The following is a 121,896-nucleotide window of genomic DNA, read 5'->3' as shown; positions in this document are numbered from 1 at the left end:
AGTTAAGATATTATTGAAGTATATGTAGTATATGTGTCAGTATGTGTGCGTCGGCTGGCCGGGCGCGCGGCACTCGAATTCACGGCGCGCTTTGCGAGATCAGTGAAAAGACATTTCGCTTTTCTCCGCGGACTATCAATGATGAACAGCTACACTTCACCGCAGAACGAACATGAGATACTAGAAGAAAATAAAAGTTCTCCGAGTTAGCTGGCACGGATGCAGTCATTTTCCGCAGTCCATCGCGTCTGATTTGTGAGTTATGAATCATTGATGGATATGATTTATTTCTACTTTTCTGTTTATTGCAATCCGCTCTACCAATAACAGGATTTTGTTGCGGACGTGTGATATTCGTATTATGCGATAAGCTTTACACAGACGATGAGGACTTTCTCAAGGGCATTTTGTGAAGGGGGACATTCGTGCACGCATGTTTAGAGCCCAAACAAAACAAGCACAACCGGAGTGTCCCGATTCTTCAGCTGTCTCCTCGAAGGGCGATTATACAAGTGTAAATTGACGTCCCCAGCCGGGATACTTGCCAAAACGTTGCGACAAACAATCTGCATGTATTATTGAGACCCCGTGCTTCTTAGCCCATCCTCCGTTCATTGAAAGTTGGACAAGAGTTTCACATCTCGCCTTTCATTTTATTGCTGTCAGTCTACTCCTTGTCTTGATTGCCCAGTGTCATTCTGCGCCACGCTGGGAGTTCATCCATTATTAACTCATCGCTACATAGTCACGTCTGTTTCAATCACTGGATATGAGATGGCTTAAGGACTAGAGCCCTCGGACTTTGCGCTTTTCGTTACCAATCACGCGACGCGGCAGTGCGGTAATCACTGCTAATTCCGAAATTAGCAGAGGTTTGACATTGGTCGACGCTTATTTGTTGTTGTCCATGCATTCACTACACTTTTCTAAGTAGAGAGAGATACAAAAATGTGAAACGACGAGTAGAGAGACCTCGACCCGACGATATCAACGCTTTGCCAGTGACGCCAGGTCTTTTGCATTAATTGCATTCTGATCTACATAATCAAAACCAACCGAAGGAAAATCTCTGAAATCAAAATAAAAGAATAAAACGTATGTGCAGCCTGGTTGATGGATACACAATGTAAACAGCACTAAACGAATACGGGATCGAGCATCGCTGTCCTGGCATCGACTGTGTAATGTGAATTGACAATTGTGTCATATGGAATGTAATTACTTTAGTACGTCTTTGAGCAAAGACTACATTCTACCAAAACAGGTGTCCTGACATGTCCATATCGCGATAAACCCACGCTGTGAAGTTCAACACGTTTTTTTTTTTTTTTTTTAATCTGGATCACCGATTTACTGCTGTATGACAATTAAGCCGTGCATTTCCACTCCTTGAGATCTAAACGGGGTTTCTTCTCACCAGAGCGATAAAGGGGTTTAGTTGTTTGGAACGACAATGACCCGGTCCCAAAGCGCTGCATCGAGCCGTGTCACCAACACAGCAGGAACATTGCTCAGAGGGAGAATGGTTGCCATGGAAACGCTCTTCATTTTGCAGGGTAAGTACACCAACCGGGGCATCCACGTGAAGAGTTATATAGGAACGGTTGAATGGTACTTTGACCACGGTAATGGGCACAATATACTATAAACTACGGAGCTCCTTGTAGCTCAGCGGCATAAACTTACAATCGTTGTCGTTGTACTTGCGTTGCATGTTTGAAAGATCAGAGAGGCGAGTCCCTGGAAAGATGCAAGAATTCGGTATAACATATTCCAGTGTCTAGTAGAATGAAGACTTGTATACAGACAAGTTTTTTTTTTTCCTTATCTATTACAAATGCGATTATTCGCAATTTATCATAATACTCATCGTGACTGATTGTCGTTTTATATACGATTATAATTCCTCTTGTCTTCTTACTTCACATCATTATTGTCGTTATTGTCATAATCACCATTGTTAGTATTAGTGACTTTCTACTATTATCATCAATATAATAGCTATTGATCTTCACGAATGTTAACAATCATCCAAAATTTGTGGGGAACTGTTCCACATTACAAGGTGGAAATTAAGAGTAAGAATAGAATCTCTTGCCCTCTGGAGGGAAGTGGAAAGAAATTGATCCACCCCTCTGCCCCTCACCCCCCCCCCCCCCATGTTTCGCACCTGTCCAGATAGTTTTCATCCTCTAGGGCCCAATCTTATCTGTGCTTCTTGCCACGCGCTCCGCTACTCTTCCCAGTAGTCATTACAAAAAACTAGTTTTCTTTATATTTTTCGCCGTCTTTCCGATTTCATTTTCATTTGATTTGATTTTGATTCTATTTATTCACAAAGTGCATATATATAACACATGTTACACACACATATCATGTATGATGCATACATGGAAGAGTCACTTATTTTCAATTATGTCAATTACATTTATGTGTGAAATGTCATAAGCTATTCAAAACTAGACTGGGACGTGCATGCAGTATAGATATAACTGCAAAACTTATACATCAATGAGGTACAAAACCATTTTACAAGAAATTGCATTATGCGTGTTCAGTACGTTACGTTTAAAGAAGCAATAGGAGGGAAAAGCAAGATATTGAAAGGAAAATTAGTTATTGTTTATGACTTTGTTTGTGTGCATTTGTTTTGCTTTGTTGGATTTGACTTGTAAGTCTGAAAGTAGCATCGGTCATAAACTTTCTCGGAGTTTCCTCTGCAAAGCAACGATAATGATGCATCCATGCTGAATTCCCACAATATAATGTATATTGGAAACATTGAGTATAGATTACATGACTACATTTGAAGTCATTAGTAGATCAGCACATACAGTTATTGTCATCTTGTTGAGGCTGTTGGGATTTTTTTTTTAAATGTATTATTCGTCACTATGGAGCAACTGTCAGCGACACACGCAGGAAAGATCTGTCGCAGGTTAATAAATTGCTCGCCATGAGCATGTGATTAATGCGACTCGATGAAGTTAGTAGTCACAAAGAGTTACATGTTTAGCATGGATTGGCTCGTGAATGATACAATGCCTTCTCTTGGAAAACCCCGAAAGATTTTTGGCAGAGACGCTCAATGAGTCTTCTTGCGAAATAATATGAAAAAAAAATACTTGTGCAATAAAGCTTGCGCTCTGCATTGCCTGTTATACATAATTTTGCAAAACATTATGGCGCTGCTGGGGCAATTAATCTCGTATCTCATTTATGCCAAATGTTCAGGAGAGCAAAAAACATGGCAGCTGTAACAAATGGGATAGTCTATTCGTTGACATGCCATGGTGGCTTCTTTTGGGGGGTAAGACAGCTAGGATTTGGACAGGATTTCACTTGACTGCTTATCTGACGATTAATCACACACACACACACACACACACACACACAAATCACACAAAGGGAAGCGTCGTAAAATTGATTACAGTGTGAAACTGGATTAATGTGCAATCGTCGGAGTCTCTTCCGTGACTGTCCTTCAGTAAAATATGGTGTCTACAAACGTAAAAGAAAGAAGATACCAAGAAAAAAAGATAGCGCGCCAAATAAAAACCGAACAATGCAACATGGAAGATGATGTCTCGATTCATTAACAATTGCCTGAAATCGTGTATACTTTCATAGATGACGAAAACAATAGTGTGGGCCACATTGTTCAGCTCACAAGTTCATCTTTCGACGCTTTTGGTGTTTCGATACAGACAACAATTACACACGACATTATATATGTATACGCATGAACAGAGAAGAAATTACACAACAATTTCACGCGGCATTGTACATGTATATGCATGAACAGAGGAGTATTACAATTACGATAACAACAATGTGGGCCGCATTGTTTGGCTCACAGATCAGTCTTTCTACGCTTATGGTGTTTTGATACAAACAATCAATCACACACGGCATTATATACACATGAACAGAGGAGTAATTACACAACAATTACCAATACAAATAAGGCATGAATAGCTCAAGGTTGGATAAGTACCTGAAACCCAGCGTGATTCAACTTCTGCACTAATCGTGTCGCTGTGCCTCACTATAGCTGTGAACACACTTGTGACCATATTAATTATGACATCACAGGTGTTGTCGACTACTTAACAAGCTGCAGACTATATGCGAGGCACGTTATAGTGCAGTTCATACACTCGCACGGAGGTTTACCGAGATGAGTGTCAAACTGGGAGCACTGTTGTATCCTAATGCGTCAACTTGATAACAATGAAATGTGTCTGGAGGGACTCGAGTTGATTTTTTGTTGCTGATTTTTCCTCTTTCAGGCAGTGAATCTAAATTTCCCCATGTCTTCCAAACTGTCTAAAAAGCATTCGTCGATGCATCCAAAAAATAAAAGATATAATTATGTATTATGATTATAATAATAAGAAAACAAAAGAAAAACACGAATTTAAAAAAACTAAGTAATTGAATCAAACAATAAACACTAAAACAGGCCCGTATAACGCATTCATTGCCCAGAGTCAGCATCTTCATACACACGCGCTGGCCGCCCATGATTATGTGTTCGTCTTACCTGTGTGTTTGTGTTCACGATGTGTTCACATTGTGGGAAACTGTGTTCTCTTCAGCATTGTGATGGAAGCAACAAAGAAATAATAATGATAGTAATAATAATAATAATGATAATGATAATAATAATAATAATAATAATAATAATAATAATAATAATAATAATTATTATTATTATTATAAACAAAACAAACATAACAAACATAACAAATTGCAAACTTGAAAGAGAAACAGGCACTTATCTTTTTCTTAAATGTACCTACAAAATATAGCTTAATTCTTTGACAAGAAAAAAAAATATAAATTTGGCGATGTATAGAGGCTTTGGTTATGCTGCAAGCAAAACAACAACAACAACGAAGAATAACTTTAGTAATCAAAGATGCTGTTAATATTTTTTGGTTGTTTTCTGTTAGTGATATTAAAATGATACAGAGTGAAAACACAGAAATATGTTTCCTGGAAATCTCCATGAGTTAACTGTCGAGAAGTCACGAGGGATTTGCAGATGGAGAGTAGGGATGATGTGATCGAGTAGGGATGATGTGATCGAGATTGATGTAGCACCAGTTAGTGTCCTCTAGTTAACCAATGTTGCCGCCATGTTATACGAGATAAGCGCCCTTGGATGAGTTTAATAGTCGCCTTGATAGAGACCTGGACTGGGAGGATGATGGGCGGTGTGGGGATGACGAGAAGGTATGATGCTGAGCGAGATGCCGCGTGCCTCAGATGCCACGCGTACTGACCCGGAGTTTGTTGGCTACGTCATTAGAGACATCCCATCCCCCCCCCCCCCCCCCCGCCCTTCCCTCTCCCGGCATCTAATTCTAGATCTGTGACATCTTATTGCGTGATGACTTCTGCTGATGTCTGTAGTCTTCAGGTCACAGCAGCTTCAGGAATTGTTTGATCAAAATATGTTACAAATGTTTTAATAATCTTTATTTCTTTCCGGAACTCCCGAATCCCCCCCCCCCCCCCGCCAGAAAAAAGACACTTTAGCTGCTCATGTGTCATCGACAGGAAGGTCAGCTGATATAATGGTAATGACATTCACCATTTCCAGAATACTTTGCATTTCGGTTGTTGCTGTTCTTGTTCTTGTTCATGTTCTTGTTCTTGTTCTTGTTGTTCTTGTTGTTCTTGTTCTTGTTCTTGTTCTTGTTTTATAGTGGTTGCACACACAAAAACCAGCAACATGCAAACCTAAAACAAATGATATTGAAAATCGGTAATATGTTAAAGTAAACATTTCACATTATAGCAGGCTTAGTCAACGTAGAAGAGTTTGGGTGTCGGGGAACCTTTGAAGAGATGGTATGATATTGTTTGAAGTGAGACTCTAGCCTTTAACTTTTTTGTGATATATCTAGAAACCGCTTGCAGAAATGTTAAGAAGCCTACAATTCTAAGAAGAATTCAAAGTTTATTTTAGGAAAATCGTTGTTGAAATGGCTGAGACATCCCAAACAAGTAAAACAAAGCGAACCTAATAAAAGGTGGGTCCCACCATTTACTAGCATTGCTTTATTTTCGGCCATTTCAAAACCAATTTTCATCAAATAAACTTTGAATTCATCTTAGAATTATATACTCTTTCATATTTACTCATAGGTTTTTCAGTATCTCAAAAAATCATTATCAAAAAATGTTGGAGACCTCAAACCCCATCTCAGCCAAAACTGTATCATCCCTTTAAACCATCGAACGGCTGTCTGCAAAGGTGACGTCCACTTTGTGTGATGGAGACATCAACGATGTCATCAGTCCGTAGCTATCCGTCACATGGACCAACAAATTATTTATTTTCCTCCCTGCAGGATCACCCAGATGACCACGTTATGCCTCTGTGATGTCATAGGTTGCTAGGAAAAAAGAGAAATGCCCATACGCCATTCGGCATGTTCGGTTCAGCTCCGCATCAGGAGAGTGTATATAATACCATATGTATAATACACAAGGTGAAGAACGATGCGGAAGCAGGGCGGTGTATATTGGTATTAAAGGCTTATAGACTATTCTCTTCCACGGGAGCTGAGATCAAGGGCTTAAAGGTACAGTTTACCATTGGTAGCAATGGTTTTAAAAGATGTTCAAGTTATCTCATTTGTTGCATATGTGTAGGTCAGTTGTATCGCAAAACATCCTACCACATAAAGATTTCGAAATAAAACCGATAATAAGGAGATATCACTATTTTTCTCAATAAACCATAACTGTAGACGGTTTATTCTAGAAACAATTTTAGTGTTTATAACTTTTTCACATTTTGTATATTTAACAATACGAACAGTGAAAGTAGGGCCTATACTGATTAACATTTTTACATTGGTTATTTCTATCCGTATAACTCACAGTTTAGAACTATTTTGAAGCACTAAAGCTGGGTACTTATTTCATCTGCAAATGGTAAATAACGCCTTTAACGGGAGATGAGAGCAGGAGTTTAACTATTGCCTGGTGCACATGGAACTTGCTTGGACAAAAATCTTTTTGCCCACAATGCCCCTTGGCCCAGGGGTGAGATGATTGGTTCCTGCAGTGTCATAATGGCAAGGAAAATATGGAGAGCGGTTGTATTATATAAAATGCTGCCGTGGATCATATTAATAAAAATATGACTATATCATCCAAATTAATACAGCCTCATGAAGCGCATGACTTGATATATCGCTATGAACAGCAGTTTCTGAGATGCGCCGAGTATTAAAAGAGTAGGCCTTCATGTGTGCTTTGGAACTTGTTACGTTTTCATTTTTCTTCGTCTGCGTGATAAGGTAACTACGTCATCCTGTGACACGGTAATTCTCAAAGCGGTCCCGCCGCCCGGCTCGTGCGAAACACGGTGAACATCTTAAATAACATCGATTTGCTGTATATACGTATTCAAGTGCGATTACCCTCATGCGAGTTCCGTATGAACCATTTCGCGACAAACACGGAGGGAAACAATAAGAAATAATGAGGAAGACTTGCTGAAGTGTTTGACGCATTTTGCTACTATTCTTTTAGGCCAAAGTAATTCATCCCATATTCCCCATGAAAATATTTTGCTTCTATAACATGCCTTAATAAAGGGCACTTGCTTAGTGAGTATATGACATCAAGTGGAGCGTGAAGTTTCACTGCTGTTGTACTCCATTGGGTGTCACTATCTTTCAGATAGAAACAGGTTTTTCCGGGGTTTTTCCCCCTATGATTTCAAGTACATTACAATCATCCCAGCTGAGAATGACAAATCCTTCGTCAAATTATCGAATAAGGTGTAGGGAATTATTAGTTGTGTTTAGGAGTAAAGAAAAGACACTTTAGAAGGGGATGGGGGGGGGGGTGCCGTACCGAATCCAATGTTATTCAGGATTTCCTCATTGGACACCAATACAAAATGTGACATTTTCGATATTGATGAATATGGCTCAGTTTGTTTGTTTGTTTGTTTGTTTGTTGTTTTTTGCGCTCTGGTTGTGGTGTCACTGCGAAATGAATACATTTATTCTGTTTGTGTGGAGGTTAATTCCTCACTTTTTCTTACTGCTACGTCTGTTGATGCTCAATCAAAAATGTGAATTAGTAAAAACTTGTGAATGAATATCAAGAAGCCTGCTTATTACAAAAATTGAAGAAATAATGTGATTGTTAACGACACATTCGTTAGCTGTCAAACTATTTACTTAGGTTATTTGCTTAATGTAAATGTAAAATTATAATTATGTAAAGATAGAGAGAAACATGATTATTATGCATATCATGATAACACCATGTAGACTTTACGTATTTATGTTCCACTTTTACACGATCTTCGGTGGACCACAGGTTAAGCTGTATTCTGTTAAAATCATCAACTTGGAAACAAATTGCTCGCAATTTGTCGTTATGAGTCTGATACAAAATTCAGCTGAAAAGATTGATGTCGTTTCGTGAACCATATATATACAATATGTCAAATGCACGGTAATATGCAGCTTGTGCAATGTACGGGCTTCTTCCGCACTGAAATATATCATTGATTCAGCAAGTATACGAAGACCCCCCCCCCCCCCTCCCTCCCATATATACACACACACCTTCACCCTATCTGCACAAACCTTGGACGTACTTTGCCATAATAATTTTCGCATCTCATCTGGGTCTACACCGCTAATTGTTCCCTCAGACGTAATCAACGATAGATACGACCCTACGGTAGAGTACCTCCTGGAAACATTAATGCGCTATTAATATCTTCTTTGGCTCTTATTTTTCCGGAAGGATCTCGGTGAGCCCACGTGGAAGGGGGTATTATGAATTCTCGTTGTTTCTTTGACAATGAGTAGTTTATTAGATTTTCTCGCTGACAAGCAGTGGGACACGTTTTCCTGTACCCATTACCCTCGCTCTCATTTGCCAATTTGCGAAAAACCCGGCGGTGCAGACGCTGTAAGTTTATATTTGGCCGTGTCTCTCCAGGACTTTTTACGACTTTACGATAGGCCCATGACATATACTACAAAACATTCTCCATCTGGCTCAGCCGGTATGTTTGTGCAGATGCATCAAAACGTATCACATGCTAATGATTTGTTTCTTTATTTCACCAAAGCATGGAACATATTAAAAAACAATACATACATCAATATTCGGATATGATTACAAACATATCAATAATACAGTGAAAAGGAAAAAAAATTCAACAGAAATAGATTGACAATAACACATACATACATAGGTTTAACAGATATGCTATGGAAGGTAGCAGCCAGAAAGGAAATGTCCCTTATTTTTAGCTGACCTAAAATCATTCATTCAATTTCAATTATCTATAGTGTGTTCAATTGAAGTAAAATGTAAGAACAGGACAAGACACGACAAGACAAAACAAAACACACAATGACAATAACAAAATACGGGATGTCTTGAATCATAAAGAATAAAAGATTATACTCTTGACCTCAATGAGTTTGGCTATAATTAGGGGAGAGCGGGGCAATAACGGACAAATTTTTAAAATTCCCATTCTGAGCCAACAAAAGGGCCCTCACTCTTTATTCTTTTGTGGGATATACATATTAGGTATACGCATGGTGTGACATGTACAACCGATGAAACTGCTCATTTAATTTTGAGTTACCTTTGTTGAAAGAAATTGCCATTGTCCGCTATTACCCCATCCTCTTTGGGGAATAACGGACAGCTATGAGGGGAATAGCGGACACAAAGGGGAATAACGGACGCTTACCCTTGTATTGTTTTTAGCTGTTGATAACTGCATTTAATCCACATCTGAACTCAAAAATGGTAAAATACAAGTACTATTCTAATGTGTGTAACTTATATCTAAGAAACCCAACCACAGTGGCGTAGCTAGGAATTCCATAGGGGAGGGGGTGGCATATTATTTATGAACTGGCAAAATTACCGACTAAGTAGAACGTAACACGGCTGCAGGTCTTAAATTATTTTTTCCGACGTAATGATCAATAATGGGGTGGGAGAAAAAGGGACACGCCTCCCCCCCCCCCTCTTTCTACGCCACTGCCCCCCCCCCCCCCACTCCTCCATCTCCAAGTCTCTGACTCATTCTTTTAGTTTGTGTAATGGTCAAGACGGGCATTTTTTTTTCATCTCAAAATCATTTTAAATTCAAACTACATTATTTTGTACACTTAATTATGAGACGACTCCTAAAATTTTTTAATTTCAGTACACCTACAGGCTACAGTCATTTCAAGATGATAGAAATTCTGAAAATGGGTCGGGAACACTATATGCAAATATTTCGCTTGTTTTAAACATTATGAACTATTCGGCCGTAGTTGTAAAATTCCACACTTTTCTACACTATTTTACTCTTATTCATATTTCAAGTGTAAGCAACTGATATAAAATTGCTGAACTACATTACGAATAGTATCGGAAAGGTAAAATACAACTTTAAACAACCCAACACAATAACAAATTCAACTTCATACCCCTAATTTGGGGATGTAACCACCCACCCCCTCCTACCTCGAATTTGTGGATAGGATAAATGATAAGTTTGAAAATGACAACAATTATTTTAAAAGCATAAATTTTAAGGCTTGTTAAAGGTAGTGGATCTCATTTGCAAGCCAGCTCTAAACATCTTGAAATTTGGCATGAATGAAGAAAGTACTATTCTGATAAAATGTATGAATTTTCAAAGTTGTAGGTTGTAAAACATTTAAATGCGATATAAAAATCTGAAGTAGTTTTTTACTGATTTTAACACACGCGCAATGGGAGACAATTAAAGTATAACTCATACTGATTAAAAAATCACATTTATTGATAATAATTCAACTTAGAGTTAGTTTCCAGTTCTGATTTTCTCAGGTGAGTTTCTAAATGGTGTTTGCTTCTTCCTACCAGGATATTTATTCAGTATCATTTTTTGGGGGGCTGCAAATGAGATCCACTACCTTTAATGACGAATAGGCCTAACAGTCAAACTGATTATTAAAAAAATATGTCTAATTATGCATGCAGTTCATAAATAATGAATGAGAGGTGAGCACATAATTAGTTATTTGCCTCGAAATACAACTGAAATTATGAAATCATATCGTTCTGTACTGGACATACTCAATCAATGTTCACATTGCATCTCAGCAGAGCCGGAAAGTAATTAGATTTACTTATTTTGATCTAAATTTCTTCCGAAACAGTACCGAGTGGATTGATCAGCGACATAAGTCACAAACATATCCACCAGAACCTGCACCTGACCCGTAGTCTGTACAATGCTCATGGGCCCAATTGTTGCAGCGGACACATCGAATCCAATCCTCCGTAGGGGGGTCAAGATACTCCTCTTTGCAGAAGATGCAGAACCATCTTTTTGCTGGTTTCATGTTCTTCTTTCCAGCTTTTTTGACGCTCGCCTTTTGTTTCTTCACAGTTTGTTTGTTTGTCTGGTGGCGTATCTTTCCTTTTTGTTTGTTTGACTTAGCCTGATTTTGTTTCTTTTGTTGTACTTTGTCCTTTCTTGATTGTTTTGCCATGAGAACTATTTTAACTGGCGTGGATGTGATGATTTCGGATTGTCCCGCCTTACGCTTTCTTGGCCTACTCGATGGTTTCCCTTGCCCTTTAGGCAAAGGAAAGAGCTCGTAAAAGGATTGACTATCATCACTGGTATCCATGCTGACTTCAGCTGTACCTTCGCCTACAGAACAATCTGATTCTGTATCCTCTTCATTCTGGTGGAGATCAGGTGGGGTAGCATTGAGGTTTGCAGCTTCATTTGCATGCAGATTCATCCTTGAGGGAGCTTCGTCTGTCCCTGAAGGAGTCATGATTGGAGCAGTATCGTCTGTCCCTGAAGGAGTCGTGACTGGAGCAGTTTCGCCTGTCCCTGAAGGAGTCGTGACTGGAGCAGTTTCGTCTGTCCCTGAAGGAGTCGTGACTGGAGCAGTTGTGTCTGTCCCTGAAGGAGTCGTGACTGCAGCAGCTTCGTCTGTTCCCGAAGGAGTTGTAACCGGAGCAGCTTTGTCTGTCCCTGAAGGAGTCGTGACTGGAGTAACGTCATTTGTCCCGGAAGGAGCTGTGACCGGAGTAACGTCATTCGTCCCGGAAGGAGCTGTGACCTGAGGAGCCGTATTCACGGGCAGAGGTTCTGGAGGCATAAGTGTATCTGCCGGTGCATACTCTTCATCATCAAAGACATCAGGGTTTATTGGCCATATGCCAGTGCATCGGAATCCAGAGACTGCTTTGTCTACAGTCGCAATCTTGGAGTATGCCTTGTTGAATATGTTTGCAACATCGTAAGGAGTGATCCTGCGTTTGAATGTTTTTACGAAGTTGGAGCTCTGTCTGGCAAACGCATTTTTTAGGGGGCCATATACTGTTCGATCAAGGGGCTGCAGTTTGTGTGATGTGTGTGGAGGTATCGAGACCATCACGACACCATTGTCGCGGCAGGTTTTCCATGCACCCAGTGTAGCATGAGAAGTATGGTTGTCGAGGATGAGGAGGACTTTATTCTCTGGAGTAGCACCAACAAACGAAATGAAATGTTTCAACCAATCGACAAATAGCTCACTGTTGATCCAACCCGATTCAGAGGCCTTCCCTGTAGATCCCGGAGGACATCCATTCATGAGTGCTTCAGTGTAATTCTTCCTCGGAAATATCAACATGGGTGGAACATATGTGCCACATGCACTGATGCAGCCAACCGCCGTTATAGTTTGCCCCTTTTCTGCACTGGTCAGCTTTCCGACTTGTTTTTGTCCCTTTCCAGCCACAACTTTGTCAGATTTTGCTATGTTGGGCGATGTTGACAGTCCAGTCTCATCGACATTATAGATCCGCGAAGGGCTGATGTTGTTCTCACTCAGAACAGAGTTGACATTGTCAAAAAACCTCCCAACTGCTGTTTTATTGAACCCAATTGCCCTGGCAAAACTAGTGGCTTCTGGGGTTCTCAAAGCAAGCTGTGCGTTTCGACGAAGGAACCCCGCAAACCAATCCTTCCCAGCCAACTTCGTCACAGGATTGAAAGGGTGTTTGATTTTGTTTCTTTCGGCGTATTCATACGCCATGTGTCGTATTTGCTCGGGACAGAGTCCAAAGAATGAACGGCAAACCTCCATTGCATAATTTGCAAGCTCTGCTTCTTGTTCGGCCGTAAAAACGCTGTACTTTCCGAGGTGACATTCATCTTGCTGTCGTCTTGCATGCTTGTTTTTCCCACTTTTTGCATCATGGAGTGTGGACTTTGGGATGCCCGATCGCTCAGCCACTCGGCGCACGGATTCTCCTAGTTCGATTTGCCGTAATGCGGCTCGAAGATCCTGGGACGTCCACGACTTTCTCTTCCCTGTGGCTTTATACTTTCTCACCATCTGAAAAACAGTAATAGGTATTTTAATCATCACATGAAATGATTTGATTGAGAAAACTTCAAGAGAAAAAAATTAGGGGGTAATAGCGGACATATTGGGGTAATAACGGACATATGTCCGTCATTGCCCCAAGTGACGTTCGACTAATAATCCCTGGCTACACTAAAACAATCACGGAAATATTTGCTCACATCTCATTGACAACAATCCCAATCCACACCAAATCTTTCGAACATAGGGTCATCACTCATTATCGATAACAATATATACTTATGATCGATTATATAATGCTTAATATCTTATTTTGATGGGTTTACTTACCGTTAATTGTGATAATTTCGCCAATAAAGGACGAGTGGAGCTGACACTTTGCACATGTCTACGTTATTCGTCTAGCGAAATATGGGCGGAGTCTGGATCACGCCACCTACCGGCAAGATGGTGAAGTACTAGTGTCCGTTATTACCCCACGTCCGTTATTGCCCCGCTCTCCCCTATATATTTGATTCCAACATGGAGTTTGCGATCCTGTAATGGGATGGGCATTTATGAGCTTAAAAGGGAATTCCAGGGCTATTGAAAGTTAGTCTGAAAAGACAGGTAAAATCTTCTAAGCTCAGTGTGTGTGTGTGTGTGTGTGTGTGTGTGTGTGCGTGTGTGTGTGTGTGTGTGTGTGCCTGTCTGTCTGTCTGTCTGTGTCCATGTCTAGTGTCTGTGTCTATGTCTGTTTTGCACACGATCAATGGAAAATTGTGAGGCTATGCCATCTTCAGCTCATTCATTTGCATATTCATGTCAACTGTACGAGAACTGTTCATGCAGAAATTAGTGAAACTTCACAATGTGTAACTTCATTCGATTTTGATCAACTTTCCACTGTCGCACTTGTTAGATTATAATTATTATTCTTTCTTATCAGGCTGACGTATAACTGGACTGCAAGTCCTTCGCCATGTCTAGTGTTAGATACATTAATATCACAGAAACAAGCAAGTTATGCTGAGTTGAGGGGGAGGTGCATTCCAATATCTTTTGTTAAACATATCAGTACATGATACTTTAGCAATGATTGACAGATGAGGTCACAACAGGAATATTGGTTTGGAGGGATTTTTATTTTTGTGGGCGTATCCAAGTAATCTGAAGAAAAATAGAAAAAACTAGTTGAAAATAATTATATGGAATGTTTCTAGATATCCATTTCACCTCAAAAGTGATGTTGAGGATATCATAAATCAATACAAATCATCATAAATTTGTGTTTCAGGGAACCTTTAAGCGTGATAAACCTCGTCCGTAACAAAGTGTAGGAAGAGTGCCAAAGATCTCAACGTTGGCAACAGTTCAACCAAGTTCCGGTTTACTTGCCTGAAGACTGGATTTATCAGAATCGCGAGGGACGAGAGTTATCGGGAAATGTTTACTCACAGAAAAGCTCTTGAGTTTAGAAAAAATGATGGCAATTGTCCTATCTCATTTGTCATTACGACAAGCACTGTGTTTCATGATTCTCTGTATGCCATCGACCCCTCGGGTAGGACACGTGCGAGAACTTTTATCAACTGCCTAACCTTTCTGATGTCTGTATTATTGGCGTGATAGAGCTGCATCTGCTGGTTTCTGACACCAAACGAGCTCACTAGAGCAATTCGATCCATTTTTAATCAAAGAATCTATTGACGGCACTCAGTTTCAGATAGAGAAAATAAAGCGCGATTATTCTTTTGAATGCGTCATAAGCCAAGCTAGTACGTGTTGTACATTCCAGGAACCCCCCCCCCCCCCCCGAAAAAAACACACCAAACAACAACAATAACAACAAAACGAATTAAGCTTTTTTTTTCTTTATTTCGGCTGACTCGATATTGTTTTTTTTTTCAAGTAGGCCTATCATGTTTTATAAGATACAGTGCACTATTTGTTCTATACAATTTCCACCACAGCGTTGCACAAACGCTATATTAGTTCCTTAAAATGATCATGTCAATGCATTAGACAATGGATCTTAAACCATATTTTTCCAAAGAACATGGAAACAAATAATTATGAGAGGCTGCAAATGAAATCTACTTATAATCATGACAATACTCCATGAAAAGAAGAATCGCTTCCGATTTTGCATTCGGAGATTTGTGTCTAGATTTAACGAGGGAAAGCTTTGCTTTTCACCCTAAGATTCAAGAGGAGCCTTGTTGCGTGCATTGGTGGCCTCCCGTTCGTTCTGACATTGTACGAAATCACGACATCTGCGTGTTGTCGAGTTCCTGTGACTCATGAATAAGAGTCTGGGATGTGGTCAGCGGATACGTTATCTATGAATAACGCATGATTATTTCATGGACGGGGAAATTGACCAACGAAAGTTTGTGTGTCATGCCTTATACTGTCTTCACAGAAAACCGATTCCTTGTTTCTTGTAATACGAGAAAAGACCTACTCGCGTAGGGGATATTAATGTCTTGATTATAGGAGATGTGTTTATTTTTGGAAGAATTCGGACATTGCAGAAAGAGATGATATCTCAAGGGAGCATATTATACAAAGCAGGGAGTTTATTAAGCTTCCTAGAACAGGAAATACGAGAAGAGGTTTTCAAATATTTTGCTGTCACATATTGGTTATTTCTAACATTTTTGGAGAGATTCTTGTATCAAAAATACATGAAATGATGGAGAATTGGTCCTTACTTGTATTTAAAATAAGTTTAAAATATGTGTAACTGTTGTTTTGTTTCGCTTTATTTGTGTGTTTGTTTGTTTATCTATCTATTTGTTTGCTTGTTTGTTTATCTATCTATCTATTTATTTGTTTTGCCGGACACATTTGTGCTCGTGTGGAAAATCGCACTCAATTATTGGAAGGAGTATTACGAACACATTTTTAGCAGCGGTTCGTGCTCTTTCGGTTTCGAACTCAGTTCTGCATGCACGAAACGCACCGGTGATGCCCCCATTTTGCGATGGTGGGTTTTAAGAATTAGTTCATGCCTGGCATCTATTTTTATCAGATGCAGGCCTACTCCCAGCAAGAGCCCTCGAGTCTCCAACCAGAGGACTCCAGAGATCCCATGCTTTTACTTTTGCGAAACTCAAAACAAAGTGGGCTGTTCTGTGGAGCTTTGCATGACCATAGGTGACTAGATGGGGCCCTGGGAAACCCCCAAATGCAGCAATCCCCCCCCCCCCCCCCTTCCTTCCCTACCCTAATAATCCCGAATTTTACGCGTCCAATGAACTTTCAAGTTTGGAATGTAAGAGATATACATTTGTTTCTATGCGTGCGGGATGCAAAAGTGATAATAATGTGCCTGCGATGAGTATGCAATTTTTCTTTCTTTCTTTCTTTCTTTCTTTCTTTCTTTCTTTCTTTCTTTCTTTCTTTCTTTCTTTCTTTCTTTCTTTCTTGTTTTGGGTGCTTACCGTCATTCGTTAAAAATGACTCAAATGTTACGTGTTAAAAAAAGGAAAAAACAACAGCAAACCTTTTCCGAATCCAATTGAGATAATCAAGGTATGAAATATTCGCCTCATGTTGTATGTACTTTATTAGGTTTTAATGAAGAACAATTATTTAATATCATATCATTACATGCTCGTGTCTTAGCGAAGTTTCCGAATGTGTTACTTTTGATTTATGGCTAGTATGTGTACAGCAATGACCGTTTTTGTAAGCGGTATTCAAAATACCCGTTGTCGTGTGACACCCTGAAAGGTATGTACATATTCGGATGTGATATGCGATATAAGGCTTCATGGAATAAGGTCTTAATGCGAGAATAACAAGAATAAGACGATTGAGCGAGCACCTACTCACCCTTGCACAAGCCGAAATTGGCTAAGTCGAAGAAAAATTCCACTGGATGGATACAAACATGTACGGATTCTATTTTGTAATTCATGTAATCTGAAAGATTTCTTCCGGTCCTTTTGTTTAAGTAGATGATGTTCACTGTTCAAGAATTACAAATGGCGATAGAAGGATTCTAAATCACCCCCCCCCCCTTCCCTTCCAAACCTGCAATTTCGGAGATGTGAGTATGGACCTACATTTCCCCGTGCCACTTACCACTGCCCTCCCCCCTTATTATTACTTCTTATACGACGCATAATGTCACAATAATACGATCGTGGTATCGCGCATTGACCATGTCATTGTCGCAACCAGCACATGATTTCATGCCAGATTTATCACGCAAACGTCACAACAATTCATAGCATGATATAGCAACAGCATTATACGACAAAGGTGCTTACTGGCTCATATTTATTCATTTATCTGTTTTCATATTCTCATAGCTTGATCAGGGGGGGCATTTCATGAAGAGCTTTTGTCGGATATTTTTCCGACAAACAGTTACAAGCTACTGAAATCCTTGCATCTGATTGGCTGAGGGCATTTTGTCCGACAACTTTGTCGGAAAAAATGCTTCATGAAATGTCCCCCCCCCCCCCCAGATGTCTTCATTTAAGATGTTTCTGTCTGTTGTTGTTGTTGTTGTTGTTGTTGCTGTTTGCGTTTATCTTGTTCATCAGTATGATATTTGGCACAATATACGTCTAGATGTTGATATATGGAAAATTTTGTAGTTGGAAAAATCATTATCGTTGTTGTATGGTGCAAAATGCTCAGAGATGTAGGTTAAGATGTACTGGAGATGTAAGTTTTCTTGGGCAATAAAACATTTTATTGAGAACATAGCATGTGCTAACATGAAACTATTGAAATGAATAAATAAGTAAGTAAATTAAAAAAAATGTAAATTCCCAAACATCGAAACACCATGTAACACTGGATATTCCCTTGAATTCAACTTGGTCATAATAACATGATATGCCAAGATTTCGTTTCCTCTTCATAGTTGCCAGTGTTGCAACAAATGGCAAGATATCTTTAAGAGGGCGTTGATATTTCCTGTGTAAACTAACGCGAGTCGTGAAGCAATTACCTTATTATGTCTTCCGACATGCTTAAATCATTACCCATCTTACTGTTTCGTGTATTTATGCGTAAGGTGTAGATTTCTTTGCCTACCTCTTCGTGACCTGGTTTCTATGAAACTGCGACTGTTTTTTTTTCTTCTAATTTGCATGTTTGAATTTCCTACATTCGTGAGAGTGAAATTTAGTGTGGAGTGGCGTTTTCACTTTAAAGAGATGATAGTTTTTGGTTGAGATGTTGCTCCAAGTTTCCAGCTTTTGTTGTGAGATAATGAAAAAAAAAACGTATAAGAATTTGAAATTTTATTGAGGCACTTATAGTTTATCATAATGAAAACTGGTTTTATAATGACTGACATATCCAAAAACAAAACAAAGGGATCCTAATAAAAACTGGGACACACCTTTTCTTAGAATCGCTCTATTTTGATTTGTTTTCTGATATCTCAGCCATTTCAACACCGATTTCATCGAATAAACTTTGAATTCCCCTGAAATTATATGCTCTGTTACATTTCATAAGTTGTTTCGTAATTTATGTGGCAAAGAAATTAAAAGCTCAATAATGATCTCAACCAATACTATACCATCCCTTTAATATTGTCAGCGAAGTGAGTAATCGTTAACCCAGTTGTAGACCCCGCGCTTGTCGTGTAAACCCCGTGCAGCCAGTCACGCCGATGGTGCGAAGATTTGTCCGGTGGATGACTCCCAATCCAAGTCCCCAGGGTAGAAAAAAAAAAGAATGATGGCATCAACATGATAATGATTCGTCCCTGTCATGTTCGGTTTCACAGATCGGCCACCCCGATTGGGCAAGTTCTTAAAACGGGCGGGGCATACGTGCGACTCGCGCCACGCACACACGCACATTACAAAAACAAGCGAGTCACTGAACTAGTCAATCTGCAGTGACCCTACGATTAACCGCGTCAATTACTTGTTATTTGCACCAGGCGACGAGAGAGGCGATAGTGAGCTAATCACGCATCATGATACGCGTGTCGAAAGCGAGAGGGAGAAAACGGGGAAACGTGAGGAAATTTGGTACAAAGATGGACCCTGACATGACGTCATTTGCTCGTATGTGTGCCGTGCAAGTTAGGTCAGGTTTGTAGTCTAGAGAAACATACTTAGGGAAGATTGTTCGAAGGATATAATTATAAGTAGTATAGAGGGAGAGAGAGGAGAGATAGAACAGAGGGGAGGGGCACAGAATTAGAGGAGAGGGGGATGGGAAGAATAAGGGGAAAACAATCTCAATAATATTGTTTAGCCCCACATGTTTCATTGATATTGAAAGCTTGGAGACAAGGTTACATAAGTTTGTTTTACGCTTTAAACTAAGAGAAAAATATCCAATTTATATTTCATAATATCTGCTGTTGCGATACTTGGCTCTGCGATTATCCTATACCCTAATTATTGCACCCCTAACTTGTCTCCGAATTTGCACTGGTCCATGATAATGCAGACAGCGACAATAATCAGGCAGCAGTGAAGGCAAACTAGATTACCAAAGGAATTAGACTCTGCAACCCGTCTGTGAAAATTGAAGGAGACCTTCGAGCAAAATAAAATGACGAAGAGAAAATAATTAAGACATTTCACCAGCAATGTGCCGAGACAAATATGTGTGTGTGTTTGTAACGGAGCGTGCTCTAGGCTGTGTGTGTTGCGTGTGTGTGTGTGTGTGTTTGTGTGTGTGTGTGTGCGTGCGTGTGTGTGTGTGTGCTATATGTGTGTGAATGTATGAATGCATGCACCATGTATCATGTGTTTGCGCTACAATTGAAGATGTAGGTACATGTTCAGTTGGGGCACAAAAATCAAGATTTTCTTACAAATCATTTGTGTTGCTGATACTTTATTAATAATATTCATATCAGTTATCTATTCAATTCCATTCAAAAGGAATCATGAGCATGTCGATGTTTGTTTGTTGTTGTTTTTTTGTCACCAAGAATGACGTAGTTTTCATTTTATCTGGTGACTATATCAATCAGTCGAACACATGACTATGAAGAAAAAAAAATGATTACCAGTTATTACTGTGACGCATTCTGGGGGATGTGAATGAAGTCTCAATAAAGATTACAAGGAGGAATAGTTTGTTATTTCTATGTTTTTGGAGTTCAACTAAAGGGATAAGGGCATCCCATGCAGATAGATGACAATCATCGGTAATCATAGGCAATCACCGACAGTCGTTGGCATGACGCTATGAATCTGTCATTATATTCTTATTAGAAAGCAAAGACGGATCACATTTTATGATTTTGAAAGATCAAACAAACATTCCCTTCAGAAATGTACTCTTACAGCTGCAATGACCCCAAATGACCCTAGATATCCTGTCCAGATCTACACACGGCAAACCACGGCAACTCTAACGATCTAAATTTGCATGGCTTGTGCCTGAATTACAGGAGTCGTGTACTTGTACTAGGCACGTACACCATTCAATATTCATTGCACAATGTGACCCATTGCAATTGATTTTCTTATACGTGTTTATGTTTTACAATCAACCAAAGAACGCCACTAGCGTACACAGAAAGAGACGAAATCGAATGATTCATTGGATTTTGTTACACCAAAACTCATTACTTAAACCTGCATGCCCGTTCAGGTTACCAATGTCCGATGATAGTTAAAGATAAACATCGTTGGGGCTTTCGGAGAAAAAGAAAACAAAATCTTTCGTACTACGTTAACTGTGTCACTCCTAGCAGCATCAGTTGATGTTGTAGTCTGTGTTGTACCTGTGTATATAAGTGTTAAATTAATACCTATAATTACATTTGAAGATGTGGAAGTCGGTATGACACATCATTCAGAGTGCCTTCGTGATTCAGCCATGAAGACAGTCTTACTCTCTCTACTATCTATAAAGTCTTATTCCTGTCTCTCGCATCAACTCAACGAGGCCTGTCCTTTTTCTGTTCATAATGGGTCAAGGAGTGAGGGACACTTGTGTGAGGTCCCCCTGTCTCCTAAAAACCGACCGCATGAAGAGAGGCTTAAAGGAAACCAAAACCCAAAGAAAAATGTGGATTGAGTGAAAGCAGCAACATTAGTAGAAAATCGGACAATCGATGCAAAAGTTATGAATTTTTAAAGTTTTGGTGTTGGAGCCGCTGGATGAGGAGACTACTAGAGGTTATGATGTCATGTGTGGACAACAATATGAAGAAAATATAAAGGGAATTCCACAAAAATTCACTTTTCTAGCAAAATGAAAGAGCACTTGACCATGTTGACTAACCGCTTTCAGAAAGCAGGTTGAATAATTGCTACCCTTAATATAATGTCAGTATCGAGATGACGAAATGTGTAAAGTTTAATGAAAAATGATTTGTGTGTGTGTGTGTGTGAGTGTGTGCGTGTGTGTGTGTGTGTGTGTGTGTGTGTGTGTGGAATTCCCTTTATTTTTTCTTTATATTGTTGTCCACACATATGTCATAACCTCTAGTAGTCTCCTCATCCAGCGGTTCCAACACCAAAACTTTGAAGATTCATAACTTTTGCATCGATGGTCCGATTTTCCTCAAACTTTCACTGATGTGTTCAAGTTTCAAGTTTCAGGTTTATTCAAAGTTTCCACAATACAAAAATTACATAAGAACAATAATATGTTAACAAGGAATACATTATTGAATATATGCGATTAAAGCAATTTGCAGAATATTTGAATATAAATTGACAATGCATGTAGATGCATTAAAGATGTAAAGTGGAGGGGTCTTAGAAAAGCAAGCTTGTATAATAAGACCCCTGAAAAGGCAAGTTAAGACATGTAATATAACAACTCACTAATATATATACAAACATATTAAAGCCATAGAATAATTCTAGTGGAATCCCTCAAGAAGCGCAGCAACCACACCCCAGAGACCAAAAAATTGACACCAAATTTATTGCACCCCCCCCCCCCCCCGAGTCAATTTAAAATTTATTTTATCGGCTAGTAATATATGACCACAAGAGGGAGCAGAGATTTTTTTTTTTTTTTTAAACTTTGTGGTATGGTCTCAGAACCCTCACTTCTCCACAGGTAGGGACCCTTTCAAAAGGAGAGTTTCTAATTTTCTACCATAAACCAGAATTATACAGTGGCTTTAACATACATGGATGGATGTTCTACAAATGTTGCTGCTTTCACTCAATCCACATTTCTCTTTGGATTTTGGTTTCCTTTACTCCGTCTCTCGACATCAACTCAACGAGGCCTGTCCTTGTTCTGTTCGTAGTGGGTCAAGGAGTGAGGGACACTTGTGTGAGGTCCCCCTGTCAACTAAAAAACCGACTGTGCGAAGAGAGGCTCAAGACGCTGTTCATAAGACAGGAGAAACGCGCGTGTTTGTACACAGTGACACGCAAGTTTCCGTCGAGGAGATAAGAGATCCGCGCAAAACTCATCCGTCAAGTCGTGTATCACCGTTGACTCATTATCACTTGCCCCATTAGGTCATGGAGATATAACAAAATATAATGATTAGGTTAAAAAGGATACTAACAACAGCACTTGCACCTACAATAGATGCTGGCGAGTGAGGCCCTACAGTTTGGACAAATTTAGGAAAAGAAAAAAAAGGACAAGCAGCACTCCATGTAACCATTTTACAATTTTCTATTTAATTCAATTCAGTTCCATCCATTTTTATTTTGTCTTCCTCAGAATATAGAATAATGAAATTACGAATGTTCGTGGGATAACTTTTTTTTTTTTGCTAACTGCAAGATGAAGAACAAGTTATCATTACAGAGCCAAGAGCATTAGACGGGTTTCAGGACAGAGTATTGAAGTATTGATGTTTTGATAAAGAAAAATAATGAGGGATGTCATGCCCCAACAAAACCATGTCATGCACCGACAAACAATCTGGAACCTTTTGAGAGCCAAAATGACCACAACTGTTCACGCCATTTTTGCAACCAACTCTCTCTGGTGTCCCGGATGGACACTTTTTATTCCCCTCCCGGGGTTCTCATTGCTGTTCTCCATCACAGTATTCACAGGGATTAAAAAAATACTATGTTGTGGACGACTAGAGGCAGTATGATTTTTTTTTTCAATGAATTAGTATATTGAATTCAAAATGACATGAGGGCATTTATAAACTTCCTGTTTCATGACGTATAAGTTAAAATATAATGCAAGCACTATTGGTATTGGCATTATGAACTTTGCGAAGTTATTACAAGCGCGCATAATGGGAAAATGGGGAGTATGACAAGCTACCCTGTACATGCGTGACACAACGGTCGATTCATCATGACAATGTAACACAATAATATTAGATAAAGTGATATGTTGATTTAAAATGGCATTTTTGAACCGGCTCCATGATGGCGGTTTAATGCAATTTCAGACCCCCCCCCCCCTCCCCCCCTCCGACAAGCAAGAAATATCTTGACAATAACCTGAACGGGCAAGCTTCTTTTTTATCATGCTCTAAACTCTGCAAACATTACACTGCCAAGTTTTCCATAACGGTTATACTGACTACCATGTATAGGTCCAACCGTGTTATTTCCCTGGTGTAGAATCTCTCATGAAAATACAGTGCAGCCTGCACATACACAACTGTCCGGAGTACGCGGGGAAATTATGAGGATTTTCAGGATGGTTTTCTCCTGGGAGGTGCGATTCCTTTCGTTACAGGCCTTTGGACGCTGCTGAGAGGATCTCGTGAGTCTCAATTCCCTGATAAACCAGAAAGAATCTTCACACATCAGCGAGAAACAAGCAACATTAATCATGTCACCTGACAGCTTGACTTTGAAGCCCGCTATCAGGTTCGCGGCCATTTCAGGACCGCAGGGGAGGAGTTTCCATGCGATAATGCCCTTGGGTTCACCGTGTAAAATTATGACATGAATTTCCAGCGCGGGCTCATACATATCATATACCGTGTATTCTTTATTCATGAACTGAGGATAAATTTGTTGCGACGTGTGACGAGCAAGATTTAATGGTGAAGGTTTAGAGAAATGCAAAAACGACTGAAATCTTTATTTAAAGAGTTTCATCGGAAAATAGGCTCAGCGATATTTTTAAACATATTTAAAGTAAGTTTACTGAGAAAGTCCATCGTCAGACTGAGCAAAAGAGAGATAGACATATGGATAGATAGATAGAGAGAAAGAGAGAGGGACGTTCACAACGATATACCTCTCTCATAAGATAATAAGGAGTTTCTCGAAAAGATATTTGAAAATGCCCATAATTTCCTAGTATCTTTTTTTTCAGCAGCTTTAATCGCATGTATCTCAACTTGAGAGAACAGTCAATGGAGTGAATTCGCTTTACAATTAAACCCTCCGTGTCATTTCCTGGCGATAAAATTTATTATATAACGCCTGAAGAGATCCTTGTCATTTGATTGGTTGTTTTGACATTGATCATTCGGCCCATTTCACTATGATGTCATCATCCGTGCAATTGTGGCGCCATTTACCGTGCAATTTTGGATCCATTCGATTTGTCCATTGCTTCCATCGCTTAGGGTGGGATTTCACGGAGCACGCGAACGATTTGCGAAGGACGCGAATGACAAAATCCAACATTCGGAAAAGTTTTTCTCCGAAAGTGTTCCGACAATGAAGCCGAATACTATTGTTGCGCATTTTGTGCGAAGTTTCCACGACGTTTGTGCGAATGTTGTGTGTATCATTGCTAAAGTACAGCATGTTACGTACACGAAGAACACGCGACGGAAATGCGAACAACGAAACATTTCCAATAATCATGGGAGAAAATGTACCCAAGGAGAGGTGGAAGCTGTCTTGAGCTGATTTTTTTCTTTCCTCTATTTCTCCTTTTTCTTTTTCTCTCATTTCTCTATCATGTGCTTGCCTACATTCTTTTTCCTAATACCTACCTCCACTAGTAACGAGCATCTGATTTTTTTTTCAGTTCCTCCGACACATAATCTCTATAGTTCAAATGAAATGTTACATACTTAAGATTAATTCTAAGTGTATTCTGCGATTTGTTTTTTGTATATCAAACATTTCTTTCCCTTTGCTAGTCTTTAATTTCTTTTGTTACTATAGTTGTTAATAATTCTTTGATGTTTAGATGTATGCTACGATTTTTATCTGTAGAAAACGTATAAGTCATACATCCCCCAAACGTGCGCTAAACGTTCGCGAGAATGTCTCAAAAGGTACGCGAACAGTTTGCGATTACGTCGTAAAATGATCGGAAAAACTTCGCAGATTTCGCATAACATACGCGAGACATTCTCCAAAGTTTCGGAGTCTGTTTGGGGTTTCACGAACATTTTGCGAATATCGCGCGTGTCTTGCGAAGGTCTTGCGCATATGACGAGGCTTTAAAGACACTTTCGAGAACAATTCACGAGCAAATCACGACCAAGTGTGCGGAAAAGGTTCGCAAAAAATTTCAAACTTTTTTGAAATTCTCGCCGAAGTAAAAACGACATTCGCGAACAATTGACGACGCTTCCGAACCCTCACGTTCGTTTGGCGAACTTTTGCAGACTAAAATACGAATGCTGGATTTTGCCATTCGCGTCCTTCGCAAATCGTCCGCGTGCTCCGTGAAATCCCACCGTTAGAGCCCGACACACTGCGCGTGTAACAGCGTTTGTAGTGTGTGTATGCGACAGCGCACTAGCGTAAAGCGCTCAGTGAGCACTCTTGTGATCTCAGATTCTCTCTTGTTTCTAAATTACAAAAACATCAAATGAGAAGGGTCTATTTTAGGCGTTATATAAAACAAATAATAAATGTTTCTCATTCGTGCAATGGACAGAATATTTCATTCGGTGACAGATGAAATGTTTGATCCATTCAACTCGGCTGTGCCTCGCAATGGATCATTTCATCTTTCACCTCATGGGATAATACTAGTATTGCACTCATAAACATTCATTATTTGTATTATTATAACGCCTGAAGAGATCCTTGTCATTTGATTGGTTGTTTGACATCAATCATTCGGCCCATTTCACTATGACGACATCACCCGCCGTGCAATTGTGGCTCCATTTACCGTGCAATTTTGGATCCATACGATTTGCTCCATTGCACGCTCGCTGAGAGCCCGGCACACTACGCGTGTTAAACGCTTGCGTTTGCAGCAAAGACGCTGAACTAATAAGACACGAAACTGCGCGCTAATCCTGTACAAAACAAATGGACAGAGCGCGGTCCTCAAGCGTATTACGCACATCACCTGAGACAACAATACCTAACTTCAAAGATAGCGCGTCTCAGGTGATGTGCGTCTTTGCCTGAGACGCGTCTTTGAAGTTGTTGTTGTTGTTTATCAAGCGTCTTTAGGGGAAGTGTAGCCTGAACTCAAAGGCCCGTATTCTGCTAAAAACTTAGACCCGAGTTTAAACCCACGCCTGGGTCTAAAGTGGGTTTTGGGGGTTTAAACCTGGGTTTTTAACCATCAGTTTAGGTTCACCCAGGTTTAAATCCAGGTTTAATTTGTATTCTACTAAGTCCAGCTGTGGTCTAAATTGGGTTTAAATTAAACCTACCCAGGAGGAGGTTTATTTCGAGTTTAAATCGAGTCTAAACGATGACTGGTAAGGGTACCAGCACACAGATCAATGCCAATGCAATGGCACAAACGAGTGGCTGCCTGGATACGTACAGCAGCTAGCCTGCCGGCCACACGCGTGTACACACGAGATACGCCTACTACCTAATAGATCTAACTGCTAGTACATGTACTTGTACATTTAGAAGAGACTCGAGATCTAAATGATAGAAATACTACTACCTAGTACTACCTGTAGTTAGTCCAGACTTTACGATGAAAATAACCTGAAGACTAGACCAAGAACTCAATGTAGGACTAGAGGGTAGGTTGAGCCTGAGGTCGATTTGGCATAGATAGACTAACTGTTACTAGATCGAGAACCTAGATCGTAGGACTAACGTTAGGACTAGGAGTAGGGTCCTACTAACGTTAGTAGAACCTATTCGAATAGCTAGAGTACATTATTGTAACGTTAGGACTAACGTTAGATCTATTAAAAGTTAGGTTAGTGTGGTACGGTAGGTAAAATCTACTTCTAATAGTAATATCGAGACAGGGGTGATAGGCCTAGATCTATTTCTAAATCTTAGAATGGTTTCCATTTTTATTAACCGACAATCTTAAGAGAAAAGCTTTTATTCAATTTCCTACCTCAAAGTCCTGGTTTGATCAATCGCCAATCCATTCCGAATTCACGATTCAATCGACATAAAAAGCCATGTCCCAGCCAGCGCACACAGCAACCGTGTCGCCGGTCGGCGCGGCGCGATGGCTCTGCTGGTATACTGAGCATTCAAAGCTAGCTAGCCAGGAACCGTTGTACCATGTATCCTGTAATGTGCGTCGCACACGTACACACACTGTACAGTAATGTACAGTGCTTCACGAGTCGTCGCAAGCAAAAATACAGCATGCCCTTATTCGACATAAATACCCGTAAAAACGATTCAAAATCCAAGAAAGTCACGCTCATGTGACTGATACACTGCCAATAATAAATTTAAGTGGATTTGTGGAGAGAAAAGTACTCAGAGAGGGAGAATTTCTTCTTCCATAGAGGGCTTGACCCAAGACTATTTCGGGTTTAATTTAAACCCGAAATAGACTTGGGTTTAACTAAACCTCGCCAGCAGAATACAAAATTAAACCTCGGGGCTAGCTAAACCATAGGTGAGTCTAAAATGGGTTTAAACCTTGGTCTACAGTAGAATACGGGCCAAAGAGATTTTCCCCAGTGACTGCCTGAACTCTATTTTGAGATCATGTTGTTGCCAAATTTTTACCTCCACGAAAATAATCCTTATTACTTTAAAATCTCGTTCTTCAAAATAATCCCTTTAATTGATAAAAATCTACGACTATAATTTTTTAATCTTTTTAAGATAATAAAAATACCACTACCTTTGGAAATGAATGATGTTTCTAGGTGGACTGAGTTTATACTTAGCTCTCTTTTGTATCGTCATGTAGGGTAGCCATTTTGTGTCCATTTTCATCGCGCGCCTTCGTATCTTGTTATCTCTACTATCTCTGGTTTGCAGTGTGTGTATGCGACAGCGCGGTAGGCAGCAAGCGCTCAGTGAGCTCTCTCGCGATCTCAGATTCTCTCTTGCTTCTAAATTAATAAAACATCAAATGAGAAGGATCTATTTTAGGCGTTACATAAAACAAAATTTAATAATAAATGTTTTTCATTCGTGCTATGGACAGAATATTTCATTCGGTAAAGATGAAATGTAGATCCATTCAACGAGGCGTAGCCGAGTTGAATGGATCATTCATCTTTCACCTCATGAAATATTCTGTCCATTGCACTCATAAACATTCATTATTTGTATAATGATTTATATTTAGAGTGCGAAATTTTTCTGCACATTAGTAAAACCATAAGCGTTCATCAGCAGTGTTAAAGATAAGCTTAAGTACAGTGGAAGAATATCCATGTTTGGGACCATGATCCCAGACATTTCGTCATAGGAAAGACATAATACCATGTAAACAGCTGGTAAAGGGGACTATAGCAGACCCGATGGAAATGTCTATTTGCTGTCTGTTTTGATTTGTTTTGTTTGCTTGAACTGTACGTTTGTCCTTTTAGTGGGTCCCTCTATTTTTCGCACTTTGCCTATTGTGTATTTCATTTTCATTGCTTCAGTTTTAATGGCAATGTATAATTATTAAAAGGTTCCAAAATTATTGCATACTCTTCTGATTTTGCAAATAAGGTAATATATATATTGCTTATGAAACCATCTACCAAAGAAAGTGAAATGTTTATGTTCTATTCGAAAAATGAAATAAGATTTGAATTGAATTGACTTGAATTGAATAGGTTAGGTGAACACTCGCACACACATACCAACCCACACACACACACGCACACACACACGCACACGCACACAGGCACACATGCACACATATATCAATTATACTTTTATAACAGAAGCGACATACATAATTTGGAAAATCAAAAAATAGGCCCTCGTGCACGTCCAGTTAATCTCCCTTTCCTATTTTCACACCTCAAGTTCAGATATTTAGATCGGCGTGATGACAGGAAATAAGATGGTGATTAAAGGTAATTATGTTGAAAGGGGGTCACTATCAGAATGGGGGCACGTAGGTTCCCCATGATTTAACAAGGTTTGTAACCTATACTGCCCGTTACAAAAGGCGTTGATCCTGACTAACATGGGGAGAGGGCGGGGGCTTGAGTTTCAGTTTGAGTTTATTTTATTCATTTAAAAGCCTGTTTTAAAAGAATGTTTCCAGCTGACACAGATATGTTTCAGCAGGGCCGTGTTTTATAGTGAGTAACAGAGAATTTGCAGAGTAAAACTGAAAACATCATGCATTCATACTTGTACAATAAACAGAATCCTGTAGACATGATACAAAACGAATAACGAAACAAGTAACTGAAAATCTGCTCAGCAAAATTGAAAACATCATATAATCATACTTATGCAATAAACAGTATCCACTAACATGATACAAAACTGCATACATAATTGCAAATACAAAAAAAAAAAAAAAACCCGCACAGGATTGAGAAAACAGGAAAAGAAAAACGTTTGTTTTTTCCACACAGTAATGTAATCCTTGGATGTGGAAGGAATAACGCTGTATCTTTGGTGATTTTATTTTCGACATTGGCCAATGTGCCTTTTTGTCACTGCATCATCAACTCAGTCTGTCAGTTCTCTACTCAAGTGTGTGTACGTGAGTACCCTGCACAATGATGAAGTGTAACTCGATCCCATGTTCAAGTATATTCAATAAAGAATAAATCTATCTCAAATGAGCAGAAAGTTAGAGGTTTTGATTTGATCTATACGACGCAAGTTTTTGAGAATGTTACGAAACCGAAGAGGTCCATATTATATTGACCCTCTTAGTCGCAAAACACATTATGAATGAGTTGATGATGTCGCTGAGTCAGAATTCTTAAAATAGGAAGTATATATAATATATATGTATATATATTGGCCAAACTTAATACTTATTTTACTCCTTCCCCTAAAAATTCATCGTTGATTAATTACCCTACATAAAAAATCACCACCGCCAGTAAATAATTCATTTCCGGAAAGGAAATCAATAACGAGTGGATGGGAGTCTTGCTAGGCGAAGGCATTATGACATCATCTAATTTGCATAGATGTGGTTCGCTAAATCATCACTCAAATATACATGAACAGCGAGTGGCATCTGTCATTCAGTCATGTACATTCAGTTAATGTTTCAGCATGTGAGCGCCCGCGGAGTGGTTAACCGACCGATTTCTTTCCAAGATAGCGGAGTGGATCCAATTTGGACGATGGCTTCCTCGCAAAGATCGGGTGCTGATGCGATGAAGGGGCATGGAGCGTCGACGCGGCGTGCATTTCATGGGGGTAAGGCGCCCACTTGAAAAGTGATTAATAACAAGACTTGTGGATTAAAGCGTGTCCCCCTGTTAACACCATGACTGCACGAACAATTAGACGCACTGCTGCAGCGGTCCAGCCCGGTTTCATGGTTGCGAAAGTGAAATTAGGTATCAGGGAAGTCTCAATCTAGATACGGTCCACCTGTTGTAGACACTTCACACGTGAGATGCTTACAGATGTCTTGGCATAAATTAATTTATCAGTATACATATCACATAATTCGGGCAGTTCTCTTTCGCGGGGGAGTTAATAGGTGGGGAAAATATATAATACATATATTTACATTTATGAAAGTGAATTTTTTTACGAATCATTCTACTATCAAAACTGTCATACGTTTATCCCGCCATTTTGGGTGGTTGAAAGGGAGATTTATCATAATGGTTAACTATCGTTATTAACAAAATACACGACTGATTATAGCAGGTAGAAATAATGAGACTAGCTGGGAAAATTATCCCTTAAATGTAACTCTTACCAATACTTGGTATATAAACAGTCAAAGCAGGTTTAAGCTAGATTTCCAATCCTTTTCCAGCTCTGAAGATGGATGTACAGTAATCAGAGAACAGTGAATCAATGATCTTTTGTGAAGTGAACTCTACTATATAAATGATGCAACTACTGACATTAATGTCTAAACAGGCACTATAATCATTGACCTAGTGAATCAGTAGTAATCTTTCATAGAAATGTTTTATTTGCAACATACTGTACCGTATATATTACTCTGAAAATAAGAAAGTATTTGTTGTTATAGGGGTTTAGAATTTCAATTATTTCTAATTCTTTAACGTCCAACTTAAATGAAAGAATTTGCCATTCTTTTTTTTCCCCCATTTTACTTCGATATTTCTGAAAGCCACCTTGAACATGATATGATTTTTTTTTTTCATGTGACACCGTTTAAGGCAAAGCTCTGTGAAACAATTACCTTCCAAAATTCTAGTGGCATACTTGATCAATATTGTCAAATAGTGTAAACACAATTACGATTACATTAATGAATGAAATGAAGGTGATATGATATATTTTGAACGGGTACGAAGATAACAAATTCACTGACATCGGATGGAAGACATTACGCTAAGTGTAGATCGCGGAATGGGCTTCCAGGGCGTATAGGTTATATATACGGTAGGTGTGTGTGTGTATGTGTGTACGCATTCCCAGGTATCTGGCGCATATAGCGTGTTTGATGCATGCAACAAGGCCCACGTTCCGAAGAAAATAATTCAATCAACGTAAAGGAGATTTCAATGTGTTCCTTAAAGTCGTTCAGTGGATGATCTTGTTAGGCACAGAGGGAGAGAGAGAGAGAGAGAGAGAGAGAGAGTAAAAAACAGAAAATAAAATGATATCTTAAAGGTCTCTCACGCTTCAAATCGACAAAATGAAAAAAAAAACAATGTCAAATTTACATGCTTACAGGCAAGATAGTGCTTGAAACAGCGGAAGCATTAGAAACGATTCCGCCTCTTTGGCGTGTCCCAACTGTAATGGGGAATTCCAGACCACTTAAAGGTTAAGACTGAAAAGAATGAGTAAAATATAACAAGCACAACATTGAAAATTTAATCAAAATCTGGTCGAAAGAGAGGAAGTTTTGAAATGTCAAAGATTCGCTATAATATTTGTGCAACAGTTCTTGAACAGTTGATATGATATGCAAATGAGTGAGCTGATAAGGTCATCACCTGATTGTTTTCCATTGATTGTGTACCCAAAAAAAGGGAACATTTAATTTTCTGGTCTAAATGTGTGAAACATATCAACTGTGTTTGATCAAGAATCTGGAAAGTTCATGATTTTATGGGTTACTGTGAAGCAAATTGCCGGAGAATGACGTCATGGATTCTCTACGTCATATCATACTGACTGTTCAAAAACAACTGAAGACCTGTTTCATGAAAACTAGGGGAAAATCACAATTTCATAACTTTCTTAATTTTCATCCAATTTTCATCAAACTTTCACTGTCGTGTTACCACTTTATGCTGTTTTCTTTTAACAATGTTTAAGACTAACTTTTGTTTGCCCCTGATTTCCCCTTTAAACATAGAAGCAGATCAGTGATGCAGGCATATACCATAATTAGCGAATTACATCAGGCTGGGGGAAAGAAAATCTATACAGTCATCAGTGTTGAACCAATTTGCCGCAGCAAGGAGGAGACAAAACGGTGTTATCTCTTCTATACATATTTATACACAGTTTCAGCTTACATTTTAACATCTTTTTCGAACCGATGCCATTCTTATTTGATTGGCACGCAATGGATTACACCTGCAGTGCAGCTTTCGGAAGACATCTCGTTGGCAGACATTTAGGCTCATTCATTCGTGGATACTATTTGCGCTTACTCGCGGAGCTCATTTGTAGAAATTAGCCATTCGTACCCGTCGATTTCCGGGTACTTAACGCCGGAATTACCGCTGAGAAGAATATAGTAGAGGCACAATGAAAAACAGAAGATATCACGCTTAAACGTCTGTTGAATTACCTCGACATTTTGATAATGGCGCGAAATCTCAATTCTAAGGGGGCAGCGAGACACCGAAAGGTGAGAGGAGTGTAAGAGAGATAGAGAAAAGGAAAAAGAAAGAGAAGGAGGTTGAGGTAGGGAGACATTTTATATCATAGTCTAAATAGTCATTTTATTCCAATGGTATTTTGTTTGAACTCGCTCCACTTTCAAACAGCATATTTTTGGGGGAGGGTCATAAAATTAAAGAGAAAATACTGGCAGCCTTTGAGTATTGTTCAAAGTCTCGTGCGTTCTTCACCGCTATGTCGTAAAGAATGTGAAACCAGAAACAGCCGTAAAAGCTGTAATAATTATGATAATTTTAGCAACAGTAATGAGTAATGCCTAATTACACGAGCAGTGAACTTACCAGCACGAAAGTGGATATGTAGGACAAGGATGGTTATGCTAGGTTTAGAAGAAGAAAAAACAAAACAAAACACACAGCCCATAGTGGAATTGTGACTTGTTTGCTTTCAGAAGCAATTTCCTTATCTAATAAGAGCTCTGGTTTTTGAAGTAGTGACTAAATGATAAGTTGAACATGTTCATATAAATCTACCATCTAAATTATTAATGTTTGTGTTTTCTGCAATTTCAGTTTATCTCTTCGTGTATGTCTATGAAAGCGCGTGAGAGTGGGTGTATATCTATGTGTGAGTGTGTGTTTTGTGTGTATTCGTGTGTGTTTGTGAGTCGGAACTTTCAATCATCTTTTTGTTCGCTTTTCTTTGTTTGTACATGGTGGATAATTATAAAGGTAATAGTCCGCCGACGCTGGGTAGCCACACAGACGAGGAATTCAATAGGTCGGACTGTTATAAATGGTAACATGAATAGTTTAGCAGCGGCAGTGGAAATTGATGCAAATCATGCAGGAATTGAGGCGAGTAGGTATCAAGATGTTTCCCACCTGTCATTTCGAGGGGAACTTTTTGGAACGCGTTTCCCCGCCACCCTAGCATGTTATTATGAGACGAATTGATGACAGCGTGCTGTCAGAGACACGACATCGTCTGTGCAATCGTCACAGCAACCGATTGCACTTTTCTTTCCCTTTCTGTGTGTTTTTGCGATTATCATTTTCTTCGTCGATGAACTTTGCGGTGTTTCAGATGGGGGACATGTTATGATTTACGAGATGCCAGAAGGATTAGAAGAGGCTATAACATTTGCAGTTTCACAATCACAGAGAACACAAAATGTACAAAAATTCCATAAGTAGCTATCATTCCATAGGAAAAGGGAAAAACAAAGCAGGGTAAAACACTTTAAGAAATGATGATGGTTAGTATTATCATTATTATTGTTATTATTATATCATCATTATTATTATCATAATAACTATTAATATTATTATCATTACAATAGATATCATTTTTACTGATATTACTATAAAAAATAATAATCATCATCATCACCATAATTACTATCATTATTATTGTTATTGGTATTATTATCACTAGTGTTATCATCATTGTTATTATTATTGTTGTTATTATCATAGATATCATTTTATTAATATTACTATAAACAAAACAAAAAAATAATCACCATGACCATAAGCAAGTGTCAAGGAAAGCATAGGGAAGGATATCTACCCAGGTCAAGGATCCCCCTGCCAGAACAAGCGCCATACCCACTTTTTCCACAAGTTACACGCCTTATTCTACGCAATCAAAATTTACTCCTATACATGCCAATTACAAACACATACACACACACTCTTTCTTGAGTTAGTAGAGTTAATTTCCGCTATGAATCATAAATATTATTATACACACGCACAATACACAAGCATAATATATGCTGTATCATAAGATGATATTCCATATTGCTCGTTCGACACTTAAAGGTGCCAGAAGTCAGTTGGAAAAATTTGCAGAGCCATCAAGAGAAACACAAGTCTACGATAGCCTGCCCTATAATTTGCAGGTAATTTGTACTGTGATGCCGTATTCGATCTCCCGTGCGTCCAGAAGAAGTAATGCATGCATCAAACGACATCAAATGGACACTTATCGCCTTCTCGCTACAAAACGTGTGGGTAAAACGAGGAACTTCAATACATAGAATGGCACATAACACTATTGCAACAATATGGCACCCTCCGGAGAAAATGTTTGTGTGGGAGGTAGGGGTGATTTGTATCCTGCAATCTCAAAATGTTGAGGTTACTTTTCGTTGTTGGTTGTATTTAATGTATTTTCCAAGGCTTTTTATATACGTTCTCGTATGTTCCTCTGTCATGTTGTGGAAGTATTTTTACGATGCACGGACTTGTGGGAGAAAAGCATTCCCTGCTGGAAAGAACACAGTGTTCCACAGTGTGAGAAACACAGTGTGTACACATTGTGAACACAGTGTGAAATCTCTTCACACTGTTGAATTCGAGCGTTTTAACAGTGTGAAGACAATGTGAGTCGTCAATTTACAGTGTGAAACACAGCACTACTATGTGAGCAATCTGTGAAAACCGCACCACGATGTGAAATCATCTTCACACTGAAGCGATTTTGCATAGTCGACTATGTGAACACACTGCGAACACACTGTGAACACACTGTGGGGACATTGTGTTCTTTCCAGTAGGGTTTAACTGAAGCTCGTGCCCAGGTGTAAGTAAAATAAACGACCGAATGAGTGACTGAATTACTAAATGAATGAATGAATTTCGGGGATATGTTAAAATTTATTCACAAAACACTTTTTGTGTCATTACTCTAGTCCTATAATACCCATCTCAATTGCTGATGCCGTCAAACATATAAGGACAAGATGTCTGTGGGCAAGATACCATTCTATTAATCCATACTGTCTATTATGGGAGCACATACAGAATAATGGCAAATCAGGGCAATCACAGACTCGTGTCCATATCCAACTATAAGTAATATTTGAGTTATTTCTTGTGAAGATGATTTCACATTGTGGGGTGATTTTTCACACAAAGTTCACATAGTGATGTCCTGTTTCACACTGTGAACTGATGATTCACAATGTACTCACAATGTGAAAACGTTCAACAGTCAAGGAGTGAAGAGATTTCACACTGTGTTTCACATAGTATTTCACACTGTGTGGGGTACTGTGTTCTTTCCAGTAGGGTTATACCTATGGTTACGCAATGCATGATGTATCACAAACAGCCCTGTAGTGATATGTAAGCCCATGTAGGTCACATACATTTGTATTCCAAACAGAGAACACTGCCAACAAAGCCATGAGTGACTGCAATCATGTATTAAATCTATTAAAGTGAAAATAAAAAGTGTAAATGTGTGAGTGTGTGTGTGTGTGTGTGTGTGTGTGTGTGCGCGCGTTGCGTGTCTGTATGCCTTTGTGAAAGATATTGTGTGTATGTGTATAAGAGGTGGGTGGGAGAACAATCTCATCTCCTTAACGCTATTGTGCGCATTGCACCTTTGTACAATAAGTTAGCGCACTGCGACAAACACGTCACTAATGAGTCACGAAATTAGCGCATCTCTTCTCTGCAGCGTCGGAGCAGACCGTGTCTAGACAATGAGAGGCTTTAGCGATTTTGTACAGACAAAAAAACAACAACAACAACAACAATTAACAGACACTAGCGAACACAGATATAGGCCTATAAACAAACAAAGAGGATTTTTAATACAGCAGTATGGATAGTATGTGATCACAGAGGTGATCCAATATGGCGCCTGTGAGGTGTTTGGAAATTTAGTCGTTTGATTTTGAATCCGCGAGCGCCAGCCACGTGACGAAACAGGTGGCGATCGTAGAATATAATGACATCCAGTTTGTCACTGCTATTACTTCCGGGCCTCCTGTACGACAATAATTAACACCTAATTTTAGAAATTCGATGAGTAGTCGGAGGTCTAGATTTGATGACTAGTTCTTGAGGCCTGCAAAGAATGTTTCAGCTTAAATCTCTACAAGCGCGACGAGAACGAGTAAGATATCACAATGTTTATGTATCTATTGTTAGGTATAAATAGGAAGTCTGAATAATGAACAAGGAGAGGATACATGTAATTTGTACTTATTAAAGTTCGTTTTTGAAGCGACTGAAGGCCAGCCTCATAAATTTTAAGATGGACAATTGGATGATTCCTCGTCCATATTTTCATTGATGTGTTACAATATGCGTATGGATGTGTCTGTATGTGTGTGCGTGACAATGTTATGCGTACTATGCAGGGATCTGAAACAGATATATAAAAACAAATTTTCATCGGAATATTATGCTACAACAAAACGAAGAAATAACAAATTGATTGGTCGTCACGTTGTCGTAAGCTTTACGCAGTGAGATTATAACATAAAGTTGTTTAAGACCCATAATCATTATCTTTTCGAGAAAAATAGGAAAAAATACGTATCCTTAAATCCAAAATCATTAAATTTCTCATACTGTTGCCGAAACAATCGATGGACAACTGCCAAGCGTACGTGATGAGGTCATTGCTACTTGGCAATGTAAGCTGTGCACATAACCATGAGAGGATCATTTGATTCGTCAAGGTTAATGGATTTGAATGATCTAACGCAGCTATGACATACAAACATGACCCCTTATTAGTATGGTTTATTTGATCACAAGTCTACTGGATTTTGTTCTTCGCTTGACAAAACCTAAGGTATTTGCTCCCACTCGCTTTTTTCGTCTTCATTTACTTTTTAATATTTCTTGTTGGTATGATAAATGGCACGTAGGTGATTTTCTGCGCTTCTTTATCTGTCTCTCATTATTATTATGATAATTCATATAAAGAAACAGATAGAGAAATAGAGGGAGAGAGATGTATAATATTCTCTTTTGATTTATACATTCCTCTGCAATATCTAACTTCTAGACAGGTGATAATTGATGACAAGAATCAGTTTCATTTCAGTTCCTTTTATTTATTTCATTTCCAACAAAAATGCAAGGAAAAAAAAACCAAACATTTGAATGCAAACAATTTCACGGAGTCAACATAACATTGTAACCAAGGAAATATCATTTTGTAATGCCTAAGCTTTTTGAATGGAAAAAAAAATGACAACCAAATGATATATTTGAAAGGGGCATAACTGCGTTTGAATTAAAAAGAAATGGACAATTTACAATAAACATTGTGTGTACAAATTATATGGCAAGTTGTGAGGGGATGATCATCACTTCACTATTTGCATATTCATAGTGAGATTCATAATTCAAAATTAGCGACACTTCACAATTTCAGAACTTCCATATCTTCCGTCCGATTTTGATCAAATTTTCGATGTAATCTGTGCAAAGACAATTTTACTCCTTCTTTCACACTAACTCCCAATAGAATTCACCTTTAAGGTAAGAAAACTGTTCTCTCGTTAGCGATGTAGCAAAGTCACATCGTTGAAAATCATATGGCTTTTGAACGAAGAAGAAACAGGCGACCGTGTTTAGAGCAGCCGAAGAGAGAAGACGCCGACGAAGAAGAAGAAGAAGAAGAAGATGATGATGATGATGATGAAGAAGAAGAAGAAGAACAAGAACAAGAACAAGAAGAACAAGAACAAGAACAAGAACAAGAAGAACAAGAAGAACAAGAAGAACAAGAAAGTGAAGGACAAAGGGGGACAAAAGGGAGGGGTTGGACGGGATGTGAATTTTGTCTGAATCAAAATCAATTGCGCAGAGGTGCACGGCCGATCCAAATTCTATCACAAAAGGTCAAAGCAAATTAATTTGTGCAACATATCAGCAGAGATATATATCCAAATGTCAAATCTCTTTTTGTTTCATTTACTTACCGGTCAAAGGTATTTCTCTTACTCGAGTAAGGTTTAGTTTTGTGTTGTTAAAATAAGTGGAAATGAATCGTAAATCCTGTAAGCTTCGCATGCTAGCATTTGACAGTAATCTGCTCAATGTACGCCTCATAGCCTTGCGTAAAATGAAATAACAGATTTCCCTTTATCGCATTTCACGGGATAGACGTCTTAAAGGGATATCCGAGTCACTCATTTCTTCTCTTTTCTGACCTTAAAGTATTTTGACGAAACGTTTTGCTCAGAGTCTTCCCATGGAGACATGAGCGTAATTATGTTCCCAGCAGTTTCCCCTAACATTACCTGTCCTTGCGTAAACATTAACATCTGTCAATTGACGTCATCAATATGCAATCATTAAACTGCGAAGAAAACGTCAAGAATATGATGATAGTCAACTGTATCAGAGCTTAGCCATTACAGTCATCGTATACGGGTTATTTCTCATTCGTCCATATACTGTAAGTCTATATGAAATTTCAGTTTACATTGAGATAAAAGGAGAAAAGTGAAACGTTGTCTCATAGTTCCAAAGTTGACTCTTGATTGTAGCAGTATTTTTTTTTTCTTGACACGAGACTATACCCGTAATGGGATCATGCGAGCCCGGGGTATGCCCGCTTGAAGTGGAGAAAATCCATTCTAAACCGAATTTACCAATCTCTTGGCGCTGCCGACCGCCTGTAGTGTCGTCCTCGGTGTTAGATAAGATTCCTGTCACAAGCCGGATCAGCATTGACTGTCCGATTTAACGTAATGGATTCGAGACGCGGGGTGAGAACCACTCCCCCGATTGGGCCGCAGTTACGCGATTATGAAGCCAAATCAATGGCGCCTTCAACCCATCTTCGCTATTGCGCCGAGCAACAAATATGATCGCTGCTGCCCCTATCACTAGCGACCTGAAGAAATAGCCAATGCTCGACACATCCAGACGATTTTCTTATTGGATTTTGCAGCAATGTGTCCAATTTGATTTAGGTTTATCCAACTCGGTGGATAATGAATACCGCGTCCACGCTTTCGATGCCCCTAGAAACGCCTAGGAGAAATTGACCTTTTAAAAAACAGACAGTTCGTAGACCTTGTGAAGGACGGCGTATCAACCCAACGAGAGGTGTTGAGTTATAACGACGACATGAGCGAAGAATCGGACTGATTTCAGTAAACTGGAACATCTCGCTATGATCGCCTCACCGTCAATCTCCAGTGACAGCTGTGACCACTGCATTCATTGAGAATGGGTCCGTCATTCTGACGTAGACACTGCGTTGGCTCCATGTTGTGTGTGTACGACACTGACTTCGAGACAAGAATTACCCCACACGACTGCATTTCTTGGGTGTCAGACATTAAAGAGATGATGTAGTTCTAGTTGAAGTGGGGCTTCAGGTTTCAATCTTTTTTGTGAGATAATGAGAAATCTCTAGTGAAATATGAAGGCACTTACATTCGCTTTTGATATGACTGAGATATCCAAAACAAAGCAATCCTAATAAAAGGTAGGTAACACCTTTTATTGGGATACCTTTGTTTTATGGGTTTTTTTTATATCTCAGGCATTTCAGAAATGATTTTTATCATATAAACTTTGAATTTCTCGTGGAATCGTATGCTCTTTAATATTTCATGTAATGATTTCTAATTATCTCGCGAAAAATTAAAAGCTAGATCCCCTTCTCAAAAAAAAAACTATTATCAATTAAGTAACTGGTTTATTGAAGAAAATCAGATTGTTTCTGATATAGCACTTGTACAAAGTAAGGTCTATTCATGAAATAAACTTGGTATAGGAAATAGACCATAGGGACGACGAAGATTAAATGTTAGTTGAATCTTGTGCAGGACTGTGGTGATTAATCATGATCAGTAATGATGCTTAATAGGGAATAGGTGTAGTAAAAGTGCCGACAGAATAGTCACGCCTTTATTCTGTCATTATTTCCTGTTGGGAAATATTGTGTTTTTCTTGTATGACTTTGTTCGAATTTAGGTGAACAACACCGTCTCCAACTTTCAATGACAAGATCTTTTCCTAACATTAGCGAAGAGCATCGATCGTCACCATTACCTTTAAGCTCAAATTTAGAGGTTCTCATGTACCTCATGGAAATGTCATCCGAGATGTCTTGTATTTCTTGACAGGTTATATGATATAACATAGAGTGCTGCAGTCAATATTCATTTTATTGTGTGCATAATATCATACCCCTATATTATACAGTATATCGATCACCAACTGGCTTACAAAACGCATACTGTCTATTTGTATAGATAGAGTACTGTACATCTCGATCATGTGCACCACCAGTGTAAGTGAGAAGAAGAAGGACGCAATGGACGAAATGTAGGTTTTAAGGCCAGTTTACACTTGTATAAGCTTTCGGTCTGTTCTAGACCTTCATCAGGGCTGCATGCTCAAAAATTTATGATACGTATCAACTCACTGGCCATGCTGGTATACTTGAGAATGAAGGAGGAGTATGATATTTGATACATTTATTACGGGAAGTATAGAATGCACAATGTCATATGCAGCACATACATCTGATGATCTTATATTTCAATACAAGACTATCGCGTATCAAATGCAATTTTCACGCTAACCTTTGGTCAGATTTTGTGAGATTTGCCGAATAGATTAAATTATTCCAAACGGCCTGTACTAAAATCTAGCTGTGACTGTACTGTATTATGTTTATCCTTCAACCTCCCGTCGTGATCTGTATTCATGGTGTTGAAACGAAGTCACCCGAGACTATACTTACAAGTATGAATGTTTTGCGAACCATCCCTGCGTTTGGATTATTATGATGTATTTCATCACAGGCGAATTAGGAAGTACACGAGATAATTGGTCTGGTTAACGGTTAAGCCACGATCATAATCTAATATGATGGCGATGTGATCCGCTTGGATAAATAACGATCGCAACACATAGCATGAGCATAGTCAAGCATCCACGTAGTGTCTCTACGTAACAGCAAAACGAACTTAAAAGAAGAAATCCACTCCAAAATTTCATCAATTTCATAAGAAAGTGAGATTCAAAAAATCCCTCCAGTGCAGTGGAAACATGATGAAAACCGGATAAGAAATAAGGAAGTTATGACAGTCTGAAATGTCACAATATTTCGTTTAACTCTTTTTGACCAGTCGTTATAAATATTAAATATTCAAATCAGCAAGTTGATGATGTCCTGCTCACGCAATTTCTTATTCAATTCATATACAGATAAAAAATGCCTCAAAATCATCCAAAATAAAAAAGAACAAATGTTAAGTCTGATTATATGTTGTGGTATAATATATGGGAATATGCTTCTAAATGTATTAGCTGAAAATGATTTTATTTTTTCTGAATTTCTGTTATAACAAGCATGAAAAAATTGTGTGGGCACTACATCATCCACCTACTCCATTGAATATTCATATTAGGACTAGTCAAGAAAGTTTTCTGAAAAGGTGAAATTTCAGAATGTATCTTTCCTTTTTTCTTATCTGATTTATGTCAGTTTTGGAACGTTCTGTAGGGTATTTTTTCCCTCTCTCTTGTTTGGGATTTTATTTTAAGATGGATTTCCTCTTTAATAGTTCACTAACATTCTCTCTGCTTTGACATCTGTTTTCGACACAATGCACGTATACGCACACACTTCATCCTTCCCTCTCCATCTCTCTCATTTTTCTTTCTTTCTTTCTCTCTCTCTCTCTCTCTTTCTCTCTATCTCTCCCTCTCCCATACACTCTCTCAAGCGCACACACATTCGCACACACACGCAAACAGGCACTAGCCCATACATGCCATCAGGTTCACGGACACTGATTACATCGCACACTTGCTACAGTAGGAAGCTACAAACCGCGTTCATATACCGCTTCACCAAGCGAATGCGTTGTATTCATTGTATTTGATTGATGGGTCGCAAAAGACAACAAAATCCAGCATAACCAATAAACACACACGCTCGGAAAATTCTGTTTTGTATACCCCATCTACATGTCTCAGCTCGTTACTTGTCATAGAGCAGAAGGAATGTTATGGATGAATATGATACACCATTAAGGTAACTTGGGGGAAAGGCTTGTATCTTGTACCGTCTTATTCTTTATTCAATCCCAAAGTGATCTTCATATCCCCAGGCGATCAAAACCAACTGCATCAAACCTGTGAATCAGATTATCCTTGGTGAAATTATCCAGGAAACATCAGCTTCACAGTAATTCATGAAGTTTTCTTCTAATATACCCAACTGGAAAGAACACAGTGTCCCACAGTGTATTCACAGTGTGTTCACAGTGTGTTCATATAGTCGACTATGTGAAAACGCTCAAATTTGACAGTGTGAAGATGATTACACATTGTGGTGTGGTTTTCACAGAGTGTTCACATAGTAATTAATGTTTTGTTTCACACTGTGAATTGACGACTCACATTGTGTTCACACTGTTAAAACGCTCGAAATTAACAGTGTGAAAAGATACCACACTGTGTTCACCATGTGTTCACACTGTGTTCTCACACTGTGAGACACTGTGTTCTAATCAGCAGGGTAAGGCTATATCAAATGACTGCAGTCGACCAAGTAGCATAAAAAAGAAGAATGGCAACAAAAAATTCTTTGCAGGATATGACAATTATTATTCTTTTATATTTTTTTTACAAGCAAGATTTCTTCACATTAAAAAGTCCAAAATTATAAAGTACTAATACTAGACATGCTGTAGTTCGCGGGTTATCGAATGATATACCACACATTTTACTCTGCTGTTTAGACGTGTCGTGTCCCGCCTGCGTAGCGTGAATACAATATTTACTTATTCCTTACATGATGACATATTTCTTCTGCCCCCTCGCACAGCAAGGCCCGCTATCTGCCATGTCTTTCTCATTATGTTCCGCACAATCGTCTGCCTTAATGTTCATTACTCTATTAAAGTCTGGGCAAATTACAGCTATAAACCGGTAAGGTGCATGAACCCGAAAGCACGGAGATACGGTACAGCTCTTAGAGTGGCAGATCATTGTGACTGAAATGAAATATGGATTTGGATAGGAAGTTGTGTCCGATTCGAAGACCACCAGAATTTAATGGAAATATCAGCTTCACATAGATGATATATTATGTGATATTATATATGATATATGTGACATTATATATGCAATATATCATGGAGGTATACACACGAATGTACACATAAAAAACAAACGTATATAACTACAGCGGGAGTGACAGAGTTGCATAGTAAAGTTGTAAAATATATTTCTTTTCTTTTCTCTTTATCCTGTGTTACTAATTTTCCATTCGCTTCGAGCATTCAGGTATTATAAATTCGTGTACCACCTATTGTTACCACCTATTATTGTAGTATAATATTATGTCATATTATGTATATGGTATAAATTACATTTATATATATGCATACATTTATAGGGCCTATTATGTGTGTGTGTGCATGTATATATAAAAGAGAGACAGACAGACAGACACACAGAAAGAAAGACAGACTTGATGCGGTGAGGTATGTTCATTGGGGAAAGATATAGAAAAGTTAAGGAAACAGTATGAATAAAAAAATAGGGGAATAAGTTTATTTCAATAGAAGTACTGTGGACGAAAACCAGAGAAAAGGACACCGATGCCAGTATGGGCATCCAGGCACAAACCTGCATGGGGAAAACCATTGTGCTGTGTGATCCCTCGCTGGCAGATTATACGCATATCAAAGTTGCGCTTTAAACGTCCTAGAAATGCGTTTTACACATACAGTGGCATGAACGTAAACTGCGGGGACTTCAATCTGACGCATCAAAATTGATCATTGTCAAAGTCCCGTGCAAAGTTCTTGGGGGTCATCGCTTTTTGTCCCCGAATCGACCCGCACCTTATCCGAGTCAAGCCATTGTGTCTCCCCCGGTATACCGTCCCCTCAGCTTTTTTTTTTCTTCAGTGCACGTATCTGCAGATAGCATCTTCTTCGTAGAGCTGCATAGATGGCGCGCTTTATAACCTATGCCCAGCGGGAACTCGTTTCCATGGAGACGTCAAAGATAATTGTACATGAATGCTCACTACCCTATGCCTTCACTGCGACTCAGAGTGAAAGATACTTCCGCGAATGAAATCTCTTAGCGGAATTTATCCAATCAAGGAAAATAGTATATTTTCTGATTTGAAATATCATTACCCTGCAAGTGTTTATTTTCGTACAACGTCAGTCAAGGAAGAAAAGGAAAAAAATTGAAGGGGGAGATGACAAAATTGGAGCATGAATAAACCAAGAAGAGGAGACTGGAACGTATGACTGAGAGTCAATGGGATAGGGCCTCACAAGTGATTCCAAAATGTGTTGGTTATGGAATCATTAGAAACCAATTCCATGCTCACTGAATCCTGATTGTTTGCAAACCCATGGCCATAAGCCAATGCTATCACACGGTGGTCTGCCACACACGCAATGGCATGAATAATGAATATTTCAATTTGAGGGAAAGAATATAATGATAGTAAACATATACACTGGCACGAGCTCAGACAGAAACGTTTAAGTTTTGAATGTTTGTTTGCTTGTTTTTAGCGAAATGAAGTCACGTTTGATGGAATACGCAGATGTGGAGGAGGCGCATATCATAATCCCCATGATCGTTACGTATTCTCTAACATGAATTGCGGAAACAGAAATGTACCTCGTTTTTAAAGAAAAAAAATGTAATGCATTAAGTATTTTAGAATTTAATCAATTTTGGTGATAGCTGTGATACCTCAGTCCTTACTAGTCACTACTGCTTTGATACTGTTGCTGGTACTATGATACTAGTGTTACGACTACTACTACTCTACTACAAATTAATAATGATGACAATAATAATAGCAACAGTAATAATAATGATGGTAATGATAATGACAGGAATAATGATAATAATAATGATAATAATAATTGTACTTCTGATAGCGAAAATACTAATCATACTAATTTATACCTCTACTGCTGATGCTACTGCAGCTACTACTACGACTACTATTTCTATTACTAACACTCCTACTAGGCCTTTCAGTCACGTGACACTTTTTTTCAACCGCTCCGCTGCCCCACACTGAGTCTATGGGGCGTGAAGGTCACTCCATAGGGTTTGCGTGTGCAGCGCTGCCGAGAAGAGTTTTGGGTCGACGGCACCGTCTTTTCAGAAACTCTCCGAAATTGCTCGGAATACCTCGCTAACTTCCGAGGGTCGTAGCATCAATGTGATTGGTCGATGAATTTCCGAAAGTATCCGAACAGACAGAGTAAACATTGACAATTCTGATGATATGTGAAATGGATCACCTATCGTGAAGCTTCATGACGTCTGAGCTAAAAGAAAAGTTTGCTCGAAGATTTCATTATCCAGATGCGCCAAGATCCGTCCATTTCACACGTAAGTAGATAATATCATGTTTCAAAAAACTTTATGTGAAGTTTCATGGTGAAAAATGATTTCATTTTGATGCTAGAGTGATTTTTAGGCAGCACTGTCCGTTCAATTTCCAAGCGAGTTTTTACTGCAACCACGCAGCTATTGACAGCTGAGAGCATGTCGAGCAGTGATTTGTTTACGTGAACGATCCATTACGGACAGTCAGGTATCGTAGTGTTGCGATGTTTGTGTGTGTGGTCTTTTTATAGCTTTGTAAAAGACGATGCTGGCCTGCTGATCATTTTTATTAATAGTGAAGAGTAATCTTAATGCCAATCGATTAAATATCCGGTCATCATTGTGGCAAAGTTTGCATTTTCAGTTACCTCATTCTGTTGATTTACCTGCATGGTGAATGGATCGTTCCGTTTGGTATGTGTTGTAAACAAGTACGGTAAACAACAAATGCGATGTGTGATAACCCTTGCTGTTGGTACGAAGGAATCGACGATGTTTTAATCAAAATCCCTTGTGGCACGACCCCCCAAGAGTGACTTAATTTGTTTCCATATTTAGTTTATACTATCCTTCACGAAAATTTCGGGTTTGAATGTCAGATTTATGATCAGGTTTTTGTTACCGACCGTATGTTTTGATCAATGTAGTGGTCACGATCGTGCACACTGACTTGCCAATACTACAGTACACGTTATGTATGTGAGCTACTGTACTGTGTACACCTGACCTGCAGAGCAGAGCAGGCTTTGTTCCACTTCGTACTTCGATCGAAATTCGATCGGATTATTTTGACAGCAACTTTCAAAATCCCTAGTTGTTATGAAGTGTCTCTCTCAAATATCCCCTCTGGACGACCTAAAAACTATGAACATTTGACAGATTGAGTATACAAGTCAGATTGGAGGCCGGAGTAACACCGATGATTTTTTTTTTTAGCGTCTGGTCGGGCTAGAGTTACTTACAGACAGTAGCAACTTGAAAAGACTTCTTTGCAACTTGCAAGAATTTTTGGAAAATTTCTTCAGTTTCTACAATCCAAACTTCAGTACAATAGTTTACTTGTAACCTGGTATTCCAAGTATAGTTATATTTTGTGAAATTACAGGAGTAAAATTACTGTGAAGTATTTTACGTAATTACAGAATTCATTCTCTGATTCTTCGTACTGAACACCACTGAGCTGGGAGGAAGGGAAAATTACCGTAATTTTTTAAGTGTATGACAAATATCAGCACTTAGTGCTGCTCGTGCTAATAAAGAGGGCACTAGGCCTAGCTATGTCACTAACGTCAACCTACGTAAATATAAAAAGCAGAAATTACACCATTTACATTTAATTTTCTGTGACTGATAAATTGATATTTAGTGTTTTGTTTCAACTCAAGTTTTGAGCAGCTAAACATTCATGAGTCTTGGCTCGATATTTAGACAGTGTGCTTGAAGAAGAACCAAGATTGATCAGACTAGTGATGATGATTATATGAGACACTAAGCGCTTGACTGTCAATTCATTAGTATTTCCTACAGAGTAGCCTGAAGCCTTCAATCTTCGTATTCTTAGAGTAATTCATGTCAGTTTGATTACGACTTTATTTTCAGGTGACTGGGCGGGTATGTGTGCCTTCTTATTGCCATGGATGTTGAAGGTGACTGCAGTGGTGTAGCCAGCAAACAAAATCCAAGTTCAGGTTAGAAAAATTTAAGTTCATTCCTTATGTTATATTTATCCATCTTTAACCCCCAAAATTGTGACTCATTTATTTTATTTTATTTTTATTATTATTTTTAGATTTCTGGTTTTTCATGTGAACATGTACGTACATGCATGCACACACAATCTGAGGCCAGTGAGGGCGAGACAAATAAGCAAGGTCTTATCCTAAAATTGTGACACTTCAAACTTGAACTTTACAGACTGCAATTCTATATATGTTGTTGTTGTTTTTTTGTTTAAGAAATTTGTTAAAATTTTGCCTCAAGATTTTCACAGGCTTTATAAATTCATAATCTGGATAACGTTTTGCAAAACAGATTGTTAATCTGTGATTACTGTACATGTAGCCAGGACTCTGAACTATTTTTTTTAATCTAATAAAATCAATGTAAAGTAATCAAATATTAATCATACTTCTTTATAACAGAACATGACTCTGTGTTTCCCTCTGGCCAAGCTGGAAGTGGATCCTCTCAACGACATGTAACAGGCCCAACAAACCTTTCTGCCGTCCAGCCAAGTCAGCTGCTAGAAGAATCCTCTGCAGGCTCCTCGCTGCCCCACTCACATTCAGCTCCCTGATAGAGGCCGATCATTGGTGTTTGATGTCATATATAACATATAAGTCACACATGTTCTTCACACTTAATGTGTGCTTCCACATGTGTTATGTAAGTGGAACTGTTATAATGTTTGGATAGTGCTGAATATCCATGTGTTCCCAGTACTGCATCAGTATGCATTTTTCAAACCCAAAATTTAAAACCTGACTGAGACTTGATATAGGTTTTTGCTCTGTATTTCTTTGAAGGCAACTCCAGTAGAGTGAACATAAAGTGAATTTGAAATCACATGGCAGAATACATCTATACATTTCTCAACGATTTATTGAACTTGCGTTTTGTAGTGCTTTGTTTCTATACCTGCGAACTGCAAAAGATGTATGTGTGCCATGAATTGTGTGATTGTGTGTGTGTGTGTGTGTGTGTGTATAGTATTGATATTCATATTTGTCAAAAAATGAAAAATATGAATTTGATACTATTGCAGAGTTGTGGCAGAAAGTGATATGAAGATGAAAGGCAACTTCCACCCAGATATTGCGAACATTTATGGCCAGAAATATATGGACCAATATGAATATTAATATTCATATCTTCATCTGAATATCAGTATTCATATTTGTATGAATGATATTAATGTGGCCTTCTGACAGGATTCTGGCAAAACATGTCATTTAGCAAATCTGCATTTTTTTCCTGGTATTGTTAACCATTACCAATTAACATACATTATATTTTACTTTTTAATATTGATATTAATATTTTTAATGTAATGTTCATGAAAAAATTATTGTAGACTTGTGGGAAAATATTCTACAAAGCTATCCTGCAAATTTTGTTGAGTTATTGTGATTCATCACTCTGTTACAAGTATTTATATGCATTTTTATGAATATTAATATTCATAATTTTCAAAATATGAATCATATTTCTTTAAAAACAGTGCAAAATTGTGACACAATCTATCATCATCATATCCTGCAAGTTTCATTGTCATACTTCAAGCAGTAAAGGAATTATAGGCAATTTAGTTGTCTGTGTACATGCTCAGGCGGTGCCATTGTTAAAACAAAGTAAAACAAAAGATTGACCTTTGACCCCGGGTTGAAAAATGGGCATGTCTTGTGACATTAAAACGCCTATATCTTTGCAACCGCTTGACCGATTTGAAAAATTCAAAAAGATTTGTGAATGGGAAGAGTAGGGCTTTCATTCTACACTAATTTTTCCTGGCCTTATATCATTTTGAAAAATCACCTAAAATGCCTACTCCTACTCTTGATACTCCTGGCGATTTCTATCCCTGATTCTGATTGTACTGTTTTGTTACGAGAAAAGGAAATACGATTCTGTTGGCAAAGAAAATGGTGACGATGGGGCAACACAGTCGACACAGCAGTAGATTGCAATGGTTTGTTGAAGTGGCCATTACAGCTTCATATCATGTTACTGCAAACAGATTATAATCCCTTTTGGGTGGTGTCGAGTTTTGTAGTGTATAACATATTATTCATTCACATAAGAACACTGATGATATATCAGTCTTACGCATAATCTGTTCCTGGTCAGCGTACTTTGCTAAGTGGTTGTTGTGAAAATTATGTTTTTTGAGGTTTTTGATTCACGGAAGAGTACACAAGAAAAGAAAATAATATGTATGTATATTTACTGTTTTGTATTCTATGATTGGGTAAGATATCATTCGCTGCCCCGAGCGAGTTTGCGCTTTCTTGGAAAAGTTTAGAATGATGTGTGATTTTGTGAAGGCCCTTTTCGCAGAAATCGCACTTTGTCATTTACCAGAAGGTGCTATCTCGATGTAGTGTACTTCGAAATTTATACGGATTTTCGCTTCTTTCATCTGTATACACTACATCAAAGGATAAAGAGTATGTATGCCATTCTGGCATGACGCTCAGCCGATGTCATTCATTTAATCATATCCGATAATTTTCCGAGGCTTTTTGACCAATTTTCAAAGTGCACTCTCATGTATGAGAGGGGCGGATAGCGGTTAACCCAATTATATTCTTTACTAAACTCACACACGAGGAGATCTGGGCACGGCGAGTCAGAACGAACATGCTGCAAATCGATATTGGGCAAATAGCTGAAAATCTTTTTGCCTTTCGAGTTGAACGATATTTTGACACCAAATCCTGTGAAGAAATCCGGGCAGGTTTGCAAAGTCGAACAACAGCAATGGAAATGTAGTTACCAGTTATAAAGATAAATAAAAAGATGGACACTTAACTTTTTCCAAATACTATTGATATTGTCAATGTACAACGTGCCTATCTCGCCGAGTTATCACCGTAACAGGGGGATTTCTGACAATTCTACCTTCGTCGTAATACCTATATATAGGAATTAGAGAGATGAATAGATAGATAGATAGATAGATAGATAGATACTCTCTAAGAAAAATCGAGTGAAAATTTTCACTCCAAAAAGAGTGAATACAAAAAAGAGTGAATTTCGAGTGAAATTGGAGTGAATTTTGAGTGAAAATGCTCATTTTCACTCATTTTGGAGTGACGTCAGGGATCACTCGAAGATTTTGGAGTGATCCCTGACGTCACTCCAAAATGAGTGAAAATGAGCATTTTCACTCAAAATTCACTCCAATTTCACTCGAAATTCACTCTTTTTTGTATTCACTCTTTTTAGAGTGAAAATTTTCACTCGATTTTTTTTTTTAGAGAGTAGATAGATAGATGGATAGATAATAGGTAAATAGATAGACAGATGGATAGATAATAGGTAGATAGATATATGGTTAGGTAGGATACATAGACAGGTGGATAGATAGATAGGTAGGTATGTAGATAGATAGATAGATAGATAGATAGATAGATAGATAGATAGATAGATAGATAGATAGATAGGTAGGTAGATAGATCGGTGGATAGATATATATGTAGGTAAGTTGGTAGAAAGATAGATAAGTATTAAAATGGATGGTGAGATATATAGATAATGAAATCGGAACATTTAAATCAAAATTCCACTTCCTGCAGAATGTCGAGGCATTCACGGTACTTCACTCTCCAGGGAGATGCTCTTAGGTCCCTGTTTCTATCCATTCTCCATCGTACGATTAATAATCTTTGTAATAACGGTGTAGTATGATACGGAGAGGCCCACTATGAATACAGATGTACGTGGGCTTCTGATACAATCTTCCCAGGTGCTTTGAGGGTATTAATGACGTCATCAATGCAAGGTCATTATCCCTGGAAATCAGGAGAGGGTTACCCTAGAAGCATGTCCGGGTAATGAATCCTTATCTAAATGGAAATTGAAAGCATGCCTCCGGAAAACGGCACATTTTTCATGGAGGTAATGTACAGTACATCCGGTTTCTGTAAGGAAATAGTTAACAGATTGTGAGACTGAAGACATATCGTAGATTATATTTCCTTTCGGTTGGCTACACTCGCAAGACATTAATGTATCATTATTATCCCTAGCAGTTAGGTTTAGCTCGTGGCTCGACTGACATCAGACTGGCTGATTAGTTCAAAGAAAAAGCATATTATAACGGGCTGTCCAAAATAAAATGATACACATTGGAATGGTACCCAAATTTGAGTTTACATGTATATCGATCTTTTTTTCTTTTTTTTTTGAGGGGGGGGGGGAATGTTTATAGGTATGAATAGCTCATGATTTTTTTTCGATTATGACAACAAAAGAGTATTTAAAAAAATGTTTCATGCCGGAGTAAGCAACACCCACTTTATATTAAAAAGAATGTGAAAATTAGGTTGCGCAGGAATTGACTATCCACTTAATGGGTAAAGTGAAAGTGTGTGAGGGTGGGACTGTGCGTCCTAATTCTGGGAGTCGTATTACATGGTTATAAGTCCATTCTTATGTTTTTTGCTCCGTTCCAAATCATTCATCTCACATTTCCTAGCCCAGAATTCTACTTTTTTTTTTCTCGTGGGGGCATTGCAGACACAGGTTTATGCAACGCCACACCAACCAACTGTATTGGATAGTGAATTCCTGCGCAGCCTGTTATATATTAGTACTTTTCATGTCGTTTACAAAGGCGGGTAGTGCTCACCCAAACATGAAATATTTTGGTGTCAAATGATAGAAGAGACCTTCAGCTATTGTAAACCATGTGTGTAAACATTTCTGAAGAATTTAGATAAAGTTTTGGGGAGGGCTGTTTTAAAAGTGTATCATTATTTGGGACACCCTACAGACAACGCTTTTCATCAAACCAGGGTCCCGTTTCATATAGCTTGTTATCAACAACAGCTGCCGTATTCCTATGAAAAAAATTGCTCTCAGCCAATCAGATGCAAGGATTTCAATAGGTTGTAACAACTATTGTAGCTTGTTATTGATAACAAGTTGTATGAAACGGGGCCCAAAATACCGAGTGAAATAGTCACATGGCAGCCAAAGAAGTAGAATATTTTCTAATCCAATAAAGGTAACGGCAGGAAAGGCAAGGACTTCTGAGACGTGGTCAAATCTGTATTAAAAAAAAAATAGAAACATTCTTAGTCCTTCCAGGAGATACAAAATTGACTGATAATCAATGTGTTGCAAACTAACCCACTTTGAGGCCGTGCGTTCGACAGTCACATACAATCCATATATATACCCAACCATAAGACGGAGCATGGAGTTACGTTGTAGCGTCATGGATGGAGACATGGTAACCCATTATCACCTGCTCTGGCGGGGTGGAAAATCCAGACTTACCCCCCTTGTCATGTGTCCAGGTGCTGATTGCATCAAAGACTCTCTCTAAATCGATCTCAGTCGACTAGACGATTTATATCACCAAGCATGGCATCGATCAAAATTCTGAGAACTGTCGGATTATATTTACCCATGACGATTTGATATTCTCTCGTTTTCTTTCTTTCTGTTCCCCCCCCCCTTCTCCCCCTCCCTCTCTCTCGCACACACACACACACACATACACACACACACACACACTCTCTCTCTCTCTCTCTCTCTCTCTCTCTCCGTCAACCGATCAAATATCTATTCCGCATGTGTGAACATCTTATCGGAGAAGATATCATAATTCATTTCATGCTCCGCTCCCTGATTTTCTTCTCCCAAACGAATAGACAGATGGCTGACCTTATTTCTTTCTATTTTTTATAAGGTCTCCCACACGATGCACGAAAAGATGATTTTAAAAAATGGTGTCTTTCGAGTTACACCTTAGTGAGGCCCGACAGCACCTGTTTGAGTTATAATCTCTGTTTTTCTCCTATCATGCGGCACATCTGTCACAAATTTAAAAGTTATCTTTTGAAGCATTTTCCAAGCAAAACGTCAAGTGTGCAACTGCCTCATTACTATGCAGACAACATTTGAGACTTATAGTAATCTTATATGTATATATAGTATGTATATAGAAAGAGCGAGAGAGAGAGAGAGAAGGAGAGAGAGAGAGAGAGAGATACTCTTATAACTGATATATGAACATTCTTCAAGTGAAGATAAGAAAAGAAACTTTTCGTGGAAAGCTATCAGACACATATAGCATTCACTCAGGATTATTGTTGAGTTTTGATTATTATATCCGCATTAAAAGTTAAATTTTCCTTCTAATCTTAATTATGCTATGTGTCTCGTTCGCTCTCTCCCCCTCTCTCTCTTTCTCTCTCTCTCTCTGTTTGTCTCTCTCTTTGTTTGCTATTGTTTTTGTTGTTGTTTTCATTATTAATTGATTGATTTTATCATTTAATTTCTTTTTCACACATAAATCAAATGTAAATGTAATACAGCTTCATTTCAACGAACTATTTGAGTACAATGTTTATTATTATTTGAATCTAACAGATGAATTATTAATTCAAATATCCGATATTATCCTATGATAGTGCAAGCTGAAAATAAGCTGGCGTTATTTCATGCATATAAAAATGCAAACATAGAATACGATATACTTGCCCTTCAAAAGACAAATCTAAATTTAACGGCAATACAGGAGACTATCATTATAAGCAAACGCTTGACGAGGATAATGGCCTCAGAAATGATTGTCTTAACAATACGACATACTAACTAAGGGAATATCATACTCAAGTCACTACTCACTGGGTGAAGATAAAGAGTGAAGGGGAATGAAGACAAAAATAAAGGTGCGTCAGCTGCAGCGCATTGTGCAAAAATGTGAAGTGTTTGTGTGGAGATGACTTCTAGGTATGTGATAATGAATGTGTCTTTTTTGTTTATGTAGTATGGTTGTGTATCAGTCAGTGGCCCTTTCATTAACGATAGCAGTGAATGGGGAAAAACAGATAAATAGCAGCATGCTCTGATTATGATGTATAACTGAATTAATATAATACGGCCTTTAAGCTGGTTTTTTTTTCTCCATTTTTTTCGAATAAATGTGTTCGACGATTGAAGAGAGGTGATGTGGGTTACTGAATACAATGTATTACTTTGTGGAATCACTTTAATACCCAACCAAGAATATTATGTCGATATTATGATGATTGATACTTAAATAGTGAAATTACCGTGGTATTCGACAAGACGATAGAAAATAAGAACAACTGCGCTGTACACAATTGAATAGAGTCAAGCAACAACCAGATTCTTTGCAGTCACTGTGATGATGAACCAAACATTAGAGTAATGATGTTGAAAAGATTACATAGATATGATGTATGATTGATGAGCAGTTCAGTATGATTGCCTTCGGATGCAGATCCCTTCTTCGAGATTTTCTAGCGTTGTCTTTTTTTTTCAGCGTTCAGTATGGATTTTTCAAATCTTCACTACCTACTCTATAGCTCCTCCGGCGTGCTTCCCTCCAATCTTCGTTGACGTCGCGTAGACTCTTCAATCATTCCTCCTAGCGAGTCAACTGAGGATGCACTGAGGCGGATCGCTTTTCCGGTGTCATCCGAACCTGCCCGGCTTATCGTCCACAAATTAGTCGAAACGTTTAATCAATCGAGGCAGAGTGAGAGTCAGTTGCCCAAGGGTTGACATCGTGCCTGCAAAGAGACCTATAGACTTTATGCATTATGTCTAGAGTGGCCGACAGCATATTGTTTTGCTTACGCGGGAAATGCGTAGTGTGTGATTGCTTCTTATCAAAGTAATACCAGCTCGATCTTTCGATGATTAGCTCTATCCCCACACTCACCTCGAATTGTTGTCATTTTGTTTGCTCGTGTGTTTGTCTGTATGTTTGTTTGTGTGTGCGTGTGTGTGTGTTTGGGGGAAGAATAGAATGCCAGTGGGGAAACTTGTGGAGTGACCTATTTATGTGAAAAATATAATACATTTCCCATCAAATCAATGTGTCTGTGTAGTTATGTCCGAGTGTGCGTATTTGTAGTTTTTTTTTGTTTTTGTTTTTTGGCGTTTTAGTTTTATTTTCATTTTGGCTTGTTTTGTTTTGTTGTTTTCAGAGTAGTAGTGGCACGATGACTTGAATAGTTTGGGTTTGATTTGCCCATACTAGCTGCTTCATTGAGCTTTGCCCCGTAATGACCGCCAAACAATGAACAAGATATAAAGACGTTTTGCAAAAACAGGATACTGGAGTCATAAAACTGCCATTAAAAGTGCCAATTTGCTCTTTGGAAAGTCCGACCATAATTATATACTGTTAAAAAGCCAACTACATGCAATTAAGTACATTAAGTTTTGTTTGCAGTGCTTGTGTAAGACATCGAAAGCACATTATTGTTCATGCAGGCCTAGGACACATTCTACAGTGCGTATCAAGAAACAGGGTAATCCAACTTTGGAGGACTACAACTTCAAAATTGTGAGCTATGGAGAGCGCAATGTTAGTTGTGAGGAAAGGGGAACCCTTCTTCTTTCCATTGATACCTAATTATGTCGACGATTGTCATGCATGACTTATCACACGAACTTCAAAGACAACAATGACAAATTGCACTTTTTCCAAGTTTAAGTGTTATCGTGAAGGAACAATGAATTTCTCACTAAATGGATGAGATCTGTCAATGAAAGTGGTCAAATTAAAAGGCCACCCTGCACGACTGCAGGCTTGTGTTGAGGGTTTCTTCTAACCTTTTATGGTACATAACCTTCAACAGGGCCACGTTATTGATAACTTAATTGGTTGCTCCGACAAAGGCTAACCCATTGTCCATTTTTCTCTCCTCATATTCAAGACATGGTTTGTAGCTGCAAGCTATGTGTTGAATGTGAACAGGGGAAAATGGACTGTGATGAGGGTTGGCTTTTGTGGGAGTGACCAAGTTATCGGAGAGGTGGCCTTGTTAAAGGTTATGGAAAATGAAAAATGTTAGAAGAAACACTAAAATGAACCAAACACAAATCTGCATTTATACAGGCTGGCCTATTCATCTGACCACTTTCATTGACAGATCTCATCTATTCAGTGAGACATTGATTGTTCCTTCATTTGACACTCAAACTTGGAAAAAGTGCAATTATTTGTCATTGTTGTCTTTAAATTTCATGTGCTCAGTCATGCATGACATTTGTCAACAAAAATAGGTACCAATGGAAAGGAGAGGTGTTCTTCTTTCCACACAACTAATATTGTGCTCTCCATAGCTGACAATTATGAAATAATAGTTCTCCAAAGTTGGATTACCCTTTTTTTTGTACGCACTGTATACAGTCACGACAGGGAATTGTTTTTCGTGCTCTGTGATAACTCCAAAATTGTTGGTTAAAACGACAGTTCAATCATTTCTACAAATTGGAAAGAGAAGATTAACCAACGATTTGAGTCATGAGAATAGCAACGACTAAAAATAATCAGGGTAGGAATAATCAAGATGATGGTCATGTGAACGAAATTGGTAAATAATGTCGTGCCGTAAATTCATAGCTTGTTGGGTCTGAAAAAGAAAATCCATTAATATGAACGTTTGAGACATCAGTACACATACTCACAAACAAACAAATTACACACACGTCTCTACATTGCCACATTCTACCAGAGTTGTGTCAGTGAAAGGAAAATGTAGACTGTCTTTATCACGATGGCCAGTGTATATTGATCTTGATGGTACAAGATCTGAAGACATGCATAGCTGAAGGAGAGCTTTGTCTTAATTTTGATTAGTAAAGCTAATGAGCGAAGGATAACGTTTCCTGTCTCTTGATAGTTCTTTACTGCCGCTGTTGTTGTTGTTTTCTTTTTTAAATCTATATATGCATTTCTGTGTAGTTGTATTTATTGTTAGGTAGGTTTCTTTACAAGGGAAAAAATGAATAAATAAAAGAAATAAGCCCCTTCGGAGAAAATCGACATTCGCATCAGACTGTGCCAGCCGCGAGCGTTAAACAATGGTTACACCATGGTATATCAGCTGTATAAAGCCAGAACCGCTGCTCTGAAAATAATATGACCGATAGAGGGACTCAGATCGAATTTTATCTTGAAGAGGAGGATGCTGATGAGTAGATAGGAGACTAAAATATGATAGCGCGATTTATACTTCATTATTTGCGATCACAATGAGAAATTTCATCTCATGCATCTCTTTCCTTCTTGGCGAATTTCTTGTAGAGCTTGTTTTGTTGATCTGTACTTTCATTTTCATCACGACATTCTACTAATCCAGAGTACATTCTAAGTAACAGCACATTGTAACATTGGTTTTGAGGTAGATTCCCCCACGTAAAGATGACAGGAAGGTGATATCATCGTGTCTATTCTTTAAAACTAACAAGAAAGTTACATAAATGCTCCCATTCGTCACCAAAGTCTGGGCTGTCTTCAGTGGAATTTGACGGGAACCTCCCCATTGTCATCTTCAAGCGAGAAACATGGAGGCGCTCGAGGAGGGCGTGTGGGAGTGGGAGCAACGGTAGATGCCTTTATCATCACACATAGACGAGCTGCGTCTTCAGCTGATGCAGACCAATTATACAGTGTTATACCCCATCGTTGCCAGCGGCAGGTCAGTCATATGAAACACAATAATAATGGGATGTTGTGACGCGTTGCCCATGTTATTCTACCCCCTGTCGTGTTGTGTCTAGCTGAAACACAATTTACAGAGGTTCAAAGAGACACGAAGTTGGCGAGGTATAAGGATGGAAATTCCCCAGCGAAAACAGACTGCATCCTGTTTTCCATATTTCCCCAGGGAGGCCACGGATAGACAAGAAAGGACATACTGTAAACAGGCTGGTAAATCATTGAGAAAGATGATTGTGTTTATAGTAAATCACTTGACAAATTTGAGGTCTACTGTACAACCCGTGTTTGTTGTTCTCGTCTTTTTTTTTCTTTTTACGATTGTTTCCTCCGATATCATGTTGAAAAAGCACACGTTGCTCACTGTATAGATCAGAGACTTTCGATAACACGCGACAACCAAATCGATTCCAACATGATGGACGTAATGATTAGCAAATGGCTTTGTGTTATACGTATGATAATCGTGAAAACATTATTGCAAGTGATGGCACTATTAATAGCAGATATGATACTACAATAGCCCCACTGTTCCATGTGTCTTTAACTGAGGAATGTCTCTTTTGGGTTTTTATAATGGAAGTTTTTGAAAGATGTAAATTTATCGAATACTTCTTGTAGCATGGCTTATCGTTTCTGTTTCGTTCTTTTCTTCTTTTCAAGGAAGTGTCAATAGACCATGCATTTAAAAATATTACTAATCATTTTTTATTGTGTTGTAATTGGCTTTGACATTAGAACCGCAAGGAACAGTGACGCGACACTCACCTTACTGAGTAAGTTACTTTTTTGATTCAGGAGGATGTCACCATTGAATTAACACACACACACACACACACACACACACACATACACACACAAACACACACACATTCAAGTTGTTTTAGCAGGTTTATTTATTGTTCGAAGTTATTCATGCTCGGGGGTTTTTTTTCCATCCCTTGTGCTAGATAGCTGTGTGCAGTCGCAGCAATCTTGGATCAGTATATCAGAATAACAGTAGGTAATTATCCGCAAACGACGAATCGAAACTTGATATTAATATAAGAAGATAGCAAGCTTTGCTTTATGACATTAATTAAATGTAATCTAAAGCTTTTTATTGCTATACTGTGATAAAAGGAAGCCTTGCTGTATTGTGTGTGGGTTTTGTTTTACAGTTTTGCTTGAGACAGTTGCTCTATGGAGATCAAAAAAAAAAAGAAGTAGATACCCTTGATTATGTAAAATAAAGAAACATGTGTCATTGTTGCTGGATTCGCGTGTTCTTCTTTCTTGTGTGTGTGTGTGTGAGTGTGTGTGTGTGTGTGTGTGTGTGTGTGTGTGTGTTTTGCTGTTCACATTACTTATAAAAATTCCCCACATCAAAGATTTAGGCGGTGGTTGACCTGTCTATTTCGAATAATAAGAGTGAACATTATCATTCCCTTGATACAGCAAAAGGGGATTTTGACACTAAAACCTAAACATCTCCACAGAACTAAATTCGCTCTCACCAAATTTCCCCGCTGCCATGAATTCCGTAGTAACTTTCGTTCATAGACACAGTCGCTGCGGAGACTCCGGGGAATCCTTGAGAAGATTCCGTGACGTCATCCTTTAAACATCAATATCCGACTCGCGTGTGGCTAGGGTGGGATTTCACGGAGCACGCGAACGATTTGCGAAGGACGCGAATGACAAAATCCAACATTCGGAAAAGTTTTTCTCCGAATGTTTTCCGACAATGAAGCCGAAAACTATTCTTGCGCAATTTGTGCGAAGTTCCCACGACGTATGTGCGATTGTCGTGTGTATCATTGCTAAAGTACAGCATGTTACGTACACGAAGAACACGCGACGGAAATGCGAACAACGAAACATTTTCAATAATCATGGGAGAAAATGTAGCAAGGAGAGGTGGAAGCAAGAAAAAAATCAACTCAAAAAGCTTTCTTGAGTTGATTTTTTTTTCTTTCCTGTATTTCTCCTTTCTTTTTCTCTCATTTCTCTATCGTGTGTTTGCCTACATTTTTCCCCCTAGGACGTATCTCCACTAGTAAAGCATTTGTTCCTTTTTTTTTTGCAGTTCCTCCAACACATAATCTCTATAGTTCAAATGAAATTTACATACTTAAAGGGAAGGTAAACCCAAAGAACAATGTGGAGTGAGTGAAAGCAGCAACATTAGTAGAACACATCAGTGAAAGTTTGAGGAAAATCGGACAATCGATGCAAAAGTTATGAATTTTTAAAGTTTTGGTGTTGGAACCGCTGGATGAGGAGACTACTAGAGGATATGACGTATGAGTGGACAACAATACAAAGAAAATATAAAGGAAATTCAACAAAAATTCACTTTTCTAGAATTATGAAAGAGCAATGGACCAACCGCTTTCAGAAAGCAGGAAGAATAATTGCTACCCTTAACATATGTCAATATCAAGTTGATGGAATTTGTCATTTTCATGAAAAATGGATTTTTGCAGAATTTTCTTTATATTTTCTTGGTATTGTTGTCCACTCATACGTCATAACCTCTAGTAGTCTCCTCATCCAGCAGTTCCAACATAAAAACTTTAAAAATTCATAACTTTTGCATCGATTGTCCGATTTTCCTCAAACTTTCACTGATGTGTTCTACTAATGCTGCTGCTTTCACTCAATCCACATTGCTCTTGGGGTTTACCTTCCCTTTAAGATTGATTTTAAGTGTATTCTGCGATTTTTTTTTTGTATATCAAATATTCTTTCTCTTTGCTAGTCTTTAATTTCTTTCGTTACTATAGTTGTTAATATTTAATTGTTTGATGTTTAGATGTATACTACGATTTTTATTTGTAGAAAACGTACAGGGCATACATCCCTCAAACGTGCGCTAAACGTTCGCGAGAATGTCTCAAAAGGTACGCGAACAGTTCGCGATTACGTCGTAAAATGATCGGAAAAACTTCGCAGATTTCGCGTAACATACGCGAGACATTCTCCGAAGTTTCGGAGTCTGTTTGGGGTTTCACGAACATTTTGCGAACATCGCGCGTGTCTTGCGAAGGTCTTGCGCATATGACGAAGCTTTAAAGACACTTTCGAGAACAATTCACGAGCAAATCCCGACTAAGTGTGCGGAAAAGGTTCGCAAAAAATTTCAAACTTTTTTGAAATTATCGCCGAAGTAAAAACGACATTCGCGAACAATTGACGACGCTTCCGAACCCTCACGTTTGTTTGGCGATCTTTTGCAGACTAAAATGCGAATGCTGGATTTTGCCATTCGCGTCATTCGCAAATCGTTCGCGTGCTCCGTGAAATCCCACCCTTTAAGGAAGAAAAACTGATTGCGTAACGTCCCTACCTGCCACATTTGTTATCTGTATCTTGACATCTGACTCTTTTGCCAAAAAACGAGACTTTCTTTGGAAGAGAGATAAGAGATGATGTTATTTCGAAGATCCTCTTTGAAGCACGCGTCCCTTTACCGGTGAGTACTTAAAGAAATCGGGTGAGGAAGGATTTTCGGCACATAGACGATAACAGCATCGAAAATAGTAGGTATGTGTGCTGTCACGGTAGTTTATGTTTGATGCCTTGAGAAGCGAGCGGAGATAATAGTGATAAGTCCATACAGATGTGATGACGACACTATTAATATCATGATACCTATAATGATCGCAGTTATCACCATCAACAATGGCCATCTTGAAGTCTAAAACAACACACCACAAATTGAAATCGTGCATATATTGAAATTCCTAAAACCCACATAAAAATCGTTGCAGATGTTATCAACTATTTTCTTTTAAAATTTAAACAAATTTATTGTATAACCAACTTTCTTCTTCTTGAAGAAAATCAGGCAATAAGGAAATTTTATAAAAATTATATGCTGGCGGAAATAGTCTTTAGAAGGTGACACATTTTGGCATTAACGTAACTGCGAATATGCCCCAAAATGGCTCTTGTGACTTTTCAAAAGTAACCATTAATTATTTGTCTTTCAAGTGTGCTCACTCATGTATGAATGTTTACATAACTAATTTTCACACAAAAGTTAGTTAATAGATATACGAATACCCCAGCCATATTGTTTTTCGTTTTCATTAAAAGGGTTATTACGCAATTTTGATAATGGGAGTTAATTTTTCTGTTGAGCAATGTTCCTGTAATGGATTATACGCCTTCCAGGCTGAAAGTTTAACTCATCATGAACACATGCGTATAACATAAACTTCAGTTTCCTTTCGTCATGTTGTAAACTTCCATAGCATTTCCATCGAATAAAGTTAGGGATAAAGTACTAAAATCACCATGCTCAATCTTAGTGATTACGATTACATGAAATCCATTTGTGCCCAAATAGGTGTCCTGATTGCGTGACTATAGGAGCCTTCACGGGCCTTCATGGATCAATTTTTCATTCTACTTGAAAACTGCAAATGAGGAAGGGAAGCCTATCCATCTTAAAGCAACAACCAGAAAAATTCGGAAATCAAATTGTTCACATCATATCAGGAGGGTTCGTGTTATGTGTGTGTGAGCGTCGGGTTTTTTTTTTTTTCATGCCTAAAGACTGCAGGAATTTAAAGTGTACTTTGTATGATTTAATTTAAACGGTCAGTCATGAGGACTTAGACATTATGAACATTTCCTCTCCACTTCTTGTTTTGTTTCTGCTAGTCTTCATTATCATGAACATCAGGATGCTTTTCTATTCCTGGTGTTTGTGCTTTCATTGTCTGTCCAAAACCTTCTTAGACTTATAGTACGGAGCTGTTAAAAGCATGGCATTTCTTTTCTTTCCTTTTTCTCTTCACAATTCGACAGTAAGTTACAGCTACAGAACCCTTGTTGTAAAGTGACTTTCGATATCTGCCACTATATATGTCTGGCGCAAAAACTCTCACGTGTCACTCACGAAGGAAGATGGTCGAAGACAACACGTGGGTTATCTCCTTGATCATCTTCAAGCATATCGACCGGATTCGGAGTGCATCTCCAACCGTCATTTACATGATGCGAGGTATTTATCTACACCTCTCCCCTCTTGCTCTCCGGGCGAGAGTGGTGCATAACACTGGGCTTTGCCTGCAAGGGTTTGTACGTTCTGAATACGAATGAGATTGGTTGGGCCTAAGAAGAGGGGGAGGCGGGGGGGGGGGAGGGGCTGCAAAGGGAATGGAGAGAGTGCACACAAGTAAAGTGCGCAACATGGGATGAGGACTGGGGGTGGTCGAGCACAAATCCATACCTTAACCCAAACCGCGGACGCCTGACCTTCTTTTATCGTTCACGATCGATAGTTGAATTTCATCATCAGTGGAGGTGGATACCTAGGCATTGTGTCTAAGAGAAACGAAACCTACTCTTTATCGGAACATCTAGCATTCCTCGAGAGAGGGAAATTTCGTGAGCAACAAGACTCCGAGCACAGGACATAAGAAGTTCGTCTGTATTCATCTCCTGGCCCAGGGATGTTGTGAGGCGCATTTGGAAGAGACGATAAGTCCTCGACTTTCATAGGGGGACGTGATTCCCCCTAGAATTCTGCGTATGCGCTCCTGAATCGAAGCGGAAATTCCCCCCCCCCCCCTCCTTCTTCCTCAGTCTCTCCAAGAACAGGTTGCGCAATCGAAGTGGAGAGGCTAAGCTGTAAAGATGTGTCCGCAATCACGAAGATGAGAACTCTGGGAGGTTCACTTGGAGACAGAAGATCAATATCGGCAGAATATCGAACGACAGATGCACTTCGGAGAGAGCATCTGTCCGTCCGTGTGTTTGTGCGTGTGTGTTTTGTGTGGGTGGGTGTGCATGTTGGGGAAGGAGAATAACTTAAACGCTTGAATTGCTGCTCTGCACGTCTTTCTTTCCTACCCATCAGACAGGCTTATTGATATATACGTTTGTTATCTCTGATTCAATGATTTGTTGGAGAGCCATCGTTCCCAGCTTCTCAGGCAATGCGCTGAGGAATTCCCTCTAAATGTAATGTAGATGTCATTCTGTGAATATTGCATCGTAAATCAAGCACATACTCATGTGCATTCTCACTAACTCACGGAACAGGCATAAAAATGAAGATAAAATCCAGGGCCCGTGAATTTATTCTTATGTCAAATCGAAAGTGAAGAGGCAAAGAAGCGACAGGGAGATACAAAAAAAAAATGGAAAGGGAAGATGGAAGGACAAAAGGAAAAGAGGGAAGTCGGCGATATCTTTTAAGAAAAGGGATGCAAGAAACACCCAGCGGGAATGTTGGGGAAATGTCGTAAAAAGTGATTATCGGAGGCGACTGAAGACGGCACGCGTACGTTCTTACAGCGGAAATAATTATGTTTCAACATATTAAAGACAACGCCCTAAAGGTTGGTAAAATTACGTTCATCCACTGAGGAGATACGGTGGACTTGGCAACTAACGTACGAAAGAACTGAGTAAAGGTAAACACAGCCAAGAAGAAGGACGAGTACATGGATACGGAGGAATAGATATAAATTTGGTAGCTATTGATTTTGAGCCCACCGAAAATTGTGGTCCAAGGTTATTCGATTCGCTGCGAAGAGATGCGTCGAGCTCGTCTTGATAAGTGAAACAGTCTTCCTTGATGTCGTCATGTTAGATTCCCAAATTGTAGAATCATTAACGATCGCGTCGATGTGACGAACCAGGCAGCGTTGCTCTTTAACTAACCCCTGCATCCGGGCTTGTATAAATACGGACTGCACGCGATCAATCAATAAACCGGCAGGCATGCGCTTCGCTGGTGCCAAATCTTAAATCTCCACAGATCGAAAAAGCGAGCGCGCTGTATGGATCAACGTGTTTCGAGAGCGCGCGTCAATCATTTAAGCGCTTTTATGGCTCCGGTAGGCCGTAAAGTCACGGACCGATGCAGAGACTCGCCTGGTCGTGCGATGACGTAAATTACTACAGTTCCCCATACTTTCGCTCGCTGCTATGTGCCATGGTAGTGAGAGGTTTCACACTGAAAAAAAAATGCTCCTTAAGCCATGTTCCTGATGCATGCTTTGCGCGTCATCCATGGATTCGCTTCCATTTAACAGTATGACAGTATGTATACGCATTTTTATGTACAATAATATAGCGTAAAGGATGATGAATCACGAATACGTCGAATCAGAACATGCGAAGATATTGATAAAACGCATCAGAGAAGTTTGAGAAAAATTGCACAATCTGTTGACCGACTACGACATTGTGTGTCGTCACGCATAGACTCTAGGATAATGAAAGAGCATTTGACTTACCACTTAAAAAAAAAAACAAAAACAAAAAAAAAACTAGGGGGAATACAATTCAATCCTTATCATGTATGTCGGTATAAGGTCTAGGGAATGCGTACTTTTCCTACAAAACATCACATTTTTGTGGAACTCTATTCATGATTATGTTTTCTTTACATCGTTGTCCTGAAGTGACATCACGAAAGAGAGTAGTCACCTTATCCACCAATGACGTCACTGAAACGTTAAACTTCAAAGATTAGTAACTTGTCAACAAATTGTCCTATTTTCCTCAAATCTTGAGGTGCTCTACTACACTGCTTCATTAAATCAATCCATGTGTAGATTTTGGTTTCATCCCCTTTAGGTGCACTTGAAGACGTGCATGCTAGCTGAGGGTCTACCTACTCAAATGCGCTTTAAAGGTTAATCAGTTTAGCAGGTATTGATTTTTAAGCTCATTTGTAAAACGATCTGCCAAACATGAAATGAAACTTGTTTATTATCGTATTTAACAAGAATATGCTCAGTTGGTATGAAATGTGTTTAGAGAAATTTATATAAACGAGTTATCAATCAGTGTAAAAACCCTGAATGTAACCTTTGCGTGGGGAATACTTCGTAATGAACTCCCGGTCGATGGTTGCAGGAGCGTGTAGTTTGATTTCTTTGAGGAAATAAACACAGCACGTGTTAGTGTGGATGGGGAGAAGGTATGAATTCCGGGAGCTGCCAAGCCGAATCAAAGACATCTCCTGCAGTACGAGTATGTTTGCCTTCAAGCTTATATATTATATGTTTTGCACTTTGGACTACATAGGTTCAAAAAGTTTGTAGAAAATAGTCATGCAAAAACAACCTTATTATTAAAGTTCAAAAATTTTTCGAAGGCTTTTGATAGATTCCATCCATTCAATAATTTTAGATCTAAAATGAGTGCCATTAACTTTTTCCTGTCTAATTTTATCTAAACTCTCCCTCTGCACCTAAAGTTGTTCTAAAACAAATATGATTATTCTTTTGTGTTATCAATGTTGCGTCAAATGCATTTATATTTTTTCGAATTATTTTCCTCATTCGTATTTAATTTCTTCTTACGATTTATTGTTATAATGATTATATTCTCACTTCTACTAACATCAGCAATATTTCAAAAAATGATTGTTTTTGTGACGAATTGTCCATCTTTGTACTTATATGAAAATATAACTTACTGCATAAGATTAACTGCCTGTGTACTTTTTTATCATCTTTTCAGCGTGCACCTCACCTTTCAATAATGTATTTTTAAATTTTCAATAATTTGGCCCCTTGTGATATCCTAAATTCAAACTGAATCTAATCAAAGAACTTTTCGTCCTAAAGCCTGGTATTATATTTATTTTTTTTTAAGTAATATTACTTTCTCAGATAAGCGTCCACGAAATCTATTCTAGCTAATTTCAAAGGCTAATTTTGACGCCCTGTAAACCGTCTAGCCGGATATATAGATTGCTGGATTCGCCACGGATCTACAAGCTCCCACAATTTATTTAATCCCCTTTCTTTTCTGCCTTCGGGTTTTCTAAGCGTATATAATTGTTTGTATCCATTTCGAAATATTTCCCCCTCCACCACCAGAATGCACTTATAAACGCAGCTGAATAGCTATAGAGGATTCTATTTTTTTATCAGCTCACTGATTGGCCGTCTCCAAAGAAGTAATACCCTTTCTATCAGTCAGTCTTGTAATCGCCCTGCTGGAAAGAACACAGTGTCCCACAGTGTGAGAGAGAACCACAGTGTGAACACATTGTGAACACAGTGTGAAATCTCTTCACACCTAGCTCTCACAGTGTGAGTCGTCAATTCACAATGTGAAACAAAGCATTACTATGTGAACACTCTGTGAAAACCACACCACACACCACAGTGTGAAATCATCTTCACATCGTTAAATTCGAGCGTTTTGACATAGTCTTGCCATATGAACACACTGTCGACACAATGTGAACACACTGTGGCACACTGTGCTTTTCCAGTAGGGCGGATTTGTATGTAAAGGAGACAGTGTTCTAGCCACCAGTGGTTGATTTTCTGTGGAGTTCCGTTTGGCATACCTAATTCCCATTAACGTAAAAGACTAATGCAGTTTAGCATCAACAGCACGTATACGTGGTATCATTATTCGGTAAATAAATCACATGCTCCACAAATACTGAACAATGAAACTCCATAAATCCTGAACAGCAATACTCCATAAATCCTGAACAACATATACCATAAATCCTGAACAACAAATACTCCATAAATCCTGAAGAACAATGCTCCAATTTCTTAACCCCATAATGGTATTATGTGACGCTGTTGGACAATATTATTACAGCTACAACCACTTTCATCCTATGCGGCAAGAATTTGACTTGATAGATAAAACTTATTCTCTTTGATCAGGAACAAAAAACAAATGAGTTGTTAAGGTTGATGTACAGGTCAGTTCAAGAGTCGTGAGGGTATGCCATCATCATTCTCCTCCAGTTTGTTTTCTTGTGTGGCTGCTACACAATGAAAACATGTAAACCTTTAAATTCCTAATGATGAAATTCATGAATTCACCCATTCGAATTACTACGCAGTATACCCGCTGCACGCTCTGAGCATCAGAAACTGCACTACTGGCTGTCGGGCGTAAGCTCGATGGTCTAGTGGATAAGACGCCTGTCCTGAGATCAGGAGGTCGTAGGTTCGAATCCTGCTCGAGTACATCTGCCCATGATTTCTTATGTCATGGATGCTACTAAAACACTGATTAATTCAGTGTTTATCTATATCAGTGTCTGGCAATTTGTCAATCTGTTGCAACTTTGCATTCATTATATCTTCCACATCGTACCGGGTGCACGTCACGAGGTCGATACCCCACCGATCATACTGGCCACGAGTTATATAGCCCACGAGCTAGATAATAATACTAAGTGAGCAAGGCCCACATGCGCTCGATATCAACTATAAAATATGCCCACGAGCTATACGGTCCATGAGGTCGACACGAGGTAAATAAGTATCTAATGAACGTAGCGTCCAGCTCGTGGGCCTTATAAATATTGCCCAGTGTTGAGCTTATTTGCCTTATTTGCCTAGTGTGTAGCTCATGGCACGTTTTACTAAGTACTGTCTAGTTAGTGGTCTCTAACTCGTAAGCTGTATGACTCGTGGACCTTTTTTAGTCTACATGTAGCTCTTGGGGGTATGACTTGTAGGTGTCGCGCTCTTGGGTTTACGCCATTGTATTCTCAATTTTGACCAACCCATACAAATCTGCTCGATTGCTTTCACTCTATTTCCTAAAGCTAACTTGAACATGGTGCAGATCAATCTTGCTTTAAGCATTTGGGTCTTGCTTTTGCGCCTTTTGCGACGCTACAGTAGCGTAATAGTTAAATCAAGGTGATCTCATAGGTGATTTAAATGAGTGAAAATAGTAATCATCGATTTTAAGCCTCTACAAATCCCATGTTGGCTCATCTCAGTGAAACAACGGTGAATATATCATAATTGGGGGGGGGGGGGTTGGGGACGAATTGTCATTACTGTTTGTTGTTTTAGAGCCAATAGATTCTATTCACTCATTTCTCCTGTCTCTCCCTTTCTATATCTCTCTCTCTCGTTCATTTCGCATTCCTATCAAGTGTTTAGTGTATTCTCTGATCACTCTAATAGTTAAGTCAGCCAGACCCCTGTGTAATTAATACGTCTCATTTTGGATTTTGCGCCCCATCACATCCCCATAAAATCACATTTTGCAGAATGTTAGGCTCTTGTCAAGACCGTTGATAGAATTACCATTTTCATGAAAATCATCTTTCGAGGGTCATGTCGTCACTTGTGGCTCTTCTGTCGATGTATGAATGAACGAATTTCGTTTAAAAAGATAAAAACTTCGGTGAAGCGATGTAAAGGTAAAATGCTCGGAGTCTCGCTATACATGTGTACTACCTCAACGAGTAATATCTATACAAGATATGAACACGTTGATGATGACATGATATAGGGGAGCCATGAGCGGTTCACCCGCCAAGGCACGAGCACATTTTATGAGTCTATGAGTGTTGGACAGTCTGATTTTGACGGTATGTTTTGCTAACCCTCATTAATATTTGACGTTAGGGGGCTTTAGATTTGCGAGGCGGACGTTTAGATGACGATTGCGTTGTCCGTTTCTCCTCTCTCCCTGCGTCGTGTTTTAAAGTATCCTTAGATTACGCGTAGCCTGTATAAAGTAAAATGGCACCCCGTATAATCATTGCGTCAGGTATAGCTCTCTTGCGTAGTGAATTTGAGTTAAAAATATGAATTTAAAATGGCCCCAGAACCGACCGTGAAAACTCAGACGACGGGAGATCGATATTGACAAGCATTTTTGGACATATGCGCGAACAGTTTGTTTTGTTGTTGTTGTGGGGGTTTTTTTGCCTCAACATCGGCGTCACGAAAATCTAAAGCTCCCTATTGTAGGGAAAGAGAGTAGGAAAATGTGTTTAACCGAAAACGCATTTTAACGAGGATAAAGAAAATGTTTTCAAGTTAGTCTGACAGACATTTGCACTTCATGACAACAATCCTAACGCTTCTTGTCGGTTGTCAAACGTGTTGTTCATCCGTCATATCGCATGTTTTTCCCAATAAGTATATTGTGCCAGTCCCAGCCTGTTGTTAAACGGGATTTTTTATTTTGCAAAACATGTAGGCTATTTCATTTTTTCTGTTCATTCCTTTCAGTTCTTCTAACGGCTGCGTCTGCTGCCACCAATGTTGGTCAAGAATTCACCTTCGCTTTCCCGCCGAACTACGATGTGGATATGCAAGACAGCAATCTGGGGCTTATCATCCAGCCAGCGGCGCCGTCTCGGCAGACGGTCGTTACCGTCTCTGTGCCTCTGCAGAACCGCTCGATGACGCTGACTATCGACCCCTGGTCGTCCCCGTATCACCTAACGATGCCGGCCGACCTCGCCAACACAATGATATCCGCGTTAACGCACGCTACTGTTCGTGTGAGAGCGAATCACGACATCGCGCTGGTTGCGTTCAACTATAAGGAATACACTATGGATATGTATACTGTGTTGCCGACAAGTCACCTCGGCAAAGAATACTTTGTGGCAACGTACACAAAGCCACGTAGTGGCGTTATATTGATTTCCGCTCTTGAAACGTCGGTGAATGTTCAAGTGACCGTAAACTACGACGTTGAATTTCTTGGTCAAAGGTATGTACGAGGAAATGTAATAGAACATGAGCTTAGACCGTATATGACTATGCAGCTAGAACCGGAAGAGTCTGACATTGTTGGAACACGAATCGTAGCCACCTCTAATGTAGCCGTCACAGTAGGCTGCCCGTGTGCTAATATTCCTGTCGGTTTTCCGCGATGCGATCACTTGTCCGAGCAACTGGTACCATTCGATCGATGGGGTCGATCGTTCTTCCTGAGTCCGTTCCCCAGGCGACTATCGGGATATCAGTTCCACGTGGTAGCGGGGAGAGACAACACAGTGGTACAGATCGACAGGAACGTGACTCGCCTCAATACGGGCGAGCACTATCTGGGCGACGAGCGATCACAGAGAATGATATCGATCACTTCGAATCAACCTATCATGGTCGTTCAGTATACGAAAGGAACGAGCACCGATGACAGAATGGGCGACCCAGCTATGGTGGTGGTCTCACCGGTGGAGCAATACACGTCCATGGTTGAGTTCCCGGTTCTGGAGTTCCACAGTGCAGGCATCGCAGAAACCTACGTTTCAATTACAATGGACTGTAACCAAACAAATACATTGCGATTCGACAATCTGACAAATGACCAGGTAGGGGGAAACTTCAACAATAACTTATACATTTGGCTATTAATGCTTTGTGCCAAAGAAACTCAACTTTTAGGCTTGAATCAGAGAAGACAGAAATAAGTAAGAAATAAATAGTTTGGTTTTCCTTGTACTTCTTACTTTGTTATTATAAGGTGGTACTGCACACGCTCGGGAACACAAACAAAACACAAGAAAAAAAGTCCTTCCGAGTTTTCCATTACAGGCAACGGACAGGAAAAAAATTTTGCCCGTTGCAGTGGGATTTGACAAACCTCTAAAAATATTCGTATGCAAGTCTTTCAGATGTTTTCATCGTCTTTACAATGCTCAATTTTTGCATGAGTTTATGTTCTTGTTCCTGTTTTTATTTCTCGATGTTGTCCTAGCTTACTTGGCTGGAAACCTGCGAGATTCGAACAGCGGATGACAAGTTCATGTGTACGAAATGGATGGCCGTAGGGGGAGGCAGACACGCTTTGCGTTCAGAATTACCGGGTGATCTGACGGCGGTCTCTGGAGAGGTGATGTTCACTTCTCAAGTATACGGCGTCGGTAGCCGAATTGCCTATCTCTACAACGCAGGGCTTGGTCTGGAGAAACTAACGTGCACTACTCAGAACAGCACTTCCCCAAATCAAAATTACGAAGTCAGCTGTGACCAATTCCTTCCAAGTACGTTCGCACTGCGAGTCAAAAATGTATTTTGATGTGAATAATTGCATAATGATATTTCGTTGTTTACGTTTACAAACTTAAATATACCAGTATTTCGGTTGTTCGAAATGGAGAAAATAACACAACAAGAACATGCCAAACAATCTTTTTTTTTTTCTTTTTTTTAAAGACTGTTCAAATAACTGGTCAAATTCTGCACTAATTCTACAGATCTACGCCTTGGATTTGCTTCGTGCCGCCTTTTGGCAAAAGGTACAGCTTGTTGTCAGAAACGAAATACTGTCACGAAATACAAAGAAACCTGTATTATATGGCACCAATTTTTGTTCCAAACGGCATAAGTAAGAATAGTGCAGCTTTCGATTTAAGATCATTTTCCTACTTTTTCTTATTAAGACGAGTAGGAATATGAAACTTGTGATGACACTAACGGGAGTAATACAAGTTCATCGTCGGTATCTTGTTTTTTTAATGTTTGCTTTGATCCTGAAGGAACATGCCCAGTGACAAAGACGAATTCTAGCTATGGTGTAATTACGTGGCGGGAATCTTCCCCAAGCGATCTTACAATCTCAGACGTTGTCTGCCCATTCAACACTCTACGAGGTACTGTACGCTTCTTTGCTCAAACTCTTATAAGCTAAGGAAGCGGAATATGTTTCTAAAAGTTTAAACTTTTCCGTAAACTTTTGTGGCATTTTTCTGCCTATTTATTTTCTTGTATCTCTAAGCAGATAAATGTATGTTTTTGTCGCTTTTATTTGGGGGGGGGGGGGAGGGATGGGGAGGCGGGGTGTATAATATTTCTCTGTGTGTTTGCCCCGTGTATAATAATGCATAGTTCAAACTAGATAAGGATGGGAATGGAAATGGAGTGTCCCACTAAAAAGCAAAGCTTGTACGATATGGGACCCTCAGAAAATACATAAGAGAATGAATAATGAATTAATGAAAGTGTAAATAAATATAAATCAAAATCAAAGGAACCAATGTCAGCTGACATGAGATCAAATTAGGAAGGAAAAAAGAGAGGGAGAGAGAAAAAAGGAAACACAAACAAAAAAGAAACAACATGTGTTTTTTTTAGCAGCTTGGAATCCTCTTTCTCCCATGTATTGGTATTTTTTCTATTTCAACAATTGCTTTTTCCCAGTTTCCTTACCAAAAAAAGAAACAACAACAACAACAACAACAACAATCTTTACCTGTCCACTTCTTGGTTACCCGTGATTCTCTATCTTATAATTATGATATTCTATATACGTCTGTTGTGATGATAGTGCGTCTGTCTCAGATTTGTGGAAGGATGTGTTTAAGTTATCATTCTTTTAATGAAAAGCTTTATAAATAGCAAAATCGGCTAATGTATCATGTTTGTGATCTTCCGAAGTAACATATCCCAGAGGTGCGAGTAGATTAAAAAAAAATCGCAATCATTTACACATAGGTGAGCGTATTGTAGATTCACTTCTATTATGTTTGTTTATAATACGTGTTTCACAAAAATTTAACGCCTCTTTCTTGGAGTTTCGATGATCGTTTTTAACTTCTGAAGCCAATTATGTTGATTTATAGCCGGTCTGCCCCTGGCATCGAGGAAATGCTTTGGTAGGCAGGGCGTCGGAGCGTACTGGTCCGAGATCAGGTGGGAGGACTGCGGGACAAGAACTGCGCCGTTTTCAGCCGAAGAAATTTCCAAGGTAGATTTAGAGTTTCTGCTACATTCGTTAAAAAAAAAGAAGAAAATAATGTGGTTCACATAATAATGAAGGAAATTTGAATTTCGAGTGGTTACTTGCCCTGTTTATTTTCTTTTTTTTTTCCCAGTTTGAGCTAATGCTACGTATGGTGATCCTTATGTGTTTTTTAATCATCTGTAGTTGCTTGTTTTTATGGATAGATGCTTTTGTATTTTGTAATCGTTAATGCCTGTGGCCGAAACGATGATATATTCGATATGATTGCTGGGTACTGGTAATATTCAGTCACAGTTCATTTGTATGTTTAACTACCTTTTTTCAGGTAAACATGACCATCATGCCATTTGTGAGTAAGCTTCTTGAAAGGATTGTGTCTACACAGTTAATGTCTTATGTTGACAGTAATCATCTGCTTCCTACAAACCAGTCAGCATACCGCAACCTCCACTCAACAGAAACTGCCTTGTTGAAAGTGCTCAACGATCTCCTTCTTGCTGTCGACAAGGGCAATGAGGCTGCTCTTCTTCTTCTTGACTATTCGGCTGCGTTTGACACGCTCGACCACACGTTGCTACTACAACGACTTAGTAATGACTACTCCATCACAGGCACTGCCATCCATTGGATCAAGTCATATCTTCAAGATCGCACTCAGAGGGTGATAATCAATGGGACCTGTTCACGTCCTAGTCCTATCAGCTGCGGAGTTCCGCAAGGATCCGTTGCCGGCCCCCTTCTTTTTCTCCTCTATACAGGTCCACTCACCAGAATCATCAATTGTCATCATGGAGTCAACTACGCTATATATGCTGACGACACTCAAATTTACATAACTATGTCACCTGGCGATAGGATTGCTGCTGTTAATTCACTGAGAGAATGTCTCAACGACATCAAAGCCTGGTCCACTGCCAACAGACTCCGTCTGAACGAAGACAAGTCTGAACTCATCCATTTCTCATCACAGTTTAGGAGCACAGTTCCTCTACCAGATCTAACTACTCGGGATGGGATTATTAAGGTCTCTGACTGTGTTAGAGACCTTGGCTTTACTTTGGACAAACACTTAACTCTTAAACACCATATCACAAACATTTGTAAGTCTGCATCATGGGGTATTTTCAAAATAGGGAAGATCAGGCGTCTGCTTGATCAATCATCAGCTGAGCGGCTCGTCCATGCCTTCGTCTCCTCCTATCTGGACTACTGCAACTCCCTCCTTGCCGGCCTCCCTCTTTCTCACATATCCCCTCTCCAACGTATCCAAAATTCAGCCGCTAGATTAGTCTCCCTTAGTAGGAGACATGACCATATATCTCCTGTTCTCCGCTCACTACATTGGCTTCCAGTCCATTCCCGTATTACTTTCAAGATCCTACTTCTGACGTACAAAATCACACGCAATCTTGCACCCATATATCTTCAAAACCTAGTCTCTCTCCGCTCCTCCTCTTCTGCCAGACCCCTCCGTTCATCTTCCTCTCTCCAATTACTTCATGGCCCACGTACAAAAACCCGTTATGGTGACCGAGCCTTCTCTTCCATTGCTCCCACTCTTTGGAATAAACTCCCTCTGTATATTCAGAATGCCTCATCTGTCGAATCATTTAAAATTCTTCTTAAAACTCACCTGTTTAATCAGTTGTAATTTTTTTTTTCCTGGAGGCGCACACAGTTATCAATTATTGTACCATTGTATCACATGTATTTTTCTTTTCTTTTCTTTTCTTTCTCCTTCTTTTGTTACTGTTAACGCTGATTTTGTTAATGTTATTGTGTTTTCTAATCTATTTGTATGAGTAGCAAAGTGCGCTTAGAAACGTCAGTATGAAGCGCCATATAAATGCAATTATTATTATTATTATTATTATCATGGTCTAATCTGCTATTGCACGGATTATGCCTCCGTAATTGGATAGGGAAAAATAGCAGATATTTGATCTACTGGCGATCATGATGCCTACCTTATCCACTGTGCTCGTTGTCCATGTTGGTCCGCAATAGGTCACCGTCGACGATTCCAATGTTGAAGAGGTCAGCGATGTCATCCAGGAGATGACTGCAACGATGACTGAGGTCGACGACGCACTCGTATCAGCCGTCTCGAAAACACTGGAAAACATCGTCGCCATATCTTCGCCGAAGCCTAAGGTACGTAGGTCACAACAATTCAACAGGGAGAGGGTGAGGGGGGGGGGGGGGAGGGGTGGAGAGAGCACCATGAAGTCACAGTTATCAAAGAAAAATGACGTCAAGCGGATCATTGGTGAAGAGATTTACCCTCCGCCCCGGTCGCACTAACACGACTAAAGTGATATCAATTTTGCGGTGATAGGACGTTTGCTCCTGCGACAATTGATCATGCAAATATTATCTCCAGTTTATATGAAGATTACATATCCGATAAATACAATACCTCAGCACAAGAATTTGAATATAACTTTGACTCAAATGATCCAGTCCAGAGTCCATCGTGTGTTTATTTGACCGAAAATCAGTATAAAAATCGGATCACGAATACAGTTGATGAAACATTTTTGTTAGCTCACTTTAACATACGCAGTATCAATAAAAATTTTGATAAGTTGCGCTTACTCTTAGAAAACCCAGATCATAAATCTTGCTCCATCATAGGGCTAACAGAAACATGGTTGAACTCTAATATCAGTCATTTATTTTCTTTACCCGGATTCGAATTTGTATTTAGAAATAGAAATGAGAGAGTTGGTGGAGGAGTTGGTTTGTACATCTCGAAAAAATTTAAATATATTATACATGAGGAGATTAGTGTTATGAGCGATGTACTCGAATCCCTTTTTATTGAATTGATAAATCCACATGGAAAAAACATTATGATTGGTGTAATTTACAGGCCCCCTCGGTCGAATTTGAATGATTTTTTGACAATTTTGCAGGATTTAGTACAAAATCCCATGATATCTATTAAAGATACATTTCTGATGGGCGATTTTAATATCGATCTCATGAAATGTAACTCCCAAAACAGTTCAAAAGAATTTATAGAAACATTAATGTCTGCTACGTTTTTACCATTAATTTCCAAGCCTACCCGTGTCACCAGCCAATCGGCTACCCTCATAGACAACATTTTTTGTAATGTTCTTCCACTTCCTGAGTCTGGTATCGTCCTCTCAGACATCACTGACCATTTTCCTATATTTGCTCAGGTTCCAATTAAACTGAATAAACAAAATAATTATTATAAGCGTCGTAAGATTACTGCAGATAATCTTACAAGTCTCCAAAACAGTTTAAAAGAACTCGATTGGTCTTCTGTATACAACACTACCGATGTCAATTTGTCTTATGATTATTTCATATCTACTCTTACCTCCGAAATCGATAACCATATTCCCCTGCGTAACATAAAAAATAGATATAAGCACATTCCAAGACTCCCGTGGATAACCCAGTCTATATTACGATCTATAAATAGGAAAAATAATTTGTTTTATAAATATAGATGTAATCCCACTGAAAAAAAATAAGAAAAAATATGTTTCATACAAAAACACACTCACCAAATTATTGCGTACGCAGAAGAAATTTTTTTATGTTAATCAGATAAGCAAATATAAAAATGACATTAAAAACACATGGAAAACATTAAAGAATGCTATGAATACACCTAACAATTCATCTAATATTTTTGAAGTTCGGTGGGGCAATGCCTCCAGCAACACTCCCGCTGGCATGGCTGAAATTTTTAATGACTTCTTTTCTTCAATTGGAAAAAATCTTTCTCAAAATATTCCTCTTTCTAGTAAATCTTTTAGTGATTTTTTAGATACACCTAACTCCAAAACTATATTTTTTGACCCAACATATAAAGAATAAATAATAAAGATTGTTGCCAATTTGAAAGAAGGTAAAAGTCCTGGCCACGACGGAATTGACAACTATTTGATAAAAAACATAATTCCTCAAATAGTGGATCCCTTAGTACATATTATCAACTCATCGCTTGCAACTGGCCATGTGCCAAATAGCATGAAAATTGCGAAAGTAATTCCTATTTATAAGAAAGGGGAGAAGGATGATGTCAATAACTATAGACCCATATCTTTATTATCTTCTATTTCTAAGATTCTTGAAAGAATAGTCTACATCAGGACAGTACGTTTTCTTAAAACCTGCGACATATTTTCAAACTTTCAATTTGGATTCAGGGAAAATCACAGCACAACACACGCACTACTTGCCCTCATCGACAAAGTCACACACGCACTCGACACACGTTCACACACAATAGGTATCTTCTTGGACTTCTCCAAGGCCTTTGACACGATTAACCACGGAATACTTCTCGCCAAACTGTCTCATTATGGAATACGTGGAAAGGCCTTGGAGTGGTTCACGAGTTACCTATCAGAAAGATCCCAATTTGTACATGTCAACGGCTTTGACTCTCAAGTAAAACAATTGCATGTGGTGTTCCACAAGGGAGTTTATTAGGCCCATTGTTATTCATTATTTATATCAATGATTTTCATAGATCCTCGGAGAAACTATCATTCATATTATTCGCGGATGACTCTAATCTTTCTTTTTTCCCACCCTGACCCAAATATCTTAATAAGAACAGTTAATGAGGAATTGATAAAGGTCATACAATGGATATACGCAAACAAATTGTCATTAAATATTCAAAAAACAAAAGTTATGCTTTTTTAGTAATTCTTTAGAAAGCCTCCCAGGCTATATAACATTTGATACTACTCCCTTAGAAGAAGTTTCTTCTTTTAAATTTCTTGGTGTTTGCGTTGATAACAAGCTTTCATGGAGGAATCATATTGATAACATATGTAAAATTATTTCACGTAACATTGGCGTAATGAATAGATTAAAATATTATCTTCCTTCATCTGCATTATTAACTCTTTATTCTAGTTTGATACTCCCTTATTTAAACTACGGGATTCTTGCTTGGGGTAATACATATCAGATGTTACTTGATAAACTTCTTTTATTGCAAAAGAAAGCGCTTAGAATTGTTTTTAATTTACATACCCGAGAACATACAGATGCTTTGTTTTCTGACCACAAAATATTAAAAGTAAATGATTTGTATGTGTTTCAACTTGGTCAGTTTATGTTTAATTACAACAGTACCCTTTTACCTAAAATATTCCACGATTTATTTCATCGAAACAGTCATGTTCATAACTATCCCACGCGACGATCCGACGAATTCCATCTTCCGTTAATGAGAACCGCACATGCCCAAAATACATTTCTTTATACCGGACCCAGACGTTGGAATAATTTAGATAATAGTTTAAAAGATTCCCCTAAATTTGTCACATTTAAATATAAACTCAGAAAACATTTATTCTTTACTTATAATCTTAGATAATTTAAATTGTTATAATTTATGCTTGAGCTTTCACCTGTCCTGATGTCGCAGCACTTGGCGTGTTCTGTGTGCAGACCTCTCTTCTTTCTTCTCTCCTTTTCCTTTCCTGTCTATTGTTCTTCGTAGACTTGTATTGTTACCGTCTTCTCTCCTCTCGGTACTGTCTCGCGTCCAACAGTGTATATGCGTGTGGGTAATTGAATGTGTGTACGAATGTATTGTCCTTGTCATATTTTCCCGGTACACGTGGTTCAATGAACAGTGTCCGGGCACTGTAGCATTGGTATTCTATATTTCTTTCCCGACCTGTGTATCTCAAAATAACTACATGTATATTGTTATAGAATAGTATATCATTCACTCATTATTTATCTAGCGATCCACGTCCGACAAGCTTTGCTTTTTAGTGGATCACTATTTTCCATGATCGAATTTATTTTCCGCTCGCCCACGTAGTATTTGTACAGTGTTCCTCTTTATTATTGTACATATATGTTGTTCTATAAATTGTCTCGTATATTACATGGATCTTTTGCAAGCGTTTGAACAATATCATTTAATGACATGTATACATTGTACTATGTTTTTGATTTTCGTTGATTGGAAATAAACTATGATTGATTGATTGATTGATTGATTGAATTGCTCCGGTCTTATTTTCTCCAAGGACTTATAGGGCTAGGTTTATGGTTGTTTTTGTGGGTATAAATTGTGTTTGACTATCAAAGCGTGCAGATATTGGGAGAAATAATTGTCGCAGGAGTAAATGTGATGGAACCCGTGAAAGATTATCGACACACATTCTCTTTATTTTTCATTTATCTTTTCTTTCCTTGAATTCATTCCATGCTAGGTGACAACGAGCGTGACGAGGGCTGTCAACAACCTGATAGGTGCCATCGGCTCGACCAACTCGAGCAGCGAGAGTCTGGCCGCCTCCTCGTCCAGCGTCGTGCGGTCGCTGGAGCAGCAAGTGTCGGTCACTCTCCGGGCCGACGGGGAATTCTTCTTGGAGGAATCGAACCTCGTGGTTCGGGCATTGACCCTTGACCCAGCCGCCAGGAGGAAAGGGGTCGAGTCTCTCGTCAATGGTCAAGGGGATGGTCAGCAGAGTGCATCCATCAAACTGCCCGCGTCGGTTTTTACAACTAAAGGCGGTCAAGGTGGAGCAGCTTATAAAGACTTAACCATAAATAGAACATTATTTGGTTGCTAATAAGATTTGGAGAAATGGGATAGGTTTTGAACAATTTACCTTGCAGCAGTCCAAGATCTGGAACACTGTCAAAAACTAAAAACACAATAGCCACAGTTATATCCTGCAATAATCAGATTGTGCCTGGAATATTTTGATAAAGAATGTCAGTTTTACAGATCTTGATGGAGTCGGCCAGAACTTTTCCAAATAACTTTGCAAAAGAACTTCTCAAAATAACAGTGCTTTGTAGTTGGACCCTCTACCCCCCCCCCCCCCCCACCTTAATTTGATTAGAATTAATCAAACAATGTTGTGTGTCATTTGTCAACCATAGTTTGATATGATAGTATTTTGATTATAGCTTTTCATTTCTTTCTGTTTGATGAAAAATGAATTAAGAATTTGACTATCATTGCACTGAAATGAATCCACGCAGGTAATCAAGTCCGGTTCATCACGTACAACGGAGACTCCCTCTTCAGGTCCCAAACTTCAGCGGAATCCAGCGGAAATGTGATATCTGCTGCCGTTGAGGGCGTGACGGTGAACGATCTCGCGGAGCCCATAGAGATAACTTTCAGTGCGGCCCGGGTAAGGAAGACACGCCGTCGTTTTTCAGATAATTATGATGAGTTTTGTACTCTCTTCCTTTTCTTTTCCTTCTTTTTTTTTGGCAAAAATAATAATGACGACTACCAAAAGCACGCAGAAATGAAGACATTGAGACAATGATTTAGCTCTCAAACGCCTAAATATAACAAAGAAAAAAGCTGCCTGATCTGTCGACAGCAGCAGAAGAAATACTATTTTCAATATTTGTGGATACTATGTAGCAGGCCCAAGGGCTACGCAAGTATCAAAGGCAAACTTCCGGGTTTACATAGTTCTTGGTTTGCTGCTCTTCCTCCTCCTTGATCCTCCTCCTCTTCCTCCTCCTCCTCCTCCTTCTCCTCCTCTTCCTCCTCCTTGATCCTCTTCCTCCTCCTTCTCCTCCTCCTCCTTGATCCTCCTCCTCTTCCTCCTCCTCCTCCTCCTCCTCCTCTTCCTCCTCCTTGATCCTCTTCCTCCTCCTCCTTGATCCTCCTCCTCCTCCTCTTCCTCCTCCTCCTCCTCCTCTTCGTCCTCCTTGATCCTCTTCATCCTCCTCCTCTTCCTCCTCTTCCTCCTCCTAATTCTCCTCTTCCTCCTCCTTGATCCTCTTCTTCTTCCTCCTCCTCCTCCTCCTTGATCCTCCTCCTCCTCCTCTTCCTCCTCCTCCTCTTCCTCTTCGTCCTCCTTGATCCTCTTCCTCCTCCTCCTCTTCATTCTCATCCTCCTCCTCTCTTTGGCAAGTCTAATACTAACTAATACTAATGTACACGTAAGTTCTGCAAGGACATCAAACTGAGCTTAAATCCTGACAGTATTCCACATTTTTGTACGCTAGCAAACACATGAGTTATTAAATTTCTTTGCTATCATATGACAACTTGCTAACATAGTTCTGATGATGGATACACCCATACCTACCAATATTTAAAACGATACTTAGAATACATGTTTCTTTCCCCCAGGTACTCCAAGATAACAACACAGCTGGGAACCAATCACAGTGCGTGTACTGGGATTTTGACTTGAGAAACGGCGTGGGTGATTGGTCAAGTGAAGGATGCAGCCTTTCTGACGTCAATGGAAATGAAGTCACGTGTGCCTGCAATCATCTGACCAATTTTGCCGTCTTGTTGGTTAGTTAGACAAATTCAAAATAAAAGTCTAATTTTACCTCTTTCAATTTAGCAAAGCTTTTAGCTTTTAGTTTAGATATTGCGTGTATACTAAGAACCAGATTGGTCGGCGATTTCAGCAACAATTTCATCAAAATTTGTTCCCCATTTTGCCAGAAATCCCTCTCTTAATTTCTGATCAGGTTTGTAAGAGTTTCACATTAGACATAGAAGACGGATGCCCGTTTTCAAGTCGTTGTTAATTCAGCTGATTGACAAATTGCCCTACATCGACGGAAATAAGCTCATTGTTTACATGCTGTCCCGTTCAATACTATATTCATTCTGTCCTTTCATTCGCCTAAGTCTTGCAGTTATAAATATATATATATATATATATATATATATATATTTATACCGGTGGAACAGATTGTCTAGAATACAGTCATAAATGGAGACACGGTTTTTTTAAACATTTCTTTAAATGATTACGCTAACTGTTACGTCACAAAATGAAGTATGTTTTGTCTCTTCGTCTGTCATGCCATTGCTTGGGATAAAACTTGGCTTTATTTTCAACAACTGCACCGTTCTTTTTGCAAATAGATTGTCAAGGTATACATGTATGTTCTGATATTACAGAGTGAACTCCATTCTGATTATGTGATTATTGAACATTATCATCGTTGTGTACAGAGGGAACTAGACATCATTATAATACCGCATTCTTCTTTATTATTGTTATTATAATCATTATCATTATTATTATTATTATCATTATTATTATCATTAATATTATTATTATTATCATCATTATTATTATCATTATTATTATTATTATTATTATCATCATCATCATCATAATCATTATTATCATTACTTTTGTTGTTGTTGTTCAGGATATTACTGGCCAGCATCGAGGGAGCAAGACATCGTTTCACTTTGCCCTGGACATTCTCAGCAAAGTTGGCTGTGCCGTCTCCATCGTCGCCCTCACCATCACCATCCTCGTCTTCCTTGTCTTCAGGTGATTTTAAGTTTTCCCTTGACAGCGCCCTCTACTGCTCAGGAGACGCGAGAGGAGAATGATGTGGAAAAACATACCTTTTTTTTCACTTTCTCCCTCCCTCTCTCTGAATTCATCTCTCATCCCTTTTCTCCTCTTCCTCCTATTCATCCACAATCCTAGCTTCTCTCTCTCTCTCTCTCTCTCTCTCTCTCTCTGTCTCTCTGTGCTCCAGACCTTCTTTCCCTCTCTATTACACGCACTCTCCCAAGTGGCGTTAACAAACAAATTGATCTATGACAATTTCCTAATTGAATGGCTTTCTTCGAATTTTTATTCTAAATGGAAATGATATTTATTTGTTCGTATTTATTTGATACACATACGTGTTAGACATTTTTTTTTTTAAAGCCAAGACAAATTATACAGAATACAATTGTGATTTAGTGTCTATTCGACTTCTGTTTCATATCTCTGAGTGTAAAGACCATTTTATTTCGTGTCAGCTCGGTTATTACAGCAGCTGACTTCATCGAAAATAAGGTCAATGGACGTCTCGCTCCAAGAGAGTTATGAAAGCAAAGATTCACTTTTACGGTCAAAATTAAACCATGCAAGCAAAATATTTATAAAAGCCCTAGACTGCTCAAGGGACAGGTCAGTATGTCGGTCAAAAGGTGTTGTGTTTGGACCCTATTAAAAATAATTTACCCCCCCCCCCCAAAAAAAAAAAAAAAAACCAACAACAACAACAAACAAACAAACTAACAAACAAACAAACAAAGTGGTCAACATTGATCTGACAGAGTACACGGCCGTTGATGAATAATAAAAACTTTCAAGTCGCTTCGTCTTATCAATGTCATTATAATCGCTGTCTTTTAGACGACTGCGAGCGAGCCGCCCGCGTCGCATCCTCCTCCACTTCTGCATCTCCCTGCTCGCGCTCTACCTCGTCTTCCTCTTCGGCATCGACCACGCCTCGCACCGTGATCGAGCCTGCCTGGCCGTGGGCGCCCTCCTGCACTACTTCCTGCTCTCGACGATGATGTGGATGGCCGTCGAAGCGCTCAACATGTACCTCATGATCATACGCGTGTTCGACGAAGAGGGACCTTGTTTTCTCACCAAAGCAACCGTTGCGGCTTGGGGTGAGGCTATCCGTGCTAATTCCATGAAATTCAAAGCTCCTATTTTGAGTGATGAATGATTTCTCAAACTTGACTTAAAGGATTTATATAATGAATTTAGATAAATCGTATCGTCAGCTGTGAACCAGACATGGCAGAAGGGCTTTAAAGCGGTTGAAGAATTGTGCATAGATAAAGATGAAACATTCAATTTTCAATAAAATAAAAGTTTATTTCATTAAAAGTGGACAGATTTATAAGCATGTTCCAAATATCGATTAAAATATCACCCTTGTGGTTTTGATTTTTAGCAATTTACCGAAAGTGAAAAAAAAGTAAAATTGACATCATTGTTGACATCATTGTTATCATCATTAGCATTAGAATGTAGTCTTAGAATCACCATCAATGTTGTTTTAAAGAAAATTATGGTACAGTATTGGTGGAGATGAGAATTGGGCTTTTAACTTTTTGCGAGATACCAAGAAAACACTTATGAAATAGTACAGAGCATATCATTTTAAGAGGAATTCAAAGTTGATTTGATGAAAATCGGGTTTGGAATGACTGAAACATCCAAAAACAAAGTAAAACAAAGCGATTGTAATAAAATATGGGTCCCACACTTTATTAGAATAGCTCTGTTTTGGATTTCTCAGCCATTTCAAAACCAATTTTCATCAAATAAACTTTGAATTCCTCATGGAATTACATGCTCTTTCATACTTCATAAGAGGTTTCTAATAACGATCTCACCAAAAAATGTTAGAAACGTGAAATTAGGTCTCAACCAAAACTATAACCCTTTAATCACTATTTTTATACTTGATTTATTGAAGTCAAATTAGCAGAACCATTATGCTATAGACACTAGTAATCTTGGAATATTATTCGTAACATAACAGTGCAGTGTTTTTGATATTTTTATTTCCATCAATAATAACTCTTAATAATAATGATGTTTTCTTGATCTCCCACAAGGTGCTCCATTGGTAGTGGTTGGTGTCTCTGTCGGTCTTAGAATGGACGATTATCTTCACAAACCTTAGTAAGTTCTTCTACAACATGTTATAGACCGACAGGTACACAAATGCACGCAAGTATACATTCATACATTCATACATACAAACAACCAAATGCATTCATATACACATGCATAATTATAATAGGAATAGATACACACATACATATGCACATACATTCATACATACACACGTAACTTATATATGATGGACTCTTCTCTTTGTAAACCTATAAAAGTTCTTTCATAACATGTCATATGGACCGGCTGACAATTGAAGGGGTCGGTGCAATATAGTGCTAACCCACACAATAGTTATTTTGAGATAATCGGTGTTAAATGTTTGGAAGGTCCATAGATTGTACATTAATAAAACATGAATGCATGTATTTTTAACCATCTTATTGGTTGAAGTCAAATATGATATTTTCACGGAGGTTAGAGTGAAGGATAAGGATTATGAAAATGCATGTAACTCAATTTTGGCAAAAGTGTGGGTTAGCACTATATTGCACCGACCCCTTCAATTGAATAAGTTCAATTCAATTTAGTTTTTATTTTTCACTCATGGGGTGGAACACCCTCGTCAGTCAAAACTGGTTTTCAGACAGGTCCTAATGATGTATCATATGCAAAACTTGGATTTATTTATCTAATCGTGTCAAAATCTGATGATCAATGTTGAGCCAGTTTGTCATGTGTTCAACACTTTCATCAAGAACAGAAATACATAATACTCTGTTACAATTCCTCTGGTCCGATCTTGCAGCTGCTTTCTGACTCCAACGCTCACATTCCTCCTCGGCGTCATCCTCCCCATCGGCCTCATCCTCGTCTTCAACTTCATCATCTTTCTCGTGGTCGTGCGACGACTGTGCACCTCCAACCTCGGCGGCACGGTGCCGTCTGAAAAGGAGGACAAGGCCGCCCGCTATCGGCAACTGCGTGCGCGGCTTCTCAACGCCTTTTCCATTTCCGTCCTTCTCGGGCTGACGTGGGTTTTCGGATTCCTGGCAATAGAGGACGCTGCATATATTTTCCAGCTCCTGTTCTGCGTGATAAATTCGTTGCAAGGTAAGAAACTTATAAATACTAATTCAGAACCAGAGACAGAAAGAAAGAAGAAATGGAACAACTAGTTGTAGAGTAATGAGTTGTTCCGATATCGTTTCACTTGAATTAGGGATGGTACAGTATCGATTAAGATGGGGCTTCAGGTTTCCAGCGTTTTTTTTATGATGATTTTTTTTTTTTTTTTTTTTTTTTTTTGGGGGGGGGGGGGAGATATTGAAAAACAGTTTTTTTTTTTTTAACAAAGCGATTCTTATAAAAAGGTGGCACCCACCATTTATTAGAATTGCTTTGTTTTAATCTGTTTTTTTTTTTTGACTTCTCAGCCATTTCAAAACCGATTTTCATCCATAAACATTGAATTCCTCTAAGGTTTGTTTGCTCTTTAACATTTTATGAAGTGGTTTCTCAGTACCTCGCGAAATGTTAAAAGCAGAACCCTCACCTCAACCAATACTATACCATCCCTTCAACATAACACGGATCCTCTATAAAGTGCAGGCTATGAACACAGGGATTGGGTGGTATCAGCAAGAAGATCCTATCCGCGTCACGTCAGGGCATTTCATAGAAAGATCTGTTGCCAAGAAGTTGCGTGCATCATTTTGTGTCAACCTCTGAAAATTATTTCAAGATAATGTTTTGGTTCCCTCACTTTGTTTTGGTCTTATCGTAGAAAAGGAATGATAACGATTATTTTGTTTTTATGTCTAATTGTTTCAATATCATACTCCCATGAACTTCCCGAAGTAATGACATGATTGAAATCAAACAAAGTAGTAGTACAAATAATTAGTCATTCATGTTTTGCGATTTGTATACTTGTTTCAATAATTATTCATATTACTCATCTTTACTGCTATTACTAGTACGACTTTAAAAAAAACTAAGAAAAACAAACAAACAAGTGCTGCCTTCAAGCCATGTTACTTCCCCATAGAATCGATGCTTACCACATCCAGTGCCCTTAACCCATTTTTATCGTGTTTACAGTATGATTATGACTGTCAGTTGATTATGTTTCATAGTGTCGACGAGCCAAATGCTCTCTTTCAGTTTGAGCTATTTGTTATTCCTTTAATCATATTTATTTATTTCCGTTTAAGAAGGAATTGCCTAAAGCTCCTAAATCGCACAAAAGTACAGCTGATCCATGAAATCATAAAATATTTACTGGAAGGTTATCCAATATTTCTCTGTCAAATTGGCATTTCTTTCGACATTTTTTTTTTTCGATTTCGAACTGATCTAATATTAATCTATAACCGGGGGGGGGGGGGGTGTTTCATAATGCTGTTCGTAAAGTTGCGAACGACTTACGAATGACTGGTGATCAGTTGTGATGTGCTATACTTATCAGAATGTCAATAATTCAGCACAAGAACTGATCACCAGTCGCTCGTAAGTAGTTTGTAACTTTACGAACAGCTTTATGAAACACCCCCTCCCCCAGTTTCCTCTAATCTCCATCCAGTAATTAAGGTTACGCAACATATGGTCCGTTATAAAAGTAGTATTACAATACCATCTTTAAGACAAGGATAGTCATTTTTGTATTAGTCATCAACGATAACCGCAAAGTCCATGTCATCATAAATTATGTCACATTTTTTAATGATTATCATGACTATGATTCACAGTAACAGGGATATTGTTATATCCATCTTGATCATAAACGTGATCCGCAATAATTTTCTTTTCCTTTTTCCTCTTGTATTAAAGCAAATTGACTCCAAATGATGAACTCGAGTCTCCTTAGCGTTTGTCCCTTGTTTTTGCCCACGCAAATCCTACGTTCATAGTGAACACACATTGGGCACCCGAGGGCCTTTTAGTGACCTATAAACAATTTGTCTTTTCTGTGAGCATTAGAAAATGGGGTACACGTTTCTTTTTGGAACAGAATACTGCACAGCATGGATTTTCATTTTTACCTTTCATTCCAACAGATTTAAGGACACATGTCCAGAAGCAAAAAAAAAAATACGGATAAGAATAAGATAAAATGAAATACAAATGAATGAATGAACGAATGAATTAATAAATGAATACATAAATAAGTACATAAATAAATAACACAAACAAAGAAATACAAACATGGAGGAAAAATAAACATACATAATAACATGTTTAAATCTTTCATTAACGGAACCAACATGCTTACATTTTTTTCTTCATATGAATAGAATTTTAGGCTGGTGGACATGAGAGAGACAGACAACTAAAATATTTTTTTGATGCAGGGCATCACTTACATGCAAAAACGTTTGTGATATAGTAATAAAGTGGTCTCTTTTGACCTATTTACTTCTTTTTTTTGGGGGGGGCGGTCTTTTGAGGCATAAAATTGACAATTTGAATCATTCAGATTTGGTTATGATTTTCCCGCTCGTGTTCTGAACATAGGGCTAGTCGTGTTCATCCTCTTCTGCGTGAGACAAGAGGACGTGCGGAAGTCCATGTCGCCACACTACCAGCGTCTGGCGGGACTACTCTCGCACTCCGGACGGCCGAGCACGATCACGGCCTACTCCCTGACCAGTCGATCGACGTCGAGGAACGACCAGGAGGCTCTGGCCAGGAATCCACTGAGGACCGCCCCGATGACGCCGGGGACTTACACGAGAAGGATGATGTCGGACGAGGCAGCTGTATCCTTCACATCTACCAGCAATGACGGCGTCGACTATGTATACTAGTTTGTTCTCCTTTTTCAGTGGTGGTCGAGTGGACAATAAACATCGAACAATATACGTTGGAGTAAAGTGTCGTCAATGGCATTATCTATGATGAGAGTGTAGTATAATGTTATCTTTGTTGAAGCTTTTATCAATCCTTTATCGACGATGAATTTGTTATGCAAAATGTGATGCAATGTTGCCAGGTGGTTTGAATTATATCGCCATATGGTGCCAACTGAAAATAACAGATTATGTAGAGGTGTGAATTTTCTTCAATTTGTCTCCCTCTCTACAAATGAAATTTATAGAGGAAGACAAACTGAATGTTTACCAAAATGGTGTATCTTATCTTACTCCTTGCGTGTCCTGCAGCGGCGAGCTAGCACAGCTCAGGAAAAGCAATTAAGATTGTTTTGCTATTTGTTGTCGTTGTTGTTGTTTTACGAAATCTAAGGGCCTACCTGTCTCACTGTTCATAATTGCGCGATAGTCACTGCAGGAGAGCTGGAAAGAACACAGTGTGCCACAGTGTTAGACACTATGTGTAACACATTTTGAACACATTGTGAACACAACATAAAATCCATTCACACTGTTGAATGCGAGAGTTTTAACACTGTGAACACATTGTGAATTATGAATTCACAGTGTAAAACAGAACATTTCTATGTGAACACTGTTTGAAAAACCAAACGACAGTGTGAAATGATCTTCACATTGTTAAATTCGAGCGTTTTGACATAGTGTTTTCACTATCTGAACACATTGTGAATACACTGTACTGTGGGATACTGTGTTGTTTCCAGCAGGGTTATTACGGCTATTATGACAAAAATAATGAAACCAGGTGACATAGTCTATTTCCTTTTGTTCAATTTTGGACCAGAGTTGTGAGCTGACTTATATCAATATCTATTATGATAGCTCTAACGTATACGGTAAGGAATCTGCTGTCTGACGCTACTACCAGAATACCGTTACAACGGGTTTTTGAAAAATGCATACAATGTTTTATCACAAAGCGATTTTATCTATGCACTACAGCTACATGAGCATCGATTCTGCCGATTTATGAGCATGACGCCAGACTTGAGTTTAGTTTTATGGTAACCGATTACTTTTACAACAGCACGAATCATTACTGGTATCGTCTTACAAACAGAACGCCAATTTAGTTTATTTTTCGATTGCATTTTAATTTCGCAGTGATCATTCGGATTTATTCCCTTATATATAAACACGACCTCGCTTTCATTTTTGTTTGGCCGTTAGAAAATTGAAAATACTGATATGTGGTGTACATACTCTATTCTGTAATTTGATTCTGCTATATTGTACGAACATGTTATCAAAATGTTAAGATAATGTTGGTAATCTACATACGTTTAATGTCGTGTCTGATACAAGTGTACTGGGTTGACGTAAAAATGTCAAATAGCGTTTTATATAGCCCACATAACATTGGTACTAATTTTGAAGCTAGCAAAAATGACCAAACTCGAAGTAATGCTGTAACTCCGAAAGACTAGCTAGAAAGGACACGAATTCAATCAACCCTCACAATTCATCAAAATCATATTCATCGCATGTTGTAATCGTTGCAGTAATTCAAGATGTTATGTCATGCGAATGAAGTGTTCAATATTTTGGTATACTTATAGTCTTCAATATTGACAGGTAAGCAAAGCTGTTGCAAAGGTGCCAAACACGCTTAATAGAAAAGTATCCCTCCACAAGCTAATCATACACACCCGCTGAATGAAAGTAATACGATAACGCACACACATAATGTTCCTAACGGAAATGCATGAATATGTATATCACAAAAGTCCTTTATATACGCATAAATGTAGGCTTTATTTTTCATCACATTTGGAGGGATTTTTATTTTTATCAATACCGCATGCGGAAGTCTCGTCAGTTTTACGTGAGCAGTTAGAATGAAAATATGAACATTACATGCCTCTTATTTCTAGGTATCTGTATGACAAGCAAATATTCCTCTAAGCTCCTTTGAATACAGTCCGACAAACTTGTAATTTTGTTGGCAATGCTTGAGTTTCCCGTTCTTACGTTGTTATTATCATACGGGTGCTTTTGAAGAAACGCGCTAGCAGATGTATTCTAGGGACAGTTGGATCATGTGACCCACAATGTCTTTACAATACTGTTCGTCAACACGTACAGTAATGGTTCTTGATATATTTTGTTAACAAATAAACTTAAGTGATCAATGACAAGAGACGTATAGCACAGACAGCGGAGTCGGCACACTGTGTGATTCTCCTGCAGTAATGTTGGATACCGTTTTTTTAAGTCGACTCTCTTCTTCTTCCTCTATTTTTTTTCTGTGCCGTTGTCGTCTTCTTCATTTCCGCTTCCTCTTTTTTTTTTTCTAAGGGGGGGGGGGCTCAATTACTGCATCCAAGGTTACGTAAAAAAAACCTATAAAATAGTGAATGTTGTATCAAAGACAGTTGAATTCTCACTCATTTAAGTGGTAATCAATTGCATTTTTATATCGTTACAGTTATCATGTAGGGTGGATAAGGGGCAGCGTGACTTCACCTGCTTAAAACAATGTGAGTATTCGTAATATGGGCAAGTAAAGAAAAAGAAAACCAAAGAAACGAGGTATCGACTATACACTTTGTAGATTTGACAGCGGCGGTTCCATGAGTGTACTCAGACCCATCTTGGTAAAGAGCTGTGACATAATGGCATAAGTAATCAATCAAAGGGCATATTCGTTTATTTTTCCCCTTTATCACTCGCATTCTCCTTAACTCCTTCCTTCTTTTTTCGATTGAAATCTCACCTTCAAGACGACACCAGCATCTGATACTCACTGCGATGGTTTCTATACGATGCATCTTAATAACTCATTCACCTATAGCAACTAGTGCTAATCGGTTTTCATGAACTCTACATAATTTCGAAAACGTTACCTACGTATATGCTATGAATACAGTTCATTCAGTAAACTGAGCACATTGACTTACTACTGTACAATACACACGTATACTTAGTCTTTATCATATTGTTCCTGTTTAATCTGAACATCGTACGTGTATACGTATGTGCAATGACGCATTGTGTCTCATAAAAAAAGGATAAATACTAAAAGTTAGACCTACAAATGGTGACTCTAGCTTGTATCATTTTAATGTGATTCTGACAGAGTAAAGATGACGGAGAGGAGTGAAAGAGGTATGACTAAAAGTATCACAAAGAGTTAGGAAGTTCTGTCTATGCATGGCATGTGGGGAACGTACGTACACCTCCCTGACTTGATGCCAGAGAATCGGTGACAGCCCATCACTATACAGTAAGATTTCTTTGTTAGGATGTTGTTTTATTGTTGTTGGTGTTGTTGTTGCTGTTGCTGTTGCTGTTGCTGTTGCTGTTGCTGTTGCTGTTGCTGCTGCTGTTGGTGGTGGTGGTGATGGTGGTGGTGGTGGTGTGGTGGTGGTGATGGTGGTGGTGGTGGTGATGGTGGTGGTGGTGGTGATGGTGGTATGATGGTGGTGGTGTGATGGTGGTGGTGGTGATGGTGGTGGTATGATGGTGGTATGATGGTGGTTGTGTGATGGTGGTGGCGGTGGTGGTGGTGGTATGATGGTGGTGGTGGTGATGGTGGTGGTATGATGGTGGTATCATGGTGGTGGTGTGATGGTGGTGGCGGTGGTGGTGGTGGTATGATGGTGGTGGTGGTGGTAGTGGTGGTGGTGTGATGGTGGTGGTGTGATGATGGTGGTGATGGTGGTGGTGTGATGGTGGTGGTGGTGATGGTGATGGTGATAGTGGTGGTAGTGGCGGTGTTTATGTTGCCGTTGTTCTTTCTGTGTCAGGATGCATCAGTTATGGTAAGCCTAGTATATTATGGTAGCAACATTCGACCAAAAGCACAAGACCAAAGCGAGGGATAGTTACATATACATACAGCACAGAAAAGATTTTACTCAGATATTTGCGCCCTCCCGTAATGGTATCAGGTACTGATGTATTAAAGGTCTGGTATAGTTTTGGTTGAGAATGGGAGCCAGGTTTTTATTTTTTTGCGAGATATTTAGAAACCACTTATATGAAATATCAAAGGGCATGCAATTCTATTATTAAGAATAAAAAGGAATCAAATAAAGTGGATAAAAGTCGTTTTTAAAATGGCTGAGATATCGAAAACAAAAAGAAAGCAAAACAAAGTGGTCCTAATAAAAAGTGGGTCCCACCCCATCTCAACCAAAACTTTACCATCCTTTTAACTACGATACCAAGATAAAATAAAAACCAGCAAGGGGTTTCTACCTTCATGTTATGACTTTCTCATGGTTCAATTGCCTTGGCATAACTATTAGATCTGTAAACCAAGAACTGACTGTTGACTCACCAGTTGAACTTGCTGTGAGATCATTCATTTTTCATTCTTTCATTTATTTTTCCATTTCCAAAAGAAACATATACATATTTTACAGAAATTGGATACATAAATTTCATGATAATACATAATAAAGGATAAGTTTACAAAATATTGTAAATATACGGAAATGCTGGAAATGGGGAGGAATGCTACAGTGCTTGTAGGGTGCATTCCCTCCACACGTACAACAAATTATGAGTGATAGACTGTCACGTGACCGTAATATACATGAAAATTGGGAAAAGGAAAGAAACTAAGATATGGAGACCTATAACTATCCTAACTAATCCGAAACAAACACCCTGGACAAATCCCTACACTAAGTCGCAGTCACGCAGGAAGAGAGAGGAAAGTTTGTCTCATTGGGAGTATTTTATGCAAGAGCACAATGAAGTCACATTAACTAAGAAATCGTTTGGCAAGATTTAGTTCTCATCATATTTGAAGATCCATTCGCTTCAAAGACTTGCCATTGGTTCTCCGGGACCGATCAGTTGCCGGCTTTGTATCGGACGAGCGTGACCTACGTCGACTGCAAGTTTGACACACCTTATCTTCTTCAAATGAGATTTGTTTCCTGTTTAAATAGATGATACATCGTCACACATTTTTTATCGTGACCACTGGATGACACGCATGTCATTGCCAGCGTAGCCAAAGCGGGAGTAACTACCAGTTTTTCCACATAGATATTGTATCAAATTGCTACTTACACTGCACTGTGTACCACCCTTCAAAACAGTATACACTTAAAGGATTCTCAAGGGAGAAACATGTACTTCCCTACATCCAGAGAAGACGGGAAGTCTGTGCGAAATACTGAGTAGTCATTATGGTAGTAGGGCAATATCCTAACTTCTTTACCCAGTCAGTTTTCTTCGACACATCGGAGGGAAAAAAGGCAGGAAGGAAGGAAACTGGTATCCTCTTTCCTTCACGGGATTATTTCTTATCCGGCCCTCCGACCTTGATCCTATGGATCTTGCAAGACGAAGTCAGCTATAATCCGTCCAACCTCCAAAATAAGACATACACACACACAAAAACAAAACGAAACAAAAGCAAGCAAAAACTAGGCTAGTACAGTTTAGGAGAAGAGGACCAAATCCTGACCTGACCGAGCTGTCACTTTACATGAAAAGAGCGACTATGTTTGTGTCAAATAACTTCATGCGATGACACAATTTCGATCCTCCAGCAGGAAACGTGCATAGATAGCGTGCGTTATTAGTTTTATAACATGTCGCTTGTTCTGAACGTCGATAGCAGATGGTTGTGCTGCTGTCTATGACCCCATAAGTACCATAATGCATCTTTTTGTACGGGTACTCAATATTATCGATGCGCGCATAAAGAAGTTTAAAAACACATCATTTAGTATGATATTCTATGGAACACACACACACACACAAACACACAAATCGTTAACATTAAAAACACACCTCTTACGCAAAATTTAAATTATAACTCCTAAAAATTTGAACAGAGAAAAAAGAGCATTTTTGATATATTTAGGGTGACATCATTCCCTCTGCCTTCTGAAGGAGGATGCTACGCTCTTTCATTATGCTCAACACGATGAAAATATGTGGAATTACCCTTTATGCTAATCATATTTCCACTGCTGTGACATTATTAAGTGTGGAAGCCTTCTTATTCAGCGATGAAGGTATAGAAATGTAACAAATACCGAAAAAAAAATCATAACTTTTGGACGTATCACGAGTTCACTATTGAAAATCCTATCATGCATCTGAGGTAAATTCCCTATTACACTCCTTAAAATGTATGATCTGTTCACAGTGATACTGTTCATGTGTAAACAGACCACACTCCACCTATGATGATGGTGAATTCATTCGTGTTCTGATTTGGAAAAAGTCCATTCTGACATAATGGTGTCCCGTTAATCGCCGATATACCGTGTTGTGAAGATGTTTCCTACATTGTTGCAATGTAATGGTGTGAAAAGTCTCCCTATACTTGTCAGCACAATAACGCACAATTATGTTGCGACCTTTATTTCCACTTCTCTTTTTCCATTCTTAAAATGAGTTTGATGAAGGATTAAGCTACGGAATAAACTCTTTTAATAACACGGCACGCACACACCATAAAATGGTATATTATGGACCATAACAAACAAATTAATGTTTTCATGATTGAAAAAAAAAACAATAAATATAATATAATCATATCATATCAACTCATATCATATCATATCATATCATATCATATCATATCATACAAATATCATATCATATCATATCATATCATATCATATCATATCATATCATATCATAATCCAATCATCATGTCATATAAAAAGCCATGTTGTGATACTTTTTTTTTTATCACACCCACCGACAAAGCACGTGGAGCAACAGCCGGTGCTTTAACCAGGGAGCTACGTATAAACGCTGACCATTTTCCTGTTTTTGTCATTTGTCTCATCTCACTCATATTTATTCACTTCTCTCTCTCTCTCTCTCTCTTCCTCTCTCTCTCTCTTTCGTTTTCCATTAGCAGTGTTTAATTGTTCCTCCCTCCACTTGTTAGCCCTTTCGTATCTCTTCGCTTGCGATGACGTCTGGAATAACGTTGATGTTTCCGCTTTAGTCTCGCTTCTTCACCCATGGAGCTACTGTAGCTGCATGCTTCCACCCGTCTCTCCGAGACAACGGTGCACTGCGAAATCCCTCCCCGGAAGTCCCGCGTAAGACGCTGTCTGCACCGTTGCCTAAACAAACAAATATCATAATCCTGACCTTTGTTAGCACAATGCCTGGAATATGACAGACAAACGACCGGAAGTATCTCTGTCAAAGCGTGTCTTTCCTGGTACAATGAACATCCCCGACTGGACAAAAACTCAAGTACGTTAACACATTGCTTTTAGTTATAAATAAGCAATGCGGGAATCGCGTTTTCAAGCTATCAACGCCCATGGGAAATTTTTGAGGCATGGTTTAAAAAGCAGCCGATGATAAGTTGCCGGACAAGCTATTTGTACAGCAATGTGACAGTAATTCCGGTTGGTAGATTTAAGGCCAAACTTTCCAACTTCCCAACATTAAGACTGCTTAATCCTTGTTAATGATTCTAAAGAATTGCAACGCCACTCGTCATGGCGCTGTTAGTCTGTTAGTGGAAATGACATGATGAATGAATGATGTGATATCTGTATTTATGCTGGTAACATTGGGGTGGATTCTTATTCCTATAAGGAGCATCATTATGAGCAAGAACTCAATGATTGCAGACAGATGACCCATAAAAGCAACACCGTCCGTAAGTTTCTTTTATAAAAGAGAGAGGGAGACGAAAAGAAGACCGCCCTGCGCCCCCCCCCCCCCTAAAAAATGGGAACAACAGAAGGAAATGCAAAAGGTTATCCTGCGTGTGCTTGGCCAGAATGATGTAACATAACTACATGATAAAGAGTTAAGGCCGTGTCACACCATAACGCGGGCTTGTGGCGAGGAGGTAGTTTCCAGCACGTAGAAGATTTTCAGCGGGCGAACAAGAATGTTTGCAATTTTCATTCATGCCTTGTCATACCGTACGGGGGAACTTCTCCAGCTTGACTTGCGGGGAAACAAATTTACTCCAAGGAGCTCTCCGCAGTTGGTCCGCACCTGGCAGTATCTAGCGCGTAGTTGCCCTGAGGTGCTCACGCAAGTCCGATTTAACCGCAGCCAAGTTTTGAGCATGACCAAAACTTTTTTCCGGGTGAGTCGCGGGAATGCCCGTAGAGGTCCACGCAGAACGCCAGTAGGAGACCCTTAGCGGCAGTACTTCCCAGGCAATTCCCACGCAGGTACTTCGCAGTCCCGTATGCAGCCAAGGTAATGAAATTCTGTGAGATTTCAGCCATTCCATTAAAGGAATTCCTTCACTAAGTTGTCAGCCCCCACGCGACTGGCACAAAGGTCACACAGTATACTCGCAAGTATAACGCGTCCAGCAAGTAAGACACATGCGCTGACTCGCACAAATGCTTTTCCGCCCTCAGGAATGTCCGGTATGCTAGAAAACCCCTACACGTAACAAGCCCGAGTAGCTTGCCCGGAAAGGTGTGACAGGGCCTAAACACGGTTGCGGGTAAAAAAAAAAGAAATATGTGTGCGCACCTCCGGGCGACTACTTTTGAGATACATGCTAGGTACTGTCATGTGCAGATATCTACGGTGACCTCCGGGTAGTCAAAATTGTTCTTTGCAAGTCGCACGCAAGGCTGGTGTGACACGGCCTTAAAGGTTAATTGATCCATGGAGTGTTACTCATTTGTTTTGTCGTTGTTGTGTCTTGAAATGAACAGAGCTTGTAAAGACCACTCAACCATAACTGATATACTCCGTTATACGTTTGTTTGTTTGTTTGTTTGTTTGTTTGTTTACAATCACTATTGTAGTTTAGTATCACTAGTCTGGTTTGATTTTACGCTATCTGGAAAATTACAGTTACGGTGCGATTTCTGAATATTTCCTTTCTTTTGAATCAGTCGTATTCCAACGCAAACTAGACATGACATTTCATTATAATCCTTTCAAGGTAAGAATGATCAAAGGATTGTCGAGATCTGTGTCTCTGATTATGGAGAGACAGACAGATAGACACACAGACACACAGACACACAGGAAGAGAAGGGCAGAGAGAGAGAGAAAAAAAAAGATCAGAATTCAAGATAAACAGCATGGATTTATCTCCTTAACGGTGTTTTTGGTTGTTGTTTTTTTATTGAAAGAATCACGTCCAGCTTCAGCTTCAACTTCCGGTGTCATAATACGCGTCAACTCTATGCTATCTTTGCTGTACATCAAGGAAAACAAAACCACAATTGATCATATCAGGGGTTATTCGCTACATTCATAATGACTGATGATCCCTATATTGTCTTCTAAAAGACGTAGGGTCAAAGGTCAAGAGATCACTATGACTTCTCAGATTAGTTACCGGAACCGCGATCATACCAGATAGACCATAACTATACAGTTGCTTTGGAATAACTGCGGACACTATCAGGGTAATGTATCTATCCGTTTAGATTACCTAAAAACATAAAATATCTCATTTCAAAGCTGGTTGGTTGTTTTGGGAGGGGGCTGTTGTTGTTTTTATTTGTAGGGAAATTGATTAAAGGGACTGTATAGTACTGGTTGAGGTGGGGATTCATGTTTTACACATTTCTAAGTGAGATAATGAGAAACCTCTTATGAAATATGAAAGAGCACGTAAGTTCAAGAAGGATTCAACGTTTATTTGACGAAAATTGGTTTTAAAGTGGCTGAGATATCCAAAGAAGTGATAATAATAAAAGGCGACAGGCCACGCCTTTTATTAGAATCTCTTTGTTTCACCTTGTTTTTGGATATCTCAGCCATTTCAAAACCGATTTTCATCAAATAATCTTTTGATACCCCTTATAATTGCAGCTCGTTGACATCTCACAGAGGGGTTTCTGAATATCTCGCAAAACGTTAACAGCTAAATCCTCACCTCGACCAGAACTGTACATACTCTTTAAACGAGAATAATGATATCTCCCGCATAAAATTATTGCAGAGCTGTAATGTCTGTAATAGCAATTACGGATTTTAAAGCTCGATGGTAAATCGAAGAATTTGAATGATATACTCAGAATAAAGAAGTTGGTATAGTTTCAAAGAATAATGGTCTAAATTTTAGTCTAATCGAACAAAATCTGAGAAAAATAGAAAGAAATCGTCCTTAAAATGATGTGATTTTGCAGTTCACATCACATCTGACATCACAAATGAGAGGAGAGATGACGTCATGAATCGCCCCACGTCGTCCCATCTCACATGGCATCATTGATTGCAAGAATACATGCAAAAGTTATGTTTCCATAAATGATGGTGGACCCACCTACGCTGTAAAAAGCAATCATATGACCAGGTATTCCAACATTGCAAGGTATGTTGTTAACTCTTATTGACGAATTCAACAACAAACGGTGATATGCAATGAAGATTGTGTAAAGGAGATGAGAAACTATTTTTACGATATGGCATCATCGCGTCGTTCAAACTTGTATGCATTTTGGGTAATAGTTCCTTGTTTCGAAGGTTCGAAAATGAGAGAAAACTATCTTTATTCGTAATGCTGAAGGTTCTTAGTACACACTTTTGTTTCGCTTTGCTTTGTTTTGTTTTCGTTTGAACGAACTAATTCGTTCGGAATTTTAATTCCTAATGTCATTTCCGGATAAATGAACCTTTGGAATAACGAAACATCAATTTGCAACTGCAAAATCATGGAACTGCTGCTATTCCGTATGATTAAACTTTCTCTGTTATTAAAATCGACGTGAATATGAAATTGTACTTTTAGATACGTACTTAAGTTTGACCATAATTTGCAACTGTTCATTTGACCTCTTTTCTTGCATAATTTCAATAATTTAATCACAAACTCCGAAGGGCTGATTTTCAAGAAGGCCTTTATAAAGCATTTAGGTCAACTCGACCGAATTAGTGATTTTTGAGATAAAATAAATGGAGTCCTAATAGTTAGAAGTTATTTGAAACCTACAATGTACTAAGGTATAACACTGCAAAAAGTCCGGTGTTAAATAGTGAACACCGAGCTGGTGTTAAATTTTCGGTGCTCATTTATGGTGTTAAATTAACACCTCCTGGTGTCATTTCCAAATTTTAAACTGTTTTTTGAAGAGTTTCTTAGTAACTGCACTTCTTGTTGATTTTTAATTTAAACAAGACGATCAAGAATTTTACATTAAAATACTAGATTTTTGAAAAAATCTGAAAATAAATGTACACCAAAGTAACACCAGCTGGTGTGGTCTCTTATTGAAGCTGGACGGGTGTTAAACCATTGATATTAACACCAACAAATATCAAATCAACACCATGTGGTGTCATTTTTTAATTAACACCAGTACAGTGTCAAAATAACACCAGGTACAGTGTCAAATTAACACCACGAAGTGTCAGGTGAACGCTTTTCGACACCATCATAGTGCATTTTCAACACCTGTGGGTGAGGTCCTTTATTGAAGTTTGACCGGTGTTAGATTTAACACCCGTGGTGTTAAATCTAACACCGATGTTTTTACAGTGAAGTGTGGTTTTTGCACATTTCTTAGACTTATTTTGGTCCTTTTTCAAATTGTTGTGGGTTTGTTTGCTTTTTGTCGGTTTTCCAGTAATGAAGAAAGTAATATTTCCAGTCACCAGCTGTTTTAATGACTGAAATAATTATGAATACTTATACTGTTTCTGAGCGTGGTATTACGGTAACATGATTCTTCCTTCGGAGTGAATGCCATGAAAGGAGCTCTAAATCTCACTCTTGATCTATTCTCAACGAAAAGGAGACACCCTGCTACGAAATATGTTATTCGTACATTAGTACATGTTCACGTACACGTACACGTTTATGTTGACGAGGGATAGAGACAACCAAATTTAATGACAAGGTTTATAACATTCCGAAGCTAAATTCATAATACCCGCATTGTTGGCATACAACCCGGGTGTGCATGCCTATGATCTCTATCTTGCCTAATTCTAAAACACTGAATAATCAGTGCTTGGTTACGTCGATGAAGGGCAATTTGTAAATCCGTTGGAAAAAAAAGAGAAGGAAACTAGATCTCTCCTGCTTAATGAGAATGAACACACGCGCACACACACGCGCTCACATAAAATATGTTTGCTGTAATAACCCACGGCTACGTTAATTCAAACACGAGGTGGACCTCATCTTCCGCAACGCCAAACACCAAAAACAACATACCGATTATGAATGATATTTGCAATACATGCCTTTCCCAAGAAATACCATCCTTCATCAAATCTCAGAACATGATCTTTTCTTACAAACAGTGGCTGCGTCGCTTCAGTCGTCAGAACTTTCATTGACATAATTACACCACGCCATATTGTCGTTCTACCGAATCGTGCCAAATGAGGCGTAAGTGGGCCACCAGAAATTGTTCAGGCTTACTTCTCATAGCTTGACAAAACACTATAGCTATGACTCAGACGATTCGACATCTGCTCAAAGGTAAGTCATACAAACTACGGAGTGACGTCACTGAAGTCAGTCTCTAATGCCGACGAAAGTAATGGAGCATGCCTAAGGAAATCATGTTCATTACGATGTGAATTTGTCCGTAAACATGAATGAAAACACAACGTGGAAATTTGAACTACAGTCACACCTATCACAGTAATACGTAGGTCCGTACGATCATACGTGGGCAAAAATAAAAGAAGAACACACATACACTTTTTTTCAGTATTCTTCGTTTTAAGTTTTTAGGAAGCATATTTACAATGAAACACAGAATTGCACACAAGACAAAAACAAAATGCAGCGTATGTACACGTAGGCTTCTAATGCTGCTTAATCACATTCAAGCATATTAAGTTTGGAATGATGACATTGATTCATAGTGAGTCTCTCATAAAGATCAAGTCTATCACATTGTATTTACTCCAAAAGCGTGATATTCGCATCATTACTAATTCTACATATTTATCTCATATAGATCCTTTATTTCATAGTTTGCATACTTTGAAGTTTCATGACATCCACGTTTTACAGACAGGTATGTTTGTGTACAAGTACGCAACAAATCAACTTCCCTCTCTATTTCATAATATATTTCACTTAAATTCGAATATACACACATATCCAACTCGCCGTTCGACAGACTTTCACCTTGTGAACCCCAAAACTGTTTTAGCTCAGAAATCAATTAGACATTACGGTCCCGATGTCTGGAACAACCTACCTGATCAATTAAAGCAGTGTACTTCACTTTTTTTTAAAGTATCTATTATTGAAATATGTTTCCAGTTAGTTGTCTTTGATCAATATATTTTTTCTTTTTTTTTTCTTAAGTCTCAGTCAGCCCTGACCCATGCAAAATGTTTTTCTTTTTTTTTTTTGCATTCCCTCCCCTTCTTTTCTTTGATAATGACTTTACTGGGGCACTTATTTGTATATTGTATACCTTCAGTAAAGCACATACCTTACCCCCAAAATATGCATGCTATAGCATTCATTCTCTCTTGCACTGTCACCTGCACACACGACGCACTGTCACTCGCACACACCTACACTTCTATTGTCTACTATACCAGTAGTTAATGGTGCTGCGTGCTGGGGTTTTTTCTCCTTTAAAGCGCCAACTCACTGTTTTTTCTTTTCCGTTGTTTCTTAGTTCTTTAGCAAAATGTGTTTCGTGTATCAAGATTAAGAGTTTTATGAGTACATTTATAATTGGTGTTGTATTATATTCGTATTACATATATAGATAGGACCTCATCCACGTCAAGCTCTGCTTATGATGACGGTCCCCTGTATTGATTTCTCCTTTGTTCATAGATACAGTATGCCTTAATATGTTATTTTGATTCATATGTCACTACAGACTGATGTTGTTACGAAAATTATATTTCTTTTATTGATTTGTATGTTAAACTCTCTCTTTTTTCTTTTTTCCTTTTTGCATACTCTGTATCACTCTGTTTTCATTTGCAATTGTATTTGGAGAAAGAAAATGCAGAAATAAACCAAACCAAACCAAACCAAAAATGTTTACAATCGGCAGACTATTATTATGATAAAGCTTTGGGTGGAGTCTGACCTGCTGGTGGTTCCTTAAAAAAAAACCAGAACAACAACGCATGAGCATACTTTGGTGGATGGAATATAACGGAAAGATTAATGCAGGTGGCAAAGACGTACAAACAACACTCATTATGTCTTGATTTTCTAATCGTCGTTGACGATCATTTAAGAATTGCCAAGGAAATGGCTGCGTTCATTTTCAAAACGACAGTACTGCTAAACTAAAGTTAAATGAGTAGAAGCGAGACCCACTGTAATCGTTCTAGCACACTTGTGTGGGCTTTTCTTTTTGCTGTCGTAGCAACATGTTTGTTTCGAACAAGTAATTTTGAAGATGAACATGTCTTGATTGATGATACAGAAGGCAGGTAAAAAGTTCATGAAAATTAAACATTCTACGGTTGGAATCGGTAAGGAAAAACATTCTGAAAATCATTTTTCTGTTAAAATGTATAAGCGCCATGAACAAGAATCAATAATTTTCACAGCAATTGCCATACTAGAATGGTACTTACGCCTTTTCTCTGCCTGGGACATTGTACGCTGCGTTCAACTCTATCAGTCTATGGATTTCTGTGCCAATCGGCACTAAAGCACACAAAGATTTAATGAAGCACTGTCATATAGAGCCCTCGTCATTCCAGAGAATATCACCCCAAATTAAATCAAAACAAAACAAAGGAGTTATCAGACACAACTCCTTGACAAGACATAGTCATAGCCATCATATGCTCATTAAGTGACAGTTTGGTTTGGTTTGCTTTGGTTTTTCTGTATTTTACAACATTTCAATACAAAATAACATCATCGGTATTTTTTTTTTCAACATTTACCGACATCGGAATATACAATGTTTAGAACTTGGAAATTTGTAATGAACGACGACAAATCAATGTGAAATAAAAGGAATATACATGAAGAGAAAAATGCAGTAGTCCGCACATCGTTAAGCTTATGCTTAAATTGAGTGTGGCCTGAGAATAGAGTAGTTCAAAGAGGGGAAATGAAAAAAAAAGAAGAAAATATTGCGCCAATAATTGTACACGGTTCATCATTCCGTGTGTGAATGTGCATGGACCTCACATTAATACTTGCTTATCCAATAAATAAATGGATGAATAAATAAATAAATGAATAAATAAACAAATAGATAGATAAATTAATAAATGAACGCTTATCACTATTTTCGTTAAAGGGATCGTACAGTTTTGGTTGAGACCTAATTTCAGGTTTCTAACATTTTTTGGTGAGATAATGAGAGACCTCTTATGAAATATGAAAGAGCATGTAATTCTATGAGGAATTCAACGTTTATTTGATGAAAATTGGTTTTGAAAGGGCTGAGATATCCAAAAAAGAGCGATTCTTATAAAGTGTGGGACCCACACTTTATTACGATCGCTTTGTTTTACTTTGTTTTTGGATGTTTCAGTAATTCCAAACCCGATTTTCATCAAATAAACTTTGAATTCCTCTTAAAATTGTATGTTCTGTACTATATCATAAGTGTTTTCTTGGTATCTCACAAAAAGTTAAAAGCCCAATTCTCATCTCCACCAATACTGTACCATCCCTTTAAATGTCATTTAACAAGATGACCATTAATAATGAATAATCAGTCATGAACAGTCATAAAGAAAGACTGTATTCTCTTTATGATTGTGCACTAATTCAAATTAAAAGCATAAAACTCCTCAAAGGACCTGGACAGATTGCGTCATTACCTTTCTTATGATACAGTAACGGAAAACGTCTGGCTTTATCAAAATCCAGCGAAGATTGGTGAGCCTGTCAGTGAGAGACGTGCGTCGCGATGACATATCACCTGATCGAATTCCGTGACGTACTTGTTGAGGAGAGACTTGTGATTGTCTCGTAATGAAAACACGTGCATCCCTGAAATGACGTAACTTTAAGTGCTCGGTGCCCAATTCTTAGGACCATTGTAAAATCATTTATGTTCCAGTATATTCTATACGCTATACCCATAGGTGCGCCTCGAACATGGAGTGACGCTTATTGGCACCTGCTCTGCGTACGTCGTTAATTGAACAGTTTGATTGTTTAATCTTATCATGACTATATCATCACCTCTAAAAATCTAATCTGCCGTTTACATTAATTTTTGTACATAGTAATCCTTAGAGAGAGAAAGATTTTCTAATTAACGCGTTACGAACTGGCGTCTCATCAGACCGTGACGAGTGTTCGCATTCGTCTCACACTTCTCAGAAGCTAGGATTAATACCATAGGCATACTATGGGCCTCTTCTGGCAAAACTTCAACAGATAACTTTCACTGGGGCTCGGTAAGTGTATGACTCAAGTCACTCAATACGAATAAAGAATAAGCCCTTAATGCATTTAAAGAAGAAGGCCTTAATGCATTTACCAAACCATCACACCCACTGTGACACCCATGACTTGAGCACCCTGCTCACTGATTTAGCTTTGAGTCATCGTGACTGGTCCCAGCGTTAATGAGGCAGTCTACGAAAAGGGGAGGTGTTACTATTTCGCTCGTCTTGTGTCTGAAAGTCAACGCATGTTTATACAGATTATTATGACGTATAGGGGTCGGTATGATATGATCCACAAACAGGGCGCGATTACTTATACTTTGGAGTGGATTTGTTGGGGAGGTGCAGATGTTTCAAATGTCGATATAGAATGATCATCTGATACATCTGCACTTACCTGATCCAAATATCCAATTAAATTGTTATCAGCATTCTTTATCACTAAAGACCATGAAAGCAATTACTCCAAACAGTATATGTCCAAGATGTCAAAAAATATCTAAGATGAACATTAATTTCAATTCAATTCAGTTTTTTTCCAGTGTCATGAATTCTTTCTCATACAACAATTACAACACTCATATAAGCAACACTATACTATCGTCTGTTTTGATTTCTGTAGAAGATCATCTTTAATAGAGCTGACAGGAGCATTTTCCAAAAGGTCATACAAATTTGACTGTATGAACAATATTCCCATTCACCATCAACGCACACTAATCACACGTATAGCCTACGTACAAAACATTTGTATTTATGTGTTTAATGTTGTATTTCTTGAAGAGGATTTTAACAGTGGGCTTAGGAATCAAAATATTCCAACACTGTGCTACATTCAGGTGAAATGTTGCAATTTCACATCAAGGAGGAGTGGGTTAATCCTAGAGTATAAACATAGAACGTATTCTTTCATTATCTCATATCATTATGTTGTTCATATCAATCTGATATTATCAAATTGAATTTCATTCGATTGCTTTTTCAGGTTCGGATCCAGGAATTAACTCCGGAAAGGGGGGGGGGGGGTGCTTCGTATAAGTGGGGGTAGCCGGAAAAAAAAACGTTGTAGCGAGGAAGGAAACTTCCTGAATTCCTATTTTGAAAATTTGTTCTGTTTTGTTTTGTTTTTTGGTAAATTTCAAGTCTTTACGAATGTAATTACTGTTCGTTGAAGGTAAAGATGATGATGATAATATCAATGATAATGATAATAATAATAATAGTATAATAATAATGATAATAGTAATAATAACAATAATAATAATAATAATAATAATAATAAAAGGTTACCAGTATAGCGCACAGGTCCACATTTTGGTGCTCATGGCAATTCAAAAAAAATGAAAAGATAAATAACATTATATAAATACATGTACAATCATGACAGGAGAGAATAATATAGCGATAAACAAGCAAGGAAACACATACAGATAAACACAAATAACCCAGTTACTCTGATCTTTAAGGATTGCAGTCCTCAGTGTGAGAGGAAGAGATTTGTTTGGATTTTGGATAAGCTTGGATCTTATTTTTTCTGTAGATGACAGTTGGCGTAACTGAATAGGTAACTGATTCTACAGTTTTGGTCCTATAACGAAGAAAGCACGAACGATCACCCGTCTGATAATGACGTAGGGTTACAATGCCAAGAAGACCTATCGTCATTCAGGAGACATGTTTTGAATGTTTTCATCCAAGAGGTCTCGAAAGGGGATTATCAATGTAGCACATGACATAAATGTCAAAAGTAACCTTGACTGAAAATAAATTCACGATTGCTGCTGTCATGCACGGTCATGTGTCGTGATTGTGCGAATGATCTACGCATAGAGAAAGTGCGGTAAAGGCCGTTTTTGTTTCTTTCTTGTTTGTTTTTCTTTTATTCAAAGAACACTTTAATTCAGTGAATGCAGAAATAGTAAATGAAAAATCGGTTTAGTACCTATACCAGGACTCGACACTAACTTTTATTTTTGGTGGCCCGATCGGGCCACCAAAATCATGAATTTTTATTTTTTGGTGGCCCGAAAGTAAAATCTGGTGGCCCGAAAAAAAGAATCAAGAAAAACATAAGAAATACTAAATCGGTCCTACTGAACATAGAAAATGAAATATCAAGTATTACTGAAGTGATACATGTACCCATGTCTAAAATAAATGAAGAGAAAATTCAATCATCTTACCTTTATTCTGAGTTCTAAGATTTAGCAAATAGGCTTATAGATTATTATAAAAGTTGATGCCTATTTAGGTGGTCAAAACTTACGTTTGAAACGATAGAGTTGGAGCATTTGCAGACATTTGTGAACATCCGACATCTGTTTTGGCATTATAAAGAGCTGGAAGTTACCGTTATTCATTTCTGATTGTAAAAGCAATTATCCAACATTTACTAGTATTTTAACACCGTACGGAGCCGAATGTTACTATTAATTATTTTTTTTTTCAAATGTAAAAGCAAAGAACTGACATTCATTTTAGCATCTTACGGAGATGAATGTTATCCTTATTCATTTCTGAACGTGAAAACAAACATCCCCAATTTATTTTAGCATCTAACTCAGCCGATTGATACTGTTAATCATTTCCAAATATAAAAGCAATAATCTGTTATTCATTTTAGCATCGTACGGAGCAGAATATTACCGTTATTCATTTTAAAATAAAAAAGCAAACATCCAACATTTGTTTTATTATCCTACGGAGTCAAATGTTACTGCTGTCCACTTCCGAAAGTGAAATGAATTATCTGACAATTTAGCATTGTACGGAGCCGAATTTTACTGTTTTTCATTTTTGGACGTTAAGGCAGACATCAGACATTGAATATTTTACCATCAAACGCAGCTGAAAGTTACTGTTATTCATTTCGAAATGTAATAGCAAATATCCGACATTCATTTTAGCATCGTATGGAGCAGAATATTACTGCTATTCACTTCCGAACGTAAAAGCAATCATCTGACATTTATTTTAGCATCTTCCTTAGCCGAATGTTATTGCTATTTACTTTCGAAAGTAAAAGCAAACATCCGACATTTATTTAATCATCATTCGGGGTTGAATATCATTGTTATTCATTTCCGAACGTCAAAGGGCAAGGGATCATTCGACATTTATTTTAGCATCTTCCGCAGCTGATCTGTTATTGCTATTTACTTCAAACCTGAACGTGAACATCCGGTATTTATTTTACTATCTATATGGAGTTGAATATCATTGTTGTTCATTTCCGAACGTCAGAGCAAAATTAATATCCGACATCTATTTTAGCATCTTCCGGAGCTGAATGTTGTTGCTATATACATTCGAACATAAAAGCAAACATGAGACATTATTCTTATTATTCACCTGAACGTGAACATCCGGTATTTATTTTACTATCTATATGGAGTTGAATATCATGTTTATTCATTTCCGAACGTCAAAGGGATCATTCGACACTTACTTTAGCATCTTCTGAAGCTGAATGTTGTTGTTATTTACTTTCCAACGTAAAAGTAAACATCCGGCATTTATTTTCTCATCGTACGGAGTTGAATATTATTAGTATTCATTTCCGAACGTCAAAGCTAACATTCCACATTTATTTCAGCATCTTCTGGAGCCGAATGCTATCCTTATTCATTTCCGAACGCAAAACGAAACATCCGACACTTCTTTTAGTATCATACGGAGCCGAATATTACCGTTATTCATTTCCAAAATAAAAAGCAAACATCCGGCATTTATTTTCTCATCGTACGGAGTTGAATGTTATTAGTATTCATTTCCGAACGTCAAAGCTAACATTCCACATTTATTTCATCATCTTCTGGAGCTTAATGTTATCCTTATTCATTTCCGAACGCAAAATCAAACATCCGACACTTATTTTAGTATCATACGGAGTTAAATATTACCGTTATTCATTTCCAAAATAAAAAGCAAACATCTGACATTTATTTTAGCATCTTACGGAGCCGATTGTTACCGCTGTCCATCTACAAAAGTAAAGGCAATTATCCGACTTTTTGGTGGCCCGACGCGCGTTTTTGGTGGCCCCGGGCCACCAGGCCACCGTTAGTGTCGAGCCCTGCCTATACCCATTACGTACAGCTACAATACGCAAACACACACATAAAGACAGGCATATTTCACCTCTGATAACACCTGAAAGTAAAATTCGATAAATAAGATCATATCTATATAACAATTCGAAGTTCATCTCCGTAAGAGCCGGTACTCATGTGTGCGCGTACGTTTTTACGAATAATAATGATCGAGATTTCATGTCAATCGGTAAGCTGATCGCGCGCACGCATTGCATATCACTATCGTTCAAAACGTATTTTGAAAAAAAAAAGAAGAAAAATAGTATCGAAAGCGCAATTATTTTGTACAGGGCATGTCTCAAGTGTATTCCACAAATTGTATAGCAAACATAATGCTCAGGGTATTAGGTACACTTTAAAGAAATGATAAAGTATTAGTTGAGGTGAGGATTCAGCTATCCAAGTTTTTGCAAGATACTTAGAAACCGCGTTATGAAATGTTAAATAAAGAGCGTGCAATTCTAAAGAGGATTCTAAAATCTATTTCATAGAAATCGGTTTTGCAATGGCTGAGATATCCAAAAAAAAGTAAAGCAAAGCGATCCTAATAAAAGGTGTGTCTCACCTTTTAGTAGGAATTGGAAACCTGAAACCCCATGTCAACCAAATCTTTAAGTTTGAGAAAATCAGACAATCATTTCAAAAGTTGAAAGGTTTGATTTGAATTCATGAGTCTATGTAATGCTAGACAAGAAATCTGCAATTATTCGTAATGTCACAGTTATGGAATGACGTAAAGGCAATAAAAAGAAAAGTCCGTGTTTTTTTTTTCAATTCAAACGAGAAGTCGATTCACAAACAGCTAGATACTTACATTCAGAACATAATGCAAGGATAATTAGATGTGCAGTTTCCCCCTGTCATTTCCATTTTTAGAAATTCAAGACGGAATATTATCATGTTAACATCCACCAGTTTCGTTGTTAATGCCAAATTTGAATAGGGCAAAAACATGATATCCCTTAATCATATTATTTTTAATTTAGATGTTTTATCTGTTCATGGCGTCGCAGACCTCAAACGACCTCAGAAACTTAAAGAAAGTTTACCTCCGACAAAGGAGCTAATGAGAGGACTTTTGGAAGTCACGGGGGTAATCGAATACCTTTTAAATGAGATGAAAAAGGGGCAAGAAATTCTCGAATTCTCTGAGAATTGGCCTGGATTCGCGTCAGTGGGAATAGGATCCGCTCTTGTTCCGATTTCAAGGAAATTGAACGTCCACTCCACGGGTGCGTAATCGATCACTGTTGATATCTTGCTCGTCGAATCCAAATACGTCTCGATTACGGCTCTATTATTTCCTCCCTAATGACGGATGCGATGAGCGATTGTGTCACAGACCATGTTTGTCAGTTTGTCAGGGAATGGGATTCCATTTATCCCGTCTCTTCGGCTGCTGTCGCTACATGATTTCCCCTGTTTAGTCGGGCTGAATTCGTCCAGATGGCTGTTGAGCGGCCAGGCTTTGATGATGAGCTGCATGTGGCAAAGTAATCAGGAGCTGTGATTAAAGCGACAAAAAAGAAGACTTTACAGGGCAGTGGGCTTAAGGCGAAATTCCACGACAAGTTCAAGTTGACTGAAATTGAGAGAGAACATTGACACAAACAGAGCAGCGCAGAGATTTCATTAATATTGGACTCTTACGCAATATAAAGAAGTTATGGAGTTCTAAACTTCAGTATATTTCATAAAGCATAAAGCAATGAAATTATTCAAGACCAAGCATGCAGAGAGCACGTGACCCTATGATGCTAAAACCATACAAATCTCTCCTGGCACGCACTAATCTGAATTAATCATCCACTTGGAAATGAGATAAAATATAAAAAAAGCAGTGAACATTGAGCATTACCGGATGTGTGACTTGAAGGAGAAGATAGTTGCAATTACTAATACGATTCAATTTTGATTCGATTTCAATTACACCTTATTTCCATCCAACAAAACACAATGTAGATACAAAGTATATATTTGACATATTATTTCATAATTCACAGAAGAGCAAGTAATAAGAATATAATTTTAAAAATGTACGATATATGATATTTGTGTACTTGGTACTAATATTTAAGTACAAATAAATGGGAGAGCTGTGATTATAAAATCAGATGAAGCCGTTTTCTGACAACTTGAAACTTTTAATTCTATTTTACTTATTTTCTGCTCTCTTTCATTGCAGCTGCCGTCACTCTGTTCGTTTGATTATTTTTTGTTCTGTTTTTTTATCACGTTGAAGAGTAGCTTCTGCCTTTAATATTCTTGCGCTGCTGTCAGCAGTAGGTGCGAAGGGAAAATTATCACTCTCCGAGCTGCCTGCTCAACCAGAATAGAAATCATGAAATGCTCGGTTTAATGAAAATCGAGCTTTCATGACCTACTGTATATTCTCGTGGCCGGAAAGGTGTTGATAGTGAAGAACGTGAAAAACATTACGTATGAGTTGGTTCCCCTTCTTCACGTTTTCATTTCCATATCTCGGTTTCGTCAAGCTCCTTTGAATTCGCGATCACTGGAGGTGCCAATTTAAAGACCTGGGCAGAGCGACTTGACGGACGAGCGGTTTTGACCTGTCCGGTTTCATTGCCACTTTTCGTCACAGAAACGTTGTTATGAATTTTAAACTGTTCTGGGCATGTTATTGTTTGTTTTCTTCTTCTTCTTTTTTTTTTTTGTTTGGTATTTTTTTTTCATAATCAGTGGTGAAGTCACTTTGCTTCGACACTAGCCTGTATAAAATGGGAAGAAAAAAAATTTTTGTTTGCGTAATCGGGCGCGTATGTATGTCTTTGTGTGTTTGTTTCAAAAGAATCAGTACACACTCTTCTATTCTTATCGTAACACAAAAACAATTTTATCATCGAAGAAAAGTGACATGCATGTCATGCTGTGAAGCTCTTTACGACGAATGATTTATTTGCTCCTAGGATAGAGGGATGTAATGTAAATATCGGCATCATTCATTGTCATTACCGTGTTTTTGCTGCCCCTACATGCACAGCTTTAATATCTGTAACCTTGGTAATTTTTGGATAAGTAAGGAATTGAGTAATCCTTTGTAGCTCCTTTTAAAAGAACCGATATGTGCACCAAAATACATCGTACGCGGCTCTTCGTCCATGTATAATTTTGTGAGGATATTGATATTTTCTATAGAATATTTACCTTCGCCAAGGAAGGATTAAAATGAAACTTCCATAAAAACGCAATATTAGGCGTAAGTTTAAGGACGTTCGTCAGTTATGTTTGTGCGCATCCTAGCTGCGCAGGTTGGCAGTGACGTAACAAAGAGCGTAGAAGCGCACGCACGAGTGATGAGCCGAGCTAGCCGAGCTGAGCAGCTGTTATAAAATGGGTTCAAGAATGTAGCCAATTGGAAGCGCTGAAATGAGTCACGTGTGCGTGCATTAATTTCTTAGTAAATGCACGGCCGGGGCCTGACGTACGTCACAATGTTTACACTAGCAGTGCGCACTCAATCAGTTGTTACAAGTGCGTCACGCGCTACTATACGCGCTGTCAATCCTGTAAACAACTTCTAGTTCGGGCTGCCACAACAGCCGGCGGCCTTTCTTGTGCATAACACGTGGCGTACGTATACTCTTATACGTACGTACAGTACTTATGTGCGGGATTTCCGAGTGCGACGTGCGTAAATGTTTGGGACGAACATCTTCGGACATCTTGACTTTTGAGCGAGTGCTACATGTAGCTGACTGGTATTGCCCCACAAAGGTACGTGAATAATGCTGTTAGTTTCGACCCATTTTATAAAACAAATGATGCACAGGATTATTTCATGGCGTTAGTGAAGGTGCGGCTCACTCTCGAGTATGCACTCGACATGCACTCGGCTGCGCCTCGTGCATGTCGCACCATTGTCAATACTCTCGAGCGCGCCGCACCTTCACTAACACACTCTATCCTGTGCATCATTTGTATACTAGTAGATCGAGCTAGAGTGTGGTACGTACGGATACCCGACAGCTCCCCACCGCTGAAGCACTCGTGTCTGGGCGACTGTACGCGTTATGATCTTTACGTACTATACGCAAAGTTCAGCGGTGCGAGCCGCGTGGTCGTGGTAGCACAACACTGATCGACGGAATCAGGGAGTTTGGAAGTGGGAACTGAGCTGTTTCCAGTTTCAATCCATAGATCTGTTTTGTGACATGCAGTTCATTATCTTTACCTCGAATAAAGCATAATTGGGGGGATCGGGCTTTTTCATATGTTATGGGCCCAAAACTTTGGAATGACCTACCAAAATCTCTTAGAGAAGCATCTTCCATTGATGGTTTCAAAAAGAATCTCAAGACCTACCTTTTCAATTCAAATTGACAATTGTATACCTGTATGTATATGTGTACGTATATATTGTTTGTTTGTTTATTGTTCTAATTATTTTCTGTGATACTGTTGTAACGTGACACAATATGTACTCTGTCCTATAGTGCCTTGAGTATCATTTTAGGTAGAAACGAGCGCTTTATAAGAGTCTCACTATTATTTGTATAAACATGGTCAAGTTGAGTGGCTAAGGTACCTAGGGCCTATAGGCCCTAGTCGGGGACGATACTAGTCTACTAGACTACATGTTAAAAAAACAACAACAACAACAAAACGAACATATGACACACATTTCATCTTTAGGTCTAACAACTAAAACAATCTGAATATCTCTGTTAAAATCTAAGTTAGATCTAAACTTGTCATTACTAATACATTTTTTTTTTTTTTTGGTTACAAACTACAAGGTCACGAAAGTACTACCCAACATGTATTTATCACTTTCACCGAGTTCAGATATAAATTTTTGATAAACCAAATCTGGTGTAACAAAAGGAGAATCAACGAATGAACTTGGGGGGGGGGGGTACTCAAGGTACATCTCCCACTGCAATAACCAACACATGCAATCTACAATCAACGTCATTATACATGTATTAAGATTTGTTTTTCCTTTGGAGGACAGTCCGATTAATGCCAAAACTCTCATTTCCTTATATTTATTCTTCTTCCTCCATTATCACTTTCTGCACATGGTTACAGCAAGTGGGTAAAACAAACAAACAAACAAACAAACAAGCATGTCAATGTGGAGTTTTCCACGCTTGCGTCCACATAATATCATTATGGCTGTGTAAGGGAAATAATAACAAAAACGCACATGGACCTTCTTTTCTGAATATTTTTCCACCATATCACTGCAATATTGTGACACGGTTTTTGTTTTGTTTTGTTTTGTTTTGTTTTGTTTCTGAAAAAAAAAGAAAAGAAAATGTGGTTTTGAGTGAACCGCATGAGATCCATGCATCCTAGCAGGGTATATCCCTGCATTGGTTCCTGACCAGATTTGGGGGTCTTACGATGATTTCTGTCGCAAGGAGGCTCTACTAGCACAAAAGCGAGCACATGAACCCCCATTTTTACAATTGTTCTGCATTAAATAACCTTTCTTCTACAATTTGATAAAGTTTGGTAAAAATGACATGGGTTTTGAATGTACAGCATGACATTTATGAACCCCACCTAATCAGGGCACCCACGATAGGTTTATAACCAGATTTGGGGGTCCTAGGATGATTTTTATCATATGGGGGTGCTGCCAGCACAAAAACTACCACATAAACTATCACATAAACCCCCACTTTTTATCGTTTATTCTAGAATAAGTAAGCCTTCTCCTACAATTTGGTCAAGTTTCGTGAAAATGACATGGGTTTTGAATGTACAGCGTAAGATGTACAGCGTGAAATTTATGAACGCACCCTGTCAGGGCATCCCTGCATAGGTTCCTGACCAGATTTGGGGGACGTACGATGATGTATGTCGCATGGAGGCGCTCCTATCACAGAAACGAGCACATGAACTCCTACTTTTTATCGTATTTCTGGAATAAGTAAGCCTTCTTCTACAATTTGGTCAAGTTTCGTGAAAATGACATGGGTTTCGAATGTACAGCATTAGTTCTATGAACCTTGTCCTTTAGCTCACCCCTAACAGAAAACGTCGATGAGAAGAATTTGAGAGATTTCGGTTTTTTTCTGCCATGTGAGGGCGCTGCTTGCTCAAAAATGAGAGTGTAAACCCTAACTTTAAAACGATTTTTTTTTCCCCTTTTGGGTACCTTTTTCTGCAATTCTTGCAAATTGGAGAAACTAACGTGGATTTTGAAAGATTTAAGTTTGTCATTGCAGATTTTGTTCCCAATCATGGTCTTGATCCTGTAACGCTATCATTTTGGCACAGGACTGCAGATTAGTCATATTCTTCAAAGTCCCGTAGAAGAAAAGCAAGCACATAAACTTATGGTTTTATTTACATATTTGGGCTTCGGATGGGTCAAAGTTACGGTATGGAAAGTTTGAAGAAAATGACATGGATTTCACTTTAACTGAGGAACGTCGGCGGTGTCTCCGAAGCGCGAGGCCATTGTCATGTACAGATGTGCATTGTTACGTCACAATCACTAGCCATCGGACGGCGCACTCTTTCTTGCGCGCGTACCAATGGCCCAAACTTCGCGATCTTAAACTTCTCGATCTTTTGCCAGTCTGACCGCGGCTAATTGACACGAGGACCACCTCATTCAATTTGGGTAGTGATCCGGAAATTTTTATGGATTTTTAAAGGATTTTTCATCTTTTGGCATTTAAGGTCAACGAACTTGGGGTTCAAGCTGCGCGTACTGGAGGTTTACATACGCGCACTAAAACGCGTATTCGTGCTCTGCTTGGGCAAGGCGCCGTGCAATGACGTAAAAAAAAAGGCTTCCAATAATTTGGGGAAATGAGTTGCTTGCTTGGCGGAGGCCTGTGCTCTCCGAGCACCATATAGGTTCCTAAACTCAAAGATAAATCATTTTGTATTGTGATTGCTAGGCTATATTTTATTACTCAGCCTAAAACAACACCTGCAGTTCAACCTCTGTCCTCGAAAGGATGTTATGATGATGATGATAATGATAATAGTAATAATAATTATAAAAATGATTCTAGGAATGATAAAAAGAATAATAGTAATGATATGGTCCTCTTAATCCAAGCAGAATAGCCTTTCTGTTTGACATAATTATTATAATTTTTATTTTGAATTTATGAAAAAAAATACTATTCAATCAATCAATCACAGACTTTGATAGTGTATGGCTCAGTTACAGTCATTTGTGCGTTATTCAGAGAATCCGGCTTTCAATTATCATGAATTCTTAATCATATGACGAGATTTACAGAGCTTTTTTTATACCTATGGTCATTAAGTCGTATCTTTGTAAATGTGTGCCCTTTTTAATGCACATAATTATCAACGTTTATAGCTTCTTCAATGTACGGCTCATTTACTCCACATATGTACCGTGAAAAAAAAAGAGAACAAATGAATTTTAAATTTCACGCTAGCTTCATGACCAATAAGATACCATACCAAACAAAACATGTTGAATGTTACGTCACATGATTCATGCTCTGACATAGTAAATCACAGCTGATGTAAGCTCCGGCAAATTTCACCTTTAACACGAATTTTATTTAAAAGCTAAGAGAGGGATTATCACTTCCCAGTGGTTTTTACCTGAAGATCTGAAATGAATGCTGTATGTTTTAAGAGATCCAAACATCTTGAATAGTTAGAAGTAGACCTAGAGCAATAACTACACAGGCATTCTCACTTTCGAAAAAAAAATATGGACAAGTTTATCCATCCTCTTATATGCTCTAACTGACGTTGTACTACAGGTGGAAAAATATGTTTTGCGAATGGTAATAAACCGACCATCTCTCTAAATTCTACATTACAGTGTTGTCAATATCAACGTTGTTCTTATAGCAATTTAAAATATCTTCCAATAATATAGGACTTTGAATAAGCAGAATTTGAAAGAGATAACACTTTAAGATTGCTATGGAAATATCTAAATACTATCATTTTATTCAGTGTGTGTAATCACAAAGAGGTCTCTTCCGTTGAACATTTATCATTGAATCCCGCATGCATACTACCTACGAAACCACTATTTTCAAGTTCAATTTATTTCATACTTCTCGTATGATTACATTAATATTACATCAAACATAACAGCACAAATTTCTTTTACCTTGTCAACAATTTAAAAAGATACATACATGATAATAACACAGTAATTATAATGATAACTGGGCGAAATCGAAATGGGGTTGTACAAAGAGAAGTATGATGGGACCTTCATGAAAGCAAGCTTGTTGGGCTGTAAGCCCCGGATAATCAATGTGATATGTATGATATATGATACATTAATCATATTATAATCATATATTAATTATTACATTAATGTATCATATGATACATTAATATGACACATTAATCGTCAGTGCCTCCTCGCTTCATCCCGGAAGTGGTCTCGCGCTTATCACACTATGTCTGCTCATATACCTGAGTCTACGTGTACAATGTTGTGTGTAATCATGCCATTCCCTCTATAGTAAGAATCGAAAACACTCTGTGTCTCGGATACGACATAAAGTGGAGATCCCGAGCGTGAGAAAGTCACAACTCATGCACGTAAAAGATCCTGCTTCATTCTATTATCGCAAAGAGCAGGGTGTTTTACCCGCTGACGTGGTCCCGCCTTACATCCAACTAGACCCCATGGAAGACCAGCTATTGCAGCTGAATATGAGCTCTCCAGTCATCTTATTCTCAGAAGGAAAATGAAACATTAACATTTCTAGTGAAATGTTTCTAATTCTTGGAATACAATTTGATAGGGTGGTTAGAAAAGACAAGTTAAAAGAAAAACGAATGGAGAAACCGGAAATGAAAACAAAAATATGGAAATGATGCAAATATGAAATACACGAAACAGGTGGTGCACGGAGTAATCGCGACGACTGAGGATATTAAATTTCGAGAAATCGTGACTTCCGAAACGGCGGCACGGCGGCAGGCATCGCCATCGGGGCAGAACGGGGCAAATCACAGCTATAAACATCGCGAGGCATCTGTAACCAGTGATCCAAGAAATATGGGGCTGGGTTTCCGCTCTCCCAATACGTCAAGTCAACCGGGGGAACGATCGAACTGGTGGTCTGATGAGGCTACGCCCTCCCTCGGGATATAAGGTCAGTCAGAGTTCATTACCAAAATGGATGTCAGTCCCTGGCCAGAGACCAGACTTTGATAACATCCGTGTTTTAAAGTTGGAGCAAAATCTAAACGGTGATTATGGAAAATCTAATCTAAGGAATATTGTACAAAGGGTGCATACGTGAGCATACATGGGAGGGTTTAAAATGACATTTGCAAAGACTATAAAGATAAAACGAAACTATTTTAAGCAAAGCGCGGTGTAAAAATCGAAGTATTGCAATATGAAGGTAACATCATTCCTTTTTAGCCTTTCAAATGTCAATGACATGCAGAAAGTGAGGAGACTGCAAATTATAAGGACTGCATGCCTTTTCAGAAGTACCCTCAGTTTCCAACAGTTTTGATTTAGTATACGTCCAAAAAAGAGTACAGCGTTTCTTGTCCTTCACTTCCTGGTATTTTCCTTTATTAGAATGTTGTACTGGTTTTGGTGTAGTTATATCTGAATAAACGTTTTAGCGTTTTTGTTGACACAAATGCAATAAAATGAAAGCGCCAGTATGAGTGACTTGAGAAGTTGTTTTGTTACCTTGTCTTTTCTACTTTGTTCCGATGTCCCTGATTCCTTTAAATTCTTGTAAGCTTTTGAACGAAACATTCTAAATACATTTCTTTTATTTTCTTTAAGAAGCTTTAATATCACCTTCCCTTAACTTGGTGCTATACATTCAGCGTATACGCGTATTACTCTTGTTGTACATCATTTTCTGAAATGCTCACTGACTAGTCCGTAGCCAGACTCAAAGACTGCTGACTGTACCAGTAAGGCTTATACCAACAACGCCAGTCATGATTCTGAGTTTATCTATGTTAAATCGCAAGAAATTATTTTACGGACCAATATCCGAAGAGTTAGGTCTCACACCTTCGTACTAGATTCAAGGACTAACAATTAAATTGGCTTTTGTAATTTGACTTCACTGACAGGGTTTATAGATTAATGTTGGATGTTTTAAATGATATTTCCGGCAGCACTTCAAGTCAGTGTTTATTGCTCTGGCCTGAGATGACGATATACAAAACGAGGTTGTCAACCTTGCATGTTTGAACTCTCAGAGAATGACAACATTCACAAATGTTCGGAAGAACTTTGACCTTTATGCGCGGTGCAACTTGTCTAAAGGTTTCAATTCTAAAATCATTCATACTACACAATCATTGATGACATCACATTAGGTTTCTCAGTTTAACAGAAATCATAGCTGACTGCTCAGGGACAACGCATGCTCATTTCCGATTACATGCGGTATTACGTATACATTCATTTATGCTTCCATGTATCCGCCTGATTTGCGTTTACGACTCTCGGTAGTGATGGATGGTGACAGGAGACTGGAAGGAGATCGCCAAAAGTTCAGGGTCTCTCTGACCAGGAATCTGTCTGTTGTATATGCTGGTGACGAGTTAATGTGCTTTACATCGTATTGCGCAGTACGCAAGCATGCATCTTCTTCTGTGCATCCTGCCATAGTCGTCTCAAGAAGGTACTAGGCTCGCATATAAGTACCTCCTTGGTCGTCACAGTGCATGAATATATTATTTTGTGACTCGTAAGAGATACATCGGTATAAATGGAAAGTGGAACCCTGTGAAGATAAGAAAAAAGGCACAGCAGGGTTGGGTTCCAGTTCAGTCGAGAGTCACTAACAAACATACTGTAACGGATGCATGCAGAAATCCGTCCTGAACCAGACTGCAATGACCCGGATTCAGGCGGTTAACTCTGCCAGGTTTAGATATGATGATAATTTAGGTCGCCTGAAATTGAGGCATCAATACCATAGAGTGACTACTCAAAGAGGAATTTTGGTGGCATACTACTTAAGATAATGAATCAGTTCCCATTCTCATTGTAATATCCAAATGATCTATAAAAAAAACGAGAAGGAGCAAATCTAGTCCAAATTCGCAATTTGGCATTTCCCTTCAAAAAAAAAATAGTTCCTCCTTCCCCAATAAACAGTTATGGAACTTTGTATACGAAACTCATATACACATTATAGGTTGACATTGCAGCAACATCAAACATTTCAAAACCAATGAGATCAAAGAATGTTCAAGTTACTCGTGATGTTGCCAAACGACGGCACCGGCTTCAAACACGTGATGATCGTAATAATTTTTATGTAAATTTTATCGATGATGTGGTGATGGCACCATCGCACACATCACCCGTTCATTGTTAGGCTACTTCCATTAAACAATAATTATTTGCTTCTCCTACTTATTATTTTTTATTCAAAGCTTAAATTTGGAGAAGAAAAGTGTGGGTCAATTGGTGACACTGTGTGGTTGAACACATGAACTCATGCCCAATAACATTTTTTTTCTCCATCTTGACTACTTTTGTGAAGAATTCTGATAACATTATGATTGTTTAATTCTTATACTCCATTGAATGAGGTCAACATGTGCCATGGAGTGGGATTATATTTTAAGAAAAACAAGTATACTCTTACTATCCGCAAGTGCGGTAAGTGAGGACAATGAAGGAAACCTAAGAGCAAGGACTGGACTAATATATATTTACGACACCACAAACCAATCGTTTGTAACGAAGTTTCCGACACATAGACGTTCACCCACCCAATTGGTTTCAGAAAACCTGTTGCTTCTGCGGGATCATCACATCAAGGTGAAGTCAAGGGCAATGGACGCATTGTTATTGATCGCGGTTGATCGCGGTGTAAGGTGGAGGAACGGATGCAAACTGAAGACTCTGCGGCTCACCAAGCAGATTCCGTTTCATAGTTTTCATATTACGCCAGTATGACGTGGGCCTATACGTTACAAGCCGAGCGTGATGCGGCTATAACCAACTTGCATTGTCATGATATTGAATACAGTAATAGGCCGATAACACCATGTCACAATATTAGGTATTCTGAAAAAAAAAAAAGATTGATCGTCGCCTTTCAGCAGGATATATTTACCTGATTTACTCTGTAAATCACCTTCACTGGAGTTAT

General features: G+C 38.6%; 1 protein-coding gene, 1 long non-coding RNA gene and 1 other non-coding gene across 3 annotated transcripts; all 3 read left to right on the top strand.

Moving 5' to 3' along the window:
* Positions 1 to 1,350: 1,350 nt before the first annotated feature.
* Positions 1,351 to 90,094, top strand: LOC139730031 (uncharacterized). Its single transcript, XM_071640948.1, has 13 exons — positions 1,351 to 1,556; positions 70,705 to 71,798; positions 72,185 to 72,470; positions 74,049 to 74,173; positions 76,178 to 76,324; positions 80,404 to 80,713; positions 81,185 to 81,339; positions 82,302 to 82,472; positions 83,351 to 83,478; positions 84,343 to 84,608; positions 85,569 to 85,635; positions 86,378 to 86,682; positions 89,086 to 90,094. Exons 1-13 carry the CDS (start codon positions 1,454 to 1,456, stop codon positions 89,376 to 89,378), a joined length of 3,450 nt encoding a protein of 1,149 aa, XP_071497049.1. The 5' UTR covers positions 1,351 to 1,453; the 3' UTR covers positions 89,379 to 90,094.
* On the top strand, positions 46,158 to 49,435 carry LOC139730020 (uncharacterized). Its single transcript, XR_011710902.1, has 3 exons — positions 46,158 to 46,518; positions 48,115 to 48,203; positions 48,657 to 49,435. It is a non-coding gene; the product is annotated as an uncharacterized lncRNA (long non-coding RNA).
* Positions 68,618 to 68,690, top strand: Trnas-uga (transfer RNA serine (anticodon UGA)). The gene has a single exon. It is a non-coding gene; the product is annotated as a tRNA-Ser (tRNA).
* Positions 90,095 to 121,896: the final 31,802 nt, after the last annotated feature.

The sequence above is a fragment of the Diadema antillarum genome, unplaced genomic scaffold (genome assembly GCF_040938485.1).
Source record: "Diadema antillarum isolate AM-2024a unplaced genomic scaffold, OU_Dant_1.0 seq00000286_RagTag, whole genome shotgun sequence".
NCBI lineage: Eukaryota > Metazoa > Echinodermata > Echinoidea > Diadematoida > Diadematidae > Diadema > Diadema antillarum.
This window is presented reverse-complemented; position numbering and strand designations above follow the sequence as displayed.

Bases quoted from the DNA above. Each gene is read 5' to 3' on its own strand.
- LOC139730031 (XM_071640948.1), top strand. From the start codon at position 1,454: ATGACCCGGTCCCAAAGCGCTGCATCGAGCCGTGTCACCAACACAGCA. The intron at 85,636-86,377 runs GTAAGTTCTTCT...CCGATCTTGCAG, and splicing joins GATTATCTTCACAAACCTTA to CTGCTTTCTGACTCCAACGC. The intron at 86,683-89,085 runs GTAAGAAACTTA...TTCTGAACATAG, and splicing joins CGTGATAAATTCGTTGCAAG to GGCTAGTCGTGTTCATCCTC.